Source organism: Microcebus murinus, chromosome 14 (assembly GCF_040939455.1).
Source record: "Microcebus murinus isolate Inina chromosome 14, M.murinus_Inina_mat1.0, whole genome shotgun sequence".
NCBI classification, from domain to species: Eukaryota; Metazoa; Chordata; class Mammalia; order Primates; family Cheirogaleidae; genus Microcebus; species Microcebus murinus.
This window is the reverse complement of record NC_134117.1, coordinates 48,335,054-48,479,232: the sequence shown is the minus strand read 5'-3', so window position 1 is coordinate 48,479,232 and position 144,179 is coordinate 48,335,054. Positions and strand designations below refer to the sequence as shown.

Here is a 144,179-nt window from a genome sequence, read left to right as displayed (position 1 = left end):
TTGCTCAAGGTCAGGAGTTCAAAACCAGCCTGAGCAAGAGCGAGACCCCGTCTCTACTATAAATAGAAAGAAATTAATTGGCCAACTGATATATATATAAAAAATTAGCCGGGCATGGTGGCGCATGCCTGTAGTCCCAGCTACCCGGGAGGCTGAGGCAGAAGGATCACTGGAGCCCAGGAGTTTGAGGTTGCTGTGAGCTAGGCTGACGCCACGGCACTCACTCTAGCCTGGGCAACAAAAGCGAGACTCTGTCTCAAAAAAAAAAAAAAAAAAAAAAAATTTATATCAGATCTTTGGTGCTGATGACAAGGATATATTGGCATAAGGGTAAACATACAGGTCAGTGGAACAGAATAGAGAATTCAGAAACAAACAACATACAAGATTAGAGTTATGTGCAACTTGGTTCCAAGATTATTTAGTGAACAAAGTTTGTCTAGAACAGCAACATAATATTGATGAGAAAAATAATCAACCTTGACCATTATCTCATGAAATAAGAGTCAACATGAAAGAAAGGGTTGACCATGAAATTAGGTAAACAGACCCATAAACATAAATATAAAAACAAAAATATTTAAATTTCTAAAGGATAACATATCATTAATCTTTACAATACTAAAGCAAATATTTCTTAGATGGGACACTAAAATCACAAACCATAACATAAAAATTATTAGAACTCCTCAAAATGTAAAATATGATAAAAATTACAGTTAAGAAAGTCCACAGACTGAAAGATAATACACTATCAGAAAACATATATATATATATTAGAAATACAGGTGTTTCTTACAAACCAAGAAGAGAAAGAACCCATCAAATGGGGGAAATATTTAAGCAGACGGTCTTTCAAAAAGAGATAAATAATGACCAAAAAGCATATGAATAGAACACAAACATAATCAGAGAAATTTCAGAGCACAGTGAGATATCATGATGCATTATTAGAGTGAGTGAAGTTAAAGAATGATAATGCCAAGTGTTTGTGAGGATATGGAGCATCTACAACTCTTATACATTGCTAATAAGAGCATAAAATATTACTGTAAATTTTGCAATCAGTTTATCTGTTTCCTGAAAAGTTAAACATTCACTTACCATATAAACTACTTATTCTACTCTTAGGTATTTACTCAAGAGAACTCAACATGCATATACTTAAAAAGACACACACAAGCTCCTAGCAGCTTTCTTGGTAAAAGCTAAAATGTAGAAATAACCTAAATATCCATCACCAGGTCAACAGATAAACCAGTGTAGTAGATGGGGTAATGTGTATGTGTATATGGGGTATGTGGTATGACCTCATGCAATTTTTAGTATAAAGAACAAAATAAGATGTACAACAACATGGATGAATTATAAAAAACAAGCAGAACACGGTGTCTGGCTCTAAAGAGTACATTTTATGACTCAGTGTACAAGAAATTTTAGAAAAGTGAAATAAAGTCTATAGCTACATAAAGCAGATCAATGGGCCAAAGAAAGGGACTGACTGGAAAAGAAATTAAGGCAATATGTTTTTCTTGACTGTGATAGGGGTACACAGGTGCATCAATTTATGGAAACTCTTGGAGCTTGTGGAATGTCGCCTTTTGCTATTTGTGTAAATTTTAATACATAAAGTCAATTAAAATAGGCAAAGGGCAACATGAGATCTACACATGCTCTGCTAGTTGTCTTTGTTCTAAGACATACAGTCAGCTTGTTTTCATGGAAAATGATCAGTAAAGTAAAAGGCAGAAAATAATATAATTGAAAGAAATATAAATTTTCTGGTTTACAAAGGTTAAGTGTCCTAGCCTCAGCAACATTTCTTAAGAGCTCACTACTTTTATCACCAGCTCTGAAATTTCTGATTTTTGTTCCATTATTCCAAGGGATAATTAGGGAACAAATCAAGAGAGCCAGGCATTCAAATTTATTTTCTTTTGAGTAATCCCACTCTTAAACACTCTCTCTTTACCCAGAAGGATGATAAGTCACTTCAGTCAGGGAAAAAAAAAAAAAAAAAAAACAGGGTTAATTTTTCAGGGACTGTCCTCATTTTTGTTCTGGTTGTTCTGAATATTTTGCAAAATAATTTACTTTCCCTAGAATTTAAACTGTGATCTAAAGTGTAATAATTGATGTTAATATTTACTGAGTCCTTACTCAATCCCAAGTATGGTGCTTTTACATGTTTGAAGTCATTATTCATTTACCAGCCAAAATAATTAGAAATAACATAGTCACAATGTAATTCAGCTAGAGCACTACGTTTTCCAAAAAGACTTACAAAAATACATAGATTTAATATCCAGTTTCTCTTAGTCTCTCTCTAGCAGAATTCCATGAAAAACATAATAGTATTTTTATTGTTGTTGTTATGTATACGTGAATTTATTTCTTACAATGAAATACTATTAATGTCAAAAAGTAAATATGTCCTTTCTTTTAACATATACTTTTAATTTAACTTGAAAATAATGTCAAAAAGAAACAATCTGAGAAAATCCACCAATTTTTTGTATAAAAATTCTTTGATTGCTTCTTAACCAGTTCCTCTAGTTTCAGTAACAATTATTAAATATTATGAAAAGTATTAAGAAGTTGCAGTCATTTTTTAAAGCATAAGTATTCTTATATTAAACAAACAAAAACAATTATTAAAATAATACAGAGGCCCCTCCTCTTGGTGTCGCTGGGGGAGCCCACAGGCTGGGGAGTAGCGCAGTGCTCATGCGCGCTGTGCTCCTCCTCTTCCTCCTCCTTCTCCTTAGGTGGCGCTGGCGGCGACTCCAGGACCCGCAGAAACCCGGATGCTGGAGAAATGGGAGGAATAAGCAGTAGAAGATTCAGAAAGTGGTGTTTACGTGCAATTCATGAGGTCGCACAACTGTTATGACATCTTTTTAACCAGTTCAAAGCTTGCTGTCTTCGATACTACATGTTTAAAAAGGCCTTCTTTGCCTTGGTAGCCAACGGCGTACGAGCAGCAGCAATGCGGGGGAAGAGCAAAAAACAGAGTTTTGTAGGAATGCTAACAATTACAGATTCCATCAATATACTACATAGCTACAATAAAGCACCTAGGAAACAGATTTATGAATCAGGGGCACATAAGAATGAAACATGGAAGGAACTTGATTTGCAAGAAACATTTAAGCCTTCAGTGGCTGTGTCTCCAGATGCAAGCCTCTTCGGTGCTATATACTCGTGGGTCGAAAATAAAATGCACAGATTTGCCAGTGATTGACCCTATCAGTGGGAATGCACTTTATACACTTACCCACAACAAAAGAATCCTCCAGTTCCTCTGGCTTTTCACCTCTGATGTGCCAAAGCCTGCCTTTCATGGAGCAGCGCCTGGATGAGCCTGGGATTGGAACGTGCCACCACATGGCCTTCATCCACCCAGACGGTCCCGGCATCAAAGCCTTGAGAATGTGTTTGTGGAAAGACGAGCGTCAGCTTTGCCTGTTTGTGGATGAGTCAGGAAAAGTTGTAGATATTTATTCCAAATTTTGATGTAATTAATCTTGCTGCTGAGAAAACATACAATAACTTGGATATCACGGTGACCCAGGCCCTTCAGCACCGTTCACAGTATTTTGAAGGTGTGGTGAAGCGCAGTAAGCTGGAAATGCTGGAGGCCACTGTGGGCAAGGTAGGAAGAGCCGAGGTCCCTCAGCCGCTGGTGGTAAATGAAGCAGGTGGCGTTGCGGGCAGTATCTCCATGGCAAACACCCTGCAAGCCCTGCCAGATTACTCACGCCAGCAGGTGCCAAACCCAAGGGGACAGAAACAGAATGACCAACCAACCGTGAATGTAGGCGCCCTCGTAGGAGAGCTAGAGCAAAGTGTCTGGGTCACGTTTTGCCTCATGAACACCGGCTGCCATAGAAGACAGTAAAATGATTAAGAAGGCATATCAGGCTTTAATGATGGGTATTTTTTCCAGTGATGTTAAAACTAAACATAAAAGAGAAAGATTTTTGTGTGCTTGAAGATTCAGGCTTGCGTTAAAAGACTGTTTTCAGACCTTTGTCTGAAGGATTTTAAATGCCATATGCATTAAAGTGCACTGTGTCCTGAGATTTTTTTTTTATTATTTTTCGTTTCAAAGAATTCACTGGTGTGGGGCAGGTGACGTGACACAAGGTGGGTGCATGGCGTGCTCAGATCTCAGTGCCTTATTTCCTGGGACAGCAATACACCGTCACACGCGCGGAGCCGCACCGAGCTTGAACGTGGAAGTCTTTGAACTTTTTACCTAATCGGTTTGTTTTCATTAGATTTGCCAAAAAAGTTGTGATTTGATTGTAAGTAAATTCTTTTAAAGCTTTAACGACACTTTTATGTTTAAGTATTCTGTTCTAAGCTACCGTGTAAACAAGGCTGCTTTACAACAGCTTTATTTATTTTTACTTTCATGCAATTGTTTTACATACCTTTTGGTGGGTAAATTTCACCGGATGCATTAATAGACTCTTTGGCTGTTATTTTAAAGTGGTAGTAGATTTCTCACTGCTTAAGTTTGGATCTGGATAGGCTATGCTTTGTAAAGTAGCCACATTTGGGTTTTAAAAGTAGAGGTGTCTTAAGAGCATGTGGGAAGAGAGCCTGTGGTCAGCAGGAAGCCAAGTGCCCGGAAAAATGTCTATTTTTTTTCTTGTATACTGAAATGTAAAATCATGATGTTTGTATGATTTCTAACGCGATTTTTTTTGTAAATTTTATTGTGGTAAATACAGTGTCGTCATAGGGTTGAAGAGAAACAATGTTTCTTGATATAAGAGCTCTGACATGTTGACACTGTACATATGTATATATGAGGATACTTCGTTTTTTTGTTCTTTAGGTTTTTATTTCAGAGTGAAAAATTAAAATAAATCCTACTGTCAAATAAAAATAAAATGTACGTTTGATTTTTCAGGAAATGACCTTTCTTGCCTCTTAAATTGAAGAACTTTTCATAATAATTAGTTAACCTTCTCCAATGAAAGGGCAAAATGTAATTTCCAAATCAACGTACAATACTCATAACACATGAGTGATTTTGTAGATGAGTACCTAATTATTTCTGAGTCTCATGGTCTCTGGAGATTCTCTTAAAGCGTTCAATCTATTCCTTTCTTCCCTCTTGTATACATAAACTGAAATATTTCACACATATGTAGATTAAAACTATTTTAGAATGAGTAAATAATTGAATCATCATAAGATGAAGGGTATTTAAGAATTTCAGTTTATATGTTCAAATTGTGTGGATTTATCTAGATTCAAATATGATTATTTGCTCTATAAATGGATTTACCACAATTATTTCAAAAGCAGACTTACCTAAGACATTTAAATTTTGGTTTGACTCATATAATTTGGCAAGATTACATCTAAAATCTAATAATCACAAATACAATTTAAATAGCACACTAAAGTATACAAATCATTATTTTTCCACATCTTAAGTCTATCACAATGACAATCTAAAGTTGATATTATTATAATTCTTATTTTTATGTGAGGAAATTGACGCTCAAGAAGATAAAAATATTAGACAAAGTTAGACAATTAATGTATCCAAATATGTCTGAATCCAAATCTTTTGTCATTATCAAACCTCTATGCTAATTAAAATCCTCATTCTCCCACAAACTAAGTCATTCTCTATTGATCCTTGAATTGATAACTTACAGACTTCTTCAACCTTTCTTTTTATTTTTTTTAAGTTTGAGGATTAGTTTAAATCTATGAACTAAAAATGTGCTTCTAATTAAACATATAGGAGAAATTATGGTAAGTTTGTATAGGTATAAATGAGCTCAGGTAGACTTTCTATTGAGTGGTACTTGTATCCATAGGTTGAGCAGGGTGGGGAAAGGTTAGAAAGGTAAGTACATACATTTATAAATAAAAAATAAACTTTCCAGCAAAGATCTTCCTCGTGTTTTATATGATATATATGTAGGATTTTCACATCTATTATTTTACTTGATTCCCACAGCAGTCCTGTAAAATAACTAAAATATTTGTATTATTTTATGGAAATGAAAGCTAATAGGCTATAAAGTAAAATGACTCACTTATGATCAAAGTAAGTACAAAGTTATCTGGTGGGATATAAATGCAAGAAAACCCTCTATTTTGACAAATTGTGGTGTATAAAGTCATAAAATAGTACCTCCTGAACTACAAGTTTAGAAAATTGCTACAGCACTTATCAAGTGGTATATAAATAGACCTATAGGCAGCTGGAACCATATAGAAATTATACATGCTAAATCATACAAGTATATAAATTTTATTTACATTTATAATAATTAAATCATATTTATTTATATTTAAGCACTGTACACTAGAGAGACTTGAATACACATGAATACCAGAAATGTAGATATTATTTATAGGAGCTCTTTAATAGATAACCTGGAAACACTGTAAATATATATGAACAAGATAATGGTAAATCACTTAGAATGATGACTGGCCAATAGCAGCGACTTTTCAATAAACTTTACTATTACTTCTTTTCCCCTACAATCTCATTCTCATGTTTTCTACCAAGTTTCCTTGATAGTGATTCCTTCTCAAGTTGGTGGAAAATGCATAAAAGTAAAACCCTCTTAAACAGAATACCCAAAACCCCACAAACTAACTGCATACATATTGAATTCTACTAAAGTTGAAAGCTACTCTCATGAAAATAGTTAAATGTGTAATAATTATTTGTATCAATTTGTGATTTTTAATTTTGAGTCATAGACAATTTTGAATATTTAAACAGCATGCAGATTCTCTCCCCAAATCAAATGTACATATACATATGTATATAGAATTGTTTGCATAATTTCACTGGGCTTAAGAAACACTTACAGTCCATGATCTCCTTAGAAGAACATGTAGTTTAAATTGTTACTTGTTGAAAAACATCTAAAAACCTTAAAGTTTAAGAGGACAAGAATAATTATCAAGATAATTTTTTACAAGATAAGTTGACATCGACTGCCAAGAATTTCTTATTTTTAAATATTTCAAGTATGATTAATCAGAGGAGAGGGCAACTAAAGCTTGCTAGTATGAATTTATACTGTATATCTTTTCAATTTTCTTCTATAACAGTAATAACCAAGAGAGATAAAAATGCATAAAGGCAACTTTCTGTATTGCTACATATATATTAGATGATCTTGTGTGAAAGGTTGATGAAATCTAATCAGTTATTATGGAAATCAAAAGCATCTTAATAAGGTTACATTTTGATGACCTCTTTATTGTTTATAGTTATTCAAATACTGTATTCTATAAAGGGTTCAGTGTATTTGAAAATGTCATTACTAATCAATATGCAAATGAATGATATTAACTGTAGTCTCTGATTGAGGATTTTATTAGAAATGAGAAAACTCACAAGTGCCAGAAGTAGAAAAAAGAAAATGTGGCATAATTATGTTGCCAAGATTCTTGGAGCAGGTTCCCCTTACTGGGGTCAGTTTAAATGTCAGGAAAATGATTGACTAACTATTAATATATTCTGTAATTTAGTTTTTGTCTTAAAACAATGCACTTTAGTTAATGTTCCAGTAGACTACATTAGAAAACTCATTTTTCATCTCTTAGAGGAAAAATATTCTTTGCTTGTCATTAAAAAATTAATGTAATATAAATATACCAGAACACAGTCATTTATTCATTTAGTCAATGAGTTATTAAGCATACTAGATACTCATATACATGCCTTTCAGGAAACTTGAATTGTAAAAATATGTCTAAAAAACAAGGCAAAAGCGTGTGTGATGACTAGGATTGGAAACATTGTTGGAAATAAAAGTCATATATCAAGCAAACTCATTTGCTCAGTTTTCTATGAACAATTAAGAATAAATGACAAGTAGCATGCAAAAGAGTAATAGGATCGTTTTTATGTTTTAATTTCACTGTATGGGCAAAATCGAAGAAATGTGAAATGGCATCAGGAAATCATTTAGAACACTAGTCCAAAGTCCAAGTTAGAGAATAGAAGAAACTTCTTCATACCTAGAGCTTTGTGTAGAAAAGAAAATGATAGAAAGAGTGGAATTGAAAAACATATTATTTAGTAGGTAGATTCAACTGAATTTTGAGAGAAACAGAGTAAGAAGCTCAGAAAAACCCACACTATTTTAAACAATAAATGTTGGCGTGGATGCGGAGAGATGGGAACACTCCTACACAGCTGGTGGGACTGCAAACTAGTTCAACCTCTGTAGAAAGCAATATGGAGATACCTTAATGCAATACAAGTAGATCTAGCATTTGATTCTGCAATCCCACTATTGCGCATCTACCGGGACACTCAAATGACACTCTACAAAAAAGACACCTGCACTCGACTGTTTATAGCAGCACAATTCACAATTGTAAAGATGTGGAAACAACCCAAGTGCCCATCAATACATGAGTAGATTAATAAAATGTGGTATATGTATACCATGGAGTACTATTCAGCTTTAAGAAACAATGGTGCTATAGCACCTCTTGTATTTTCCTGGATAGAGCTGGAACCCATTCTACTAAGTGAAGTATCCCAAGAATGGAAAAACAAGCACCACATGTACCCACCAGCAAATTGGTATTAACGGATCAACACCTAAGTGGACATATAGGAATAACATTTATTGGGTGTTAGGCAGGTGTGGGGAGAAGAGGGAATGGGTATATACAAACATAATGAGTGAGATGTGCACCGCCTAGGGGATGGTCACGCTTGAAGCTCTGACTCGAGGGGGTGGGGGGCATGGGCAATATAAGTAACCTTAACATTTGTACCCCCATAATATGCTGAAATTAAAGAAAAATAAAAGCCTGGATGTTGATAGTAGCAGGAATAAAAATAATATCTTGATGGCCCAAGTTCAGGAAAGAATGTGAACCTAAGTGGGACCTGTAATTGCTCCATGTTGGAGTTGAGGTAATAAGATGAAAATTTTCAGCAGATTATCAAGGAATTTGGATTCTTGACTAAGGGTATAGAAAATGGAATTTATTACTATAAGAATTTTTATTAAAATATTACCTTTCTCCAAAAGTAATCTTCAATAATTTTCTCAAAATACTTATATTTGAATATATACTATCTATAATTCTTTCATTTTCTGAGTGCATAAACATAACCAAGATATAGTTCTTCCTAGAGAAGTTTAGTAGAGGGGGAGAGATGGAAAAATTACGATTATTTTCAACTACATGTGATATGCTGTAATTATAATTTGGAAACAACATTCAAGTTTAAGTAGAAAGGAAGGAATTTTTCTCTTCATCCTGGTTTAGATAGAAAATAGTAACAGAAATCACAAAAAGGAAGTAGCAAGTCAAATGAGTTGTAAATGCTTTAGTTAGAATTTGTGAGATAAAGTGAATGGGTTTCTCAAGGTAGAGAAAAGAAAACAGATGCAGAATAGAAAAAGTTATGAATGAGCATGGTTGACCAGTGAGGGTGTACAGAGTCTGGTTTATGTTTAAGATGTTTTATTTATTTCAATGAAGTTATAATGATATTAAAGAATTATAATAGTATCAAGTCAGTGTAGTTGCTTATAGGTTGATAACTACATACAGAAATAATAATTACAAACCTAATCTCAAATACTTCTTAATACTTTCCATTCACTTTTATTTTGTGCCAGCTTCTGTGACTTGAATGCTATTTAAAAATAAATTTTTAGACATAATCTAAGTTCCTTCTCATCCTTATGGAAGGTGGAGTTCCATATATCACATAAACTTTGAGTCTTAAGATTCAAAGAGAAAGGTATTGTAAGGGCTCAAATTATTATTATTGTCAAAATTCTGTTCAAGGTACAATTTCTAAACAAATGGTACCTTTCCTACCCATCAGAAGTCAAAATAGGCCCTCCAAAGCATATGTTGAGCCAAAAAAGATAATTTTTAAGTTGTCAATTACATACTATTATAAAGATTTGAGACTGCTCATAAAGACACACTTATACTCTAAATAACAGCAATCAAAAAGAAAAACTTTTACTAAGATTATTAAAAAGAAAGAAATTAAAAAGAAAATTTCTTAAGAACAGCTGTTGGGAAAATTCTTTCTTAATTTTATTCATGATGAGCCTCTTCTCAAATTCTCAGTAGAGTAGAATAATATAATTTCAGAACTGAACTTTAGGCATGATTTATCCCTAAGCCAACTCTTTTGCATTCAAGATAGGGAGGCCAAGTAAATTGGCCAGCTGCCCTGAATGAACTTCATGTCTGATGTAGTTCTAGAGGTAGTTTCCTGGCTTACTGAACAGTTTTGTGTGAATTACTCTATCAGTCAGTATAGGGTAGTGTGTGCTGCATAAACAAGAACTCCAAATTCTCATTGGCATATAACAATAAATGTGACATTGAAAGTTTCTGCTCCAAATGACATATACCATGTCCACTCACATTTAGTGATCAAAGCAGGTCATATGCCCACTCTTGAGATTGACAGAGTGGGGTTTGTAATAATCTTCAAGTGAGAGGTAGCAAATGTTTAAATAATAATAACATCTATCATAAAGAATTAAGTGGAAGACTTCCTCATGAAAAAACAGATACAATTTTAAAACTCTGCCCTGATTCAGGTTCATTCTATGTTACATGTAACTATATTAATACCATCTCTGATTTTAAAATGCAGTTAATATGTGGGGCAGAGCACTGTATTGACTAATGTTTCTTGGGAAATCTTTAGGATCCACATTGAATCTGGATATATAAATCACATTAGAGATATCTTATAAGATTATGTGATTATAAGATTATGTGATTATCTTATAATCACATTATAGATATTATAAATATCTCATGAGAAAATAAAATAAGTCTTATCACCTTCTTTACTAAAATATGTTATTTCTAAATATTTATAGACTATAGTAACAGTAATTATTTCAAAGAGAATGATTATGAATCTTTGACTTATGACTTACACAAACATTTCCATTTGTCATAGTTTTCCTTCAACAGTTACAAATAAACAATTACTTTGAGACATCTTCCCAAGAAGAGCAATTGCCTACTTAGAGAAACTTATTTTTAGTAAATTCTCACTAGGTTTTCTTGATATTGTGTTTATATCTTATTCAACAAAGATCTGCAGTAAAACAGACCCAATGTAACCTATACGATTTATCACAATGAGTCTCAGATTAAGAGTCATTTTTAGTCTAATTCAATTAATTTAAAATGATTCCCTGAGTAACTTTTAATTGCTCATCACTACAGTATATGAGATGCCCAAAAAGCACATTATATCTTCTAATTTTATTAGTCATTACGCTCTTAGATTTGCAGCTATTCAAATTGCCGTGTCTGTTGCCTGAACCAGTAGCCATTATAGAAGCAGATGTGGATACCCACTTCAGGATTCAGGCCAGAAAGAGAGCCTATGTAAAACAGTTCAATGTATGAAATTTAATAACCCTAACAATTGAGGGATTAGCAAGATAGGGAAACAGCACACTCTCATGCAACTGGAGACATGTAGGAAGCACTGTTCTAACTTGAGGCGTGGAGCTGGCATCAAGATCCTAGTTGCCAGATGGGGGCTAGGAACATGGTAGAAGAGTGTGCCCAGGAGCTAGAACCACAGAGAAAACACTGGCACTGTCAACAGATTTTGCCAGAAGAATAAGGAGAGAGTAATCTGGTTTCTTCCCTCTTCTCGTCCTACATACTTGTTCCATACTCTGTACTGAACAAATCTAGTTCACTGTAGTGAATAAGGAAGCTAGAGGACATGGTTCTTATGGAGAAAGATACCTTCAAAATGTAGTTTGAATGAGAATGCCCCAGAGCTATGGGAGGAGCACTACAAGAGTAGACATGGATATTTATGACAAACCTTACTGCCTATATGTGGCTTTGGATTAGCTGAGGCTTTCCTCTCTTGGAGTCCTGTTCATGCTCTCATATTTAGATGGTAGAAGAGGAAAGTGAGAAATGCTCTGATAATCACAGTTCTTACAATATTTTGGAGATACACAGCCATGGCTGTCAGTTGCAACATTGTATTTCAAATCTCAGACTCTATGAGACAATTAACAGATATCTGTATGACTTAAAACTAATTTGAGAAAGACAAATTCCTCAAACTCCTTACTTACCGCCCTGACATAGTACCATAAATTTCACCTTTAAAATGGTTTCCTTTTACCATAAGGCACACGATCTCCAGATACATCAATAACCATAGGACGATGGTACTAAAATTGTAATGGATAATGGTGTAGGTCTACCCCTAATGTTTGATGGACTCAGAGGAAGAGAACAAATCATATGCTAAATGGTTAAAAAATTACAAATCAAACTAAGGAAGTTCTAAGGGACATATCTATATTTCTTCCTTAAAAAGTATACCTTAGGAATAAATAATAAAAACCAAAATGAACTCCAAGTTAGTAAAATATCAAAGATGGCTGAGTTTGCTGTTGCACATAGGTGAGCAGCAAAGTTGAGGTGAGAAACAAAATAAAGACATATATATATATATATATATACATATATATATACATATAACATATGCTATATATTTATTCCATGGAATTTGTTTTTGTCTTTATTTCAGTAAAACCACTAATTATATTGCTTTATTAGTTATTTTTAATGAGTTGTGCTGTATTTATAGTAATGATATAAAAATTGAAAATGAAATATAATTGATTTCAGTGTACAAATTCAAATGTATTTCATAAAAACTTAAATAACAAATGTGAAATTTAAAAAAAAATAAAAGTATATTTTGAAATCAAGTTTTCTTCTGAAATACTTTGTGTTATTACTTAAAGAGAAAGTGCAACTAGAAATTAAGATTAAGGAATACCAAATTTTTAATGAATTTATTCAAATAAAGGCCAGGCGCGGTGGCTCATGCCAGTAATCCTAGCACCCTGTGAGGCTGAGGCAGGAGGATAGCTTGAGCTCAGGACCTCAAGATTAGTCTGAGCAAGAGCGAGACCCTGTCTCTACCAAAATAGAAAAATTAGCTGGCACAGTGACGCACAGCTGTAGTACCAGCTACTTGGGAGACTGAGGCAGGAGGATGACTTGAGCCCAGGAATTTGAAATTCCAGTGAGCTATGATGACAGCATTGCACTCTAGCTGGAGTGACAGAGCGAGACTCTGTCTCAAACAAACAAACCCCAAGTAAAACTAAAACTGTATATAGTTTGTTAAATATTCATATTTTACCCGTATGCTATCTATCTATTCATACATATGTAGTCACATATTTTTACTGTTCAAAGCGCTTCTAGTTGCCAATGTCAACAGCAGAATAATTAATATCTTTCCTCCTACATATTATGTCTAGACCAACATATACACAAATTTTAAAAAAAACTATTATTTACTGCTAATATAAAATATTTCATAGCTACCCTATGCAAAAGTTGTAAATATCATGTTAATTTATAAACAACTGCAGAATCAATTAGTGATTAAATATAAGGTTTTTAAAAAGCAAGAAAATGTTGTTCATTGTGATTGGGAATGGATATTTTGTCATTCAAGAATGTATTGCATTCTTATCTCAGACAAAGAATTGTAATTCACTTATTTTTTTTTCTCATACCTAAACATTTCAGCTCTTCAAATTTTTGCTTGCCCCCTAAAATTGTGTTTTACCTCCAACATCATCAGCTGTGTAACCAACCAACATTCATGTTATTCAGAAGATATAAAGCAAGGGATATAGAAAAAGTGCTCATGGGCCTGACCGTTGTTAGTAACCAGAGTGTATGTTTAGAGTGTGAGTCATGCTATGCTACTGTTGAGTCCTGGATCCCACGTGACAAAAGTGTCGATGTGTTCTTAATAAATGGAATATTCAGGACCCTTTAATCCTAAAGGCACATTTTGCCCATATCTAAGTGTAATCCTGAAGGATGTTCATTAACAACTTGACTTATATGTGCTTAACAGATCTGAAAATCAAAGAGTGTGGGATATCATGCATGCACACGCACACACACACACACACACACACACACTGGCAGAGAGCACAAATTCCATATACTTATAAGACACTTCACAGATAATATACGTAGAGTTTATCATTTTTATTTTATATAATAAACTTTTGTAATTTTTCACCATACTAAACATAAATGTTGTCTATATTTCACAACTTGAGATTTGTTTTAAATATATATGTAGAAAGTTCTAGTGCTTCCCCCTGCTGGGCCACTGTGACCTCCTAGAAAGGAGGCAAACATAGGTTGGAGGCTTGTAACATATGAAAGTTAAGGAGCTATATATTAATAGAGCAGAGACTTATTTCTAAAGAAAACATCTTGATAGATGGTACGGCCATAATATCAACACCGGGATGACGGGTGAGAAGACGGTTTTCAAAGTGGAAGAAAGGTCCTTTGAGAATCTTTGAGTAATTTTGCCTATTACAAGTTTTTGTATTATTCTTCATGTCTTATATCCAAGAAACAAGTTATCTGTACTGAAATTGATAAACTCTCTTCCAGAAATATTGACCCTTTCTACCTTTATTATGTTTGTTATGCCAGTAATAAGTTTCTTTTTTTCCTATAAAAATTCAACCTAGGCTTAATTTTCACCACTTGCATACATTTTCCCTGGGGCCCTGGGTAAGGTTATCTCTCCTTACTTTGAGATTCTATAATTGTATAATTAAGAGGACAATACTTATGAACATTCTTGTGATATCTCCTGCATTATTACCTTACACTTTTGCTTTTTTCTATTTTTCATTTCTTTCTATCTTTCTGCAATAATGTTATTTTTCCACAATGATATCTATTTTCATCCTTACTTTGAGGCTAAGAATTTTGCTTCCTTGGATACTCAGTGATCCCAAATCAGTGGTCTATATACATACAGGGTAGTCAATTTGCTTGTGAACTTCTGCTATTGATTGAAGGTCACTTGTCTCCTGATTTCCCTCAGGCTTCCATAATACTCATAAGTGATGGCATCACACTGTCTGCTTGTCCTAGTACTAGAGAATGAGGATGTCCCAGGTGACTCACAGTAGGGGCATGAACTGTTTGCACATGCATTATTCCACCTCCCAGCCATCATAGGTATAATTTCGTATTGTTCCAATATCTGCAATTTTTATGAAAGACTAGATGAATACTAGTGAGTAATAGCTTTCATCTGCTTATATACTCTATGTCAGACACTTTATATCAGGTAGTGCATAGACCATTGGTTTAAACTTCCTGGGTTCAAACCTAAGCTCTAGGTGAATTGAGGAAAGTTACTTAAATTCTTTAATCTTCAATATCCTCATCCACAAAATGATATAAAGGCAATAACAAAAACATTAGTTCATTCATAGTAAGTACTTTAGTCACTCTGTGGAAGACAGTAAATATATACTAGTTTTTATTTATTTATTTATTTATTTATTTTTTACTCATGTTTCACAAACTGGAAGTTTAGATGTTGAGCTCACATATGACTGACTACATAGTCAAGTTATAACATTATATATCTATACATACAGCAATTGTGTGCCTATTTCATCCAGAGTTAAAATTGACTAAATTTTATTATTTTTGATTTAAAAAGTGACAAGAAATGAGTTAGTGTAGGTATTATGGGATTTACTTAAGTTAGTGACAGCTGACTTTCTTATGAATAACTGAGCATATACCTTGGTGTTAGAAGCATTTGGAGGATCTCATTTAACTTGGGAAGTAATTACTTTATTGTTGTTTATATTTTTGCCTGAACTTTGATAACACAGGTTAAATAGTTGTGATTATTTCAAAAGATGTAATTAATGCTGGCTTAGAAACTTAAAAAAAGCCTTAGGGTATACTGAAATTGTATACCTATAATATGCTTTATAATAAATAGGCAGTCAATATGAAATCCAACTGAGCAGTAGCCATGCACACAGCCTCCAGGAAATTGCATCATTAAGTTTATATTATAAAAACTTACCCTCTTCCTGACATTATAATCACTCTTTCTGCAGTCTCAAGCATTTGATTAAACTGTTCATTTTGAAAATGCTACCAGACAAAAAACCTATGATCTAATGGCACTTCATTTCCATACTCTAATTCTAGTTGTGTCTTTAATGAAATTAATAGAGGCCTAACTTATTATATTGAAGGAAAACATAGTGGTGAGTCCAATGTTACAAGTGAGAAAATTATCGTTCTGAAAAGGAAGCAAATTGCCTATGATCATGGAGATGGGTTTGCTCAATCAGAGACTGTGACATGGGGGTCGCTTGGCTCAAAGGACATGGACTCTGTCTGGTTGCATTTCCAGGGACACATGAAAAGCAAATATGTAAAGTTATGTTTATACTAAAAACAGCTGGCCATTTACTTTCATTCAGCATAGCAAAAAACTGAAAAGTGCTTTGTTAGACAATGATGACCAAGTCCACATGCACAATTACTGAAAAGCGTTGACTGGAACCTCAGTTAAATCACTTACTTTGTGAGATCCTTGAAGAGAGACCCTCTATTTTATTCATCATCTGCCTTCCAAATATTCAATGGTGCCTGGTATGTGGTAAGAATGCAAAAAATGCTGGCTGAATAAAACTGCCTAAATCTGAACTCTGGGAGTGCCTCTTAGTCATCAGATTTAGGATTTCATCATATTTTATGACAGCTATGCAGGTTTTGTGACCATTGTCAAGGTGCTTGACCTGTCTACAGAGCTTATTTCTGAGCTAATGAAAGATGAAAAGGGCTCAAAAGCACTAGAAGCAAAAAATGCCACCAAACTCAAATAAATTGTTATATAAAGCATACTATTATTAATAATTCTAATTTTAGGTTCACCAAATAACTTCAACTTAAAGATTCCCAACATATCAAGGTGTATCACAACTAGAATAGTGGTCCAAACACTACCAAACACTGAGATAAATAATTCACAAACTACTCTTTAAATACTTGTTGTATCTGATTTTCCTAATGGAATATGTACATTTCCTAAGGAAAGTTTCCAAAATGTTGCCAATCATAGGAAGAGTGCACAACAGCCATCGTAAATACCTCAAAGTGCAGTGAGTAAATTCGCCATAGTCCTTAAAAAGTTAATTATATTAAATTATAGAAAACTTCACACTAAAGAAATCTGAGGGTTTTTTTCACAGAAATATCACACTTATTAAAAGTCATTCTCTTTGTGAAATACACTATGAGACATATTTCTGTAGCATACGTTAGTTTGTATGCAATTGATAAATAGGAAGATGATGTCAGGTTGCTTTACATTTGATGTTTCCAAAAGTTCAAATGAATGCTAAGCATGTTAATACAGCTGAGTGCTGAATGGGGAAATATAATCTTGTATACAGTGACAATTCACCTCATGTTTTTTTTCACCTTTGCAATATTTGGTCACGTGCTTAGTCTTGAAAATATTAATACCAATTGCCTTGTTCTTTTTTCCATGCAATATTGTGATTTTTCTCTTGTCTTTAGAACTTAGCAGTCTCAAACTCATCTTCCATTCTATCAAGCTAATTTTAGTATATGTCTTTAAAGAAAAACTCACTGTTTTTATTGTTTGCCATGGTTTATTTTAAATATTAATAATTTACTAGTATTTTAAAATGTTTTAGAAGCAAAACTTCATCACCAGACCCTTAAAAATCCATACAATTTTGTTATCTATTAGCACTTTCATTAAGAACGCTGATGTTGGGAGGCCTCCCCAACCCTTATTCTCCCATTAGCTTTGCGATTTGTAGTGCATGATTTTGCAGAATGTAAGCTTTTATGGAAATCCATTTATTTTGCTATCACCCAATACTGGGCTACAATTTGGGGAAACTAAGATAATTAAGATGAAGCCAGGATCTTAAAAGGAGTTCAAAGTTTCATAAAGCACAGATGCTACAACTATAGAGCTATAAACAAGGTATTATGAGAACACAGGAAAGGAAATAGATAATCCAGACTGCAGTGGATGTCATTGAAAAGTTTCCAGGAGGTGTTGTCACCTGGTTGAGTAATTCACTATGTGTAGGTAGGAAATGCAGTGGCTAACAGGAGAAGGCATTCCAGATATGCTCACAGATACCACAAAGAAAAAAAGAAAAAGAAAAAGAAAGAAACATGTTAGCATAAGCAGAGGTTTTCCATTTCTCATGATATCTAGTCCAATACTAGAAACATAATTAAGGGTTCATCCTATATCTTTTGGTCTGAATTATTTTATAGGTTACACAAAAATTATATTATCAAGAGTAAATAAATGACATTGAAGCGTGGTTTAGTATCAAGAAGAAAGAACAGGACAGTTAATAGCCAATGGAGAAAAAAATTAATACAAGAGAAAATATACCCTATTGTGAAAAACAATAATTTCACAAAAGGTGGATTTTATAATAAAGCATGTAGGCTTTTTGTTGACAACATCTACTTTACAAAAAAGAAGAAAAGAATGCTAGCAACCAAAACTAATCCAAGAGTTCACAGTATAAAGCGTGTAATTCACAAAAGAAATATTAGCATAAAACTTGGAATCAGTGAAGTGCAGAATAGCCAGTTTTTCAAACATCACACAGAGAACTAACAGACTGACATTTGCATTTTTTTCCCTGAGAATAAAAAAGTGGATTAATCTGCAGTGAACATATTCAGAATTTCATTACAATGAAAGGCCAAAACATGAAGCCAGCTTCTAAAATCAGAGGTGCAAATATGCAATGAAAAGACCTGTGACAACAAGGTGCCTGTTTAAAGGCAGGAGTCAGTATAACAGCTTTGGCTGAGCTCACAAATACAATATAAAGGAAAAAAAATTGATTCTTATTGTTATAAAGAAAGGGTGAATTCTGCCTGTGCTTTTAATATTCTTATAATTCTATAATTAGGGATTAGTTAGGAAATTTCAGGTAACCACACTGTGACTTCTGAAGGTACATTATAAACTTGGAGAAGGACAAAAAAAAAAATTAAGGCTTTGTAGGTGCCTGGTGATTTTGATTCTTTGCGGCTATTCAATTAAAATAAACAGTTTGCTTTCAATGTATAGCTTTATGAAATTCAAGAACCGAGGAGGCATAAGTATTTATTTACAAACTATGTGATTGAATAGTTGGCCAAAAAGCAACTCATGGCTTTTCTAAATAACCAAGGGTTTCGTGTAAATCTTATTTTGGGGGAAAAATCAACTTTCAAAAGTGCTTGATACTGTCTTAAAGTACTGAAGTGGAGAAAATACAATAAAAGAAAGAAAAATTGTAATATATTATTTGGATCAGATGATTCCATTGTTTTCTTTCTTTTTCAGAAAATAATCTAGGGTATATTTTAACTTACTGATTGTGGTTTCAGTACTAAAATTTGAAAATAGTTTAATATTTCCGGAAAGATGATATGCATTTTTACAGTGTGCTTCTCAATTCATGTGTTTCTGCAATATTTATTGTCTGTTGTGTACAAAGGCATGAAGAAAAGGATGATCCATATCTTTAAGGAGCTAAGATACTTCTTATCACAGATAAATATATAAAACAAGGTACGGAAAATGGTAAATATATGAGCAATGAACTATATAGGAACACAGAAGAAAAAGTCATTGACGCTCAAGGGGATAGATGAAGCTTTTTAGAAGAAATGTCATTTGAATTGGACCTCAATAGCTTGGGAGGCTTTGGGGGTCCTTAGAGTCCTAGGATGGTAGAGAATTTCTATGTTTTGGGTACCTAGTTGTTTTGACATTTTGAGAAATAAACTGTTTCCCATAGGCAAAATATATTTTTGTAAGAGTAATCCTGTAAACTATAGATAGATGATAGATAGATAGACAGATGGATAGCTATATATCCTTGAGGACTTTAGGTTTGTATCCCACCAATGATTTTATTAATCATAGTTGCAACTATAACCATAGCCTATTTCTTGGCTTATGTCAATTTACCCTTTCCAATTTTTATTATTCTATTTTGGAAGGGCCAATAATTACTTTCATTTCTTGACTTCTAGAAAACATCTTATAATTTTACACCATTTATAACCAAGAAGCTAATAGGTTAAAATATTTAAATTAAGATTTAATAAAATATCAAGCAATCAATTGGACAGCTTTTTTCATATAGTAGATACATTTTGATTAGATTATTAACACAGATAAATTAAGAGAGTTCATTTTATTAAGGGCATTGGAAAGAGCTTTGCTCTCAAATTAGCCTTTTTTTGTGACTGGAAAACATGCTGGTATCCTTTTAGCCTTGAGGGTTACATGTGTATCTTAATAACCATAGGAGATTAATTTTCTATATTATACTCTTAAGCATTATCATTTCAAATTCTATTTTATGTCATGTATTCAAATGAAATGTGATCAAATAGAAGCCTTGAAATTAAGAATTTTAAATATCCAAGTCTCCTTCCTAAATAACAAACTGGCTATAAAAGCGAGTCTCTTTGTTAATTTGCAAATGAACAAGGACTTTGGAGTTATATCCACATTGGTCCCAGGCTGCTATTGTATTAATTATTAGATAGATTAACTACACACTGAGCTGGCACTTTTCATTAAACAGCTGCTAAAACTGAGGGATGAACAATGCCTTGTGCTTTAGCTTCAGATGCATGCACCCTGAGGCTATTTAACATGCCTTAATAAGCTACTGTTTTCCAGGCAGACAAATTTCACTTTGTTGGAGAGTGTTAAGGAAACACCACAGGTTGGAACTTGTCAATGTCTGTCCCCAACTGTCAAATAACAAAGATGTCAAATATTCATATGTACATAACTTTCTAAATTTACACTAAAAGATTTTAATTACACTTAAGCTGTACAAATAAAGAAAATAAATACATCATGATATCAGAAAACAACAAAGGCAACTGACAATTTTTGTGATTAAGTGAAAATATTGTAAAAATAAATATGTATGTATTATAGCAAACCATGAATTTAACTGTTAATATTTAATTTATTTGTTTACATTTTCCCATAAATAATTAACATATAATAGTCTCCCCTTAACTACAGGGGATACATTTAAAGACCTCCAGTGGATACCTGAAACCACAGATAGGTTTTGAACTCGATTTTCTTAGTTCACTTTCTGCTGCTAGAACAAAATACCATAGACTGAGTAATATATGAAAATAGAAGTTTATTTGGCTCATAGTTGTGGAGGCTGAGACATCCAAGAACATCTGGAGGGGGTCATCCCATGGCAGTAGGGCAGAAGGCAGAAGCAAGTTTGAGAGACAGAGTGGAAATCACACCTAACTCACTTTTATAACAAATCCATTCTCACAATAACTAACCCACTCCCATGATATAGTTATCATTGACATAAGCCAACTTAAGCCAACATAAGCCAATTGACATAACCCACTCCCATGATAACTAACTTATTCCCACAATAACAACATTAATCCACTGCCCTTATGACTGAATCACCTCTTAAATCCCCACATCCCAACACTGTTGCATTAGAGATTAAGTTTCCAACACATAAATTTTAGGGACATATTCACCATCCTGAATAATGTGTTTGTAATAATATCTCTGAAGTAAAAAAATCTTTCAGTACTTACTTAACTTAAAAATTTTATATACTATATGTACCAAATGTTCAAATCTTCATAGAGATGAGGTTAAAAACAATATTTTACATCAATACTTATATTAATAAGACCCCTCAAAATTTTAAATCTGTAATCACTTTTGATCTCTACTCTTTTAACATATAAATGTTTTTTCTATTAAAAGCTCTTTCCTCTAATTTTAAGAACCTCTGATATACTTGTGGTCTTATGTTTACATATTTAGCCTTAAGGGATAATCTTCAAAAAAGTTAGAATCATGACTCTCATAAAAATATAAAATGAGCATACATTATAAATTTAATTTAACTAATTTTTATTGAGGGATTCAAATAACATGTTATAACCAGATCAAAGGACAATTCAAAGCATATACATAATTTTAGATCAGGAATGTTGAAATGAATGTACAAATACAGACAAAACTATTTTCTTCCACAATAGAAGAGGGAAAGCAATTGAATCTCTACTGTGGTAGACAGAAACCTGATGTGTATTAAACAGATTAGAAGCCCAGCAAAGATGTCTGTTTCCTAATCCTCAGAACCTGTGAACGTGGTATCTTACTTGGCAAAGGCACTTTGTAGACTGCTTACTTGGTTAAAATGGGAGATTAACCTAGATCATCCAGGAGATGCGAGATTAAGCTAGATTATCTGGGTGAGTCCAATGTAATCACAAGGGTGCTTATGAGAGAGAGAGGCAGGAGCATTGAGTTAAGAGAAGACATGTGATGATCGAAGCAGAAGTTGGAGAAGTGTTCTTTGGAGATGAGGGAAAAATCATGAGTCAAGCAATGTTGTTGACCTCTAGAAGCTATAATAGAAAGGGCAAGGAAACAGATTCTTTCATAGATCCTCTAAAGGAAATGCTACCGAGTCAGCACTTTAATTTTAGGTCTTCTGACCTCTAGAACCATAGGTATTATATTTGTTTTTTTAAATTTTTTTATATCAGATATTATGGGGGTACAAACTTTAGTTACATGAATTGCTTTTGTACAGTTTCAGTCAAAGTTATAAATGTGCCCATCACCCAAATACACCCAGTGTGTCCATTCACTTCTAAAGGGTACAATGCACCCTTCCCCTCCTCCCCCCACCTGCTTGAATTCCATTGAATTTTACTACCATATGTGCACATGAGTGTCAACCAATTAGTTCCAATTTAATAGTGAGTGCATGTGATGTTTGTTTTTCCATTCTTGTGATACTTAGAAGGATGGTCTCCATTTCCATCCAAACTGTACAAAAGGTATTAGTTGACCATTTTTTTTTTATAGCTGAGTAATACTTCTTGGTATACATATACCACATTTTATTAATCCATTCAGGTACTGATGGGCATTTGGGTTGATTACACATCTTAAAATGTGAATTGTGCTGCTATAAACATGTAAGTGCAAGCATCATTTTTATAAAATAACTTTTTTTCCCTTTGAGTAAAAACCCAGTAGTGGGATTCCTGGATCAAATGGTAGGTCTACTTTTAGTTCTTTGAAGTATCTCCACACTGTTTTCCATGGAGATTTTACTGATTTGCAGTCCCCCCAAACAGTGTATAAGTGTTCCTTTCTCTCTGCATTCTAAAGTGATTGTATTAGCAGGTGGGGCCTTTGGGAGATGATTAGGTTATGAGGGCAGAGCCCTCAGAAATGGGATTAGTGTCCTATAAAACGAGCATCAGAGAGCTCTGCCTCTGCCACCATTCTCACTTCTGCCATGTGAGATTAGTACACAAAGATGGCCACCAATGAACCAGGAAGCAGGGCCCTGACCAGACACCAAAGCTGCCAGCACCTTGATCTTGGACTTCCCAGCCTCCAGAACTGTGAGAAATAGATTTCTGTTGTTTATAAGCCAAAGGGAGAGAAAAAAAGAAAGGAAGAAAGGAAGGAAGGAAGGAAGATAAAAAAGAAGAAAAGAAAGAGAGTTGAAGTTGACTACATTAATAAATTTTAAACACATTTCCTCATATAATGCTCCCATAAACTTTTCCAGGAATGTATTATTAATATTATCCATATTTTAGACAGGGAAAAGCTGATGTTTAAAATGTTTAACCGCACTCTTAAGGTAAATGCTTGAGTTGAGATTCAACCCAAAATACATGGTCTGTGTTAGACACATACAATAGCTTCATTTCTCAAATAGTCAGGAAGAGTTAGAGCAAATTATAAACCACAGTGTAAAAATCCATACACAAATACCGATTTCCTTGGCAATCTAATATTTACAAACCAGTCTCCTCACACACACCAAATCAGAGGCTGCTTATGTTTGTGTTTAATTTGGAATTTTCATCTCTATCTTCTTGCTCCCTGTTATATACTTCATAAAATGAATTTCAGTTCTACTATTTCTTACAGTGTAGGGTTTATTATTTCTCTTATCTCTCAATGTCAGGGGTTTTCTAGGTGACATTTGAACCCTGTTTGAGTACCAGGACACTATAATTAAATCTTTAATTATCTTTATTTGCAGCCTCATGGGTTCAGTTCAATAAAATCTATAGTAAGTGACAAATGTCTATCTTTATATGACCTATATAGTCAGGACTAGTAACATGACTTTAAATATATTTCCAGTGATATTCTAAATATTCTAATAATATTCATCTATATTCAAATTTATTTTGGATCAGTAAGTTTATTTAGATCTCTTAAGACATCATTTTGACCAGGAATTATGTACATTTGTACATTATGTACATTATATACATTATATACATACATTATATACATAATGTACAATATACATTATACATTATTTACATTATACACATTTTTTTATCCAAAACTTTATGATACTACTTGAATAGTAGTATCATAAAGTAGTAACATAATTTTCATCTTTTGGGACTTAAGAGAAGAAACTTTTTTTACTCCTTCCTATTTTTCTCCTTCATTCTTAGCTTCCTTTACCACACAACAAATTTAATTAGGTAGGACTAACTTTTTGAGTAGATGATTACTTTTTGTAGTATAATTTGAAGAGAATTAGGAAAAATTAGTATATATCTAAATAGTGTCTTTATCACAATACTTGGGAATTTTATATTTTAAGTTTTTATTTCTTAATTCAGCAAATGTTCATTAGTGGCCATCATATACATCATGTTATGTGCTAATTTGACAACTGTAAGCAAGATGGACAAGATCTGTGCCATCATGGAGCTTGCATTGCAGTGAATGGAGACAAAAGCAAATAAACAAATACTGTAATGAGTATTTGTTTACAAGGTATACTGAATTCTCTTAAGGAGAACAAAGAAATAAACCAAAGCAGAACACTGGCATTGAGAATAGTGGGGAAAACTTTAGGTTGGATAATTGAGATTATGCTATTAGGAAAGTGATATTTAGATTAGGTTTGACAGGTTAAGAGTTGCCATCAATCAAAACTAGGGGATAGTTTTTCACACCGTAGGAGAAGCATATGTAAACACCACAAAAAGGGAAGACCTTGATGCTTACTAGGAATTGATAGAAAGCTTATAGAACAGGAGAGCAACAAAAGTAGGGGTAAAAAAAGATGTAGTTAGAAAGGTGGGCAGGAGATATATAATCAAGCTATGGTGGAGCAACAACCTTGTTTATGATTTAGTCATTGTATACATTTTATTCCAAGTGCAATGTGAAGCCATATCCATGGTTTTCATTATCTTTGCACATGAGCGCACACACACACACAATTCATGTATTCCTAACGTAAGATCTTTATCTGACTCACTATTACCGTTTATGGATTAACTAATTGATTTTTCTATTGAGATCACAAGAATATTGAGAGAAGGAAGGGAGGTGGAGGACAAATATTACTGAGAAGAATGATGGCTGAAAAAGAAAATTTCCCTACTTTTGAAATACTACATCTGGCTGAGAGAGCTTATAATACACTGACTATACAACATGCTGAGCATATCTCTCAGGGATATAAGCAGAGGGGAAAATTTACATTTAAAAGTGAATATAAGCTCTATTCTTGCAATTCTACAGAGCAACAAGTCACTGGGTGATAAAAATGTTAAGACTCTCATGCCAATACTTAGTCAATTTTTCCACTGGATAGATTTCCTTTGAGAATTTTCCTAAGTCAATAATGCTGAATGGCGCTAGTTCCTAACCATTTTTCTTTTCTCTCCCCTAGGGAGGTGGAACGGGGTGGTAGAAAATAATGACATTTGGAATCATAAAGTAAAATTTCTAGTTTGACAGTTACTCTTATGTTTTGTTTGTATATTTGTTTTTAATTTTATCAAATTTCTTAACTTTTTTGAGATTAAAATACATATTTTGCTAAATTGTTTTGAGAATTGAGATTGTTAGTGTTTCATAAGTGCTATTTCATTCACTTTATTATCCTTTCACTTTTATAAGAGCTTCCTAAGAGGTTTTGAGTTAGCATGTTTGTTTACATATATGTATATATGAGCACAGACACGAATATATCAGAATTACATATAGACAGGCAGTTTGATATAGATAGCTTGATGTAGGTATATACATCAGAATATACATAAATGTATATACATGATATATGTGTATATGAGAAAAATATTTTTCTCTCCTTTTCTTCAAAACAAACTTCTATTTTGTTTAGGTGAGGAACAATGAAAGCCCCATTTGAAACTACTATATCCTTCTGGACTTTCTTTAAAATTTATGTGTAGTTTCCAATCATCTAAAAAGCACCCTAGAAATTTCTGAAAGTAACTAAACAATCAGCTAATATGAAAGTGGTTTTTTGGACATACAGTCTCTAAAGTTTAATATTTTAAACAGAATGGCTCTAAAACTATACAAGTTTGAAGAAAAGCCTAACTAGATATTTATTCAATTTCTGACAACCATTAATAAAGTAAAAAAGTTAATAAAAAAATCATAAGACTTTCAGCAACACAAGTGGATTATAAGACCCATGTTGTTACATGGGCCTTAGAATTACTAATCTTAAAGAAAACATTTAGTTTTTAGCATACCATAAATACGAATTTAAAATTCCACTTTAGAAAATCAATCTTGATATATTCTATTACCCAAAAGTGACTGTAAAATTTTGGTTAAGCATATTTTATAGAGATTAAGAGCTGTAAACTTCAAATATAAGAATTGTGGGTTAGAATCGCAACGTTTTCACTTCCTAAATATGGGTTTGGAAAATTTACTCATATCTCTTACTCAGCTTTATTAACCACAAAATTGAATTGTTTTGGCAAGTAAATGGGTGTATGTCATCATATTTGATAATATAAATGTCAACTAAACATTAGTACCAAAAATTAACTTTCAAAAAGTTCAAATTATTAGAAATATATATAATTCTGGATGACATCATAATAGTCCAAATATTTTGAAAATCTGTAACATGATATGTAAATATTCATTATTTTCTTCTCTGAATAAAAAGCACTTCTAAATAAATAATATTTAAAACATATATGGAAAAAAAGGATATTTGGCTACTAAAGATCAATGAAGTTCAGAAGCTCTGCTTACTTAAAATGAGTCAAAGAGCCTGCTAAGTGGATGGCCAGATATAAGACAAACATTAATAAAAGTACTATTTTTCCATTTTAGCACTAAGCAGTGATAGAACATAATTTTTAAAACATTATGCTGGCCGGGTGCACTGGCTCATGCCTGTAACCCTAGCACTGTGGGAGGCCGAGACAGGGGGATTGCTCTGAGGTCAGGAGTTTGAAACCAGCCTGAGCAAGAGCAAGACCCTGTCTCTACTATAAATAGAAAGAAATTAATTGGTCAACTAATATATATATAGAAAAAATTAGCGGGGCATGGTGGTGCATGCCTGTAGTCCCAGCTATTTGGGAGGCTGAGGCAGCAGGATTGCTTGAGCCCAGCAGTTTGAGGTTGCTGTGAGCTAGGCTGATGCCACAGCACTCACTCTAGCCTGGGCAACAAAACGAGACTATCTCAAAAAAAAAATAAACTTTATGCTATTCAAAATGAGAAATATATTAGTGATAAATAAAACCTATAAGAAAATATTATAAAAGTTTACCAAAGGATAAAAAAGTTGCCAATATAAATGGAAAATTGGTAATGTATACTTAATAGGGTTATTTAATATAATGAAGATGACAATTTACTCCTAATTATTTACCAATTTTTTATAATGTAAACATCATAACAACATTTTTGAAAGAACCTGAAAAGAACTTGCTGGACTTTCCATTTCTGGTTGGACAAGTAAGAAGCTTAGAAGTTAGCACTCCCTACTAATACCAAGTAAAAAGTTGGCCAACCTGAAAAACAGTGAATCTTCTTAGATCTGTCAGGGAATTGAAGTCATAGAGCCAATTGGTGCCCCCGAAATTGAAAGGACAAGTGGGTAGAGATTCACAACTTACCAAAGCAGAAACTCTTGAGTTGAAATCTCTGTGGAATCAATGCCAGAGTCATAAAATCTGAAAGAAATGACTGAAGGTTCAGTGTGGAAAACTCTGAGAATTAACGTATCCGATAAAGGGCTGATAACTAGAATATACTTAGAACTCACGAAAATCAGCAAGAAAAAATCAAATAATCCTATTAAAAAGTGGGCAAAGGACTTGAACAGAAACTTTTCTAAAGAAGACAGAAGAATGGCCAACAAACATATGAAAAAATGCTGATTATCTCTAATCATCAGGGAAATGCAAATCAAAACTACAATGAGATATCACTTAACTCCAGTGAGAATGGCCTTTATCAAAAAGTCTCCAAATAACAAATGCTGGCGTGGATGTGGAGAGAGAGGAACACTCCTACACTGCTAGTGGGACTGCAAACTATTTCAACCTCTGTGGAAAGCAATATGGAGATACATTAAAGCGATACAAGTGAATCTACCATTTGATCCAGCAATCCTATTGCTGGGCATCTACCCGAATGATCCAATGACACTCTACAAAAAAGACACCTGCACTCGAATGTTTATAGCAGCACAATTCATAATTGCAAGGCTGTGGAAACAGCCCAAGTGCCCATCAATCCAAGAATGGATTAATAAAATGTGGTATATGTATACCATGGAGTACTATTCAGCTCTAAGAAACAATGGTGATATAGCACATCTTATATTTTCCTGGTTAGAGCTGGAACCCATACTACTAAGTGAAGTATCCCAAGAATGGAAAAACAAGCACCAGATATATTCTCCAGCAAACTGGTATTAACTGAGTAGCACCTAAGTGGACACATAGGTACTACAGTAATAGGGTATTGGGGAGGGGGGGAAGGGGGGGCAAGTATATACATACATAATGAGTGAGATGTGCACCATCTGAGGGATGGTCATGCTGGAGACTCAGACTTGTGGGGGGAGGGGGGAAATGGGCATTTATTGAAACCTTAAAATCTGTACCCCCATAATATGCCGAAATAAAAAAAAAAAAACTTCACGGGGAGCCAGTCAGAGAGAAAACCCCACACTTTTGTGAGGTTTACCTTCTGCAGTGCCACCAAATAAAGTGAATATCAGAGAAATATGTCCCCCCTTCCGGCAGGAGGAGGGGAAATAGAACCCCTTTAAATAATATTCATAACAAAGACTGCCTTCAGGACAAACTATTTTAGCAGAGCCTAACCTGCTGGAGTTTTATCAGACCCAAACCAACCTGGTGGAGAGGAAATAACCAAATCTAGTCCCTTTAGCTTTCCATATGGGGGAAGATAGGAAAATAAAAGTCTTCAGCCCCCTCCAGCTCTTGGGTTCCGCGTAAGTGACCTAAAAACTTGAGAAGCACTGATGAAGTTAGCAGTCCAGAGTCACATGCTCACCAACCGTCTAAGACCTAGTCATAGGGTGGACGGAATGTTTTCCCTCCCCCAACATCTTACCATTTCACTACCAAAGGGCTATTTACCACCATTCCTTTTACCAAGTTCATCATCTCTGCCTTTCAATAAAAAATTACTAGGCATACTAAAGGGACAAAAAAAAAGATACAGAAGAGAATGAACAAACACCAGGAACAGCATAAGATGTGGCAGGCTTGTTGGAATTATCAGAGTTGAAATTGGAAAAAAATAGTATGATTATTATGTGAAGAGTTATTATGAAAAAAGACAACATGCAAGAACAAATGGGTAACATAAGCAGAGTAAAGACAGTTTAAGAAGGAATCAAAAAGATATGCAAGAGATTAAAAACACTATAACACAAGTGACGAATGTCTTTGATAGGCATATTGGAAGACTGCACGTGGCTAAAGAAATCATCTGGAAGTCTGAGGATACCTCAATAGAAACTTTGAAATATAAAAGCAAAGATTTAAAAAAGAATACTGAAACAAAACAACACAGCAAATATCCAAGAACTGTAGGACAACTACAACATATGTAACATAAGTGCAATGGGAATATGAAAAGAGAGGAATGAGAGAAAGAAATAGACACATAATATCTGAAGCAATAATGACTGAGAGTTCTCTCCAAATTAATACTATACATTAAAGCACAGACCAGGAATATCAGAGAGCACCAAGCAGGGTAAATACCGAAAAATGCCAACAATATTAAAAAATATAAAAAAAATAAACTATACCTAAGTATATCTCAAAGAACACAAAACAGAGAAAGTACCAAAAATGAAGAAACAAACAAAACAAAAGCTATCATATTTGAACTTTGAAAACCTTCCCAGAGAAAAAAATCTTGAAACAAGCCATAGAAAAAATACTCATAGACAAGCAAAAGTAAGAATTATATTTGACTTCTCAGAAACCATACAAGCAAGAAGAGAGTGGAATGAAATATTTAAATTTTTGAAAATGTATTTTTCTTTTTAATATAAGAATTTTTAATTTGACTCTTTTAAGATTTTACTTATTTCACATATAAATTATTAAATACTGGCTTTTTGTCTCCTTTATAGTAAGTAGTAAATTGGAACCCACATCTAAATAGTTTATATTAATACATAAATTTAACAATTCAATACAATAAATGCAGAAATAAAAAGCCATATTGAGAAATGTTTAAAAAAGAAAATAAGAAGAAATATATGTTAGTGAAATGAGCAATAATTTAAACTGCCATATTAGGACATGTTAATTAAAAATAAAATGTCATGAAATTATTTTCGAGTAAAGTGACATCCAGTACATAAAATATTTTTAAACTGATAAAGCATGATTTATATAAATAATTTGTATAAATAATTACTTCCTCCACATTTTTACTGAGCTGAATAACGCATTCTTAAAATAGTTTACTAGAACTTTCTGGCTATTTTTTTCAGTGTGATTATAAATGAAAGCAGGTTGCAATAATAATTTTTTAAATAATTTTACAACATTAACCATTTTAATGCCCCTTTAACTTAATTATTAAAATTGTAATATGTCATCTGAACTGCTAATAGCCAAATTATAGCCAAGTAATTTCACTTCTGTGTTAATTTTTCACAAGTATTTTGTGACTCCGTATTAGATTATGCAAGTATAACATGAATTTTTCTTATTTTTAATGGAAATAATTACTATTATCAATTAGTATCACCAATAGTAACCATTAACAAGCTCTCTAATTCCTACTTAAAGCACTCTCTTAAAATAGATTTAATAATCCTCTTATCCAAATATGTCAGGATCAAAGAAAAATATGGAAGAATTTTTGAAAATAATATTAGTAAATATTTACTATTCTTAATCTCAAAAATCTTTAAAAGAGCTAAGGAAATTATACAAAGCAAGCTACTAACAGGATTTTATTTGCCTCCATTAATGTCTGTTCTGAAAGCTCTTTATTTGCCCTTGCATTTCAGCATCTCCAGAGAGCCATTAAAGCATTTGGAATAATCATAAACATTATTGACAGGCAATACTGCTTTTGAAAATATCCATCAAAAATTTACAATAATAATATTATTCGCAATACAATAGAGCTGCTTAAGCTCTCAGCCTATTTAGAGGAGAGAAAAAAGTGTTGGACCCATTGTGCTCCATAAGTGATATTCTACTTGATATTAATTTTACATCAAGGTAGAATATTGTGAGGGATTTATACAGAAAACCTAACACTTTAAAACAAATTCTAATTTTAAAATCCCTCCTCTATATATCTGTCAAGACTTGAGTACAAGCAATAGAAAAAGTACTTAATTTTTTCTTTATTTCTAAAATATCTTCATTTTTGCCTCCTCAAATATTCCATTATTTTACTCTCACTTTTTTATCTTGAATTTCTCTTCAATTGTACTCATGTTATGTGCAATCTACCCTCAGTGAAATGCTTGTTTTTCTTTCTGGTATTAATCATTTACATATAAGAAGCATTTTTGTATTTTCTTTTATTAGAGATTTTGTGTTCTAGAGTGCATGTCTTTAGTGACTGGTATAATAAAAATATATCCTCTAAAATCGATCAATATATGAATGATTAACATACTATATTGCCATTTTAATCCAACTGTAAAAATATAATAAAAAGATTAAAGTATTCAAATTGCTAGTTAAAATAGTGAAATTATAATAATATACAATTATTTCAAGTCACAAAACTAGAGCATAGACCAAAGCATTACAACTGTGGGAGGCAAAGCAACTAATCCTATAGAACAGGCGTCCTCAAACTACGGCCCGCGGGCCACATGCGGATGTTTTAGCTCATTTGTTTTTTTACTTCAAAATAAGATATGTGCAGTGTGCATAGGAATTTATTCATAGTTTTTTTTTAAACTATAGTTCAGCCCTCCAACGGTCTGAGGGACAGTGAACTGGCCTCCTGTTTAAAAAGTTTGAGGACACCTGCTATAGAATCTAAGATCACAAAGAAGGGAAACACAAAATCTACATGAAAGTCACTAGGTATAATGGTGAGAAGGGTTCGTTTTGCTTGAATACGTGGTTTCTCAGATAAGTATATTTCACATGTTGGGTACACAGCCCACAAATCAGGCATTGGTTGAGTTCATATGCCATTTTTTGGAAAATGGTGCAACAGTCTGTCATAACGTGTCCACTAACCTGGCACCATAGCTAAAAAATCAAGGAGCAATTCTATTAATACTTGTATACCATAATTGCTGTTTCACATTTGATGGAGTAAAATACTAAGAACTAAGAGAAACCAAGCAAACAAATGAAAACAGTGAATCCTGTGGTCATGAACTCATTGCTTTAACTCCTTTGCCAAGAGATATGTCTGTCCCTTCAACCAAGGTAATGTTACGTGATACTATTTCAATATATTAGGTATTCTGTAAGCTGCCTTAGGTGATAGTGCAGGTACTAAAAGCAGGGAAGACAATACCGTACGTGGATTTATATGGATACCCTTAAAGATGAATTGCTACTCCTACGGAATCAAAGAGATCCATTATAAGGAGAAGCCCATCTAAGGAGAAGCCTCTGCTTCTTGCAGGTTGGGTATCCATGGTAAAAGTAGCTAGATCAGCCCTGATAAGAGCTGACCATGTTTCAGAGTTCATCATCCCTATCACCTTTTCATGAGTCCATTGCCCCCATGCTGAAGTATTTGAGGAAAGAAGCTGATCAAAGTACACATGAGAAGTTAACCTGTCTATATGGTTGCTGAGTGACTCTTCTTAAGTAGGTATTTTCTGTCATTAATATGAGACATAAAGATTTGCACACTTTTTATTCACTCCCATAAATAATTTTGCACACCTTTTCCTGGGACTTCCTTGTCTCTGAAGTTTCACACTTGTGTTTGCCCACCCCTAAACATTACCACATGCAGAATAGTTCTCCAGGTGGCCTTGGACAGACTCAGTACTCCACCCGCCTCTTTTCTGCATGAAGCTCTCAGAATAACCGTAGAATGTGCTGGGAATGCAATATCCTAAGACAGGGAGGAGCTGCATGAAACAGCCCAGGACTTGCTTTTGTCCCTCTTAAGGAATGTAACATCTTGACTTAGGGAGGAGCTGCCCAAGGACAGCCTGAGTTTTGTTTCTCCCTCCCTGGAATCAGGATGTCCTTCAAAGCTTTTCTCAGGGAGTAATGTTGCTCCAAAAGTATATAACCTCAGTGGGCTGCCCTTTGGGGTCCCTCAATGGATCCAAGACTTCTTTTTTTCTTTGCTACCTATCTGTATGTTAGGGAATCCATTTACTATAACTTAATAGAACTTGTTGTGTGTGTTGTACTTCACTGGACTCAAGCAATTGATAAAACTATAGCTCAAGATGCAATGGGTGGAAGTATTTGGACTTCTATTGTCTGTGGTTGGCATTGTAATGATGTTTGCTATCCTCCATGCAGAGGGAGTCCTCTCTTGAGACTGACAGTTAGCAAACCTGCACTGCACTGTATAGAGGTCAGAGTGAATTAATACTTTAGGATACTTCTCCCTCCATGCAAAGTAGAACAACTATCCTGCTCAAAACAATGTAAAGATTTTCTTTCACCACTATCCTTCAGGCCTATGCATGGGTAGGTCTCTAATCCTACACTAGTCCATTCCTGATTCACATCAACATATTGTGCTGGGCCATCTATGGAAAAGGTTTGAGTCTTTTATTCCTCGGTTGTTAGAAGGAATCATGCAATCCTCTAGGTACATTTTGAGTGAGAAGCATCAGAGCTACCGAAATGGGTGATTTGCTTATATAATTTTCTTGTGACTTTTAGACATGCTCAAACTTAATTTTTAATGTATTGCTTTTAATCTAAAATGGATTAGTGCTGTGCCTGTGCAGCTTTTAGATTCAGAGCATTTTATTAACACTGCTCATAATGAAAAGATCATGCCACATAGATAATTAGTACCCATAGTCAGGATCTCAAGTTTTCTGGAACTGTTTTTCAAAAGGAAAGTAGTTTTAAACCATAGACCTTGCTCCAAAAATATATGGGACTGTGCTGTGAAGCTCCTAATGAGGCAGGGCAGAGACAGCCACAAGTTATTCTTATCTACCTAAGACACTTCCAAAACCATGGTGGATCATCAGGCCTAGGTTGCAGAAAACTTGCTCTGAAAACTGAGCTTGGTACACTGCCCTCTCTTGTTTTAGGCCTTGCAAGTCATCTGATAAATGGGTGAGAGTAGTATTCCTAAGATCATTAAATGAATCTCTGAAATCCAAGAGGACCACCCAATGCTGTGGATCTTCTTAAGATGTAAGGTGCAATACTATTTTTACCTTTGTTTCAATGGAACCATTGAAACACAAACAGTTTGGTTTGGCAGGACCCTATGTTTTTATAAGATTTATTTTTAACTTTCTGGCATGCAATTGTCTTTTTTAGTAAATCTAGGATATTTGAAGGATTTTTCTCAGCAGGTTCAATTTGAATAAAATTATCATCTACAGGACCAGTGTGATAGTCACCTACTTGTCAAGAAGATCAAGATCTCTGCCTATGTCTTTGTTAAGTAATGCTGCTATCATCAGAGAAACTGTTAGAAATTTAAAATCTTAGATTGCACCCTGAGACTCCTGAATCAGAATATTAATTTTAACAAGATCTCCAGAAAATTTATATACACACTAAGAAGTTGAAGCACTGGAACACATTATGACAGAGAGCAGGGGAGTTAACATAGCTTGGGGGCAGGACAATGAAAGTACACTGCTGTCTTTACCAAGTAAGGTGAATTCCTTAAGATCTGACCTACTGACAAATACTGAGAAAAAGGTTCTGTCATATCAATAGCTACTTACCAAGTGCCAAAAGTTGTGTTTCTCTGCTCCAGTTAAATAAAAGACCTGATGTAGCATCTGTGATTGGGGCAAATATCTTGTTAAGTTTTTGGTAGTCACTTGTAATCTTACCAACGTCCATCTGCTTTCTGCAAAGGCCAGCAAGGTGAATTGAGTGAGACATATGATGGAGGCAACAACCTCTATGCATCAAGGTTTCATAATGGCCATGTTAACATGTCTGCCCATTACAAAAATTATGCCTATCTTCTTTCTGACAAAAACTTTGCCACCTGGCCTCTGTCATTCTAGAATCACATAATCACCACTGACAACCATCATATATTCTCCACTGAGCTTCTCAGGCATACCTGTGCCTCCCTCCCATGCATTAGTCATTTTGGAAAAGAAGTTCCCTTATCAGTAGGGATAAAACATATTTAGATACTGGAAGCCACCGCTTACATAGTAAATCTATTCTAATATAGACACCTCTCTGCATTTTCCTGATATCCTCCCTAAATACCAATTTGTTAAAGTTCCAATGCCTCATCTAATTTTCTTTAGGTCACTTTCATGTTTAAGTTTTCGAGCAGACATCCCAACAAGCTAATAGGATCACCTCTAAGTGCTCTGACATAATATTGAATCTTTCGTCGCAAGTGTGCTTTCCTCTAACCAATGAGTTCTCCTTCAAACATCCTAATATTGTATTTCCCTTTGGCCTGTCATCCTACAAACTCACATCCATTCATGCTCTTTCCCTTTTTGTCTGATCCTGCCACTGCAAGACCTATAGGCTATTTCTTCCTGGAGCACAGCCAGTATTTCATCCCAGATTAATTTTCTGTTCTCCAGTGTCAGGGTCGAATCTCTATGAAGGTCGTCACCCAGTTTCTCTTGCCCTGTGTTATCACATTGGTTGGAGCCAATAGGAAGCACCAACAGGAAGCTGGAAGGCATTCAGACACTAGAGTATTTCTTGTTCTGTTCAATCCCTATTTTTACCCCATAGTTTAACAGCATCAATGAGAAATTATTACAATCCTTACTCTTACCAGGAGCTCTAAGAGACCTAGAGATAAGAAGGGTCAAATACCACCATAAATTAAAAACAAAAGAATACAACTGTGCAACCATAAACTTCATAAACTTTCAGTTTATGAAGAATAAAGAAAGAATTATAAAAAATAAATAAAAATTTGTACAAATGAATGAGAAAAAGACAAACTTACAAACAAAAGAATGGACAAAGTGTAAACAGCCAATTCACAGAAGAGGAAACACAAATAGTCTAGAAGCATGGAAAATTATCCTTACAAAATCAAGGAAATGCAAATTAATATATTAATCAATAACAATGACAAAATGTAAAAGTATGACAATGCCTAGGTTTTCAGGGTTAACCAAAGGAACTATTTTTCTCATATAGAGTTGATGGGAGTCTAAATTTATGAACATATTTTGGCAATATTTGGCATTACCTAGCAAAGGTTAACATGTATACCTCTCAAGCCTCAGAAATTCTTGCTGGATATATATGCAATAATGTTAATAACAGCTGTGTTCATTATTGTACAGAAGAAAGAATCCAATAAAAATAGATTAATTTTGTGGTATATTTACATGCCTGAATGTTTTACAGAACTGAAAATGAAATGAACAGCAGCTACGTACAATATGAATGACTTGTAAGAAACATAATATTAACTGTAAGAAGAATTACTAATAAAAACATCTCTAATTATATAAATGCATGTGTATGCATGCAAAATATTTTAAATACAAGCAAGTAATAAAACATGGAAAACTGTGTTTAGGGATATATGCATATGTACTACAGCCAGACACACACACACACACACACACACACACACACACACACACACAGAAATAATTTTTAAAAATTTCATGTTTATCAATACCTATTGGGAATGAAGAAAGGAAAGCTATTTTATGGGCAGAAACATGATGAATTTAGTGTTATATTTCTTAACCTCAGTTGTAGGTATGTGGAAATTATTTTAGTATGTATTTACAAATTATGTGTATTTTACATATATTATTTTGTATGCACCGAATGATTGATAATAAAACACAGGAAAACATTCAAGTTCTGGATGCTAGCTCATGGGAAAAAAATCAACATTTAAGTGAGTTGTATATACATGTATGTGTGTATATAACATACTTATTTCTTTATGTTTATGTATGGGATCCTTACATATAAATACAGTATAATAAATATTATGATCTTCATGTACTTATATGTTATTATGATGCTTCTTTATTCTGTTACATTTATAGATAAAATTGCTAAATATGATAACTCATGCTCACTCTGAGATCCTTAGACAGCTGACAAATATGTCCTGCTCCATTTTATTTCAGCATCTTTCTCTTCACTTAAGGCAGCAATGTGTAATGAAGAAAATTGTATTTCAGATTCAAAAATGAAAGGGCAGAAAAGTACATATAAAATAAAGCATCCCCCTTTCACTTTCTACAGAGAACCCACTCCTCACACTCTGGGAAATGAAATACTGTGTATGTAAAAATGGTCTTTGCAAAACATTCATTACATAGCCATGAATAAACTTTATATTTAATGCCCGTAAATCAGATTTATTTATTAAGCTAAGCTTGGCATGCTTCAGACCCAGAGGTCTGCCATAGAATATGCTTTCACTTAGCTTGGCTGTATTCAGAACTGCAGGCCGTATCTTCCAAGAAATGTTTTATAGAACTAGATTGGCCATCACTAATTTAAAGCCCTACAGCTGAGTAGCTTTCACAGTGCTAGGGTCTGCAGCAGTATTTTATCAGTTCCTAATGCAGGGGTCCTCAAACTTTTTAAACAGGGGGCCAGTTCACTGTCCCTCAGACTGTTGGAGAGTGCTCACTGTGGGCCCCGGGACTAGTTGGCTGCTAAGCAGGACAGGCAGCTGCTGCGAAAACACCTGGCGGGCAGAATAAATGTCCTAGGCGGGCGACATGTGGCCCGTGGGCCGTAGTTTGAGGAAGCCTGCTTAATGTATTAAAACTCTGTAAAAGATGTGATTTTTGTCTTTGATAACTCATACATATTTTTTTCACATTAGTAGCTAAAAACATTAGTTGCTGAAGGGAGTAACAATGGAGAAATACCACTACCTCTGTACAAATAATTGCCAGACTCTTCTCTACATTCTGCCATATTATGTTTTGTTAATATGATATTTTGATTTTTAATTCTGCATAAAATCGTGAACCAAATCGTAAGAAAATATCAAGCCCATTGTTAATTTGGAACCCACATTTTGGAAAAAAATAAGCTAACTTTTAACAAGTTTATACTCTTTCAATTTATTTTATTAAAAGATCAAGTTATTTAATGTTTGAAATATATCAGATATAAATGTTATAGATATAGTGTGCTATATATGTGTGCATATATATTCACTTTTATAAGTTTTAGGAAGCACCTGTTTTCAAATACTTCATTTGAATCAGCATTTTATGAAAATAGTATTTCAATTCTGTAAATACATCTTTTTTCACTTTTTCTATGACTAAATCTAATCCTGAAGTTCGTACTGAAAGCTCCTGATAAAATCTTAAGGAAACTATAAAAAAAATTAAGAGGATGCATTACAAAAGATGAGCAACACATTGTGTGCATCATCAAGAAATGACCTAAGATATATGAACAGCAAAATTCCTAAGCGAAGCCCAGTGTCTACAGAACTTTTGCCAAACTTCTGTCATGGGCAGGTAAAGAACCTACAGATAGAATTAGGTTAAAATTCTGAATTTCAGTCTGAATTTGAGAGTACGAAGAGCTGACTTGAGGTCAGTGTATATGTGGTAAAGGCAAAACTGAGGAGAGAATTAAGGTAGAGTAGGGAACCAATGTGCAAATTGAATTCCAGATTGGTATGTATGATATTATACCTTTTCTAACTGATTATACTATTAGAATGGCCAATAGTACATTGAACATTCTGACATGGTTAGAATATGGGTTCCAGAGCAATTCAAGGGCATTGGCTATTTATTGTTTGTTTTACTCTTATTTTTAATATGCTCCCTCAGCTTTTTCAAATATTAGGGCAGGCCACGGTTGAATACACTTTAAACTGTTCAATGGCCTCACCATTTCATGTGTCTGCTTTCATGGAACTACATAAGAAAGGGTGGAGAAATAAAAGGGTCAATGAAGATTTATTTGCGAAATTTATAAAATGAGAAAACAATGAAGTACACACATGGTGGCTCGCTGAAACAAATCATCTTATTAATCATTTATATCAGCATCTTTTGTCACTTTTTTGGTAGATTGTCATCTATACAACACATTATACTTTCTAGCACTTGAAATTTTATTTATATAATCTGTATCATTAGGTATGAAATTAAATCAATTAATAAATCAAAATAATTTATCACTTGATATTTTATCATCTTAATGTTCAGCGTGTGATATTGAATTGGGTCAGAAAGCAAAACAGGAAAGGAATGTTTTATGAATAAAACATGTGCACATCTTTGGTAATACTTTTAGAGAACTCAGGAAGTAAAAATGCCTAAAAGATTTTAATTCACTTGCATAGATTAGTTTTCAGGTTAGTATTTCATGCCACCATCTCCAGTTTTATATGTTTCTGAACAAATGACAGAAAGTCTAACTACAAATGGCTTATGATAATAATAGATTCACTGTCTTATTTAGCTGAAAGATGCAAGGATAACCAGTCTCAGATATATCTGGATAAATATGTAAACAATATCCCAGAACGTATTATTTTTCCTCTCTTGTTTCTGTTCCTTCACAGATGATTTTCAGAGGCCTACAAAAATTCCAGAGACATACTCCTCTAGGATCAAATCCAGCAGAAAAGAGACACCATGCTTCCTTGAGAGTTCAGAACTCTTAACACTGGTCTTACTGGCTCTGACCAGCCTGAACTGGCTTGTGTATGCACATTATGCTTCAACCAATCACAGGATGGGGGTGGTCCCATAAGATTATAATGGAGCTTAAAAATACCCATGGCCTAGTGACATTGCAGCCATCCCAATGGTATATAGCACAATGCAGTACTCATGTGTGTGGTAATACTGTTGTAAACAAACATACTCTGCTGCCAGTCTTATAAAAGTACTGTGTAACACATACAATTATGTACAGTACACAATACCTGATAGAGATAATAAGTATGTTACTGGTCTACATATTTACTACTCTTTACTGCTATTTTTGAGTGTACTCAAAAGTAGATTTATAACAAGAGATGTGGGATTATGTGATGAGACCTAATGTGAGGGTCATAGGGTTACCAGAAAAATGTCTACTTATTTAAAAAAAAAAAAAAAGCCTCGCACAGGTCCTGCAGTAGATATTCTAGAAGAAGGCATTGTTACCATGGGAGATGACAGCTCCATGCCCATTATTGCCTCTGAAGAACTTCCAGTGGGACAAGATGTGAATATGGAAGACAGTGATATTGATGATATTGACCCTGTGTAGACTTTGGTTAATGTGTGTGCTTATGTCTTAGGTTTTAACCAAAAATTTCAAAAAGTAAAAGAAAATAAAAGTTAAAAATAGAAAAAAGCTTATAGAATAAAGATATAAAGAAAATATTTTTGTACAGCTGTACAATGTGTTTGTGTTTTAAGCTAAATGTTATCACAAAAGTGCCAAAAAGTTGAAGAAATAGAAAAGTTTATAAAGTATAAGTGTAACAGTAAGCTAAGGTTAATTTACTATAGAAGGAAAAAAAATGTTATAAATTTAGCATAGCCTAAGTATACAGTGTTTATAAAGTGTACAGTAGTGTACAGTAATGTCCTAAGCCTTCACATTCACTGACTCAATTACTGACTCACCCAGGGCAACTTCCATTCCTGCAAACTCCATTCATGGTAAGTGCCCTATACAGGTATATCATTTTTCATCTTTTATACTGTATTTTTGCTGGACCTTTTCTATGCTTAGCTATCAAATACTTACCATGTGTTACCATTGCTTACAATATTGAGTACAGTAGCATGCTGTACAGGTTTGTAGCATAGGAACAAAAGAGCACACCATATAGCCTACGTATATAGTAGGTTAAACCATCTAATTTTGTGTTTAAGTATATTCAGTGTTGTTTACACATGGCAAGATGGCCTAATGACATTTCTCAGAACATAATTCTGTTGTTAAGTGACCAATGACTATATTATCTGGGTTCTAACCTATTCTCTCTTGAGCATAGGAACAGATACGGGGCATGGGCATTGTAATGGCCACTCTTGTTTGTCATTTTTCTCAGCCATCAATTATACGCCATCCACAACATCTTGTTTTTGTTTCCCAGAAACTATCCTTCTCTCATTCTCAGTGGTTTGAATAAATCCCCATCCAGTGATTGGTTGGAGCATAATGCGCATACACAAGCCAATTCAGGCTGGTCAGAGCCAGTAAGACCAGTGATAAGAGTTTTGAACTCTCAAGGAAGCATGGTGTCTTTTTTCTGCTGGACTTGATCCTAGAATAGCGTACCTGTGAAATTTTTGTAGGCCTCTGAAAATCATCTGTGAAGATATATCTGAGAAGGAAGCCAGCATATCAGACAACAGACTCAAGGTACATAATTGACTAAAATGTCATTGTGCAATACATGATTGTATTAGGCCTTGAAGTAAGGAGACGCAGAACAGTTTCTAGAATAATTTTGATATGACAGTTTATACACCTCAGGGGCCTGGGTGTGGCTAAGACTGCTAGGGGGAGATATTTGTACTGGAGCAAGAGAAAGGCAGAGGTAAAAGTTGACGAAACGCTATGAAGTTCAGGATATAACCAAATCTTCAGTAAAGTTGCCAGTTCTCAAATTATGAAAAGACATCATTATTTTATTTTGAAAGTTGCCATCAAGCTTTCAACCTGGATCAACTGGAGTTGATACCAAGGAGTGAGACTTTTCATCTGAAACCTGAGCACTTAAGCCAGTTGAATTCAAAATTATGGGGAGAGATTTTTGACTAAAGGAAGTTGTTGATTTGGAAGTTGTTGACCTAGTTCACTAGATTGCTGGGGATAATATTGTTTGAGGGTACTATTCTCTGTGCAGTGGAGTATTAGGGACCACTGAAAACTCATTTTTTTATTTCAATAGATGTTGGGGTACAATTGTTTGTTGTTATATGGATGAATTGTGTAACAGTGAAGTCAGGGCTTTTAGTGTACCAATCACCAGAATGGTGTACATTGTTCCCAATAAGTAATTTCTGAAATTAAACACTCAATTTTTGTCCAAAGCTTACCATAATAGCAAGAAGAACTTGGACTCTGCAAAGAAACTTGAAGCTGAATTCCAGGCTTTCTAATCACTACCTGTGTGGCCTTGCACATATTATTTAGCTTATTTTAACTCAGGTTACCAGTAAGTTAAATATATTTATTTAAATTTTATGCAGTAATTTGGCTCTAATCATGATTGTTTCTCCTAAAGTACTTATCAAATTATTTTCCTAAAAGGTAGCTCTGTACTTGGACAGCATTTTCAGAAACTTAAATAAATTAATATGAGCCATCTGCTTTATTGGCTAGCATTTAATAAACCCTCAGTAAGTACAAAACATGTTTCTTTATAGATAAAAATTACAGAAAGAAATTCTCATACAAATATGATATTATTCAATTACAATAAAGATCACAGAATAAACAGAAAAATAAACAGGATCCCCAGGCCCTATGTGAATTTGTTAAAATGATATCCAGGTAATCAGATTATGCATAAGAAGGTATAAAAGAAAGAATATATCTTTTAGTATTCATAATTTTATAAATACTGCCAATTTTATAGAATTTCCAACATGTAGCATTTGCAATACATTTTAACTTAAGATTTTTGTTGTTGTTGAATGGCAATTTTAAATAAATGTTTAAATCAGTTACTATAATAGTATACACCATCTTTTGGAAGTATATTCTACTTCATTATTATTAAAATATTTATTCATATATTCTCAGGTAGTTTATTTTTTTAGGTTTTATTTTTAATTTATCTTGAGATTATTTAAAAATGTAGAATAGCATATCTTGCATATCTTATTATTTTTAAATTCTGAATTTTATAATGATTTCAGACTTTTTTCTCAATTAATAATAACCCTTTGGCATTCATTTCATAATTTGTGTCATCAAGAACAATTTACATGCAATTTTTAAACAGTTTCTATTGCATAAAATGATGTATAGTAATATTATTTGTCATCGTTTTCCTTTTTCAGGCAAATAGGAAGCCTCATAATCATAAATTTATGTATCAAGTGGAAAATGAAGAGAAGAATCCTCAAAAGCACAGTCTGTACAACAGGTAGAGCAAATTAGGTTTTATATTCTAGGCTTCTTCATAACAATTTAGTATATTAGGAACTCTGTGCTAGAAAAAATATGAGAAAAATAAAATACATTTTTCAATTTTTTTTATTATAGAGTCCTCAAATCCTCTTGAGCATTACAGCTTATTTCAAAGGAAATATTTCTGTAAAAGATACTATACTTCCAAAAACTGATTTCTAACTCTGTCCATTTGAAACTAAAAGCAGGGTAGTCTCAGCTTTAACTAGAAGTTAATTATTTATGAGACAATGTAGCTTTTCTCAAGTTTTAAAATAAGAGCATATTGAAGTATTAGTTTAAAAACACTTTCACAAGCATCATTCATTCATTCATTCATTCGTTCAACTAATAGTATTGGGGCCTAATATGAGTAATGTAAAGTTATAGATCATAAATAAAAATTGATAAGTCATAGTTCATTCTTCAAAATAAGACAACTTTTGGGGGGATGGTATGGAAAAGGAGACATAGACAGCATGACATTTTATAATGAATTAAGTGCATCAGGCAATTAGAGCAAGTATGAGCCATCATTCACAAATTCAACTTTAGATATTAATTTTCTCATACTTTTTATACTTCATTTTTACTCTTTGGGGAGAATATTTAAGCAATCTTTTCAGGGCCCCACAACTCCACAAAATAAAATTATTTCTTTGTTTCAGAATCTTATATTTTCCATGATGTCAATGTGAGGCATGGTGAACCGTCCATATTCCCATTCAGTGGGACTCCAGATTGCATGGTATGCTGGATTTTCTGTGTCACCAATGTTCAGGGCATAGGCGTTTTTGAGAGACCAGAGATTGTCCTGAGACAAAACCCTTTCCTCTTTAGGTTTTGCCAACCTCCTGGCTGTTTCACCAAGATGTTTCACAGCCACGTCAAGTACAGGATTTTTGTTTTTCACTTTGTAAACCGAGGAAAACTTTTATTTATTATTCCCAATAAAAACAGTTTCTTCTCCATCATTCTTTCTTTCATGTTTCTGACTAAGACTTTTATTTTTCCTTTACCTTATATCTTCTTTCTCTTCTGAGGCTTGAGATTTGGGACAAAAAAGGGATACCTCTTCATAGGCTCTTTCAACTTTATGCCCCATGCCATCCATACTTTTATGTTATCTTCCCCTTAATTGGTTATTAGTGCCTTTGCTGAAAGGATGAGATGTGTAGAAATATGAGAGAAAATTATTTCCCAATGAACCCTAAATTTAAGACTTAAAATTACAAATCTGTTAAAGTAAAATGTGGAAAAAGATTTGTGATCTTGAGTTAGGCAAGGAATTTTGAGATATGACACAAAAATATGACCTAGAAAAACACATTGTATTTTATAAGTATTGAGATTGTTCTGTTAAAGACATTGTTAAGAGAATGCAACTGAAAAACTCAGGCAAAAATAAAATACATAAAAATCACATTTATTAGAAAGTACTAATATCTGGGATGTTAAACAAGAACACTCAAAACTTAATGATATAAAAAATAATATATTGAGCAAATGATCTAAACAAAGACATACCAAATAAGATATATGAATAACAAAGAAACATAAGAAGTGATGCTCCACATGATTAATTATTAGAAAAATACAAATTAGAGTCAAGATGCTGTTGCATACCTATTAAGATGGCCAAAAACAAAAAATATAAATGCATTTTGCTAAATGAAGGAAGCCAAACACAAAATACAACATATTGTATGGTACCATTTATTAGGAATTCTGAAGAGCTGCCACAGATTGGAAGACACTAAGGAGACATGACAACTATTAATAAATGCAATGTGAAATTCTAGATTAAATTCTACAACAGAAAAAAGAATATTAATGGAAAAATTGATAAAATCCAAATAAAGTCCATAGATTAGTATATAATAAATATACTATATATTGTGTCTATACCAGAAAGATGGCAGAGAAATTAGATTCATATGCTATCTAGAGAGAAAACATTATAGGGATTTTTAATCTAAATGATATGGAGTGAAAGAGTGAATAAAATTAAAATTGATTTTCAGATTTTAGACCTCATCAAACAGAGAGATGTTCACAATATTATCAATTATAGGATAAAAAAAAGAAAAAATGGGGTCAATAACAGAGATGTCCATTCATGGTGCTTGTGAGGCATCTAAATACTCCAGAAAATGTTGAAAGTTAGGTCTAATGAATAACACATAAAAGTAATAGATGAATAAGATTAAGAGTGATTTTAGGCTGGGCACAGTGGCTCATGCCTGTAATCCTAGCTCTCTGGGAGGCCGAGGCAGGTGGATCACTCAAGGTCAGGAGTTTCAAACCCGAGCAAGAGTGAGATCCTGTATCTACTAAAAATAGAAAGAAATTAATTGGCCAACTAAAAATATATAGAAAAAATTAGACAGGCCTGGTGGTGCATGCCTGTAATCCCAGCTACTCAGGAGGCTGAGGCAGAAGGATTGCTTGAACCCAGGAGTTCGAGGTTGCTGTGAGCTAGGCTAATGCCACAGCACTCCAGGCAACAGAGTGAGACTCTGTCTCAAAAAAAAAAAAAAAAAATTCTGCTAGTTTACTGGTAGTTTATTAAATGATAATTTTGTATTGAAAAAATACTAAAAGAAAATTCAAAATAAATGGAAAATTGTTCCGTTATGAACTAATTACCTAGAATCAATGAAATACCCAGAGGTATTATATTCATAATATAAGCTATTAGATCTGCAAGGAAAAGTACATAATTATCATAGTTACATTTGACTCAAAGAACCAATAGTACATGATTGAAAGTCCAGTGAGATAACAAATGAGAATATAAAGTTTCTGTAAATGCTAAAACAAGGTGTTTTCATCTAAAATAAAGTTTCTTCTAGAGCTTCATGTTTTAATTATTCCAGTTGTTGTAAGTACTGTAATGAGGAGAGTTATTTTCTCAGTTGGTGTAATGTATGTATGTTCACATACACTAGGATGGCTAACAATAGTAAGAATGTGTTGATTTATGTTAATTATTGTGATAACCTTAAGCTGTCTTTTACAGAGGAGAGTAGAACATAGAATCATGGTAGGGTTTTTAACAATCCAGGGGAATACAAGTCAGAGTATGCTCTAGTTGAAAGAATTTACAAAGGAGTTCCTGCTATTGGTTTAGCTCTGCCACAGGTACTTCTTCATTATCTCAAAAAGTGGAATAATATAGACTGTTGATCTTGCCTATGTCGTATCTACTCTTCTTTCCATACATGTGATTTGAGCCAAGTTAATCAGTGTCTTCCAACTTCCTACCCGTGTAGTTGGTGAGGCTTTAGCACAGATATTGGAAAGCAGTAGTTTTATTCCGGCCAATATTTCTAAAGTGCTAGGATGAAAATCGGAGAACTCAGGGCAAATACTTGGATGAGGCATACTGCCTAGGAAAATGTCCATATGCATTCAAGTAAAGTATTGATGTGGAAAAATACAAATACACACACATATGAGAGAGATACAGAGAGAGAGAGGGACAGAGAGGAAGGAAGGAAGGAAGGAAGGAAGGAAGGAAGGAAGGAAGGAAGGAAGGAAGGAAGGAAGGAAGGGAGGGAGGGAGGGAGGGAGGGAGGGAGGGAGGGAGGGAGGGAGGGAGGGAGGGAGGGAGGGAGGGAGGGAATATATTGTAGGCATATAAAAGTGCATTTTGTCCAAACCCTTCTTTAAGGAAATTTTTTATGCACCCCTCCACCTTCCAATCCCAGTCCCAGTCTAACTCTGGTAGCATCTAACATGAGTATAATTGCATTATTATTTTTTCACTCATTTTAATGCCATTCCTACTAGCTAGGTAGCCTCATTAGTTCTATTTTATTCACCATGGAATTATCAAGACATTCAAGTCACTAAGAGTTGGAGTATAGTCAATATATGTGGAAAACATGAATTAGTTTAGATTGAGTCCTCACAGAAGCAGACTGTTAGGGGTGCTCATACCATGGACTAAGAAAACATTCTCAACTCAAAGATTAATGTAGGTTTTGAAGCAAGAAGTTTATTTCCTCCAAAGGAGGAAAGGGCAAGTCTTGAAAGGAAGAAGAAATGCTGGCCTTGAGGATGAGTGGCTTGGGCTTTCTATTGGGGTTTAGAGAGCAGAACATCATTTGTTGCAAAATTATAAGGAAAGGCAGTTGTTTTCCAGAGCATTTGTTGATGTGAAATGATAATGGAAGTTGGTTGTTTTCAAGAGCAGTTGTTTTCTATTGGGATTGTCTTATCTGACTTCTTGGAATGTGTTCTGGCAGACCCTACATGCTCTTTTCTGTCTACTTGGTACTTTTGCAGTCTTAACTTTATTAGGACCCACCTTAAGGATTTTATCTTAACTTGATCATCTATCAGTCATATTACTAATAATTCAGATGAAGGTCCAGGCTTCTGGCCTGCATTTCTCCTTTAAAAGCATACTGTAATAAACTATATGTATAGAATTATGTATATATATATGTATATATCACACATGTGTTGCTAAAATCTAGACAAACCATTCATACATTTTAATCCTGTCTATAAATTCCAATCATGCACTATAGGAAATCAATGTAGTCTGAAATGAAGTCTTCACTGTGATCTCTCCACTAACTCTTCATCAAAGGATTAGGATCATTGACTTCAGAATTAAACAAATGTGTCTCGTTTTTATAATTTCTTCTCATCTTCTTAGAAATATATACCTACTCAGGTAACATTTTTTTTCTACTTTTGATAAAGATATGGATATAATATAAAGTAAAAAAAAACTTTCCTCTGAACTTTCTATTAAAAAATGATGTTTAACATCAATTAATGCCATGCACCACATCAATAGAATAAATGACAAAAATCACATCATCATCTCCACATACACAGGAAAAGTGTGTGACAAAATATAATGCCCTTTTATAATAAAAAAAAAATACTACACAACCTGGGAATACAAGAGAACTTCCTTAATCTGATAAAATGCAGCTACAAAAACTCTACACAGCTAACATCATATTCAACGGTGAATTCTTCTCCTCCCTCAAATCAAGAAAAAGACAAAGACACCCCCTCTCAATACTTCTATTCAATCTTTTTCTGGAGGTTCTAATCAGAGTGAATAGCAAGAAAATAAAATAAAAGGAATGCCAACTGAAAAAAGAAGAAACAACATTCTGTTTGCAGATGGTATTATCCTGTAGACAGATAACCACAAGAAATCCACAAATAATGATTAGAGCTAATATACCATATCAGCAAAGTTGCAAGATGCATGCTCAATATACAAAAATCAATTGTGTTTTTGTACAATAAAAATAAGTAAACTGAAAATTAAATTAAGAAACCAATTCCCTTTACAATATTATCAAAAATTAAATACTAAGGAATAAATGTAACAAAGAGCCCACAAAACTTATACTCTAAAATCTACACTGTGGGAGAAAATTGGAGGAGATTTAAATCAATGGAAATATACCTCATATTCATAGATCAGAGGACCTAATATTATGAAGATGGCAATGCTCCATAAATTGCTGCACAGATTTAATGCAATCCTTATCAACATTCCAAGCAACTTCTTTGAAAACATTGTAACCTGATACTAAAATTTATATGAAAATTCAAGGTACCCAGAATAGCCAAAATAACCTTGAAAAAGAAAAACAAAGAACACTTTCTGTCTTCAAAACATACAAGGCTACAGTAATCAGGACTGTATTGTATTGGTGTAAGTATAAACATATAGATCAATGGAATAAGATTGAATATCCCTAAATAAACACTCATATTTTTGCTCAATTAATTTTCAACAAGGATTCCAAGACAAATAGGAAAGAAATAGTCTCTTCAGCAATGATTCTGAGTCAATTGGATAACCATATTAAAAGAGGAATATAGCGGGACTCTTATCTCCCAGTATATACAAAAATGAACTCTAAAGGTATCAAATACCTAAATGTAAGAAGTAACTATAACATACTTAGAAGAAAATATGAAGGTAGGTCTTCATGACCTTGTATTAGGCAATGGTTTCCTATATCTGATACCAAAAGCACCAGCAAGAACAGTGTAGAAAAAGAGATAAATGGAACTCATCAAAATTAAACACTTTTGTCCTTAAGTAAAATCCTTTAGAAAGTCAAGATAACCCACATATTGGGTGAATACTTTTGCAAATCATATGTCTTATATAAAGTATTTACATCTAGAATACATAAAGAACTATTGCTACTCAATAATAAAGGGACAAATAATCCAACTAAAAATAGAAAAAAAAATTGAATAGACATTTCTTCAAAGAAGATGTGCAAATGACTAATAATCATAGACATTAGGGACATAAAAATCAAAACTATAATGAGATACCATTTCTCACTCAGTAGGTTGCTAGAATAAAAAATAAAACAGATTACAAGTGACATATGGATGTGGAAAAATTGAAACTTGTATACAGGAGATGAGAATACAAACTGATGAGACCACTAGCAAAAACAGTGTGGTAGTTCCTAATGCTTAAACATAGAGTTACCATATGATCCATCAATCCCACAACTAGGTATATGCCTAAGAGAAATGAAAACTTGTGTCCACACAAAAAATTTTACACTAATGTTCATAGCAGTGGTTCTTAAAATCCCCATAGTGGAAACAACCGGATGCCCATCAACTGTGGGATGTATAAGTAAAATGTGGTATATATATGTATTTCTTGATAGTAATACATGCTACAACATGGATGAACCTTGAAAACACTATGTAAAGTGAAAGAAGCCAGTCAAAAAAACACAAGCATATATTAAATGGTTCCATTTTTAGAAAATGAGAAATAGGCAATACAGAGATAGAAAGTAAATTAGTGGTTGCCCAGTGCTGGAGGTTAGGGGGACTTGGGTTGAGAGATAATTGGTATGGGGGTTTTAAGAGAGTAATAAAAATGTTCTAAAATTGATTATGATGAAAGATGTGCACCCCTCTGAATATGCAAAAATGCATCAAATCATATACTTTAAATGGGCGAACTGTTTAATATATGAATTATATCTCAATAAAACTTTTTAAAAATAACATTCAAGTGTTAAGAATGACAACAGGAAGGCATAAGTGCCAGGAAGGAATAGGGAAGGGGAAGACTGCAGAAAATTAGAGAACATAATTTCTACGTGAAGGGGAACTCTGAAATTTTGTTCGAGCCTATTTTTGTCAATTAGGGATAGGGCTAAGGTTGCCAAATTTTTAAGTTCATTTAAAAGAAAAAAAAATAAACAGAAAATACTGATGTTAATGAAACTCTTCCAATTAAAAAATATCAGTGGTTAATTCAACATTGGGCAAACAACGCATTTGAAATAGTTCTGCGATTGCTACAATTCCTGGTATACAAATATTTCTCCCAATGTTTCTAATTGCAGGGGGACTAGCACCCCCATATTAACTTATCCTGGCAATCGGTATTTTTAGGCATTTATTATAATAATAACTGTCAATGACTATTAGACATTTATAATGGTCTATTCAGTGACCTAAGATTATAATGCATACTGAATAATGAATCAGTTAATACTGATTTTTCACAACAATTACATGAATTAAGTCCCATTATTATTCCTATTTAAAAGATGAGAAATGTGTGCTCTAAAAAGTTAAATGATTTGGCTGAAGTCACACAGTTAATAAAGGCTGACCTGGTATCTCAAAACAGGCATTTGATGCCAAAGACTGTGCTACTTATAATTATGCCATACTGTTTACATATAATAAACCTCCTAAGGGCACAGGATTCCTCCCTTGAAGGTCCTATAATCTAATAAAGAGAAAGATACATGCACAACTCCTGTACAATTAGTATGTGATGATGAAATATGTGATGTGATAGAAAAGGAAGCACCTGAACTTTGTGCAAATGTTATAAATTTATCTCATTTTTTTGAAGGTGAAACATGAATTTGCCATGATGAAAAAGAGGCATACTCTACTTGAAATAGAGGATGCTCAGGCTATGCAAAGGTAGAAATGGACAGGATATGGAAGCATATTCAGAAACTGTGAATATGATGATGTTACATAGAAAATGATGGAATGCACTTGGAAACAAGGTTAGTGATCGGTGGGGTCAAGTTACAAAAGAATTAATGAAATATATCATAGTATTAGAGTAGAGAAGCCTTGAAAGATTCATGTTTTGAAAGAAACAGCATTAGGCTGGTTTAAATAGAAAAAGAACGAAGATCATTTAAATACTGACCATAATATTAGTAGTATTTGTAGGAGATGATAAACATTGAAACAGCAGTAAAAAAAAGAAGCTTTGTCTTTCAATGTGTGGTTAACTTGTTAATGATGTCTTTGTGTATGTGTATGTGTGTGTGTGTGTATATATATGTGTGTGTTCCCATCATTTGCTGCTAACATACATTAAAGATTTTATTTTGTTTTATTTTTTTAGAGACAGGGTCCTTGTCGCCCAGGCTGGAGTGTAGTAGTGGGATTGTAAACTCGACTTCTTGTGCTCAAGGTCCTCCTGTCTCAGCCCATGTAGCTGGGACTACAGGTACCTACCACCATACCCAAATAATTTATTCTTTTGCTTTTTATTTGGTAAAGATAGGATCTCACTATGTTGCCCAGGCTGTGATCCTCCCACTTCAGCATCTCAAAGCACTAGGATTACAGACATGAACCACCGTGTCTGGCCCATTTAAGATTTTTTAAAAAGTAATTGTGCACACATATACTCACCAGCAAATTGGTATCAACTGAACAGCACCTAAGTGGTCACATAGGTACTACAGTAATAGGATATTGGGCAGGTGGGAGGGGGAGGGGGGCGGGTATATACATACATAATGAGTGAGATGTGCACCATCTAAGGGATGGTCATGATGGAGACTCAGACTTGTGGGGGGAGGGGGGAAATGGGCATTTATTGAAACCTTAAAATCTGTACCCCCATAATATGCCAAAATAAAAATAAAATAAAATAAAATAAAATAAAATAAAATACTCAACAACAACAACAACAAAATAACTGTGCATATCAAAATGTTAATTGTTTAGATTGCATTCATAACATGTATAGTTTGTAAATTAAATTTGAAAAGGCATAATAAAGACTTTGAAAGAGCAACAGTAAGCAAGTGGACACAAATTTTTTGATTTTAGATGCTGAGACAAACATAATAATGACTAAAGTAGCTATAAATATAAGCAACATCATTGTAACTTAGTTAAATTTCATATCTCCATTGAGAAGTAAAGCACCACCACTACCACCACCACTCTCACTAGAAAGACTACAGGTTGCAAAATAAAGTCTTGCAAACTATGAATCCAGAATGAGCACATAGAAACATAATTTAAAGTAGACTTGTTGAATGCTTCATCCATAACCTTTAGAATGTATTTCTCTTTGCATAACTTATTGCATAACTGCAAATAGAATACTTAGTGTGTAAAATTTTATTTGGATAATACATTTCTAAAATATTTGGTGCATTTTAATTAAATTACCTTCTTGTAAATGCTTTGGATTCTATTACGGAATAACGGGACACAAATGCAGGGATTTTTTTCTTTTTTAACTTTTGCTTTGTTTTTTTGTTTTCCAAAAGGAAAACAGTGCCACCTAATGTTAACTATCACTGGTAATATATGTCAAAGTTTACATAATCACACAAAAATAGATTGAAAAGATTTACTTATAATTATTTTATGATTAAACTATAATTTAAGATTTATATGAAAGAAAAATAGCCTATATTTGAACTTATATTTTAATAATAACTAAAATAAGTTTCTAATATTTTCTCTAAGCCTTCCATTTAATTTTTAACAATTTGGACTGCTAAATGAAGTACTCGTGTATGAATAATTGTATTAGGTACCCTTGTATTTATTGTTGCACTAACACAGAAGTGTATATTAATAATAAACATTTACTAGATTGAACTCTCCTACATAATGTAGCTGTGATAAAAATATTCACATTGTAAATATAGATGAAAGAGTAAAATGAAGGATATCAGGGAATACAATAGTCAACTTTTCATTTTTATATAGTGAAGATAATACGTCATTATTATAAAAGACTGGAAAAATGCCAAAGCATACAAGGAAAGATGAATGATTTCAATTGAAATAACCATTGTTTACTTCTGGACTATATTCTTAGAAGATTTTTTTAGATGTAATTTATAGTTTGTTATATGATTTAGTGATCATAATTTGTTTTTAAATTTTAAAATCTAATTTCCTTTTTATAACTAACCTTCTTAAATATTTACATTATATTTTAAAACTTCTAAATATTATTAGGGGTTCCATATTCTTTTAGCAATATATATTTAATATATCTTTATGCTAAAGTAAAATTCTTGTTCTCATCCATGAAGTTATAGAAGCTCCAAATTTTTTCCATTTGTAACTTTTCACTTCAGATAATATTTTAAAAGAAAAATTTCAATAAGAAGATTTTATTTTAATTCTAAGAAATCCAGAACCTCACAATTTTCATTGCTTATATGAGTGTAAATTAGGATCTATATCTTTATTTTCTAATTTAATACTATCTTATTATATATTCAGATATATTATTTAGAAAAATAATGCATCTGCCTTTGTATATTCTCAAGTGATTGAATATTATCCTTTAATTTTTGATAGGAATTAGTTTCATGGTCTTCTTTTATGTGAAGTTTAATTTCCTGTCATTACTCTAGCATGGTCAAGTCAGATTTAAATTAGCATATGAGACTCATGAATACCTACTAGTGCTAGATTAAGAGGATATAAATAGTCAATTTTCCTAGGATGATCCTTCCCCCATGGAATCTTTACATTAATATTTTATTGACATATAAATATAAACAGCCACATATACTGATCATAAATGTTTAATGAAGAGCTTGATGACTTTTCACAAAGTGAATGGCATATCTAACCAGAAGCCAGTTCAAACAGAACATCATTAGCTCCAGAGGCCCCTCCAATCTCCTGTGTTTAGTCCTTCCTGTGGTCACTACAAGGCCTCAGCCATCCCACCTCCAAAACACACATATACGCAACAAGGGTAACTACTATTCTGACTTATAACACCACAGAGTCCATTTAATAAGAGGAATTCTACAATGTGTGCATTTATGTGCTTGGTTTCTTTCATTTAAAAATATATGAGATTTGATGCATGTAGTGGTACCCTGTTCATTATCATTAATCTCCAATATTCCATTTTTTAAATAGGCCACAATTTATATATGGCACAGATAGGGCAACTGTGACTCATAGGCCAAATCTGATCACCCACCTGTTTTTGTCAATAAAGTTTTATTGAAACACAGCTCTGCCAATTTATTTACATATTTTCTATAGTTGCTTTCACACCACAATGGTAGAATTGAGTAGTTGTGAGAAAGAACTTACGGCCAGCAAAGCTTAAATTATTTACTATCTGGCCTCCTACATGAAAGATTTACTGACTTCTGATCTATGCTGCATATAACAGGCATTTGGTTGATTTCTAGTTTTGTGGCTTTTATGAGTAGTTCTGGTTTGTACATAATTGTGTATGTATTTTTGTGTACATGTGAACACATTTCTATAGGCTTTATATTATGGAGAATCCTATTTCAGAAGTTCTGAACATGTTCAGTTTTAGATGATATTGGTATTCTCTAAAATGAATTTTATTAATCTACATTTCCACTAACAAAGCATGATTGTCACCACTGATCTTCATCTGTTTGCAGATCAAGTGGTATGTCTTTCTCATTTTACCCATTCTGCTGGGTTTGTAGTGTAGTGGCATCACATTGTGATTCTAGTTTTCACTTTTTTAATAATTTTTAAAAAATTGAACATATTTAAATATGTTTGCTGGCCACTGGATTATCTTCCTATTCAAGTGTGTGAAGTACCTATTCAAGTGTGTGCTCTGCTTCCCTATTGGGTTGCTTTTTTTTTTTTTTCCCTCTCTTTTGTAGAAATGTATAACAGACATGAATGCTTTCCTGATGCATTTATTGCAACATATTTTTCCTCTACTGTGGTTTGCCATTTCACTCTCTGAATGACATCTTTTTTTTTCCTTTTTTTTTTTTATTTCGGCATATTATGGGGGTACAGATTTTAGAGTTTCAATAAATGCCCTTCCCCCCCTCCCCCCACAAGTCTGAGTCTCCAGCGTGACCATCCCTCAGATGGTGCGCCTATCACTCGTTATGTATGTATATACCCGCCCCCCCACCCCCCCTCCCCAATACCCTATTACTGTAGTACCTATGTGTCCACTTAGGTGCTACTCAGTTAATACCAGTTTGCTGGAGAGTATATCTGGTGCTTGTTTTTCCATTCTTGGGATACTTCACTTAGTAATATGGGTTCCAGCTCTAACCAGGAAAATATAAGATGTGCTATATCACCATTGTTTCTTAGAGCTGAATAGTACTCCATGGTATACATATACCACATTTTATTAATCCATTCTTGGATTGATGGGCACTTGGGCTGTTTCCACAGCCTTGCAATTATAAATTGTGCTGCTATGAACATTCGAGTGCAGGTGTCTTTTTTGTAGAGTGTCATTGGATCATTTGGGTAGATGCCCAGCAATGGGATTGCTGGATCAAATGGTAGATTCACTTGTATTGCTTTAAGGTATCTCCATATTGCTTTCCACAGAGGTTGAACTAGTTTGCAGTCCCACCAGCAGTGTAGGAGTGTTCCTCTCTCTCCACATCCATGCCAGCATTTGTTATTTGGAGACTTTTTGATAAAGGCCTGAATGACATCTTTTTAAAAGAACAGCAACTGTTCCTTTCTCTCTACATCCATGCCAGCATCTATTGTTTTGGGACTTTTTGATAAAAGCCATTCTCACTGGGGTTAGGAGATATCTCATTCTGGTTGTGATTTTCATTTCTCTGATGATTAATGATATTGAGCATTTTTTCATATGATATTAGCCATTAGTCTATCTTCATTTAAAAAGCTTCTGTTCATGACTTTTGCCCAATTTTTAATGGAGTTATTTGATTTTTTTCTTGCTGATTTGCTTGAGTTCGTTGTAGATTCTTGTTATTAGCCTTTTACAGGATATATAGCAAGTGAATATTTTCTCCCATTCTGTATGTCATCTATTTGCTCTGTTGATTCTTTCCTTATAAGTGACTACTTTATCAAAGAACAGATGATAATATGTGGATGGTTTTATATCTGGGTTCTCTGTTCTGTTCCATTGGTCTATGTCTCTATTTTTGTGCCAGTAGTATGCTGTTTTGGTTACTACAGCCTTACAGTATAGCTTAAACTTGGTATAGTAATGCCTCCAGATTCGTTCCTTTTGCTTAAGTTTGCTTTGGCTATTTGGGCTCTTTTCTGCTTCCAAAGGAAGCATAGAATTATTTTTTCTAGATCTGTGAAATATGACATTGGTATTTTGATGGGGATTGCATTTAATTTGTAAATAACTTTGGGTGGTATGGACATTTTAATGATGTTGATTCTGCTGATTCATAAGTATGATATTTTTTCTGTTTGTTTACATAATCTGCAATTTCATTCATCACTGACTCTTAGTTTCTTTGTAGAGATCTTTCACTTCCTTGGTTAAATATATTCCTGGTTTTTTTTTATTTTCTTTGTAGCTACTGTGAAAGGTATTGAGTCTTTGATTTGACTCTCAGCTTGACTCTTGTTGGTGTATAGGATGCCACTGATTTGTGTACATTGATTTTGGAACCTGAAGCTCTGCTGAATTTATTTATCAAATCCAGGAGTGTCTTGGCAGAATCTTTGGGGTTTTCTAGACATAAGATCATATCATTAGCAAAAAGCGATAATTTAACTTACTATTATACACTGTTCGTGGGATTGCAAATTAGTGCAGTCTCCATGGAAAATAGTGTGGAGATTCCTCAAAGAACTAAAAGTAGTCCTACCATGTGATCCAACAATCCCACTACTGGCTATTTACCCAAAGGAAAAGAAAAAGTCCTTTTTTCAAAAAGACATTTGCACTAGAATGTTTCTAGCAGCACAAATTCACAATTGCAAAGATGTGGAATCAACCCAGTGCCCATCAATTCATGAATGGATTAATAAAATGTGGTATATGTATACCATAGAGTGCTATTCAGCCAGAATAAAAAGAAAAGAATTAATACATTTTGCAACAATCTGGATGGAACTGGAGACCATCCTGCTAAGCAAAGTATTGCAAGAATGGAAGAATAGACACCACATATACTTACTATTAAATTGGAACTAACCTGTCATCACTCATGTGCACATACGGAAGTAAAACTCAATGGAAATCATGCAGGTGGGAGGGTGAAGGATGGGATGGGTGAAATCATACCTAATGGCCAAAATGTATGCTTTCTGGGTGGTGGGCACACTTATAACTCTGACTCAACCAATAATACAAAAAGCAATCCATGTAAACAAACATTTGTACCCCCATAACATTCTGAAATAAAAAAGAAGAAATAAAAAAATCATAAAAACAGAACAGAAATTGTTCACTTCAACATGGTCCAATTTAGCAATTTTTTTCTTAAATATTTGGAAATGTTCTTGTTCCTTTTGAGAAAACTTTGCCTACTGCAATTTCTTGAGGAGATTCTCCTATGTCTGTTTAAAAAAGAGTTATTATTTACCTATACATAGTAGATCCTGAATGTACCTGAAATTGACTTTGTTGTGTGAGGTAGGGACTATAATCTTTTGTTGATTTTTTTGTTTTTTCAGTATGAACGTTCCATTTATCCGACACCATTTATTGAAAAAATTCGATTTGAAGGCCTTTTCTTTCACATGTTAATTTTCCTTATGTCTTGGGGACTATTTTCAGGTTCTCAATTATATTTCGTTGTTGCTGATTTGTGATAGCACTATAGCTAGGTAAGACTCAATATCTAGTAAGGCATGTAATCTTACATAATTTCTTAGAATTATCTTAGATATTTTTACCAAGCTATTAATTGCCACAAAATATTCCAGGTGCTATCTTTCATTTCTCTGCCTCCCTCAAGTAACACAGAGCAATGTGATCAGTCCCCTTAAGTAGATTATTAGCAGAAGTGTCACATCTCTGCTTAAGCATTAAACAGCAGATATAAGTATACCATACACTGTCTTCACCTCTGGTTGAGGAGGCCTATTGCAAAGTTGGAGGAACAACAAGATAAAGAAAACCTAGATTCCTAAGTCACCACAGGACAATTACCCTGGTGAGTTAGCAAATGTATGAGGGATTTTGTATGCACAAGAAAATTTTGGGAGGATGATAAACCAATGAGATTTTGGGGAGGTTTGCTATCTTAGAATAATCCTGTACTATTCTGACTCATTCATCTATTCTTGGTAGAGTTTATTTTTCCCTAAGAGAAAGGGCAGTACTTTTGATTGAAGTCTAATTATATGCTACTTAAAGAAGTATATGCTTTATTTATTACAATAGCCATTTCAGTTAGATTATGCTGTCATCTTGCTTGAGAAGACAATGCTGGTAAATAAGGGTAATGTATGAATCAAGAACAAAAGCACTCTACCTACCACATTTCTTAAAAGGTGGGAGGTGATGGACACCTCAGTTACCTTGATTTGATTAATTCACAATGTATACCTTTTTAAAAACCTCAAATGTACCCATAACAAAGCATTTTAAAATTGCAACAAATTTATTTCACTTAGACGTAGAGCCATTTACTTTTTCTAGAACTTGACTTTTAGCACTACATAATCCAGCTCCATCTTAGAACTCTTTTAATACCTTGAATGATCATAAATTATACAAAATCTTAAGAAATGCAGTTTCTCATGACACCTCCTCCCATAATGTAGGAGTTAGGCAAAGTCCCAGCTAGATCTCAACACAGATTTAGAGTTTTTGACAAAGATTTTCTAACATGGACTTTCTTGATCTTTAGTCCCTGCTCCTTGTTCTTCCACATTTCAGAGGAGGACACTATAAATCTCTCTACTTTCCCTCTGCTACCCCTCTTTATCACCTTCTAGGAGCAATACTAGATATTTCTGGTGTCATCTCACCCATATACTTTTGTCTTTCTTCCTGGTATGAAATAGTTCTTGAACAGACTGCTTTTGCAGCCCAAGTTGTAGATCCCCAATGCAAAACTATGTATATTGTATAGACAGAACACTACATTTTTAACTCACATTGGGTACAGGAACAGAAATTTATCCTAAATGAATAGATCCTTGCCCTTAATATAATTGCAATATAATTTAGTTAAAGTGTTATTAAAATGATTTTAGAAAAGAACCACGTATTCCCAGAATTTCAAATTCACCCTGTATTATGAAAATTCCATGTAGTAGGAAAACAGGGTTGTTTACCTTCTGAGATCTAATTTTAATTAATATCAGGTCTCTGTGTGATTATTAATAATATATGCCAACTTGAACAATTATTTTTTTCAGAGGCAATACACTGGAGCATACAATGATGTTTGCCAGATGAATTTTGCCTTGTCATCCATAAATGAATCACCAGTTCAATACAGGTCTTGTCACATGGCAGAGTTCTCTGTTGATAATGAGGTAATCAGGTGCATACGGCTCCATGTAACAAAGCTTGCTTTACTTTTCTCTAGGAAAAAAAAAACACACACACACAATTTCAAGAAACAGCTTGGGCCAAGTCATAACTTAGCAAGAACAATTCCTCTGTTACTATAGAAACTAACATAGAGAGGCATCACTTTTTTTTGTATTCTCCTCCTTCCTCTTCCAAATCCCCAGAGGCTTTGGGTACAGGCATAAACTAATTCCCAGCCACCGAGGTTACAAAGTCTAATGATGAGCAACAGGGACACTGAATTGGCTTGACCGCTAATTCACACCGTACACTGAGACAGTACAGCAAGTGCAGGAATTGATATGGAGAGGACAGGATTTCTCAGGATGAGCTATAAAAAGAAGCACCTAGGGATGGAACCCAACAGATGTTATAGCAAAACTACTGGCAAGGCAAACTCAGTGAGTTACCTCCTTCCAAACCAACCATGTATCATCTTTAAAGAATAAAAACATTAAAATATTTATAAAAATGAATAGCCTAGGGAAATAAGTTTTTTAGGGAAAATAATTATACTAACATGAATTAGTAATCAGTAATTCCTTACTTCCTGAAGGTAGTTAAGGAAAGAAATGAAGAAAATGCAATATGCTTGCACATTCAAAAAAAAGATGGAGCCAGAAATCTTAGGAAATTAAGTTGTTTCTCACATGGAGGAAAATAAAAAAAAAAAATTAAAGGAAAATATTTGAATAAATTTTTATTTATAGAATATTTCATATATACATGAATATATTTATACCCCCAAACATATATTTATGAATATAACACATTTTATACTTTTAACTGAAAAACTTTCCCCTGAAGTTCATGTATGTTTTTCTGCTGATCTGTTGCTAGAAATAAAACACATGAAATATGTTAAGCCATTAGTCACTTGATGAATATCCCTTTTGGAGTCAGGTGCCTTTTTTAGGACCTCTTTGGCTGGGCTTATCTGAGCTAAGCATCACCTACTTGTGTCCTAATTATAGATATTTTCCCATGTAACCTCCAGATATATGTGAACAATTTGTTCAATTTTTTTTCTCTCTAGGATTCCTATGCTATAATAATGCACTCTAGGGCTCTTCTGATTAGAGTTGGACTTTGAGGTTAGCTTAAGGCAGAAAGTGTTGTAAGGCAGTTGAAGTAACCTTGTTAGAACCTCTGATTTTACACAATTTGCTTCTATACATGGAGACACTACTCATGCCTTGCTGTAGTTAAATACATATTAGGAGAATACGGAAATCTTCCACTTTCCATGTTTGGGTGTCTATGGCCCAGATTCTCAGACTGCCTAATTGGATAGGTGATACTGATCCATTTAATTTACTCAACATTTACTGAGTACTAAAGAACATAAAAAGCCTATAGTCATTACTGTGGGAATATTATTATTAGGTGGAAGGGAATATATCCTATCATGGAAGTGTGAGGAAATATTATTAAAATCAAGTGGATATTAAGTCCTATGGTGGGGTCAAAAATGGCTCCACAGAAGTAGCTTTTTTAAGGTGCTTGAAGTATGAGTTAGTGTTTGATAGAAGAGAAAGGTAAAAGAAAATTTCAGGTAAGGAAACAACATGAACAATGACAGTGCATGAAATACTAAAGGGTGTTACATAAGTCACTGAATCTCAATAAAGACTTTTACAGCTTGAAATTATATTTCTACTTTCAGTGTTTCTGATATCACGTTGTTATGAATTTTAGTAATTTAGATGTACCTCCCATATTTTTCTTCAAAGAAAATTAATTTTGGTTCTGCAGTTACATAACCTATGTTTCACTACCAAGTTACATTATTAATCCATCTGCTTCACAAAATTTACATTTCTACTCAGTAACCTCAGGATATTTTAAAAATATTTGGCTAACTCAAAACTTGATTTTCAATCTGGGCTTACTTCAAAATCTTCAGCAGTTTTCCTGCCTTTTATTTTCCTTTCATTTGAAGTAGCTATCTATTTTGCTCTGTTCTTAAACATAAAACATTGTACATTTGCATTTAAATAAAAACAAAATGCAAAAGCTCAGATATATGCCAAATCTTTTAGAAATGTCAAACATTATAGGTGAAATATCAACTGTTAAACCATGTATTTCAATAATTGTTAAAATTTCTAAACCCAACCTTAATATTTTTCATTAAAGTTATTCAGAAAAAGATATGGAGATTGTTTGTCCTAAATTTGATAGGGAAGAATTTATGTTATCAATATAAAAGCATTAGCATCATAGCCATTAATTATAGATCTTTAATGTATTACATTATTAAGAATGAGAAGTCTGATTGCTGTAAGTACTAAGTTTGACAGTCGATATCTCTGACATTTCACTGTGACACTTCTTGTTTTATGTTTATTGTGAAGGTACATGCTCAGTCTTGCAAACGCATGTTTTGGCTTGTGATTATCTTTCAAAAGAACAACGACTAATGGCCAACAAACATATGAAAAAATGCTGAACATCTCTAATCATCAGGGAAATACAAATCAATACCACAATGAGACATCACTTAACTGCAGTGAGAATGGCTTTTATCAAAAGGTCCCAAAACAACCAATGTTGGTGTGGATGCGGAGAGATAGGAACACTCATACAGTGCTGGTGAGACTGTCAATAAAATTTTAGAGCAAATTTTGTGAAACCATGGATAAGTCAAAAATTCATATTATTTTCCAATATTAGTCCTTCCTGGAACCACTGCAGTGCTGACAGCTCGAAGTATCAATGAAGTGTTTGGGAAGGATGTGGTTAATTAACACACAGTAAGTCAGTGGTTTGAGAAGTTCCATTCTGGTGATTTTAATTTTGAAAATGAGCCACATGGGTGACCTGAGACCCAAGTGGATAAGGATGAGCTGAAAGCTGCAGTTGAAGTGAATCCATCTCAACCTACACGTGAATTAGCAGCAAGGTTTGACATTACTATTCTAGGAATATTGAACTATTTGAAACAAATAGGCAAGGTAAAGAAGCTGGATAGATGGGTTTAGCATGCATTAAATGAGCATCAGAAGAGAAATCATCTCGAAGCTGGCCTTTCTTTTTTTTCTGTCATGACATAAAGGCGAACAATTTCTACACTGTATTGTTATGTGACGAAAAATGGATTCTTTTTGACAACTACAAGCATTCAGCATAATGGTTGGATAAAAATGAAGTGTCAAAACACAGTCCAAAACCAAATACTCATCAAAAAAAGCTAATAGTGTCTGTTTGGTGGTTCAGCACTGGCATTATCCGTTACCACTTCATGAAACTTGGTCAATCAACTACAGAGGATGTCTGCTACAACCAATTGGATGAAATGATGAGAATGCTTGTGATTAAGAAGCCAAGACTGGTCAATAGAGACAGACTAATCCTCTTGAAAGACCACATGTTGCAAAATACAATGCTGCTCAAACTATATCATCGAGACTTGGAAACTCTCTGTCATCTATTGTATTCACCAGACCTTGCACCAACTGACTACCACTTCTCCCAGGCTTTCGACCATGTCTTGCAAGGAAAAATATTTAATTCTCAACAAGCTGTGGAAAACACCTTTCACAATTTCATTGCCACTAGTTCTGTAGACTTCTTTGCTGCTGCCATAAACAAGCTACCATTAAGATGGCAAAATTGTATCCATACTTTAGAAGCATACTTTGACTAATTGTACTGCTTCCTGTTTGGGATATAATAAACTACACTTTGTTTTGAAATTCAACATTTCATATTTAATGACTTAATAGTTTTATTATTATTAACTCTGATTATGCATATTATGTCTATAATTTTCAATTTAGGAATATACATCTTGACTTATTCTTTATTCTGAAGAAAAAATTAACCTGCTTAGTTTGAAATCCCAAGCACTGAATAGTTTAATATCAAAGAACTTTCCAAAATTTACCTCACTTTTTACTTGCATGAGTTCTCTAATTCTTTTGAAGAGGTCTGTGGGAACTTTAATCACCACACTTCTATGTATTGACTAGCAAATTAGTCAATTATTAATCCTTCTTCCCTATCTGACTAGCCTTGCACTGATTATAAAACCTAACAGCAGTGTCATTTTCTTCTTTTACCTTAGATTAACTCATCTTTCATAATCAAATATCCATTGTGATTTATTTTATATATCCCTCTACCATCATGTAGCATGTTCACGTAAAATGCATTCCCATCAGTGATAGCATATTGCTACCAGTTGTAACATAGTTCTGTCTGTAGAATAAGCACAATTCCAGGGTCTTTTAGTTCCACCTTTTTCTCACGCACCTACTTAATATGCCTTGACAATAATGTTGAGAAGCTCTGGTTTTTACTACTTATTGCTATTAATCATATACTGTTTGAAGAAAGTTTTCATACAGTATTACTGTTTTATTTAAACTTATAATATTAATAGAATGCATGTTTATATGTTAGAATAATCATATTAAAATATTATATTATAATGTTTTATAGTAAATATTATATATGTTTATAAAATAGAATGCATCTTATGTTTAACATTATAATGGACTTCTCACTGTCCTAATAAAGAGTCTTTTTCGTTGAATTAAAAGTATAGTTTATTATATCTCAAATAAGAAGCAGTACAATTAATCAAAGCATGTGCCTAAACTATCAACATAGTTTTGCCATTTTAACACTAGCTTGCTTATGCCAGCAGCAAAGAAGCCTGCAGAGCAAGTGACAATGAAATTGCGAAAGGTGTTTTCCACAGCTTGTTGGGAATTGCATATTTTCCCCTGCAAGAAGTGTTCCAAAGCCTGGAAGAAGCAGTAGTTTGTTGGTGCAAGATCTGGTGAATCCAGTGGATGACAGAGAGTTACCAGTTCTAGCCTCTTTAGTTTGAGCAGCATTGTTTGTGTGACATGTGATCGAATGTTGCCTTGCAAGAGGAATGGCCTATGTCTATTGACCAATCTCAGCTGCTTAATAACAAACATGCTGATCATTTTGTCCACTTGGTTGCAGTAGACATTCGCTGTAATTGATTGACCAGGTTTCGTGAAGCCATAGTGGATAATAACAGCGTTGGATCACCAAACAGGCATATTAGATTTTTTTTTGAATATTTGGTTTTGGACTGTGTTTCAGCACATTGTCTTCTAATAAAGAATCTTGATTTTAGAAAAAAGAGATAATGGCCTTTCAGTACATTAAATAATCAAATAAATTAACTTGTAACTCCTCAATGAGTAACTATTGCCAAAAAAGTGCCGTGAAAGTTGTGCTAAGAATATGCACAAATATAAAGACAAAGCTCTTCCCATCAAGAAGCTTATAATCAAATTAATCTTGGTATTTAGACAATAACCAGACATATAAATATTTTTGCAGGTACTCAAACCCCTCTTCCATAAGGGATATTCATGAAGTCTTAGGGGAAAGTAAATGAAGAAAACAATCTATAGGAATTGTATTCCCTCGTTATGTTTATGAACACCAAAAGAAAACATAATGTGTTACCTCCAGTCTTTCTCAAAATTTGAGGAAGTTTTATTTCATAATTAAAAAAAAAAAGCAAAAACACTTTCTTCATTGAAGCAATCTAGAGTCCTATCTTAGTCTCACATTACTTCTATTAATATATTTATTATCCCAAGAAAAAGGAAAAAGAGAATGGAAGTTAAGTATGTCTAGCTTCATTCCTAATTTGAAGAGGTTAAACTTGCAGACCTCTTCAGTTTTCTATGTTTGAGAATTAAATATTTTCAAGTTAGAACATCTGCTCATGAGCATTAGAATCCTAAACAATTATATGAACACCATTTGGGTTCATAGCCAGCATTAATAGAACAGAGGAATGAAAGTGTTGTATAGATTCTGCATATTAACCAATAGCAATGTAAATGCAAAATAAACTGAGATATAAAGTAACTCATGTACTATTTTGCATATTTATGTTGATATATTATAGTTTTACTGCCTCTGTTTTATAAACAACCAAATCCATTGAAACAGGGCTGTTACATCTCCTAATCTCAAAGAATAGAAGCAAGATATAGTTACCAGAGCCAAGTTCACTCCAAATCTTTAATACTGAACCAGAAAATAAATGTAAAAAAAAACCTCTTGAAAATTTGTTTAATTTATTTTCTCTTTATCGAGATTTCTCAAAAGATAATAGTAATACAGTAGAAGAAATATTAGAAGACACAAATGTCACAAGGCTGATTACTTGCCATTAGCAACTTGCTAATGTTACTAACAATTAGTGATAAAGGAATTTGAAATTCAGCATAATCTGTTTATGAGGGATATGCTCATATGCATATCTGTTAATTATCTTTTGTGCATTTTATCCGACATCAGAAACATATTATCAATCAGATAGCATTGCTAATATGAAAATGGAACAAATCACCTACATTACCATTTCAGAATATTACTGCCATTCTTTAAAATCTGTTCAAGCTAAATTTCCAATTCACTTTGAAGATAGTTAGTTTAGGTAAATAAAATAATTATGGCACTTGCATATTCAGAATACCCTAACAGCCATTATAAGAAGTTTTAATAACCTATACAGAAGTTTGGAGTATAATATTTACTAAAAAATGCATAGTTTAAATCTATATGCTTTTATTTATTGCATAATTCCATCTAGGTGATATGCATGAATATAAAAGTGTATATTTGTATGCAAGTATATGTGCACATATACATGCATGTACACATATACTTATGTATACATATATGTATATTTGATATACACACATGTATATGTGATATACATATATATGATTAAACATAACATGATTTGACATATGCATACCAAAATCAAATAAATTGTTGAGTCTGAATGTTTCTGTTAAGCACCATAATGACTAGCAATGATTACCAGAAAATTTAAATATATTTAATTATCAGAGCAGCCCTGCAAAGTTCTGGATGCTCTGCTTATATAGATATGTTTTACTAGCCTCATTACCCCCATAGTAGCTATAATCAAGCAGACATTTTGTAAAGTGTAAACCTGTTTCCTTCCTCACAGTGAATTGGACTTAGGCAGAGCACTGGCTCTAATTTGGGTCAATCAGAGTGCTTTTCAAGGTTATCTATTCTGTGATCTAAGAGAGCTAGGAAAAGAAGAATGAGGCTATATATGCCAAGAAAAATAGAACTGGGAGTTACTGACTGTTTATTATTCTATTTGCAGGTTTCCTCCACTCTCAGTTTTTTTCCTTGTTGAGGTCCTGCTAGTTTCCATATCTGTATTTATGAGATGCCCTATTTGGGTGCTTATAATTAATCTCTGAATACATTCTTGTGAAATTGAAAAGAATTTATTTATAACCAGCAGTTTGAACTGATATAATTACTCTATTTAATATCTGAGGAAATCAACGTTCAGAGAAATTAAGTACCTTTTCACAAAATGATACAGCTGCTGAAGGTAAGAGGCATCTTTCAAAATCAAGTCTGACTCTCAAGTCCAAGGTCAGGATAAGTGAGGGCTCATTGAGGATTTCCAAGAGATTTTAAAATGTTTTTTTTTCTATTTTTCATATTTTATACAATAACCATATACAGTTGTTCCTCAGTATTCATAGGAGATTTGTCACAGGAACACCCATGAATACCAAAATCCACAAATGCTCATGTCCCTTATATAAAACGGTGTATCATTTGTGTATAAACTGTGCACATCCTCCTGTAGACTTTTTAAATCATCACATCCTCTCCAGATCTTTTGTAATACCCAGTAAAATGTAAATGATATGGTCAATGGTTAGACTGTATTGTTTAGGGAATAATGACAAGAAGTCTACATGTTCAATACATATATAGTCATCCATTTTTTTTTCCTGAACATTTTTGATTTGCGGTAGGTGAATAAATAGATATGGAACCCACAGACACAAAGGGCCAACTGTATTTATAAATAAAAGTATAAAAATAATTTAATTGTAAAAATTGCATAAAACCTGTACATTAAGCAGCATTCTGTTACTAAAAGTTGAGAGCTTGGGCACGAAATAGGTATCCGGAGCAAGAGGTTGGCGTTTTGTCTTCTGTGGGAAGGCCAAGGAGTATTGAAATAAAATGAGAGACAAATGTTATATATTATACTTCTGTTTGTTTTCATATTTTATGGTCAATTGTTGGATGTATTTCCTGTTTGCTAAAAACTATATATATTGTGCAGTTGTTCAGTATACTGATAATACACACACACATATACACAGATTCAAAAGATCAATCATAATCAAATAATTTTACCAATATTTTGAGTAAATCATAATCGTAATATTAAATCATTAATACCACTATGTACATATTTTATATATCAATATTAGGCATATGCCAATGTATAATTGGTATGTTTTCCAGGTAGATTAAAACGTTATTATTATAAAAATGTTTCTCTTTATTAATGCTTTTTGCCTTAAAGTCCTATTTGGCTGTAAAAACTAACATAGCTACATCAATTTTCTATATATTGATATTTTCATAGTGTTTTTATTTTTTAATTTTTAAAGATTCTGTATCCTCATATTTTAGACATGCTTCTTGTAAAAAGCAATATTTTTAAAGTAGAATAATTTTTCACTTAATATTGGACTCTCATTCATATTCACTTAGATCAATATATTTGGTATAAATCAGTTTTTTAGGAATTTATTCTTTTTGATACCTCTCTTTGTTCTTTCTTCTCTTACCTCTTGCCTTCTCCTTGGTTATTTTTATCCTTCAGTATTTTATGCTCTGCTAGCTTGATTTTTATTCTATAACTATCATTAGTGTTTCCCCTAGGAATTTCAAAATGATTCTCAACTTCTCAAAGTCTAACACCAATATGTATATTTACCCTTTCTACAAAAAAAAAAAGCAACAACCTTAGAAAAATAAAGTTTCATTTTTACCCTTCAGATGTTTTCTCCTGCATATTCACTATTCCATAGAGAGTAATTTTCTTTTGCCTGAAGATATCCTTCAGTATTTTTTTTTGTGACATCTGAAAAAAGATCATTACTTTTTTTAGTTTTTATTTATCTAAAATGCTTTTATTTTTCTTTTCCCTCTGGAAATTATTTTTTTTCCATTTCTGTGGAAATCTAGATCAATAGTTCGGTGATATTGTTGCTTTAAGTTTTTAGAAGACATCTTTTCATTGTATCTGGCTCTAATTACTTTTCATAAGAAGTCATGCAGTGCCCGTCTAATAGTTTGTACATTAAGGGGGATTTCACTTAATTCTCCAGCTGATTTTAATATTTTTCTTTATTTTTGATAGTCAACAACTTTATTTTGACGTAATTATATTTTAATAACTTCTTATTTAGTTTAATTTTGTATGGCATCTTGAGTTTGTGAATTTATGGTTCTAAATAATTTTTGAAAGTTTTCAACATTGTATTTTCATCTGTTGCTTTTGTGTCTGTGTGTTTCATTTTGCTTTTCTTTTTTTGAAATGATAAATATTTTCATCAGCCTGATTTGTTCTATGTCATTTCATTATAACTTTGATGAAAAAAAATCAACTTCTTTCTGTGTGGAGTTTGCACATCCTCCCAATGTTTGCATGGGTTTTTCATGGGTGTTCTAGTTTCCTTCCACATCCCAATGATGTGCACATTTGGTGAACTGACATGTCTAAATGGTGATAATATGAGTAAATATGGATGCGTGTGAGAGCACACCCTGCAATGGAATGGCGTCATGTCCAGAATTGGTTTTGACCTGGCTCCTCAAGCTGCTGGGATAGGCTCCAGCCACCCACATCCTGAACTGGAATAAGCAGATTGGAAAATAAATAAGCTAATAAGTCCAAACTATTATCAAATAGAAATTCATAAAGTATACAATAATCATAGAAATGCATGATGACAAACAGTGCAATTTGAAAGCATTCGGTAATCCCACCATATTTGTTCTTGTTTGTTTCTGAATTGCATGGTGATAGGTGGTACTCTTTATAGTTTTTGTTTTACATTTATTCCTTTCTTTAATCCACCATCACTACAACTGCCTTCATTCACTGATTTACCAAACATTGGGTACATAGCTACTTTACTTGTTTTTATTATTCCTTTAAAAATATAGAGAGAGTTCACATTTATTTTAATGTTTAATATTGAAAGTGTTTGGGGACTTTATTTAGAAGTTTGGTGATTTTTTTTGACCAGAAATATGCTTTAGGAACTTAACTCTTGTTTATTTCAATTAGCCTATGTTGGTAGATACATATATACACACACGTGTGTGTGTGTGTGCACATGTGGATGCACATGTGTATCCATAACTGCTGTTTTTGGTCATATGTGGTAGGAAGAATTGACAAAAGTATGCCTGCTACATTTTCATAGAAGCGCAATTTCACAGATTACTAATTTACTTTTTGGCTGTATCTAATCTCTCTTAAATCATCCATTGAATTTTTAATTTCAGTTATTATTGTCTTTTTTCAAGTTGTGAAAGTCAGCAGAAAACTGAATAGAAAATCAGAAATTCTCAAGTTGAAAAAAGACAATAAAACCTGAAATTAAAATGCACAGATAACTAATTCACTGTTTGTACATATTTAATCTCCCTTAAATTATCCACATTGTAAAGCATATAGATACAGAGGAATAGGGAATCTGGGCCATTTTTACAATTAATCTACTAGGCTTGGTAATTTGTTACAAATTTATTAGTACCCCTGTTGCTTTTAAGTTGATATTTGGGTATATCTTAGAATTTCTAGTTATCTCCTGGGGAAGAGTTGATCAGATTCACTTTACTATGACTGGACTACTGTAATTTATGTTTCCAGGAAGCTTTATGATATACCTTGGTACAGTTAGCAATAGTGGAACTATTATATTTCTGCTTATGAAAGACAATAATTATGTAAGCAGCATTTTTTTTATTTTTTTCCTCTAAGCAGTAATGTTCATTCCCCATAACATAAAGTATTCTGCCTGGGAGGTCAGGCAGTTGCTTAGTGATACCCCATTTGTTTCCAAGGAGTTCATGTACTAGCATACTTAGCTATGTTTACTTCAAGTGGATACGTCATGTAAATTTAGTCCTTGACATGCAATTCAGGAAATTGAGTCTCTTGTATTCAGTTCGCTGATTGTAAAGTCCATGAACAGTTTATTGGATGGTTTCCACTCAATCAGTCTGCCTGGTGTAATTTTTCCCAAGGGATTGAGACTTCATGTTATTTCAATCCCAAGGAGTTCTACCTGCATTTCAATAGTTGGAAACTCCTGATTACCCTTTGCAGTGACTTTCACAGACTTGTTATTAAATTGTTGTTTCTGTTTCCCTGCCATTCTAACAGAAACTCCAGAGAGGGGAAAAAAAAGCAGTTGTAAATAAAATAAGACTGTGTAGTGTATGCTCCATTAAACAAAGAACTGCTGAGACTATTGCCTGTTATTTTTCTTTTATTCTACATCAGAAAGAAAATTATAATTTTGTACAAAATGTCTAATGTTTTCTTGTTCACAATGTCACCAGTTTTAAACCCTGCACCACTCCAATGACATCATGTTTTATCCAGTTATTATTAAATTCATAAAGTTTACCATAGGGTAAGAGACTGCATAACATCCCAGTTCTCCACTTAACTAAAGAATAATGCTATTTTAAAAGGCAATATGATATTGTTAAGCACATTTATGCTTTCTTCTTTTAAATATTTATTTTTCTAAATCTGATTCATTGATAAACAGTCAGTAAATATTTTTTGATCTTCTATTTTGTGACCAGCACTGGACTCTACATTCTCAGAAATATAGATAAAAAGCATGTGGAATATCCCTCTTTAGATGATCTGAAGTAGAAAAATACTGACATTAAAAGAAATTAATATTAATAGCCCACACTAATTAAAGGCATGAATATCCACATTTTTGCAATATTTGTTCAGAAAATTTATGGCTGAAGATTGTTTTCTAAGAACCATATAAAACACCATCATTTCTGTCACGTCCTCTCTGTTCCTTTAAGTCCACCAGAAATATCTACCTCCTCAGAAATCTAAAAGAAGTAAATTTGTATTTCTCTTATACATTTATCATGAATCTACCTTTCCTTGGTAGTTATTATCACTTTATGATATTGTATTTAAGTGAATGAATATTTTGGTTAGCAGAGTCCATGTCCTTTTTATTTACATATGCTTTATAATGTCTAACATAGTTATATGAACTTATCACATAATTACATGCACATAATAGTTGATCAATAAACAGAAACAGGCCGGGCACGGTGGCTCACGCCTGTAATCCTAGCTCTTGGGAGGCCGAGGCGGGCGGATTGCTCAAGGTCAGGAGTTCAAAACCAGCCTGAGCAAGAGCAAGACCCCGTCTCTACTATAAATAGAAAGAAATTAATTGGCCAACTGATATATATATAAAAAATTAGCCGGGCATGGTGGCGCATGCCTGTAGTCCCAGCTACTCAGGAGGCTGAGGCAGAAGGATCGCTCGAGCCCAGGAGTTTGAGGTTGCTGTGAGCTAGGCTGACGCCACGGCACTCACTCTAGCCTGGACAACAAAGCGAGACTCTGTCTCAAAAAAATAAAAAATTAAAAAATTAAAAAAAAAATAAACAGAAACAAATAATTGAATAGTTATTGAATAAAAAGGTAAAACTCAGTGAACACTGACTAATTTAAAATTTCTTTCAGGATATTGTAGGTTTGAAAAAAAATTGTATTTAAATAAGCAAATTACTGAGGAGAGCATTGTAGAAAGGCAGAGAGTATTTAAAAATGCAATAATCTTGAGACAGTGAATACATTTTCCTAGCTGGAATAAAAAGAGGCCATTGTTGATTATAGTGGATAGAACAGATAATTTGATGTCCATCTATGGAAGTATCTGAATGTCAGACTTAGGCTTCATATGACAAATAATTATGTTAGTCCTGGGTCTCGATTAACGGAATTTTATCATACCCTAAAATCAAACCAACACATCCTTGTCCTTCTCACTAACCATCAGCTGAAACTGTTTTGCTTAACACGTGGTGTAACTCCTATGAAATAAGTAATCTCAGTTTAACTAGTGAGATTTTCTCAAAGCATTCTTTTGCTAGAAAATTTAGCCTTTACTCTTTCTTTTAATAATGCTTAATAGAATCTCCTGTTAGTCCTAAATTTATCTAATAAATCCTTTTCCCACAGCATCAACCCTTCACGACCTGCATTGTGGGCTCCTCTCAAGTTATCACTTGACATTATTAATATAAATATTTTATTTCTGCTAGGAACATATACATGCCTCTTTAAAACATCCACAGTTCTTGCCTTTTGTTTTAACAACAGCAACTAACACAGAACCTGGCATATTGTAGTTCCTAGGTATGATGGTTTTTTTTTTTTTTTTTTTTTTTTTTTTTTTTTTTTTTTTTAACGTGTGTCTACTACGGGTATGGTGCTTTGCTAATGCCATGGGCGTTGTACAGCAAATAGTGATATCTACCCTCCTGATCCCTACAGTGAAGTTAGACAAAGAATCTTAAACTGAACCAAAGTTAAAAAACAATAAAAACTACACAAGCAATATCAAACATAAAAACATTTCTGTCCAATGAATAGTATAGGTGGTTACTTCCTTGATTTAAGAAATGGAAGAAGCTGTGTGATCTGTAGCTTTAGACAGGAATCACAAATGAGATAGAATTAAAGCTTAGAGTTAATCCATGGGATAAACTGGAAAGAGGGAGGGAAGAAAACAATAAAAGTGAGATTTAGTGTAAAAAAATTAAAGAAGACAACAAGGAGTTAGATTCCCTGAGTGCTAAGCAGAGGAGTTTACAATGCAGAATTTTACATAGGCAGTAGAATATGGTGATACTGGATAATAAAATCAAGGATGGGGATAGGCTATGGACACTATTGATGGCTCTGGAATGCAGGATTCAGATAGAAACTTTTTGAAAGCAGAAAATGGGAAGCCCAGAGAATCAGAAACTTAGTATTCCAAAAGTATCACTTGCATAGACTGCCAGTCATGTTGTTAATAATCTAGATTACTCATATTTTCTTTTTAATTTACAATGTTTATTTTCTGATTTGCTCCCTTAACCTTTGATTCTGCTGACTCCAAAATTTAAAAGTAATGGATTTTCATTTTTTCTATCTAAAACTTGGCATTTCTCATTGCAGTAATTGGTATTTAGCCTTGTTCCTACCCATACTCCATTTCTGCCTAAAAAATCAAGTACTATTTCCTGTCCATGCTTTCATAATATTCTGTACTTACAATCTTAGGTAATTTGTTTGTTTTTAATTTGTTTTGTTTTGTTTACTTTTTATCTCATAATTGCTTGTCCAACTCTTTATACATTGATACATGGCCTAGAAAAGTCAGCAAACAAAACTATCCAGGAACTCATATACAATTAGTGATACAGAATTTTGACAATAGTTAGTTAACAATTTTGATAAAAACAAAATTCTCAATGATGATTAATTTGCAACTGTGCATGAGACAGTCTAGAAAGGAAGTTGAGGGGCTAGGTTGTGAGGTTACTTTGGTAGTTTAGAGAAGAAATAGGGTACATCTGATATTGGGCTAGTGCTATGGTCTGAATGTATCCCCCAAATTCATATGTCCCCATGAAAGCTCATGTTGAAATTTGATTCCCAATGTGGCATTGTTGGGAGGTGGGGCCTAGTGAGAGATTTTTATGGCAGGGAGGCGAATCCCTCATGAATTGCTTGGTGTCTTTCTGTGGTACAAGTGACTGCTCACTCTCATGAGACTACATTAATGTTCATATATATGTGTATATATGTATGTATTGTACATATAACAGATTGGTGACAAAGATGTAATAGTAATACAGTAGAGAAATAATAGTCTTTAAACAAATGGTACTAGAACCATTCAATATCCATGTGCAAAAAGTGTGAACTTCTAACCTTACCTTATACCTATAGAAAAGTTAACTCAAAATGCATAATAGGCCTAAATGTAAAATATAAAACTATAAAGCTTCAATAGAGAGGCTATAAGAGAAAACCTTTCTGAAAGATTCCTTAGGTACAACATGAATATAATAAATTACATTTATTATATAATTAATAATAAAATAAAAATGAATTAAACTTCAGCAATTTATTGAAAATTCTTCTCTTCATAAGATACTATTTTTTTCCTTTTTTATTTTATTACTTTTTAATTTTTAATTTTTTTATTTCAACATATTACAGGGATACATATATTTAGGTTACATATATTGCCTTTGCCCCACCCAAGTCAGAGCTTCAAGCATGTCCATCCACCAGACAGTGCGCGCCACACTCATTAGATGTGTATACACCCATCCCCTCAGCCCTCTTCCCATCTACCCAACACTTGATGAATGTTACTACTATATGTGCACTTTACTGTTAATCAGTTAGTACCAATTTGATGGTGAATACATGTGGTGCTTGTTTTTCCATTCTTGTGATACTTCACTTAGTAGAGTGGGCTCCAGCTCTCTCCAGGATAACACAAGAGGTACGAGATCACCATTGGTTTTTGTGGCTGAGTAGGACTCCATATACCACATTTTATTAATCCACTCATGTATTGATGGCCACTTGGATTGTATCCACTTCTTTGCAATGGTGAATTTTGCTGCTATAAACATTCTAGTGCAGACATAAGATACTATTATTTTATTATTATAAAAAAAATATATAAGCCACAGGCTGGTTGAAAGTAATTGCAAAACATATATCTGATAAAGATCTGTGGTCAGAATATATATATATATATATATATGTATATATATATGTTAATATATATATATTAAAAAACTCTAAAATTTAATAATAAAACAACCTAATAAAAATGGGCCAAACATTTAAACAGGCATTTAAAGATATATATATATGGATGACAAATAAGCAAATGAAAATATGCCAAACATTTTTAGTAAAAGAGAAAAAAAAAATAACATCACAGTGGGATGCTACTAAACAGGAGGAGAATGACCAAAATGCAGAGCCCAACCATACCAAGGATGTGGAGGAACTGGAACTTTCATGCTTCCAGAGAAGCATATAAAATGGTACAAATAATTCAAAAAACAGTTGGATGGTTTCTTAAATATTTAAGCACACAAGTACTGTTTGGTTTAGTTATACTACATCTATGTATTTTCCCTAGGACAAAAGAAAGCATGTGTCTATAGATGGACTTGTGCATGAACATTCACAGGAGCTTTTGTCACAGCCCCAAACTGGAAACAATCTGAATATCCTATAACAGGCCAATGGATAAACCGTTCCATTTCCACAAAACTCCAGAAAAGGTAAACTAATACATAGTGACAGAACACAGATCAGTGGAGGAGGAAGCAACTAGAAAAGGGAAGGAAAATTTACAAAGAGGATCCACATTTGTAAATTATCTACCTCAAAAAGGATTAATAATTATTAATAGAATGTATAAGGAGATTAACAATGTAAAAAAAAAACAAATAATAAGATTAAAAATGTACCGAAGACAGAATAGACATTTCTCAAAAGAAGACATATAAATTGCCAACAAGTATATGAAAAAATGCTCAATATAACTAGTCATCAAAGAAATGCAAATCAAAACTACAATGAGATATCATCTCACCTCAGTTAAAATGACTTTTATCATTTTAAAATGACAAAATGACAGGCAATAACAAATGATGGCAAGGATGTGGAGAAAGGGGAACCCTCAAACACTGTTGGTGGGAATGTGAATTAGTGCAACTACTATGGAGAACAGTATGGAAGTTCCTAAAAAATCTATACCATATGACCCAGAAATCCCGCTGCTGAGTATATATTCAAAAGAAATGAGATAAATATATCAAAGAATTATCTGCACTCTCATGTTTATTGTAGCATTATTCACAATAGCCAACATATGGAATTAACCTGTGTGTACATCAATGAATGAATGGTTAAAGACAGGTTGCTACATACACACAAGGAAATGTTACTTAGTCATAAAGAGAATATAATCCTGTCACTTGCAACAACATGGATGAAACTGGAGGACATTATTTTAAGTGAAATATGCCAGGCACAAAAACACCAATATAGCATGTTCTCACTCATATGTGGAAGCTAAAAACAAAATTGAATTCATACAGATAGACAGTAAAATGATGCTTACCAGAGGGTGGAAAGTGTTTAGGAGAGGAATGAAAACAGGTCGTTAATGTGTAAAAAATACAGTTGGATGGAAGGCAAAAAATTTACTATTCATTAGACAATAGGGGAACTATATATAACAAAAATCCATTGTACATTTCAAAATATCTAAATGAGTGGAATTGGAATGTTCCTAATGCAAAGAAATGATAAATAATTGAGATGATAGGTATCTCAATTACCCAGTTTGATCATTACATATTGAATATCAAAATTTCACATGTACCTCATGAATATGTAAAACTATTATGTATCTATATTAATTAAAAATAAAAAAAAAATTAAAATTAAAAAGGGGGCCCAAACCACTTAGGCACAATAGATATCTTCACCATTTTGACAGCAGTAATAATTTCATGGTAATATACACATGTCAAAAGTTATCAAATTGTAGACTTTGAAGATCTCCAACTGAAAAGATTTTCCTTGACTGCTAAAACCAGAATTTTCTCTCCAGAAAATCACGAATGCAGCTAAAACTGAAAATATAATTTGGCTGAAATCTGTGTGATTAAATCTGTTTGTCACTGTGAATAGTACATTCCATGTATCAGCCAAACATGTTCATCTTCAGAAGGTCCTTAATTTTCTTTGATTTTCTGTAAATCAATTCTATATTTGGAACAAATGTTCAGTTTATTGTATATCAATTATAACTCAATAAATATAGTTAAATGAAAAATAATAAATACTGAATAATGAAGTGTGATTAGGGCTAGAAATTGTGGGAGATTTTGGGTTAAGTAAATAAACTTAAAGGAATAAAAAAATTAGTTTAAATAAAAGTGGTATTTGAAACTTGATAACCAACTTAGAGCTCAGAAGAAAAGTGGACTATTAACATTTTTTCTTTTCATTTCATTCCTCTCTTCCTTCTTTTCTCTCCTGCCTCTCTGCTTTCCTTCTTTTCTTTTTTTTCTTTTCTTTAATTATTTCTTTTAGTAAGATAGCACTCTTGGTTGCCTGACTAGTCTGACTTTACTCCTTCTAGTTTTACACCTTTCAGTTTGTCTACTACATGCAAGCTCAATCAAGTATTTCCAATAGCCTTTAGGCTCTTGATAAAGTTTTGTCATTATTGTATGCAGTAAATAAATAAAGGAAGAATAATTACACTATATTAAAAACCAAATATAAAAGTTTGATACAGGTTTTATTCAGTTAATTTTGAAGTATTTTGTGTAATATTAATTTGTTTCATAATGCAGGGCAAAACTGCTTACAAGAGTATTTTTTTCAATAGCATTCTATTTTTGAATTTTATCACCCTATAAATGTAAGGGACATTAAAGATATGTGAGTCTTGACTGAATGGCATATTACCTAGATATGGAGATATTATGGACATACCCATCACTCTGGTTTTAATCCATTGGTTTTATTAATTTTACCACTCAAACATTTTTCTCTCTCTATTTTTTTACTTAGCTAATCTAAGACAAGTATGGATGCACTTAGGTGAATCTTACATAAAATTGCTGTGGCTAATCTAAAATTAAGCCTGTCTTTATTAACTGGGGTCAAAAGATCTCCATTTGAAAATATTTCCCTTGACTGCTAAAACCAGAATTTTCTCTCCAGAAAATCTCCAATGCAGCTAAAGCTGAAAATATAATTTGGCTGCAGTCTGTGTGATTAAATCTGTTTGTCACTGTAAATAGTACATTCTATGTATCAACCAAACATGTTCACCTTCAGAAGGTCCTTAATTTTCTTTGATTTTCTGTAAATCAATTCTATATTTGGAACAAATATAAGTCAAATAATTTTATCTGCTATTATTCAGAGAAAACTTAGGTAAATTGATGCTAAATTTACCATCTTCCATAGAAAAAAATAAATGATCAAATTTATGGAGTTAGCTGATATAGGTATTTTCCTCTATCCTGAGCTGACAGCATGGTTGATCAACATATGAAATTTTCATATAAGCATAAAATGTGTAATGATCAAATCAGAGTAATTGAGATATTCATCACCTCAAGCATTTATCATTTCTTTGTGTTAGGAACATTCCAATTATACTCTTTTAGCTATTTTGAAACATACAATGAATTATTGTTAACTATAGTCACCCTATTTTGCAACTGATTAGTAGATTATATTCCATCTATCTGTATATTTTTATCCACTAACTATCCCATCCTTTTTATCTTCCCCCTAGTACCTTTCCCAGCTTCTGCTAAGCATTATTTTACTCTCTGTCTCCATGAGTTACATTTCTTTTTCTTTTTTCTTTCTCTTATTTTTTAGCTCCCAGATATGAGTGAGAGTATGCGATATTTGTGTTTCTTTGTCTGGCTTATTTTGCTTAACATTCTAATTTTAAATGATTGGGAAGACTTTTCTTAGTTTATTTAGAACATTTTTTTTCTGATTATGAGATTTTATTTTTTCTGATACAGAGTAAAAAATTTTTGAAAATATTGTAATCATTCTCCTCCAAAGATAACTGTTAGCAAGCGTTTGGTGCATTCACTCCTATTGCTGTAGTGATAATTGTAGATAGATACGAATTGATAAATCACTTTATCTAACTATTATCTATTTATCCACCCACTCTGCAAAGTACATGTAAGTCAATCAAAACATATAGCAAGGTTACATGACTGACTGACAACATTGGGATCAATTTGTGCACAAAACGTCATTTTTCCTCTTTGAATATATTACTTATCTTTTAAATTTTTTATTTATGTTTATGTTGTTTATAACTGAGATAATAACTGTATATGTTATGGGATACAAGGTGATGTTTCAGTACATATATACATTGTATAGTGATCAAATCAGGGTAGTTAGCATGTCCATCACCTCAAACCTTTATCATTTCTTTGTGGGATAACTCTCAAGATCCTCTTTTCTAGCTATCTTGAACTACATAAACATTGTTATTAGCTGTAGTCACCCTACCATGTAACGCCAGAACTTATTCTTTCTATCTAACTCTAACTTTGCATCAATTGAGCAACCTCCTCTCATCCTCCCTTCCTCCTCCTCCCCCCAGCCTTTGGTAAGCACTATTGCACACACAAAACCAACGTTTCTAGATTCAACATATGAGTGAAATCATGTTGTATTTTTCATTCTGTGCCTGGTTTATTTCACTTAACATTATGTCTTCCAAATTCATTCATGTTGACACAAATAACAGGATTTTATTCTCTCTCTCTGATATATATATATCCATTCATTCATGATGTTAACTCTTCAGTGATCATTTTCATGTTTTAAATATCACTGTTTGATCATTATTTTTTGTGGGTTTTTTGTTATATAATTGTTTATTTTCTTTATTTTGTCAATGATTTTGCAGTTATATATTTTTCCAAAAAACTTTCACAAAGTGTGAGTTAACTTCAAAGAATAATTTTTAATCATTTGCATTATGTTGTATCCACATTTATCAAAAGCATTTACAATTACCTATATGTTGAACTTTATGTATAATACATCTTCCTCACTCATAGGGTCTTAATTTTGATTCATAACTCAATAAATAGAATAGTCTTGTAACTTGTTCAAAAATAGAAAATGAATACTTACCAATTGGAAATCTGGTCTTATTTAAGCTAATATTAGTTGAAAATAATGTCAATATTAACAAATAGAGGTTTATACCATAAGTCAATGTACTGGTTCAATGGACTATAAATTCTATGTGTAAGGCTGACTTTATAGTTGATTTATCCATGTCCTCAATGACATTGTACAGGTTATTAAGCATGGAATGACTGATTTCTGTAAGTCCTAAGTTTGACAGTTAATATCTCTGACATTTCACTTTGACACTTCTTGTTTTATTTTTTATTATGAAGGTATATCCTCATTCCTTTGAATGCATGTTTTGGCTTGTGATTATCTTTTACATTTTTTGAGAGCAATTTTTGTGAAACCACAGATAAGTCAACAATTCATGTTCTTTTTCAACATGAGTTCCATCATGAAACTAATGTGGCTCAGACAGCTCAAAATATCAATGAAGTGTTTGGGAAGGATGTGGCTAATGAACACACAGTACATTCATGATTTGAGAAGTTCCATTCTCGTGATTTTAATTTTGAAAATGAGCCACATGGGTGACCTGAGACCAAGGTGGATAAGGATGAGCTGAACGCTGTAGTGGAAGCAAATCCATTTCAACCTGTGCATGAATTACCAGCAAGGTTTGACATTACTATTCCAACAATATTGGACCATTTGAAACAAGTGCACAAGGTAAAGAAGCTGGATAGATGGATACTGCATGAATTAAACAAACATCAGAAGAGAAATCATCTCGAAGCTTGCCTTTCTTTACTGTCATGACATAAAGGAGAACCATTTCTACACTGTATTGTTAGGTGTGATGAAGAAATGGATTCTTTTTGACAATTCGGCACAAGGGTTGGATAAATATGAAGTGCCAAAAATAGCCCCAAACTGAATATTCAGCAGAAAAGCTAATGGTGTCTGTTTGGTGGTCCAGTTCTGGTATTAAACTCAACAGTTTTATGAAACCTGGTCAGATGATTCCAGCGGATGTCTACCACAACCAATTGGATGAAATGACGAGGATTCTTGTGATTAAGAAGCCAAAACTGGCCAATAAAGACAGGCGAATCATCATACAAGACCACATGTTGCAAAAAACAATGCCGCTCAAACTATAGCAGCTGTACTTGGAAGCTCTCTGTCATCTAATGATTCACCATAACTTGTACCAACTGACTACCACTTTTTCCAGGATTTGGACCACTTCTTGCAAAAAAAAAAAAAAAAATTAAATTCTCAACAAGCTATGGAAAACACCTTTCCAAATTTGATCACCACCACCACCACTCTCCAGACTTCTTCACTGCTGGCATAAGCAAGCTACTACTAAAATTGCAAAACTATGTTGATAGTTTAGGTGCATATTTGATTAATTGTACTGCTTCTTGTTTGAAATATAATAAACTAAACATTTGATTTGAAATCGGACATTTCATATTTAATGACCTAATATCTTCCAATCCTTCCACTATGCCTTTCATAGTACAGACAGAATTTGATATTTTTGACTCTTTTCTGTTTGTAAATGGCTACCAATTGCTCTGGTCAAGGCACTTACTTAGCTAGAGGAGACATGGGTGGGGGAGAGAGAGAAGAGAAAGAGAAAGAGGTTTCCCCCTCTCTCTTCTAAGAATCAAACAAAATATTCTGCTCTTTATTCTGACTGAAGTAATCTGAACCACTGATCTGTGATTGTGGCCAGGGGCAAAGCTATGTAACAATTGCCTTGGATCTGACTTTAATTTATTGTACTCCAAGTGACTATGGAAAAGGGCATAGAGTCATGCTGATGAAAGTGTGTATTTTTGAGCTAATAAACTATTTTTTTTCTTTCTGGATGTTAATAGGATTTATATTTAAAATGTATGTGTGTGTGTCTACAGATACAATATGTATCCTCAGTTTATTTATTGTGTGTATTTTAATACACACAATGTCAAATGTATTTCTGCTTTTGAGTTTTAGTTGCCTTGCAATTCTTCATTATTTCATCTACTCTCTTTTCATTTTGTGCTATTGTCTTTTTATTATATCTTGGCCAATTCCCTTCTAAGGATTTTCTACTTCCATTTCATAATAAAATATGTGCTTTGCATTACATTAATGATTGAATATATTCCCTAGAATATTTTTCTATTTAGGAATTTTTCCTATTTTGAAGTTTTAGGATCATTTCAAAGTCCCTTATGTTAGTTTTGTTTTCTTTTACAGATGGCTCCATTTGTTTACTCATTGTACAATAAAGAGATATATATCCAGAGCTGATATTTGACAATAGATAAAATGTTTGAAATGCCACCGTATACTTACATATATTTATTACTCATGTTAGGATACATTTTAGCAATACTTACGTTTGTTGTCAACAACTGAATACTCTTGCTGTAGCAATTCTGCATAAGAAACAAATCCAAATGTCATAGCTTTAGAACAAAGTTTTTGCTTTCTTTTTTTCCTTTTTTTTTTTTTTTCTTTTTTGTCATTTCACTCATACTACATGTCAGCTCTGGGTTGCTAGATTCTGAATGCTTGTTACTATGTTACTCTTTTCAAGGCTGCAGATTGACTTTGGTTCTGTTCCATGTGTCTTCCTATTTTAACACCCAAGTCTGCTCTCTTATGACTAAGGGGAAAAGCAGAAGCACCAAGCCAAACTATGTAGTTACTAAAGTTTCTGCCAGAATAGAGCAAAATGTATTGTGCTTGCTTCCTATTGGCCAAATTATGTCATATTAGCAACCTTAAATCAATGAAGCAAGAATGCATACAATTTCCATTAGATGCACAGGCAAGTCACATAGCAATGGCTGAAGAAACTTAATTCTATTACAGTGAGAGAGCAGATAGTTGAGAATAATTATCTGATACACCCATCAATTTTTAGGATAATTTTTAAATGCTAGTTAAATTAAATTTTAAAAGACTGGTTCTGCCATTGAGAACATGAGAATATTTTATCATATTTTGGCAATCTTAGAGAATATCACTGATGCCACCACATTCACTCTAGGAACTGGAACAATTAGTTTCATGGGAATAATTTAAAATGAACATATTAAACATCCCTCATATGTAAAAGGGCAAAATCCTTTCTCTCATTGCAAAATATCAAAATTTCTTCTAATTTCAATTCTATCCCAGCACTGTAAAATGGCATTACACATTTTATGATAAACATAAGAAGACCTTTTAAGGAAAAAATAGAAAATTCTGACACTGATATTCACCCTTGAGTCATAAATGCCAGTATTGCATGTTACTTCTTATTCTATCTTATCTATTTGACAAATCTTATCGTATCTATGGAAATATTATTGAATAACTCCTTTATGTACAGCTTTTCAGGTTCTATATAACTATGTACCAACATCTATAAATATTATGGTGATTAGTCTAGAACATTTGAAATCCCTGGGAGATCAAAAGAAAACAAAACATTTCCCGGCCCTACTCAGCATCAATTAAATCAGAATCTCTCAGGATGAAGTCCTAGCCAATGATTCAAACGTATTTTCAAGGCTAAGAAACACTTTTCTGAAAGTCACAGTTATAGCACCAGGTGACTCTGTCTATTAAGTTTTCAAAAGTGGATATTATAAAAGAAGGGTTAGATTGTTGCTTAATCCTGAAGCAATGCTTATCTCTGAGTCCTTGGATGAATATCTCTGTTTCAAATTAAAGCTACACTCATGACTCCCTACTCCCCTGGGATAGTAGGTGAATATCTTTCTCAAGATCTACAGCTGATTTATGATTACATCTGCTAGAATCCCTTATAATAATATCTATATGAGTTTGGGGGAAAACCCAAATGGCCCATAGCATTACAGTGTGTGCTCCCTTGATCATTTCTTTGAAAAATTACATGTGCTGGCCTTATGAGGTCTATAATAAGCCATGTTTTGACAGATGTAAACACTGCCCCTAAGAAGAAATATCCAACCAACAAGTTCAGATTCACTCACATCTACATATGCATTATTTCTGGGTAGGCACAGAAAGGAAACTTAATGGGCAAAACCCATGCATCTTAGTAGACTGTTGGTCTTTGTGTTTATCTTACACTCCACACCACATCCTGGCATTTCAAAAGGGCAGGTAATAGAAAAGCAGAAAGTTTTTTTGATGTTTCATAAGTTTTGGAAAATTTGTTAAAATATTTCCAATAACATAAGCCCAATTAGTGGGAGCACAACTCTGAACTTAGAATGAAGGAAATAATTTTTTAGCTGCACACTGTCTAGGTTCTTTTCTTCTTGTGGTGCAGTGGCTACAATTAGGACATACTGACAACACTGGGTTAAGGTCTATGTGAGAAAAAATGTTCAACAACAATAAAATAAACTATTGATTCTATAACCTCTAAAGTAAGGTATAATCTGATGGGGATCAGTTGTCAAGACTTCGTTAAATCAGTGTTCTAGCCTATATCTAGAGCAGTGGTTTGCAATGCTGGATGCATACAAGAAATACCTATAGAATTTTTTTAAAAAATTGCAGATGCCTATGTCCGAACTCCAGATAGTCAGCTACAGTAAGTTTAATGTTTGCATAAGGCACATCTGTTTTGTATAAGTTTCATAGTAAATTTGTTCTTGCAATCACTTGAGTTGAGAATCACTACACTTCACCATATTGAAATTTCCTTTTATTTCTGATGCATTAAAAACAATACTAAATTTAAGCAGCAGTGGAGTAAATAAAGCCTGGGAGAAAACAAGTTTTTAGATGTATAGCTGAATATGAATGTTCTTCCTAGACTTGTGGTTCTTAGTTACTGTTCCCAGTGTCTTTGTCAACTTTTATCCCCCATTTCATGGAATAAGATTTCATGTAGTTTGTTCTCCTATATCAAAGGGTGCTCCTCCTGGTATTGGAGCTGAATAAAACCAATCCTAGTGCTCCATTGTGCTTGCTTCTAAGTGAGTCATAGATAAAGCAACTTTCTCACACAACACCTAATACTTAGGTGGTCCTGGGGGCTGCTCCAACGAGCTTATGGGTTTGGAGGAGTTTCCAGTGTTAGGCCCTTTTGAAAGCTCCCCCAAGTTCCTTTCCTAGAGGATTCTTGTGTACTTAAATTCTTTCTGTAGAAAAATGTCTTAGAGTGCTTTAAACAAGTTTTCAGGGTAAAGATTTAAGTGTTTTTGTGCACATGAAAGCCAAGTTTATATCTGACAAGAAATGGGATGACTTCAAAAGCATTAGGTGCTAAAAATAAAATGAGAAAAGTATATCAGGATATCCGTAAAAGATTATGGGTGGGCAGAAGGATGTCTTCATATGAAAAACACTTTTCTCGTTTCTACCCCTAATGGGCTTGCTAGCCTGTCCCCTGTATCAATCCTCAGATGGAACATAAGTGGTGGTTCTAGATACTATCTTTTCCCTCTGAGATGTGTACATACTAGCTATAGTTATCACTCACAGCATGGCTGTAGCCTACATAATCTTATAGATCATAGACTAAGATGATCATGTGAAATTGAAATTGCTTTCATTTGAGTAAATAAGATGATGTTCTGGTTACAATATATAAAACAAGTTTCAGTTACAGTATAAATAATTTTTAATCTTATTTTGTAAATCATAACTCTGAGACAATATCCAGAAAGTTTGCTTAGAGGTAGAGTGGACTGTTCCATGGAAGTATTTGAGCAGACATGCCTCCTAACATTGGAAATTCCAATTGCCTTATTTGCACTTCTGTTTAAAATCTGTTTTATAGGAATGCTCAGTCATCCCCTTGCTCTTTCAAACTTGCATGTCAACTCTTTTATTTTTATTAAAATAAAAGCTATTCATTCTATTTGAAACTGGTTGTGAATTGTCTGACATTTGTTTATGGCATTTTGAAAAAAAACTATTTCCAGCTGCAATTACCAAGTAATTTGTCTTCTGTCAATTATCCTCCTTTTCTTTTAAGCTTACACAAATATAAAGTCACACAGATATTTTGCATCTCTTCTTATTCACAACTCCTTCCTGTCCTGGCATATTTGTCCATGTCCAACCTAAGAAAGAACAATCTTAAATATTTTGGCTTGATCAGCTAGCTCTTCATGTAATTGAATACATGGTTAAAAACAAAGCAAAACAGTGAATTCAAGGTAAATTATAATTTCCAATTGAGTATAATTTTCAATCCTATTAAAATAATGTTTTCTGAAAAAAAATTGGTATCATTGTCCCATTGAACACAAGAAAGAATTTTCACTTAAAATCAAACTGTGGATTACTGAAGATTGATGGAATAAAAACATAGAAGTTAACATGGTGTACCAACAATGTACCTCAATCTACATTTAACCCTTTCTTAAGCACAGTTATTAAATGCCAAGCTTAATTGACTAAAAAAATCTGAATTCAGTGTATTTTCATATCGCTACCTGATTATTAAATCAAAGAAGTCATCTTACTTTCCACCTGGCAAGTTTATTGTCCCAAAATTTTTAGAAGTATTTACATCAAACAGCATGGATGTGAAAACATAACTTTTTTTTTTTAATTATAAGGAGCATAGAATACTTCATAATAGCATTACCTAATCTTTATGTGCTCTTACCACAGATGAGGCATGTTAAGGTACTCTGTGTATATACTCTGCATGTATATTTACCCCAGTTCATCCCTGCTCATCATTTGCATCTCAATTCCAATCGCACATCCTTAGAGAAAACTTCAAAAGCCCTCCACTGTCATTCTAGGCCAGTTTCCTTTCTTTAAATTATTTCATTATTAAAATGTAAGATATTACAAAAACCTTAACCATAAATTGTAATATTTGTAGAATTATTCTTCACTTTTATTGAGTGCCTACATTTTCCAAATGAAAGATATTGATGACATTGGATCTGATTTGAGGTGTATACCACTTAATTAAGTTTACTCTGAAAACTGCAAGGCAAGTCATTTTTTGCTGACTTTAATGTTACTAAACAAATATTTCCAATAGTCATTTTCTCCAAAAATATTTATTGACAACTTTATTAAATGAACATTCTTCAATTTAGTACTGATCTTCCTCATGAGGTTAATCTATCTGCTAAGTACATTTATTATCTACTATTGTGCGTTTCTATACTTAAGAGAGCAATTTATCTTGACATTTTACCCATAAAATAAATTAAATACCTGGATGCCTTCCCAAAGTGACCCTTAAGTTAAAGAGTGATTTTAATTGATACTTCAAATGTTAATAGGATCTGCTGTCAAAATTTACTTTTGATTTATAAGAAGATGTACTACCTACCTATTGTCATACAAATTCTTCTTTATTTGTTTATTTTTAATTTTTATGGATACATAATAGCTGCATGTTTATGGGGTACATATATTTTGATACAAAGATACAATGTGTAATGATGAAATCTGGGTAGTTGAGATATCTACCACCTCAAACATGTATCATATCTTTGTGTTAGAAACATTCCAAATTTTCTCTTCTAGCTATTTTTAAATGTATAATAAATTATTATTAACTATAGTCACCTGACTGTGCTACTGAAGAGTAGGTCTCATTTCTTCTAACTAACTGTATTTTTGTATCCATTAACTTCTCTGACTGCATATCCAAAAGGAAAGAAATCGGTATATACTATTCAAGCCCTATCTCAAAATACTATTGTATTTTGTCTTACTCTACTTTGCAGTTAACAATTTCATTAACCTATTTTGAATATTCTAAAGATGTATCTCAGTATATATGTTTTAACTCATTATTTTCAACTCAAATCTTATTTGTATACTTCCTCTTTGTCTTTTTATAGCACAAATACTGTATAAATCATAAATAAATGTGTTGAGTAAACTAGTGAATGAAGCAATAAATGAATTATTTCTCAGTATAAGATGATTTAAGGGGCTACTTGTAATGGTGTATAGGATTAGTACATAGGGATATCTATTACATTGGATTATTTAGGTTTGATATCATGATAAACACCCTTTAGATCTCAGAGCCTTAAAAAGACAGAAAAAGGGGGGGGGCAAGATGGCGGATGGCAAGCAGCCTGCACTCACTGCTCTCAAGGAGAGGATCAAGGGCTGTGGGTAGAGGTTTACCCGTGGATAGATCGTCTCATTAAGAGCATTGTGAATAATCAGAGAAGCTACCAGAGACACCCAAAGTTGGGGAGAGAGAGGCAGTGTGATATACTCCGCATGATCAGAAGGTACCTGGGGGAAGAATCCATGTGTAAGGGTTAGAGGAGAGATCCCTGGAGCTCTGTGCTCCCCAAGTGGATAATGAAATCCAAGCTCTGAGGGGGCCCCACCATCACCACAGGCCTCCGACTGATCAGGGAGCTTCTTGGAAACTGCATGGCAGCCTTGCACTAGACAGTGGGCACAGTGGAGTCCCACCAGCTAGCTTCTGGTCTCAGGTTGCTGTGATGATGCCATTCTACACTCTCAACCCCAGAGTGCCCAGTCTGCAGAGATGTCGGCTTCAATGCCGCCACCTGCCTATTCATTACTGCTGCCAGGCCAGGAGGGAAGTGGGGAGGGTGAGTGCTCTCACATGCACTGTGTGTGATGGGGTGCCATGCACACCACTGATTACCACCCAAGGCCAACTCCGGGGATCTGAACAAAGCAGGTGCCCACTGGCCCTCAGCATCTGCCACTGCCATCTTGCCACCACAATAGTGCCCCCACTGCCATCTGAGTAGCACAGCAGTGGCTGCCACAGTCAGACCTGGGAAGAGGGAGAAGCCCAGCCACTGTGATGCCTGGTGGGGGGTGACACATCTCCCCAGCCACGCCAGCTACAGGTGGCCCAGCCACTGTGGGCTGAAGAGCCACCCTGCTGATGGCTGTTGGCTGTTGTCTTGCAATCCACATAGGCAATGGCCAAGACCCTCAACCTTTCCAGGAACCTGCATGGTCTTGCAACCTATCCAGGCACTGGCCTATGTCCTCCATCCTGGCCGGGCACCTGCCAAGGTCACGCATTCTGCCCAGGCACTGGTGAAGGTCCTACAAGCTGCCCCACCAACACAAAGAAACCAAAAAAATGTTTCAGGACATGAATGAAAAATAAGAAAAATTCACTAAAGAAATAGAGAATATAGTATAGGATATAACAGAACTTAAATGAAAGAGCGATTTAGGGAATAGAAGAAAGCTTCAACAATAGACTACACCAAGAAGAAAGAATCTCAGAGCTTGAAGACAAGGCTTTCAAACTAACAGAGTCAGTTAAAGATGCAGAAAAAAAGAATGAAGAAGAATGAACAACCACTTGGAGAAATATGGGACTGTGTGAAAGGAGCCAGTATACAAATTATAGATAGCCCAGATGAAGAAGAAGAAAAAGCAAAAAGTATGGAAAACCTATTCAAGGGAATTATTGAGAACTCTCCTGGTATCTCCAGGATTCAAATATCTAGACACAAGATGGTGATCAAACACTGGGAAGATTCATAGCAAAAGACCTCTCAAAGATCCATAGTCATCCTCCTGGCCATAGTCAAAATGATGGAGAAAATTGTACAAGCTGCAAGATGAAATCAACAATGAACCTACAAAGGAAAACCCATCAGGTTAGCAGCAGACTTCTCATCAGAGTCCTTACAAGCCAGAAGGGAATAGGAATCTATTTTTATTCTTTTTAAACAGAACAACTGACAGCCCAAAATTTTAAAACTAAGTTAAAATAATTAAAAACTAAGTTTCATAAATGATGAAGAAATAAAAACTTTTTCAGAGAAGCAAACAATATGGAAATTTGTCACGATGAGAACTACCCTATAGGAAATGTAGAGAAACAGAATGATACATACCAACCAGCATAAAAACAACCAAAAGTTAAAGCTCACAGCTTCATTTCATCTGGGAAGATTATTATTTTCTCTCTTTTTCATTTCTCTGAGACTTGGTATTATATTGGTATCTTAAGGCTTGGAAAAATTCACCAGTGAAGCTATCTGACCCTGGGATTTTTTTCTATGAGTATGTTTTAATCTAACATATATCACACAATCACCAGGGTAGTGAAAACAAATGTCTGAAAATATCAATTTGTGATCACTAGAGAGCCACAGAAAATCTCATACTTGGGAAAAAATTGGTAAAAGTACTTTGGAAAAACAAGTTGGTATTATTGAGAAAAGTTAAAAATTCTTAAAATGGCCATCAGGAAGTACTCAAGTATATCCTTGGTTTATGTGCAACAGAAGTGTACAAGAATATTCATAACAACATTGTCTCCAAAAGCAACACTGGAAATGACAGAAATGTTTACTAATAATATTTGGACAAAATTGTGATATTTTTACATAACAGAAGAGGATGTAGCAATAAATATTAAAGAATCATAGTTATATAAATTAAGAGTTAACATTCATAAACATTATACTGAGCAAAAGAAACCAGAAATGAAGAATTTGGACAGGTCCAAGTAAGATTATATTTCTATAATGTGCAAAACCTTAACTTTAAGAACTAATACATGCAATAAAAGTGAAAACAAATGAATGAATATTACTAAAGTCAGTAAGTCTAAATGACTAAAGTCATTTACTCCTCATATAAGGAGGCAAAAATGTTTGAATAGGGAAGAAGAAACAGGAGATATGTGGTGTACTAGCAATGCAATTTTTTTTGATTGTTTGGTGACACAAATGAGTTAACTCTATATTTTTTAAAAATGAACTCTTTCATGTATATGAACTATTTCATTATAAAAAAAATAGAAGACTAAAAGCAAAAAATGTGCAAATAGTTCACATTATAAGATTTGTTTGTAATATGGAAGCTCCCCTCAGTATTCCACAGGGCGAATAAGCAACTGAGAGTTATGCACCTAATGATGATCAAGAATGATTCCAGGGGCTGGGCGTGGTGGCTCACGCCTGTAATCCTAGCACTCTGGGAGGCCGAGGTGGGCGGATTGCTTGAGGTCAGGAGTTCGAGACCAGCCTGAGCAATAGTGAGACCCCATCTCCACTATAAATAGAAAGAAATTAATTGGCCAACTAATATATATATATAAAAATTAGCCGGGCATGGTGGTGCATACCTGTAGTCCAAGCTACTCGGGAGGCTGAGGCAGCAGGATCACTTGAGCCCAGGAGTTTGAGGTTGCTGTGAGATAGGCTGACGCCATGGCACTCACTCTAGCCTGGGCAACAAAGCCAGACTCTTGTCTCAAAAAAAAAAAAAAAAAAAAAAAAAAAAAAAGAATGATTCTATCCATCTATTGGGGGCCATATGTGTGTGTGTGTGTACATATATTCATATATGTGTATTATATGTTATATATACATGGTGATATTTATATATATGGAAATTAAATTGAAAATTTTCAATTTTCATTCTCAACTGTTTAAACAACTTAAGAAAGAGTAGTGGCCAGATATGTCAGAGGAACATGAAGTTGGTTTAAGAATGAAATTTTTAAAAATTGAATAAAGATTTTAGGCAAATGTGTAATTTTTATAAAGGTAACTCAGAAACTTTGTGAAATAAAGTTAACATTGAAACTTAAGTTAATTGTAGACATACAAAATAAAATTCAGAACCTTGCAGCTAAGAATAAATGCAATTTAGTGAAGACATATGTGTGAGAACGAGTCTTCTTTTAGTATTTTTAAAATCAGTTACTTTACTCAGGTATTGAGGCATAGGATTTACCAAAATTTCTTGCAAGCTATAATGCCCCAGAGATAACATTTCTTCCTTTTCTTCTAATAATAGTAGAATGCCTTACATAATAACATTTAAAACATTTGATATCTATGCATATGAATCTATATAAAGTATCAAACTTCATAATGTTCTAATCAATAACACACAATTAAAGGGCCCTATAACTTAATAGTAAATAAAAGTTTCAAATAGACGATAACGTATATATTTCCAATGTGTTATATTCTTGTTGACAGTATTATATATTAAGATAAGTATTTAAAGTGTTAATTATTTATGTTAATGAATATTTAGAGCAATTAAATTATCCTTTCTTATACTTCAACCTAATCATATATATCTACAATGTAAATATTTTTGCCCTTGAAAATGAAGAATGATCATCATACTTTATCTGAACTGTAATTCAATAAACTTCTAAGATTCCTTCAACTAATCTTGAGAATACAAATCTGATTTCAGCTCAATTTATAATTTTTATTATCAGTAGAGGTATTTGATTTAATAAGATCTCTGTGTTGTAATCCCTTTGAAAAATGTCACTGGGCACTTTTTACTTCATCATGCAAAAGTTTAAGTGTATGTGAACTGTTTATTAATATATTTAAATAAATATGCTTTTTTAGCTATAAGAATTAAAACATTCACAAGGATGATTTATTGTAAGCACTTATTTCACAGAGCATCTCCAGCTGTTAGTGAGGTCTTTCTCAACACTCAGGACCTGCTTTCTTACCTGTAAAATTAGTGGTTTAGGAAGCATTACATTTATTTTGACCACACGATATGGACTTGATTTTGTGCAAGTTATGACTAAATCATTTATTTCCTTTACAATATGTAGTTCTAAGTTCTTACCAGAAATGTGGCAGTCTTTTACTTAATATTATCTTGTCAATTTGTAAGCAATATTGAAATATTATTGAAATATTTTATTATTTTTATTCTATGTGTCTTTGAAATCTAGTGTGCATTTGACACTGTCCATTTCAATTTGAAATAGTCACATTTCAAGTGCACAGTAGCTACTCAGTAATTAACAGCACAACCTTAAAGACTCATTCATGCACATATCTAGCAATTGATGCTGTCTATAACCTAATATCTTAGCTAGGAGTGTCAACTGCAACACCTACATGTTGCCCTTCCATGTGGCTTGGACTTCTTTATAACAGGGGCATTGGGTGTCAAGCAAAAGCAGGGAGAGAGGGAGAGGGGGAGGTAGGAATGGGAGAGGAGAAATGGGAATGAGGGGGAAGAGAGAGGTAGAAGAAGGGGGAAAGAAATGAGAGGTTGAGCAGAAGGTAAAAGAGGTCTTGCCTTTTATGACTTAATTTAGAAGTCATATAACATCATTCTCACTACACATGATCAGTCACAACACTCACAGACTTGCCTAGGTTCAAGAGGAAATATGTAATGCAACCAATAAATACACTTTCTAATTTCACATAATTTCGAAGCTTGCAAGTAAAAAATGGACCATTCATTGGGCAAGGGGTAAGGTAACTGATGGAACTGATAAAACAGTAGCCTTGATTGCTAAGATTCTCTTACCTACATAGTATATAAAGGGAAAGGTACATTCAGACAAAGAACAATGGTTTTATGAAATAGGAAATGTTAGACCACTTATATACATTAGATGTATATGCAACCATTAACTTATTTTGCTTTTTTTCAAACACTGATAATTTATCTCAAATCTGTCTTGCCTAGCCCTGACTTCAGGTTGAGAATCCTCAGTTCAGTTCTCCAATCAGCCACTAGCAAATAGTATTAGAAAATTGTTAAAATATTTTTTATCCCTAGATTAGAAATCATAATACATTTGAGAATAGGAGATGCCATGAAGGGAATGTAGGACAAAGGAATGTTCTTACCTAGTGTAGGATCTTATGTTAAAGATTTCAGAGATGAAATAATTCATGCTGACAAGAGCAATACTGTAACAACCAATATGGGTTGCTAAAGCAGATTGGGCCCACCAATAAACAGTATAGGGATAGGAGTTACATATTCAGATAGCAGAAGACTCCAGAGTCTGTATGATAATAGCCAAGTTGCAAATCAACAAGGAACATGGGTGTTAACACATTACGGATATAAGAATGAGAATAATATAATATTCAAAGATAACATACGTTTTATAGGAGAAAAAATATAAAAATAATAAAATGTAATATTGAAGGTATATGGGGAAATCAAATAAAATATGACTTGAAATTCTAGTTGCAAATAGTTGTTACAAAATAAGAGAATATTCTCTTGAGAGTATGATATTTAAAGCAGTATTTTTAGGATAAAACTATTTTTTTCAGTTAAAAATATAAAATTAAAAGGAATGATAATAGCAAATATTAATGATTGCACTTGATCCTTACAGCATGCTTTTGGATAAGTATTCTTTCTTATTATAATCATCTAAGATTTGAAAACTGAGGTCTAAAGAAAATAGCCCTAAATAAAAAATAGTATCACATACCTACAAACCAATTCAGTTGGGATTCCAAAGCCTGTAATCATAATAATCACTATCTTGTATAGTGTATTTCAATACTTAGAAACAGTATTTCAATACTTAGAAACAGTATTAGCTTGATAATTTTTTCAATACTATTTATGAGAAAGGAATCTCAAATGTACTCAATGCGTATGGTGTAGTGGCAACATTGCAGCTGTAAACTCTGTTTTTATATTGACATACTGAGCTTCTCCCTTGCCCATATCTCTCTTTTTCTCTAATGGACTGTCTAATCAGGAGGTAAACATCCTATATTACTCAACATCATTTTAATTAAAAAGTCATGGTTGTTGATTTAAAAAAAAGTCATTTTCATTTTTAACCCCCTGGAGTTCAACCTATTGAATATTTCATACACATGCATATAGTACATATAATACAATAGTAAGAGAATGCTTAATAATGATAATTCAGGCCGGGCGCTGTGGCTCATGCCTGTAATCCTAGCTCTTGGGAGGCCGAGGCGGGTGGATTGCTCAAGGTCAGGAGTTCAAAACCAGCCTGAGCAAGAGCGAGACTCCGTCTCTACTATAAATAGAAAGAAATTAATTGGCCAACTGATATATATATAAAAAAATTAGCCGGGCATGGTGGCACATGCCTGTAGTCCCAGCTACTCGGGAGGCTGAGGCAGAAGGATCACTCAAGCCCAGGAGTTTGAGGTTGCTGTGAGCTAGGCTGACGCCACGGCACTCACTCTAGCCTGGACAACAAAGTGAGACTCTGTCGCGCAAAAAAAAAATAAATAAAAATAATAATAATAATAATAATAATGATAATTCAATCACAATTAAAATATTTATTATAATGTTAGCATTTTCCAAAGATAATCCATGTCATTGTAATAACACATAACACATTAATTCTAAAATAAACTTAAAACTCTGAAAAATAAACCAAATTAGATATATTTTAACATATATGTTTTGGTTCCTATGTTAAATAAACATGACAGAGATTTTTTTATAATGCCTTAAGAAAATTATATATGTCCTTATGCCAATGCTTATCAATTACATCTTAGAGTCAGAAAGTACTCTATGAGCTGTTGATTTCCTTCATACTTTTTACTTCTTATATAGTTGATTATTACAGTTATGGTGATAACTTTTCTAAATCAAATATTTTTCATAAAATTTGGTTTTTCCATTTCTCCAAAATCATGCATTCATCGTACCTATAATGATGCCACCATTGATAGCATATTATAATGTTCATATTGCAAACAAATCTGTCTTAATGATTACAAACACGAAAACTCATAAATGGTAACTATTTTATATGAAAAGCTTCACATCATTCTATTAAATGCACTTGTCTACTCATGAATTCACTATTGAGTAAAATGGCATTAAATCACTTTCATCTTGTCATTGCATAAACCATTTGGTTGCTTGCTGAAATTACAGTTAAGTGTAAGACTTGTGAATAGATTAAAGCCTACTTATGAAAATGTACCTGGTAAAATCTTATAAAACCCACAATAGCACTTTAATGATAATAGCTGAAATTGGACGTGTGGGGATTTTTAGGATTTCTAATGCTATATCAAGGAATCTAAGCTCCTGTTACTATGATTTACAAAGTACACCACACAATTGTCATGTCTCTCTCAACAAATTGAATACTAAAAGCACTATGTGCTTTTATTTTTGCTCAACAGTGACGCCATCTGGGTATATGCAAATGAAATATTTTACTAATATAAATATTGTGGGTAGAACAAATAATGAAATAAAAATAAAAGGAAATTTGTGAAAAGAAGGAAAAAAGAAAAGAAATGATCATTAGTCGTATTCATTCAAAAATTGCAGCATAGAAGAGCGAGAAATAAACTTAAACTAGAACTCTAGATAGGATCAATAATAACCAACTCTGAGCTTGTTCAGATTATTTATATTTTATTAAAGTCAATTTCTTAAGCTTTAAAATGGAGTGTCTTCCATCTTTTTATGCTACTCTTCAGAGTGATCTGTGAGCTTAAGTGATAGAATATATGGTACTATTTTGAGAAATTACAACATATTTTATAATACATTATTATTATTATTGTATATGTTGATTTCAATTATTGATTTTTCTAAACTATTCGTTCTGATAATAGTAAAAAAAAAAAAAAAACCCTCAAAACTGAGTGATTGAAACCTGGCCTAATGTCACATGTGCTCTCTTCCCCTGCCAAAAAAAAAAAAAAAAAAAAAAAAAAAAGGCCATCTCCATTAATAGAAGTATAGCAGCCGGAACAAGAGAAATATAGAAGCTCTTTGTATAGAGCTATGGTTTCAATCTAGTTTATTAGGTTCAGTTCCCAATGTCCATGAAGGCAATGACTTGCAGATCTTGTTCCTTATTCTATCTCTAGCATCTAGCACAGGCATATAATAGATTCTCAATAAAAATATCTTCAATTAATTAATTAATTAAAGGAATTTGAAAGTTACACAATGACAAAGGTAGAATAGAATACATGTGAGGGAAAGTTGTAGTGATATAAAACCCACTAGGAATGGGTTAAAGAAATTGGTTATCTCTGACAAAAATGAACGGTAACAAGAAAACTATCTTCAAATGTTTGCAGGATTGCCATACAGAAAAGACATTATATTCATTTTTTTCTTCTCAGTAGAATAGGCAATGAAAATTATTGAGTACTACTTAGAGAAAAATTGATTTCCTATTCCATAAAATAAAAATAATTGTAGCTGGTCAAAAGTGAGATGTGTTTTTTTATGAGAAAGTGTTCATTCCTAATATTGGAGTGGTTACATAAAAGGTAGAAAAAAATTTGTTAGGAATCTCTACAAAATATTGGTGAAGTAACATAAAAAAGTGGTTTAAAGGGCACAGCTCAGAATGTTTCAGATCCAACCCCAGCCACAGAATGTACTATTATTTGTGACATTGGCAAATGCCTTTCAAAATTCAACGTGCTGGCTGGGCCGCGGTGGCTCACGCCTGTAACTCTAACACTCTGGGAGGCCGAGGCGGGAGGATCACTCAAAGTCAGTTTGAAACCAGCCTGAGCAAGAGCAAGCCCCCATCTCTGCTAAAAATAGAAAGAAATTAATTGGCCAACTAAAAATATATAGAAAAAATTAGCTGGGGATGGTGGTGCATGCTTGTAGTCCCAGCTACTCTGGACGCTGAGGCAAGAGGATATCACTTGAGCCCAGGAGTTTGAGGTTTCTGTACGCTGATTCTTGGCACTCTAGCCTGGGCAACAAAGTGAGACTCTGCGTCAAAAAAAAAAACAAGTCAATGTCCTTTTGATGTGCATTTCGCTGATGATTAGAGATGCTCATCGTTTTTTCATATGTTTAGTGGCCATTAGTCTATCTTTTTTATTTCGGCATATTATGGGGGTACAATTTTTAAGGTTTCAAAAAATGCCCTTTCCCTCCCCTTCCCCCACAAGTCTGAGTTTCCAGCGTAACCATCCCCCAGATGGTGCACATCTCACTCATTATGTATGTAAACACCTGCCCCCCTCCCCTCTCCCACCTGCCCAATACCCTATTACTGTAGTTCCTATGTGTCCACTTAGGTCCTGCTCAGTTGATACTAGTTTGCTGGTGAGTATATGTGGTGCTTGTTTTTCCATTCTTGGGATACTTCACTTAGTAGTATGGGTTCCAGCTCTAACCAGGAAGGTACAAAATGTGCTATATCACCATTGTTTCTCAGAGCTGAATAGTACTCCATGGTATACATATACCACATTTTATTAATCCACTCTTGGATTGATGGCCACTTGTGCTATCTCCCAAATCTAGGAAGATAGTCTATCTTCTTTTGAAAAGCTTCTGTTCATGTCATTTGCCCACTTTTTTATGGAGTTGTTCAATCTTTTCTTGTTGATTTGTTTGAGTTCTTTTATGGATTCTGGTAATCAATCCTTTATCATATGTATAGCATGCAAATATTTTCTTCCATTCTGTAGGTTGTCTGTTACCTCTATTGATTGTTTTCTTGCCTGTATAGAAGATTTTTAATTTAATTAAGTTAATTTTTGTTATTGCTATGATTGCCTTTGGGTCTTCCTCATAAATGCTTTGCTTAGGCCTATATCTATAAGAGTTTTAGCCACATTTTCTTCTGGAATTCTTATAATTTCATGTCTTAAGTCTATTATCCATCATGAATTGATTTTTGTGAGTGGTGACAGGTGTGGGACCTGTAATTTTTCTATATGTGGCTGTTCATTTTTCCCAGCACCATTTATGAATAGGGATTCTTTTTCTGAATGTATGTTTTTGTGTACTTTGTCAAATGTGGATGGTTTTATATCTGGGTTCTCTGTTCTCATCCATAAATCTATGTCTCTGTTTTTGTGCCAATATCATACTGTTTGGTTAAGTAAAGCTTGAAATCTGTTAAAGTGATGCCTCCTGATTGTTCTTATTGCTTATGGTCACTTTGGCTCTTCGGGGTCTTTTCTGGTTTCATAAGAAACATTGAACGATTTTTCCTAAATCTGTGAAAAACAGCATTGGAATTTTTAGGGAGATTGCATCAAATCTGTAAGGCACTTTGATAGTATATATATTTTAACAATATTGATTCTGCTAATCCCATGAGCATGATATATTTTTTCATCTGTTTATGTTCTCTGAAATTTCCTTCCTTGCTATTATGTAGTTCTCTGTTTAGAGGTCTTTTACTTCGTTAGTTAAATATATTCCTAGGCATTTTATTTTCTTTGTTGCTATTATGAAAGGTAGTGGGTCTTTGATTTGATTCTCAGATTGACTGTTGTTGACATATATGAATACTATTGATTTGTGTACTTTGATTTTGTAACCTGATACTTTACTGTATTTATCAATTGCAGGAGTCTCTTGGCAGAACTTTGGGGTATTCTGGATATAAGATCATATCATCAGCAAAGACCAATAATTTGACCTCTTCTTTCTCCATTTAGAAAACTGCAACAAGATATCACCTAACTCCAGTGAGAATGGTGTTTATCAAAAAGTCCCAAAACAACAGATGCTGGCTGGCATGTATGCAGAGAGAAAGAAACACTTACACATTGCTGGTGGAGCCGCAAACTAGTACAACCTCTATGGAAAATCATATGGAGACACCTCAAAGAACTAAAAGTAGACCTACAGTTTGATCCAGCAATCCCACTACTGGATATTTACCCAATGGGAAAAAAGTCATTTCAGCAAAAAAACACATGTGCTCAAATGTTTATTGCAGCACAATTCATAAATTACAAAGCTGTGGAATCAACCCAAGTGTCCATCAATACATGAACAGATTAATAAAATGTGGTATATGTATAATATGGAATACTACTCAGCCATAAAAAGGTGAATTAATACCTTTTGTAACAACCTAGATGAAACTGGAGGCCATTCTTTTAAGTAAAATTTTACAATATTGGAGAAACAAACACCACATGTACTCACTATTAAATTGGAACTGATTGATCAACACCCATGTACACATATCACAGTAAAATTCAATGAAAACCAAGCAGGTGGGAGAGGAGAGGAGGGAACAGGTAAATTCAAATCTAGCAGGCACAATGCAGGCTATCTGGGAGGTGGACACATTTATAACTTTAACTAAAACTGCACAAAAGCAAATCATGTAACCAAAATGATTGTACTCCCATAATATTCTGAAATTAAAAAAAAATAAACCACTTATATAAATTCAATGTGCTAATGAATCTCATTGCTACATTTTGCTAAAATGGAAATTTGGTTTTGGTATGTCAGAGGTGGGGCCTAGAGTTCTGCATTTCTAAAAAGCTTACCTGTGGGCTTTGAAGCTGACTTTGAGTAGGAAGGCAAATTAATTTCTCTCTACCTCAGTGTTTTAAACTCCATAAATCATTGGGTGTTTGCTAGTATTCAATGCAAAAATCCCTCCCCCCCAAAAAAACCTTATAAGGCCAAACACAGAGTATTTTTACTTATATTATTATTTATTTATTATCATAGTATTTCTTTAGGATTGTATAAATCTATGATAATATAGTTATCTCCTTAAAAATTTCTGGATAATTGAAATACACATTGTATGAAAGCTTTCAAAACTAAAAATTCAAGGAAAAACTGATTACCTAATTAGCTATATATTTTAATCTTTAAAAAATGTCTTCTTGTTGGGGTAGAGGAAGGGGATTACAAGAGCACAGGGGATTTAGGGGTCAGTGAAACAATTCTGAATGATACATGTCATTATACATTTGTCCAAACCCATAGAAGGTACAACACCAGAATTAAACCCTAAGGCACACTATGGCCTTGGGGTGATCATGATGTATCAATGTAGGTTCAATAATTGGTAGAATACACCACTCTGGTGGGAGATGTTGATAACAGAGGAGGCTATGTACATGTAGGGGCAAAGCTTATATGGGAAATCTTTGTACCTTCTGTTCAGATTTGTTATGAATCTGAAACTACTCTAAAAAATAAATTCTATTTTTTAAAAAAGCCATGTTCATTCACCACCAACATCTTATATACAGGGATAATGCATATTATTCTCAGGCAAAACAAATAAATGTTGTTTCTTGAAATAAGACCTGCTGCTACGTCAATTCTGGCAAGTGTTGGTATAAAATAAGTATCAGAAGAATGGCAATCTTTTTTATAAAGAGAAGAAAAATAGACAAATATCTGTCAATCTGTCATTTGATAAAAAGAATCTTCAATACGTTATTATACATGCCATGTTAATGGATATAAATACTTTATATTGAAAAAAGTGTCAATTCTTCCCAATTCTTCCATACCTTCAGCACAACAATAATCAAAAGCCTAAAATGATTTTATGATATTTAAAGGCTGATTCTAAAATGTACAGATAATAATAAATAGCTGAGATAATTTTCAATAAAAGAAAAGCGTATAGCACCAATAATCATCAAAACATGTAATAAAAGTGTGATTTAAGTAATGATACATTGGAGTATAAAAATCACAAAATTGAGACTTCCATGTGCAAAATCAATGTAGTGTAGTCTTTCATTTTGATTTGCTGCTTATCCTCTGATATTCCCTTCTAAAGCTGAAGAAATTCATGAGTTTTGATATCTAGTGTAGTTGAGCTTTATCTCTATTTTAAGTCATTTTAAAACACAGATTGGATCATAAGTTTCTTGTTTAACTTAAAAACAATTTATACATTGACAAAACTGGAAAACATTTATTCCAAAATATTAAGTAAAACTTCTGGGCACTGACATTATTTAGAATTTGTCTACTTATTTTTATTTTTATATGTTTTTCCCATATTTTATCTAATGTAAAACAACATACATAAACAGAACAAAGGGATACCATTTCAGCTTTAGAACTTTCGTACAGCTTAAGTAGAAGATTTGAGAAATCTAAAAAATATAAACTCTAGATGACAAAACATAGCAGCAAGAAGACTCTGTAGGTTCATCAAATAGCAGAGCATATGGAGAACCCACACAGATCATTATAATTACAAAACAACAGACAAATGTATTTTTTTAACAGTAATATAATAGCTAGGAAACTTGACCAGTTGCTAAACTGAACATTTCCCAGACAGTAGCACATCTCTCTGTTGTTATATTTTATGTGAAGAATAGATTAATTTTTGCAGAACATGTTCAAGAATAAGTTAAATTAGGAAGGTTTGTAGTTGCATAGAGATATAAAATTTGGTAAATCAAAAGCTAAATAATGAAAGAAGCATTTTCAATCTATTAATGATTATGCAATTTTTTACTTCTTCTGTCATTTATCTATGGTGCTAAAAGAAAAAGAAATCCAAGGGAATGCATTTCTTGTGAAAATATATTCTACCAAATGTATTCACTGTAAAAATAAAATTTTACATTTAATAAATGAATATTTTAGGCCGGGCGCGGTGGCTCACGCCTGTAATCCTAGCTCTCTGGGAGGCCGAGGCAGGCGGATTGCTCAAGGTCAGGAGTTCGAAACCAGCCTGAGCAAGAGCGAGACCCCGTCTCTACTATAAATAGAAAGAAATTAATTGGCCAACTAATATATACAAAAAATTAGCCAGGCATGGTGGTGCATGCCTGTAGTCCCAGCTACTTGGGAGGCTGAGGCAGGAGGATTGCTTGAGCCCAGGAGTTTGAGGTTGCTGTGAGCTAGGCTGACGCCACGGCACTCACTCTAGCCTGGACAACAAAGTGAGACTCTGTCTCAAAAAAATAAAAATAAAAATAAAAAATAAATGAATATTTTAGTGGTAAGACTTTAAACTTTAATAAATTCTAAAAAAACTTATGGTATATAAAATATACTTCTGCCATGTTATCCTTTTGCCATTTCTATTTCAAATCTTATATTTCATTTTATTTTATTTAACTTCTCCTGTTTCATCAACACATTCATGCCCTAATTGGCAACATCTCCTGAAAATATTTATTTTGTGCACATTCTTAATTGTATTTATCTAAACTTGAATAAAATCTTGCAAAGTGATATAACTGTGTTTTAAGAAATAACTCTACAAAAAATGCACATGTTTTTCTGTCATCAAGATGTGATATACACAGAGACATGTACATATGTGTATATGCAAATTACATACAGAACACACTAAAGAATAATGCAAACTATATTAGAAATATCTTAGCATATTGCTACTTTTGCCTCAAATAATTTTTTTATGTAAGGAATAAGTTATTACAGATACATTTAAAGTTTTCTGTGTATTCAAACACATCCCTAATCCCACTCTTAAGAAAACCAAGTTCTACAAATATGTGATATTTTTTATTTGGCAAAATATTACAACTCTCTAAAAGTAAACACTGTCCTACTTTTAAATACCTAGGATTCCAAAGAATAACAAAATTAGAATCTTATCTCTCAGTAGCAGCATTAAAAACTGAAAGATTGTAAAGCAATGGCTTTGAAATTCTGATGGAAAATTACTTTAAATCTAGAATTTAATTCCAGTCAAATTTCTTATCAAATGAGATGGGGAAATATATATTTAAAGTATTACTTGAAATTAAGCATACATGTATTTAATAATGCATCAAAGATTGAGGGAAACAATAAATCCAAGAATGCAATACAAAGACATTTCTAGATGGTACTAGTTTGCCAGAGGAGAAAGCAAATCAATTTCTGTTATGGACAAAAATCTCATATAAAAAATCTTATATCTTCTATACAAAAATCTAAACAAATTATAAGCAAAATTTATGCATCCATTCAAAAGCAGCATATTACATCATGACCATGCTAAATTTGATCCACAAATGCTACATTCTTTTAGGACTTGAAAATCAATTTATATAATACATATTAGAAGATAAAGGAGAGAAATAATGTAATAATCTTAACTGATGTCAAATTTAGTTGATAATATTAAATATCTATTTACAATGAAGAAAGTTTCATAGAGTATCAGGAATAGAATATAATATCACATATCTATAAAACCCACAGAAAGCATTGCATTTTGCGGTGATGTACTGAAATCTGTGCTTTGGAATGGAAAAGGACAAGAATGGCCATTACCCTATTTTTAGTCTACATTGTATGGGATGCTTCAACAATGCAGTAAGGAAAGAAAAAAAAAAAGAAATGTATATGGAATGCTAAAACCAAAATTGTCATTTTGCTGACATCATTTTATATATGCAAAAATTTAAAAATCATAAGAATGTTAGAATCAATAAAAATTTAGTATGTATGTTTATAATTGTGTGTGTGTAAGAGAGAGAGAGGTTGTGGTGTGCGTGTGAAAATTTTGTATACAGTAGGTGGAATTTAAAAGTATGACCCTAAAATTCTCTTAAAAGTATAGTAAGTACAAGATTATGGAATGATCACAATAGCTATGGTAGCAGGTTTTACATCTTCCCAAATCTCCCATGTAAAAAGAGTGAGCAACAAGCTAGTTGTGCCAAAGAGCAAATTTGAATCTGATCAGACTTCTGTATTCACCATCCAATCTCCACTAAATAAAGAGGACACAGGAACATGTTGAGTTTTACTACCGTGTTTCCCCAAAAATAAGACAGGATCTTATGTTTATTTTTCCTCAAAAAGACACCCTAGGGCTTATTTTCAGGGGATGTGTTATTTTTTTTAGGTCCGGTACAACAATCTACATTTCTTCAAATATAGTTAAGTCGTCTTCTTCTGGAACATCATCATAACTCTCCAAACCCCAAATTGCATCCTGAATTTCTTGTGACTTTATTTCCTTTAGAACCATTGGCCCCAATCTCTCACGTAGAGCAATAGAGCTCTCATGGGGCAGATGAGAAGGGCTGCTCATCTTCTTTACCATTCCGAGAGGAAATGCATGGGTTGTGCAGATAGGCTGGCTACACCATGCCCATCACTAGGTCTTATTTTCGGGGTAGGGCTTATGCTGTGTAAATGCTTAGAAATCCTGCTAGGGCTTATTTTATGGGTAGGTCTTATTTTCAGAGAAACACGGTAGGAGTATGCTATAAGCAAATCCAGACAACTGGAAATCTTCAGGTTAAAGAGTACTGTTCTTCTACAGATACATTTTAAGATAAAGAAAGAAAAGGGTGGGGATGTAAATTAAGAGAAATTTGAAAGGTATATAAAGTTTAAAAATGCAGGAGACTAAATTATTTGAAAGCAGTGTACATTTGTATGACAAAACCATCAAACGACACTAAGAATGTTTTTCCCATATTAGGACAGTGGTTATTATGGGATGGAGAAAAAAAGGGGCCATCATTGCTTTGGGGAACATAAGAGGAATATCTGGAGTGGCTGCCAAAATAACATTTCTTGATGAAGATGGTGGTTACAAGATGGTTCACCTTATAATAATTATAATAATTTTAACTCCATAATAATTTAATGATTTTAAATTATTAACACGTTATATTTCTCCATTGATTAGATCTATTGCAATAAAGCTTTAAATTTTTTATAAAGGTTTTACACAACTTTGTTAGATTTATTCAAAGTATGTTGTTTTAAAAATATATTGTAAAATAAAATAGACACAAAAAGTCACATAACGTCTCCCATCCAAGTAACAATATTTGTACCTCCATAATATGATGAAATAAATAAAAAAATAATAAAAAATAAAAATAAAAAGAAATGAGCAAACAATTCGATATCAAAGATGACCAACAACTCAAGCAATCCTATTTATAAACATATATCCTTTTCATTACATAATTTTTTCTAATTAGTTTAGAAATATTATCTTATTAAAAATCTATGAATAAGGAAAAAAAAGTCACATAAAACAAGTAAATCGCTTAGCAAATTATTATATAAATTGATACATTCTCACATTAAATGGAGGAGTCCTTAGTGTTCTCTGTATGTAAGATCATGGCATCTCTGTCTCTGGTTTAGGAATGTTAAAAAATCATGTCATCAACAGAGGCCATTTCACTTCTTTTCCTATTTGTATCCCTTTTATTTCTTTCTCTTGCCTAATTGTTCTGGCTAGGACATTCACTATTAGGTTGAATGAAACTAGTGAGAATGGGCATCCTTGTTTTGTTCCTAATCCTAGAGGAAAAACCTTCAACTTTTCACCATCGAGTATGATGTTAAGTATGGTTGTTTATATGTCCTTTATTGTGTTGAAGAACATTCCTTCTATTCCTTATTTGTTGAGAGTTTGTACAGCAAAATGATGTTGAATTTTGTCACATTACTTTTCTGCTTCTATTGAAAATGATCATATGTTTTTTGTTCCTTTGTCCTATTAATGTGGTATATTATCTTAATTAGCTTTATGCTGAATTTGATGTATATTTCCATGACCATGTATCACTTTTATAAAGGTAAATATAATTATTAAACATGTAATGTTTACTAAACTTACTATCTTCTCAGTAATCTAACTGCTAGGGATATGAAATCACACAAATAGTCTAACAAGTTCTATATTAAATAGTACACAAAATTTATATTCAATTAATGGATACAATTGTTGGTAACTAAAACTTTTCTTTTTAAAATTAATTTTGTCTTTCCTTTCACAAAAATAAAAAATATATATTTATTAGAGCTATATCAACTTGTCTGGCACTCTTATGATTTGACTTACTAAAATGGAAAATTCACATTTCAAACCACTATATATATTACAGAAAATTTATTTTAAAAGATGAAAAGTAAATATTATTCTAGAACCTAGTTAGTTCATACACACATACACACACACATTCACACACAAAAGCATATATATAGTCGATCCTTATTATTTGAAGATTTCATATTTGTGAATTTGCCTACTCTCTAAAATTTATTTGTAACCTTAACATCTGTACTCGTGACGCCTTTTCAGTTATTTGCAGACATGCACAGAGTGGCAAAATTTGGGGGTTGCCTCACACACATTCCTAGCTGAGGTCAAACAAGGTGACATTCAGCCTTCTTGTTTTATTTTTTCACTCTGTAAACAACTACTCTTTTATGATTTATATTTATGCCATTTATTTTCTATCTTTGTCCTTTTTGTTGGTTATTTTACTATTTGAAATAGCACCCAAGCATAGTGCTGAAGTGTTAACGTATTGTCTAGTGTCCTAAGTACAAAAAGGCTATGAGGTCCCTTACAGAGAAAATACGTGTGTTAAGTAATAAATATGTCAGGCATGAGTTGTAACGGTGTTGTCTGTGAGTTCAATGCTTATGAATCATGAATCAACAATATATATTAAATAAGGTGTCATTAAACAGAAACACATATAAAGCAAGGATAAATACCAATCAGTTGACAAAATGTTGTGACCTGAGTCTTGAGGGACCTAAGCCTGTATTTCCCCAGGAGCACTGGTTCAGTATTTGCTTAGACAGCATTCCCAGTGACTTTATGGAATATAACTGCCATAAGTAATGAGAATTGACTAGATGGATCAATTGACAAATAGATAGATGATAGATAAGAATTGACTGTGTAAATCTATCCCTGTCTACTGAGAGGCTATATATATAAAATTAAGTACTTTTATGATATATACATTATCATATAATAAAACAAGTATGTGCTAAGCAATATTTTCTTCACGACATTTTACTGAATAGCCTTGAACATATAATCTTCTAAAACTATTTTCAATTACTTATCATATTACTTCAAAATGCCCTTGAATTTATAACTAGATGCCCTCTAAAGACAGAGGTAAAATTATGATCACTTTCCTATCCAAATAAAATCATCTTTTCAATTTCTTCCCAAATTTTTATACATATTTCCATGAAAACCAAAGAAATTATATAAATATTCAAGATTCAAAAGTCAAATACAATAGGTTTTTCAAATGGAGAAAAACCTGAATGTTGTCATTAAAGTAGCTCCATAAGTACTAAGAAAAAATAATGCAAGAGACAAACATCTAAACACAGGCTGGTGGTAATCTTGAGGGGAAGACCATTTTCTATCAGCAACTTTAGATATCTGAGTAAAGTCACATTCATACATTTTTTTTTGTTGTTGTTAACTGAGTCTTTTCTCTCAATTTTAAACATTATGTATGGTTTAACATATGGATGAATGAATTCAGAATACTTTAAATTTATGAGTAAAAGCAATTTACAAGTATATAATCAGTCTTAATGAGAGAAATTGTAATGCATTCAAAAATTGATGTTTTAATAGAGGGAAATATTATGTGTCAAAAATTAGTTATTCAATACTTTGGAAATTTTATACATTATTGTGTGGTGGTCCATTTACAACCAAAACAAATACAAACCAAGTCATTCATGACTCATGCTACTTTAGAATTTACTATATATTCATTATCTCATGAGAAATATTACCAAATATGAAACTATTTTAATAGAAAATTATTTCATTAGAGCATTTTATTAATTCTGTTATAAAAAATTAGGGCTTCAAACTCAAGTGTATATATTATTTAAACATAAGTGACTAAGATATAACACATTTAAAATTTTCATTACTTATGTTCTAATTCTGTAAAGAAAACTTGACCATAATTAATAGCTTTAGGATAAAAACAAAGAAGATTCAAACTAATGGGACATTTCTTGGGCAAAAATGTAGAAGCTTTTTCAATTAACTATTTAAAAATAAATGACTGTCTCATTGCTATCAAAAATGAATTTTAAAAAATGAAAGAATTCAAAGGAAAATTGAGAGGCCTCTCTGAAATGACTTTTAAAAGTGTAATTCACAGCTTGCCGTATAATTCTTAAATCAATATTTTCCTGATTGTGTCATCTCTATGGATTTGAAATTATATACATTTGATCTTACATCAAAACTTTAAGCTGGGAATTTAATGCCATGTATAAAGTTATTTCATTGTACCAAGAGATCATTTACATTAGAAGTTCATCAAATTACATAGTGGAATATCACTAAATATATAAATGAGATATACATATATATATATATGTATATTTAGTTTTCCAAAATCAGACCTGGTCTAAGTTTGAGTTCTTCCAAAAGATCCCGAGGCAGAAATCTGAACAGTCCTAGTTAATATAGAAAGTTCAATTAGGGAACAAGGAAGTGTGTACCTGGAAGTGAAGGCAGCCAGCAAGGATGTGATATTAAGACTTCTTCCACCATAGACCATGGAATTATCATATCCTAGGCAAGTGCCAATCCTCAGGAGTCTTCTGCTGAGCGCTGCTACCAGGAGGTGTTAATTCACCACAATAACAGCCTGACACAGGCAGGAGCATATTAGTTGTTCAGTGGCTTAGTTCAGAGAAGAGGCCCTCTACTGTAGTGGTCAAAGTCCTCATGACCAAATCTAAATGGTTAGGGTACAGGTTGGGCACAGAAATCTGCTATAAATGTCACCCCATATTATTTCAGTAAAAGACGTGAACTTGACTTATACACAATTTTTAAAGGCCATTCAAATTTGTAAGAAGAAAAAAAATCACAGTGATGAAAATAGTAGTATCACATGTATTTAATTTTTATGTTAAGTTCTTAAAATCATAAAAATTATACATGCATGTAGCCAAGAAAAACAGAAAAATTTAAAGAACTTTAAAAGAGAATAGAAAAAATATCCCTCACCTTTATCGTGATTCATTCTCTTTAGATATAACAGCTTTTATCATTTAACCTTTAAATATTGTGTATACCTCTATAACTTGAAATATAAATGTTACAAAATATTTACCAAAATATTTTTTGTGTTTTTCTTCTTATCGTTTGATTCTGGAATTTTACAAAGTTGAATCTCTGGGTAGGTCTTTTTTTTTATCATATGGGTTGATAGTTTCAATTAGAGGATTACTACCTTCAGCTCTGTGAATTCTCTCCCCTTTTTTTCTTACTTTTTGTCTCTCTAAACTTCATTTGATTTGTTCTAATTTTCTGAAAATGTTGGTACCCAAATATGATGTTTTCCATATAGATTTATGTTTTATTTATTTTATTTTTTCAGTAAATATTCAACTTTTTATATACTATTAGATCTATGTTCAATCTTCACCCATGTCTCATTTGATATTCATCATTTAACATTTTGTTGTTCATTATATCCAGTGAATTTTTTATGTTATTATTCATAGTGTAATTTTCCAAGAACTTTTTCTTCTATTCAACTCATCTTTATAGTAGCCTCTTTGTATTTTATGTATAAAATATTTTCTCAATCTTTCTGGGAATGTCTAATATAAAATTTAAAAGTTGTTCCCTAGCACTTTAATAATGTCAATTTCCTGAAAGTCGCCTCTCTTTTCATCTGTGTCTTTTTTGTTCATGTTCTTTTTTTTCTTTAAATTTTGTTGCATATTGTGTTTCCATTCAGATTTATAAAATAGAATTCCCTTATTTGGCACAAATGCCTACTGCAACTTATCTCTGAAGTTGTGGTAAACATATTTCCATAACTGGCTTCTCGTCAGAATGGGAGTGTTGATAAACCCACTACCCTGGAGAAAGTGTGGATTTAACATAAGCAGGCAGGTAAAATACCCCTAACTGCTCTCTTATTAAAGAGGATCCTCGAGGAGCACTTTAGTTTATTTCACTTTGTGGGAAAGATTTATCCTCTCCATCCTCCTTCTCCACACTTCCCTCAGATCCTGAGTCACTTAGTTGTTTCTCTCCTTTTTTACATAGGAACCAATAGTCACCCTTAGACTTACCAGATAGAGTGAAATTATTGTTAGCAAAGTTAGATCTCTGACCCTCATCATATATTAATAGAAAACTTTTACCAAAGTTTACAAATACAACACACACGTGTGTATACACAGGTAGATAGATATAAATCGTTGTTGCTTTATAGTTTTCATTTGTCCAAAAATGTAATGTTCATCATAATATACATATATATGTATAATAATATGCCACTTGCTCTATGTATGTGTGTGTGTATGTGTGTGTGTGTGTGTGTATGTGTGTGTGTGTCCTTCCAGGATCACAAAAACCAAAATAACCAATTAGGCTCATGTGAAGCACAAGTTTAGCAAAAAACCTGATATATTTTAGCAAAGGATGTGTGAGAAGAATATACGCTCCATCAATGTTAGCAATGCCCTGATCTGTCAGATGCATGCCCTGGGACCTTATTTGCATACATTTGCATACCAGGGCAAGTCTCCTATTCAGAGTGATAAGCACTATTTGTGGGTGAGGAGATGATTTAGTACCTCACTTAGTATTGCCAGCTTTCTGACATTTCTCAGTTTTGCTATTGCTGTATCATAAGTGTTCTTTTTATCCATCTGCATATTAATAACTTTTGCCAATTTAATAATTCTTTTTATTACATTTTTGTGTTCAATTATTGATATAGTTTCAGCCTCCTACCTGAACCCTGAGTGAAAAAGCTCCAATACCTCTCTAAAGTCTTGAATACATCGAACCTTCATGAACTGCATGGCCTCATCTTTCATTGAAGTGCCTCTCTCTTCCAGGCACCTATTTTGTCCTCAAAACTGGCTAGTCATTTTCTAAAAAATTTAACAAATATATTTTAATTTGCTTTTCAAAGAATGGGAGATTTTGTTTTGCTTTTAATTCACCATGATTATTAAAAACTACATCTTATAAGGCTCTTTATGGCTATTTTCCAAATTATGGCTCATTTTTTCTGTTTTCTCTTAACTTTATAAAACATAAATATAGGGAGGAATTTTTTATTGAGTTAAGCTAAAACAAAACTATATATGAGTGTACTGACTGATTAACACTATGGTGCTCAAATGGTGGTAAGGTTCACCAGGGATTTGAGGGCTGGGGAGGTAGACACACATCTTAGGGATGTGGTGAGCATTGTGGAGGGGAAGGACATACCTCTAACCCTTCCTAGGAAGAGGCAAAGATATAAAATGTAACCGAAAAAAAAAATTTCAAAAAAAAACAGAACATTTATCGGGTGTCAGGCAGGTGGTAGGGGGAGGAGGAGATGGGTATATACATATATAATGAGTGCGATGTGCACCACCTGGGGGGTGGACACGCTTGAAGCTCTGACTCGAGGCGGGAGAGGAGGCAAGGGCAATATATGTAACCTTAACAACATTTGTATCCCTATAATATGTTGAAATAAAAATATTTATGAGTTTAAAAAAATTAAAATATTTAACATTAAATATTAAAATATTTGCAATTAATAATTTTGTTAATGCCTGTGATAATCTTGTACTGATGTTGATTAGTATGAAATATTTGAATTCTTTTTACTATTATTATTATGGGGGTATAAATGTTAATGTTACGTATATTGTCCATGCCCCCACTACCCCCTGGATGACTTCTTTATTATCTAAAGATAACAGATGTTTTAGATAATTGTGCTTATAACCCCTAAATTTTGATTTATACATTATTCTATTGAAATGTCAGCTAGAATTTAATTATTAATTATACAGATAATATGTTATAGTGTATTGTAATTTATATTAATAACATCTAATATAAGAGCTTTTAATATGCCTGTTTCTTATCACTTGCTTTCATAGCCTTAAAGGACTCAACTGCTGTAAAAAACATTTTGCTAAATGGTTATGACATATAAATTAGTAAGCATCAGTCTAATTTTATTTCCAAATGCCAGGATTTATGTTTAATATTCTTCATTTAAAACATCAGCGTTGTTATAGGAATGCATCCATTGCCATTAGGAAAAATTGTCTTCTATTTGCATAGAAAAAGAATAAAATAAACCAAATAGGTTTAGGATAGAGCCCAATGACTATTATATACACACTTATTTCCAAAAGGTATGATACTGAACATTTGACTTTCTATTACTAGAGCCAAGGAACAATTTGTACATATGTTACTCAACAAATATAAATTTATTTTGGACACTAAAACATGGTTTAATGAGATATAATAGTCAAGAGTAATAGGACCTCAAGAATTTCTTATTTGGTAATGTCTAGATGAGGTCTATCTGGATATTTGATTTCAAGCAGCTTTGACATAGCTAGTTTCTTGAAATTATGGAGAGATTATGCCTTTTCCCAAATCAACCCTTGGCCTATCTACTCGTCAAAAGAATAGACAGAAACAAGGAGAGATTCAATAAGTGAAATGCTTTTCTTCTTGTCGTTTGAAGGTACTATAAAGAAATTTTTAAGCTAAACTCAGCATGAAACCAAAAGTTACTTACATTGAATGGATTTCATATTCTTTCAGTCAATATGTAATCTGAAATTAAAATTGTTCAGCAGCTTGTTATATCAATACATCAAAGAAGCAATGATGTGTCATAATGGATCTCAGGATTATCCTTTTCATTGCAATATATATAGTACAGATAATTTGAAATATTAAACAAAGCAAAACTTTAAGCCACTTCTAAATTCTGTAGTTGGGTAAGTAATAGCATTTTTGATAATTTAGTCCTGTAAAATAAACTTGATTTTGCATAATGTGCATTGGTTTTATGGCTAAAAATCAAGAATTAGGTTTGTAAATTAATTTAACTGCATATATCATATGGCTAACTAAGCACTTAATTTTTTAGAAATTTAAGAAAACATAAGGATATTGGCATATTTGGACTATGATAGATGAAATTAGTTGAAATACTTTCAGTTGCAATTAGTTAAAGTATAACAATTGGTTTACAGTTTTTATTTAAAATTCTTATAAAAACAAAAATAAAAGATTATAAATAATAAGACATTTTGTTTGAGGTATGAGAGTTTGCAACAATTGTAATTAACTCCATATTAAATGACAATACTATGGCTACAAATTTGATCTTTTTTACTGTCTTCACTCATGTCTCTTTTTCTAATTTTTTTTCTATTTCCTGTAATCATTTGTATAAATCATCTCATTAGCTTGCCCTACTTATTTTCAATATCCCCAGTTCATTTCTTCATATACTATAATTTAAACTTTAAAAAGTCAATTAAAACAAGCTCCTGGGGCTGAAAATTATTATTGTATTAAATGCACAATAGGTTCCCCAATTGTGAGTCAAAGTATAAATCCAATATCTCAAAAAATGTGTAGGTATAGTAAATTAATTGTAGGTTATCATAAGCATATTCCAAGCACAAAAGAAAAAATTTTTTAAAATATGACTTTTATATTTCAGGAAGTCAACTTTGGGTGAGCACTGGGTTATACTATCCTTCTTCCTGGAATCTATCCTCTTATCTTTTTCTACATTTTTCCCTCTTTTAAAATCCTGGCTCCATCTTGCTGGTACTTTCAATGATCAAGACTAGGGTGAACTAACTAATGTCAAGGCAGTGGGTCCTTGTGGGCACCGTCCTTCTAAGCTAGTACAATGGATTTGTTTAGATTTTTCAAAGTAAAACATTTATAACGTAAGTAAGTCCTGCTCCTAAAAATACTGTCCAGTTCAATCTGGACAGTATTGCTTCTGTCAGAGCATTGAACTGATAAGTTCTCATAGTGGAAAACTCTTCTCTAATAGAGAGAAGGGATGGAGAAGGCAAGAATAAAAAGGAAACTGTCCTGCTTGACAACAGCAATAATTTCCCTCCATACTCCAGACTCAGTGATAAGAGGAATATTTTATCTGGCTCTGAAAGAAAAAAAAAATCCTAATTATAGTATATATAAAATCAACACATGGCATATATCTGGTAACCAGATTTCCAATGCACAAAACTGAGTCTGAGAAAGCCTCTGAAAAAGGCTTTCAGGGTTGAGTCACTGATTTACTATCACTAATACTGGGTTGTAAAAAAGAAATGTATGATCTCTACTGCAGGGTCTCACTGAAATTTGGAATCTAAAAAAGTGAAACCCATGGAAGTAGAATAGAATGGTGGTTGCCAGGTCTAGGTTGAGGGGGGAATGGGGAAATATTTGTCAAAGGGTACAAAGTTTCAGTTAGAAAAGATTAGTAAATTCTGAGGATCTATTTTATAACATGGTAACTATAGTTGATTATAATGCATTTTATAAACTTTATGCATTTTATAAAATTTATGCATTTTGAAAACTGCTAAGAGAGTTAGTCTTAAATGTCATCACTACAAAAATATGTGAAATGATGGATATGCGACTTAATTTAATCATTTCACAATGTATGCATACATCGAAACATAACATTATACGCCTTAAATATGTACCATTTTCATTTATCAATACTTTAATAAAACTGAAGATTTTTTTCCTTGAAAAGAAAATATAACTCTTCCCTACAGCTGATTTTATCTTCTTCATAAACAATGCTACCTACTTGGGAGCAAACAGAATGTCTAAATTTAATGAAATCAAGGCTAAAATTTAGATTGTTCTTTCCTCCTATATGATTCTTGCCTAGTTTTAGACTGGATGAACTAAACACTCGATGAACTACTTTTTGATAAGACAAGAAGACCAATAAGGTCAGAATAAAAACATTCAGGCTATAAACACCTAGAGATAGCATATAAAATATAATACATAATAGATAGTTTATATTAGGGAGATATTTATCTGTGAAAGAAATTGAATTAAATCCATGGATGCTAGGAGTGAAGAGAAAGTTAAAAGCCATTAATCAATTAAAAATTTTATTAATTCAACAAATACTATGGAATACAACAAGATACCAGGCACTGTTCAAGATTTCTATGGCCATGAATAAAACAAAAATCATTCTGGTGGCAAATCTATGGTAATAAATACATAATTTTTCAAGAAGATCACAGGGATTATTGGACAAGGAATTATTATTCACACCCACATTCTTTTCTTGAAGAAAAGAACTGCCAGACAGACTAAAGATGAGGAACTGAAACTAAGACCCAATGTAAAGAGATCAAATAAATTTTCCCTATAATCAAAGTGAAAGCACCATCACTCTAACATGGATCTCAATGAATCAAAAATTATTTATTACAAGAAAGTAAATTTCCAGTTCCATCTCAGGCATAGTTTAGTTTGACTTTTATAACCAACCTGGTGTGTTGGTCAAAGAAATCCTGCTTAATATCAACTCTTCCAAAAGACCAGTATATAAATCTGTCGACAATGCAAAATTAAGTTTATTAAAAGTACTACAGTAAGAGAGAATGCTACTTTGAAAGAGTCTTAAAAGGGGCAAATCATGAATGAATGTTTACATCATTTTGGAGTTCAAGCTTTAGTTGTCTTTTAAAGGGATTACTTATTGAGATTGGGTAAAGTTTGTGACGTAATAAATAGTTTGGGATGGTTGGGCACAGTGAGACAAAAGCCTTGAAATAATTCATAGTAAGTAAATTCTTAGATTAAGATTAACTGTTTAGATGAGCAATTTAGTTAGATAAATTGCCTTTATCACTTTCTTAAAATAAACATGGCAGTGAAGTTTTATAGTCTTATTCTTGCCCTCTTGGGCAAAAATTTCCTAGACCCAGCCTAGGCCCAGTCAGACTATTTCTCATTCAGAACTAGAGGACGTACCATCATCATCTATGGAGATGATGAATCCCAGACTATTTCTCATTCAGAACTAGAGGACGTACCATCATCATCTATGGAGATGATGAATCCATATCTGAACAGCTGACTGAAGACTAGTGATTATATATTATGCTTCTAATGATGATAATTTCAACTTCTAGGAATACCGGGTTTCCCCATTCCTTTTCTGGATTATCAATTGTTGCTTATTTCTTTTTTATTTTTTTAGAGGACAACAAATATGCAACAGCATTTCAGCCTTTGCAGAGTTCATGTCTAAACACTTCAACATTCGGAGTTCATAGCCAATTTTATCTCAGAATCAAAATGTGCTCAAATTAAACCAGGAATTAGATTCTATTTTCAATCCAAAGAGCACAAAAATCTACACATGATGTTCTTAACCACATTGCCCATTATCTGAAACAAAGAAGTTCTTTGTTTATTTCCTAAACTTTTATCAAACTAATATCAAAGCAACATAAATGCTAATACAGAATTATTCCATTATGAAAGCACTTGTTTCATCTGCTCAGTATAACTGCCTGCCCCATCTTATTAAATTCTTATATGGGGTTTTCTACAATTTCAGTAATAGTTTCTTGATCCTCTATCAATCTCTGAACCATAGGAAAGATGTTTTCCCCCATTTCCCAGGCTTTTTATAAAGAGTAAGATGAAAAGTGCTTGAGGGGAAAAAAACAAAACAAAAAACCAAGCAATTCAGAATTTCCTGTGAATGGTTAAATTATTAAATGTCAAATAAACATGAGGTTTTATTATATTGGTGACTGGTGAAAAAGGGAGATGGTACTGATCAAGAAAAATGTGACCAATTTGACATTTGGTTTAAATGTATGGCCAATTTGCATTCCTTTGCTGTTTTTCCCTTGTCATTTATTGCAATAATTAAAAAAAAATAAGATTACATTGATATATCTTGATTTTTCTATTTTAAACATTAGTTGCATTTAGCCATTCATTTCTTGCTGTAGAGCAAGTCAGATCCTATGTCTCCCCACCTTTTGTTGGTGGATAATTATATTTAGAAAGAAATTGTTTTAGACCATGAATATCTAAAAATTTCTCTATGTCCTCAAACTACTTTTATTATTTGAAGAGATATTTAATTCTAGTTCCTCAATGCTTTTCTTTCACAATTTAAAGGTAGGATTCCATTTTATTTAGATATCAATATTATTCTTGAGAAATTACCTCTGTTTTTGTTGCTGTTTTGGTGGTGGTGGTGATTTTCGTTGCTACGTTCTCTTTTGGCCTTGAAACTTAACATTGTCTCTTTATTCTTGGCATCTGCACTTGGTGTTTATCTTGCTCTTTTATCATTGATTTTGTTCATACCATGTGAGTTCTTTCAGGTTGGAAACTCACATCATTTATTTTGGACAAGCATTGTGTTATTCCTCGCTAATTCTTAGCTATTTATTTTTTTTCTCTTACCTATTTCTGGAACCATTATGAGCCAGACCTTGGATCTACAAGATTCATCCTATAATTTTGCCATATTTTCTCTTGTACATTAAAACTTTACATTTTTATCCAAGATTATGAAAATATTTTTTTCAAATACATGATTCATGATATCACAGTTTTAATTTCTAATCGTTACTTCTTATGACTGTTTAACTTTATCTTGTTTCATAAATGACATGTCTATGCTCAACTCTACAGAGATTCTTACAGATGTAATTGACATTTTCTCCTGTTTCTTATATTTTCATAATATTCTCTGAATTCTTGGTTTTCTTTGTACAGGACTCTGTTTATAATAGGATATACTCAAACTGCATTTGAGTCTTGCATCTATGCTCATATACATAAATAGAGCTTCGCCATGTGGTGGGAAGTTCTGTGAATAAAGACAGAGTTTATATAATAGCAGGCATCACTTTTGGGTAAGAGGCAGTTAATTGGGAGTAGACCTAAATGCCAGTATTGATAGATATTTTCTCTTGGTTAATTTCTTAAAGGAAAGTTTGCTAATTTCTTACCCAGGGGCTAGAGGAAGGGTGGACCTTGACAATAAATTCCAAGTCTCAATGACAGCATTCAGGAAGTTGAATTATTATTTTATTACCCTTTGTTGTGGTCTCAGTGTCTCAAATATGGAGCCTGTTTGACTCCTGCTAGTTTCTCCAGAAGGTAAACCACTTTCTTACTGCTGGATGGAGGAGTATTCACCAAGCTATACAAAATGAAAATCGTTAGAAGGGATTTGGGAGACCTAATGATTCCTTAGATCAAATTTCAACAAATCCTTCTGCTTTCAGCTCCAATTCTCACTATTATCTTTGGTAATATTTGGTATTGCTCACTGCAGAGTATGTTGGAGCTTTATGTTTTTTATGTTGATACAAGTGGCTTTTTGTTGAGCTTTCCCTCTTCTAGTACATTCTAATGGTCCCTGCATTTTCTCATTCTCCATCCTCCAAAATTTAGTTTACATCCATCATCTTGTATCAGTGCCTTACACACACATACACACACACACACACACACACATACACAAATACATACGTTTATGGTTATCTTACAGGAATGGGTAAAAATTCATGCATGTTTTCAATAAGTCATTTTAAACCAGAGATCCTTGATAAACATATTTTTAGAGAAAGTACAATTTCTATTATATTTGAAAACATTTTTGTCTCTACGTTGGCTCCATTGGCAATAAAGGACATTAAGATATTTGAGGAAATTATATTACAGTTTATATATCTCTTAAAAGATACAACAAAATTAACAAAACAGAAACACTAGACACTATCAATAAAAACCTAAAATGAACCTGAAAAAAGACTTAAGACTAAAATTACAGTAGTGAGTTACAGCATAACCGAAATTTACTTAGAGTCAATATTAAGGCATTATTGATCACAAAGCTCTACCTCAATTTTGTTCCTAATGGTGAGAATAAATTAAGAGAGACAGTCAGCTATAAAGCCAAAACACTAAACAGAAACAGAGTAATGTGATATTTAATCTTAAACTTATCAGTAATAGTCTTCGTGATCCTGAAAAATACACTTAATGTCCATGCATCTCAGTTAGGTTATCTATAAAATGAGAGATTTATATTGGAAGATCTCTAAATTTCTAAGTGTTCATTGTTATAAATCTAAAATAGATGTTTCCCATATGAAAACATATTTGAAATGTTTGTTGAATGATAGATCAATTATTTTTAAAAACACCCACTAGATACTTAAAGGATTATAGTATTTCATAATTTTATTACTTTTATCATGTTGTATATATAGTTCCAAAATAAGTAAATATTATTTTTGTAATACCATTTTGTTAATATTTATTGAATACATTATATTTATCAAATACAGGATGTATATTAGGATGTTATTATTATTAACCTCATTCTATAATGATGGAAGTTAATTTGGGTAGTTTGATAAAGACTCTATAACCAACAAATGACAGATAAAAACTTAGTTGTAATTATTAATTACAGATAAATGTACATATTGTAATAGTTTTACTATACAAGCTTATGGGATTTATGCTCTATTATATCTACTTTCTGTCTAAATTTATTATCTGTCAGGCAAAAAAATGCTCCTTTTATAATGTAAGAAGCAGTTTCATTTTCATTAACAGTTATTTCTTACAACTGTAAAGTAATTTTTAAAAAATGTCTTTAGGCTTTTTGAATTCATTTTGAAAATTATGTAAATTAATATAGTCATTATTCCTTATAGCTAACAGCAATACATTTTAGTAGGTGTTTTTCATATTATTAAAGTAAAATAAGTAAATAGATATGTTTTATACATTAAAAATACATGGTTATAACTGAGAACCATCTTCTTGTTATTATTTTAAGATGCTTTTCAATAAAAGAATTAATGCTAATAACAAATTATTCTGAGAAAGTTCTCCTTTTTCTCTATTTGTTGTTGTCATGTTTATGCAATAATCAATTATGTAGAAAGTATCAATTTCCTATTTACAAAAGAGAACATTGAAGCACATAAGGATTATGTTAAATAACCAGCCCAATTTCCAAACCTAGTGTGTGAAACCGCTATAATTTAAGCCCCAGGCTCTCTAACTCTAAATCTTACATTATTGAACATGCTACTGTGCTTGTTAATTAACAAGAGGTGGTACAAAGACCTGTAAAAGTGGAAAAACCAAATCTACTCAAATAAGCCTTCAACATCAGATGAATGAAGACCAAGTCCACAAGCTCTGTTGAATTTCAAAAACCAAAGGACAAAAGAATACTAAAATTAAATATGATTAGTCTCACCATATAATCTACTTAGATAAGTGAGTGATATGATTCATATATTTGAAAAAATACATTGAGAAAAAAATCTACTTTATACAAATGTGTAACTCTTGCCAAGTGTGGCTTAGAAATTAGCAAATACCTGGATGGGAAAAGCAGCAGAAAATATCTGTCTCACCCTAATATGGATGTTCTTTCTTTTCTCTCTGTGATATTAAAACCACATGTCTTTCTTGCCTTGGTTGGCCCCAAATGTCTTCAACCAGTTGTTTTGTTAAATTATTATCTTACCCAGATTTTATAGTTGTTCTTAGTGGAAATGTTCTGCAGCAATAGAAGTTTCTGCTTAATGTTTTATGAATTGAAAATACGGTTGATCCAAATTTAAAATATGAGATCAAATTAATTCATGATATGGTAGAATTATGCCAATTAATTATGTAGAAGCAAACAAAAATGATAGAAATATGATCAGTAGCTTGGTTTGCCATAGGGGAAAATGTTAATGTCCAGTGTCTGATTCCAAGTAGTTTAACCATATATTCAAATGTAAGAAATTCAGTACAGTAAATTAAAGAGATTCTATGATGACTGAGAAGTGCCTTGTATATGCAAAACTGTACAGAGAAATTTACATAATTTCAGAAGAAAACAGAAGATAAAGGACATTCCATTGTACATAAGGGAACAATCCAGCAAGTGAATAGTTACATTGGTTTTATGAAACTCCTCTAGTGCATGAAATCTAAAATGTTTTACTCATAGAACTTCTGGAAAATAATGTGTTGATATCATATAACAGAAATTATGAAGATCTATATCAGAAGTTACATAAATCTATTCATGTGAGAAAATAAAAATGGTATAATTTCATAACTCTTCATGGAAACTGGAAAATATTAATCTCTGTCTATATATATATACATATATATATATATAATGTGTGTGTGTTTGTGTGTGTAGTGAAAATCTGGAAGATGATGACTGTAATATACTTGCAAATAATCTACAAATGCCTGAAGATAAAAATAATTTATAATTATTATCAATATAAGTGTAAATATGAACTTTCTTCTGAGAGAAAGAGAATTCCAAATTCTGTGATATTTCTTTACAATTTTAAAATGTCCCAACAAATCAATCAGAAGAGAAAACCATGCTAACATTCATAACATGCTAAAATCTTCCAAACAAGAAATGATGCACTGAATAATTTAAATAAAATACATACCTTATTGATTGACACTGAGCCCATAATAAAGTTTATAAAAAGAAAAACAATTCAGTGCTCTTATTTCACCACTAATGACAACCAAAGCAGACTTTTAATCAACCACAAATGTTGCTTTTCAATAAATAAAGAGTATAATATGGACAGAATTTCATAGAGTGAAATTATTGCAAACCACACAATATGAAAGTATCTCTTAACTAAATATATGAAGTAAACCATGTACAACAAAAATATGGTCCAAGAAGATTATATATAACTTCCAATCAACACAAGAGATGGCCCATATGCCTGACTAAATTACCTCATGGCAAAAATTGTGATTTAACGAACATTGGAGAGTACTGTTAGAATTTGATATTCTAAAATTTATGTGACTCTAAAATATCAACTCTAAAAGAAATAAAATAAAACATCAACGCTATAATTTAGTAGTAATCACAAACCTGAAAGCTCATATTTGTAAATGGCATAAAATTTATCATCTTCCCCTCAAAAATGATAAGAAATTCATTAAATATTGAAGTGAGCTGTGATTGTGAGAAAAAGATTTTTATTATTTATTTATTTATTTTTTTTTTTTTTGAGACAGAGTCTCGCTTTGTTGTCCAGGCTAGAGTGAGTGCCGTGGCGTCAGCCTAGCTCACAGCAACCTCAAACTCCTGGGCTTGAGTGATCCTTCTGCCTCAGCCTCCCGAGTAGCTGGGACTACAGGCATGTGCCACCATGCCCGGCTAATTTTATATATATATATATCAGTTGGCCAATTAATTTCTTTCTATTTATAGTAGAGACGGGGTCTCGCTCTTGCTCAGGCTGGTTTTGAACTCCTGACCTTGAGCAATCCACCCGCCTTGGCCTCCCAAGAGCTAGGATTACAGGCGTGAGCCACAGCGCCCGGCCTATTATTTATTTTTCTTAAGAATGACTTTATAACAAACTAGTTGTTAATGAACATTCAACTAAATGTAGTATAAATTAGTTTTAGACTAGATATTCCATAAATCATTTCTCAAAATTATTATAGTAGAAAATCTTATAATCAAGCAACCATATACATTTTCCCCCTAATTTTAAAATTATTACATTTTATACCCACATAAATATTTGTTGTAAAACTATAGAAAAACTATACTTTTAATATAAAACAACTTTCCTTTTCAAGAAAAATAAACATGCATATTAGGAAAAATCATGCAAACAATGAAATCAATGTTTGATTAACAATTCTTAGGAATTTTAGAGCTAAAACATAATTTATGATTTGTAAAGGAGATATATACATGTATATGTATATGTAAGCTTCAGGTTTCTGAACTTCATAAATAAAAAAAAAAACTACACAAGTTACTTCTAAATATTACCATCTTTACATGGCAAACAAATGCAGTCAACTTGGAATTTTGAGGGGAATTGTATTTACAAGAAAACTTAATCATATACAACTAAGATACCAATAAGTATCTTTGATACTCTATGCTATGTATTAATATAAATATTACCAGAATACCTCAATGAGTTCTAATCAAGAAAGTTACTTTGATGGTGACACTCCAAAGTTCTTATTTTTGTTTTCATTTTTGACCATTAAATCTTTAATTAACTGCAATGTAATCCACTCTTCTCGTCTTTCAAGGGACCCACATATGTTCATAAACGTATTTGCCAGTGTAGTCACCAAGTAGCTTCTTCTACATTTTGCTTTTCCCTAAGCCAAATGAATTTTCTCATGATTCATTGATGAAAATGCTCTTTGTAATGACCCACAAGTGGTGTGCACTAGATTGTTCCTTCAGGATCTGCAAGACATTGAGATTCTTCACTGGTGCAAGTTACAGACAAAACTGAGGAGGGAGTTATTCTGCCCACTTTGGGCTGCACTTTGTAGATAGAACCCAAAGCCTCATCATTTGTCACAAAAATCTCACTAGTGTTTCATGATAAATCTCCTTTATTTTCTATAAAACAAATTAAGCAAAGACTCAACTCAGCTGTATACATTAATAAACACAGACTTTGGCGGGAAAAAACAATTGTTGGAGAGTTCTTTTTTTTTTTTTTTGGCTGGGTTTATAGTTTTATACATTTTGTGTCAAATCCTGACACCTTCAAATATGGAAATGACCAATAAACCTAGGCAAAAGTATATGCTGACAATCTCAGAGATACTTTAATTTTTATTTTATCAGTAATTTTTTAAAAAAACTATCCTATTTAACAAAGATTACTAAATTCACCTGAACTTGAAAAGCATTTGGGCTTATTTACTTAATTTTTGAGAGCTCTTTTTATTTATAAGCCAATTTTGGTACCATGTCTACATAACATATAATACATGTACATACACAAAACACTTAAACATGTATACACACAAAATTTCAATAGCTTTTATCTCAGAACTCTAGCCATGAGATTCTCTGAAATTCCATATAAATCTGTATACATCATATTTCTATTCCTCTCTTTCCCTTTCCAACAGCAGGCATTCCCACATCTTGGCCAGGCTGCCTCCACGAATGGAGGTGTCTTTCAATCTCCTACATGTCAGTCTTGTAATCTCGAAGACCTTAGGACAGCGGTGTTTTTTAACCTCTCATACCTTGGAATCTTTTTCCTTATCCTTCCTGATAAAGACAATGCTTATCCATCTTTGTTGTTTCCCATCTGGATTCAAATGTCAAAATCCAAAGGTCCTTTCTTTGGAGGCAATCAGGAGGCAATTATAAATGTGCTGGAGACCGGTGACAACAGAGCTGGCAGGAGAGGTCAAAGCTGCCCTCTGGAAGATATATCAGAGACAACTAGCTGCCTTACCAATCTGAACATCATTCCCCTCAGAGCCTCAGTGTCCTCAAAAATTTTCTTTCTTGAGCAGGACATCATTAAATGACCCATTTTGTCATTTTCCTTTACTGTACAACATTCGGTAGATATTAATCTACTTGCTTTTTCTAAATAATACTTTTCTATATTCTACCTTTTTCATCACTCAAATTGATTCTAAAGTTCAATGAAAACTCTTGCTCAAGGTATCCTCCTTATAGCAGAAGGCTATTCTCCGTTTTACTTTTTATGTCAAGTGTATCTAATTTTCCCTGAAAGACTTTCATTCTGCTGTTTTCTAAACAATTGTTTTGTGAACAACTTCCCTTTACTCTCTATCCATGTAATTTAGGTGGGGCTGACCCCATCTCAGCTTCAATGAGGCACATACCTTAGACTTAACTAATGGGCACATTCCATTTCCTTGTTAAAGGCATTCAAGAATGACTCCAGAGAAAGAATAAGATGTAATTCCAGCATTTGTTGGAAGTATGTGAAATGAAAACCTCTTTCGGTTGAAATCACTGGCTATAAAGTTTAAGGGATGTCAGGAGCTACCCATGTTTGGGGAATTGCTGTCTGACCGTGAAACAAACCTAAATGACTGAGCAGACAAGAGATTAAAAAAAAAATGGGTCAAATCTTTATAAAGTTGTGAGACCATGAATATCTGGCTATGCCTCAAATCAAATATATCCCTAGGTTTTTAACTTATATGAGCCAATATATTCCCTAATTTGTGTAAGCTGATTTGAGTTGAATTTCTTTTATGAAGCAATAGAATGAACTCTGATTATTAAATCCAGGTGTATCAATCACTTTCATTTCACAGTACAATAATCACTGTTTTTTAAAGGTGGAAAAACTAAATGTTCTGTTAGTCATTAGTCATTTAATGAAAATATCATTAAAGTGCTGTAAATTTGTTCTTTGGTCAAACTATATTATGATGAATAATCCTGCAGATTTCTGACCAATCTGGTTACCAAATCAGATGGAGCTCAATCAACATCAAGAACAGCAGATAAACATATATATGCGTATATGCATATATATGCAATTCTTTTGAGAATATTTAAAGAGAAATAATTATTATTACAAAATCCAAATGTTATCCTTTCAATTGCAGGGCAAGTCAATAAATTCACATCTGCCAACCTGAGGGGAAAAAAACTAAAGCCACTGAAACTTGGCTGGGCACAGTGGTCAATCAGGCAATTTAAGAACACGATTAAGTCAGCCAAAAAAATTACTTTTATTATCAAGGAATGTCTTACCTCCCATCTTTCCATTTACCATTTACAATCATTTCAGTATAATTTTCATGAAATACAGTTCCTCCATTTTACAAATGACTATAAAGATTCCCAGCTACTGAAGAATAAAGTCAAAACACTTTACCATGAAATTAAAATCCTAGATATTAAAAATCTTTTATGGTATGGCATCAAGTTGGTATCAGTTTTATTTAATGTTGCCCAAGAATTAAAACAAAAGTGTCGTCTTGCCTGGCAGCATGTTTATTTTCCTAGTCAAGAAAAAAAATTTGGCTTAAATATGCTTACACAGTAGGATATGTGCAGTTTATTTTTTTTTTACTTTATAAAAGACCTTTCTTTACTTCAATTATTGAAAACTCCTATAACCACCATTCATGTTACACTTCTTTTTAGAAGAAAGCATCCCCATAGCTAAACCACGGGTGACAATTAAAAACAAAGATTTTCTTCTCAGAATTGAGGAACATTCTTTTCCTGGAGTTTCTCTCAAAAATGAAACCAACTTTTGATACAGGAATTGGTCTTCTGCCAAGTAAATCTAAAATGTAACGGTAGATGTTCTAGTGTTATGGATTAAACATTGTACTGATTCAATTTAGACCATATCAGAAATAGCCAATAGTTTCCTTTCTGAAATGTGAGAGTCTGCTCCTGATTTGCTGTTCATTATTTGGGGAATGTATGATTCACAATTGATTGACACTATGACAGTAATAAAATAGCTGACTGAATTTTGATGTATTTCTGTCAATTTTTGAACATTCTTGAAATAAAAAAAAATAAGAAAACCATCAACACTTGCATTTGGCTGAGACTCAAAGGTAGACAGGGAAGTGGAAAAAATAAGGTTTTCAGATATACTCTAGTTGGAGATTGTTGGCATGAGGGGGCTGAAGGTGGGCTAAGCAGAAGTGGAGCCTCTAAGGTGAATGGTTTGAGGAGCACATGTGGCTTCCTTGGTTGTGTCTTTATATGGAAATAGTATCAGAAATAGGAAAGCTGGCAGTCATTGACCAAGTCCTGACCATTTCAGGCCATTTGCTGCAAAGGTTTGTGTTTTGCCTTCGTGGGCTGATTGCTGTAGAAGTTCTGTTTTGTCTTCCCAGGCTAATTGCCGCAGAGGCTCTGGTCAGAGTTGTAATGTTATATATGGTCTGGCCGTTGTTCGATTTTATATTCAGTTGCTTAACCTTTGCTGAATCATAGAGAACTTATATCAATTAAAGTAAAATTTCTTTTTGGAAACATAATAAACTGGTGTGGACGTTCTTGGTTTTCCTAAAACACACACAAACACACACTCACGACATATTTTCCTGAGCACTTTGTGTAGAAATTGCTTTAATTCTTACAACAGTGCTATGGTATGCAGTTATGCTAATTTCACAGACTTATGGCTAAATCACAAGGGGAGCCACAGGTCTGAGCCCTCTGGAAACTCATCACAGTAGGATGAGACACTAAGTCTCGTTAACTTTTGCAATGACCACTCTTGAAAAGTTTATGTCCCCAAATCAATATTATCTCTTTTGATATTCACTAAAGCTGGGATTTAAAAAATTTCAACAATTTTATATATAGGCAACAACACACAAAGTCCAGACTTTTATGATAGCCCAGAGAGAGAGAGAGTTCACAATAATCATGGTATTGGCCATCTAAGTGCTCCTAGATTAATATCAGTTGGAATGATACGGATCTACTCCATATTAACTACTCTTGGCATTTACTGAAAAATACCAGAATAAAACACTTGGAAGTAGGAACAATTATTTTTATTGTTCTCATTTTTCCAAAGTTATCACAGTGGATGTATGCTATATGTATAATCAGAATAAAAAGGATATGCAATGTAGAAATAAAGTACATTTTATTTGTTTTACATATTCATTTTCATCTCTATTATGGCTCAAAATCAATGTGATTTGTAATATGCATGGAAAAAGACTCTTGTCACTGAAATAGAAAACATCTGGCAATGGCAGGCAAAAACAAGCCCTTGAAGCATCTAAATATGATTTGTTTGCACAGAGGACAGAACTGGAAAATATCCACTAAAAATATTCTGCTATTGTCAATGAGAGTATTACAATAATCTTTCGCTATTCCCAAACAACTTTTGTTTTATTGGATAACTTTGAGGATGCTAATTTGCAGGATGCAGTTGAGGGGGAAAGAGGAGGGGTTGCAGGTAATCGAGACACAGCTCACAAAATTATTATTCAAAGACTTCAACATTTAAGATACTTGGTTATGTAAACAAACACTTTTGCTACACAACACTGAGAATGAGACAAAGACACTATTAAAACTATATGGTTATAATCTGCCTGCCTGCCTTCTTTTCTTTTCTTCCTTCTACCCTTTCTTCTTCTTTCTTTTTCCATCCTCACCTATTATGCACCAACCATTCTTTTAGACACTAGGGAAACACTTGGGAGCAAAGCACAGAAAATACCCTGTTTTTATAGAGGTTATACCAGGTTATTAATATCTTGGTTTCAGACCTGATTCAGTATCCTAATTTTATGATTTCATACTTTTAAGATTTTGACAGAATTTTCTTAAATTTTTAAACCTCAGTTTCCGCACCTATAAAAAGTGCATTATAAGGTACCCCATTATAGATGTAATATAAGTATACGTCTTTAAAATATTAGCATTAAAAGATTCATGCTTTGTTTTCCAACAGGCCAAGGGCCTGGGGAGCCTTAATCATTGCTTATATTCTCTTTCTCACTTGCAATTACAATACCAAACAAATAAACAAAATCCTTATGGAAGGTTAAAAACATCTTGTTCAAATCGACTTGGACCAAAATATTCATTTTTATAGCAATTTTACCTTGTTACAATAGGCAAGCACATCCAAATGTGTGGTCTTTTTTACACTAATTTATTTGCAGCATGTTTTATGAGTGTCAGGCTACATTTGATTGGATAAAAGAAAGAGCAAAATGTCCTTCATCATAGAGAGTTTGATAGGCATTTACATAGTGAGTCAGTCCACAGTTCTCAAACGCCTTTCAGTATGTTTGATCACCTCCTTAGGAGCAAACTGATCAATGACACCAAAATACTGAGAACGTGATGAAAGAATGCTAAGTATTGTTATCTCAAATATATGTTGAACAAACAGTATGGGAGCAAGCTTGTGGATATTACTGGTGAACCACAAAAACTTAAGCTCTAATTGGATCATGCATGCCCTAATTTTAGAGGCCTGGTTCACAACCAGGGCCATTTTACATCCCGGGGCATATGTGGCAATGTTTGGAGACATTTGTGGTTGTCACAACTGGAGGAGTAATACATCTGTGGATAGACAGAGTCCAATAATGCTTTAAAACATCCTACAATGCACAGGATTATCTTCCCCCCAAAGTTATCCAGCCCAAATCATCAGTAGTGCTGGGATTGAGAAACCCTATAATAGAGCAGTGTGGCAATGGGAAAAGAGAAACCGCAGGAAAACAGCCTGTTACATGGCAAGAGTGATGCCATCTTGCATCTTGAAGCAAAACCACCATGATGTGATGACTGACATTTGACTCCTCATACCAAGATATTCTGCAGCAAGGTCTTAAAACAATTCCTACAGCATAATTAACCCCTCACAACGATGCTTATTTCACCTCCCCTGTGATCATGAGTTTTGGCAAGAAAGTCTGAAATGTGACCAATTGCACATGTTTTACCATAAAAGCTTGCTATACAAAGAATGTTTTCTGGAGAGCGGGTGTGATAATCCATCCTCTCGTGGTTGTCTGAGACAATGGTTCTGTTCATAAGTCCCTATTAAATATTTTCTGAGAAACTGGGTTTTCAGCTTTTCCTCCAGCCTCTCAGCCTTTGGGGGTAGGTTGACATATACTGGCTCACCATGGAACAGAAATGGTAATGACCCTGATGAGCAACCAGAGCTGAATAAAGCATCCATTTTATATCTGATGTGCAAATTTTCCTGTCTTTCATTTTCACTCATTTAGCCATGTTTTTATTTAACAAATATTCATGACTAATACAGGTACTGCCCATAATTGTAATGACATAGCAGTAAGAAAGACAAATTCATATAATTTTCTACTACTTTCTATGACTGACCAAAAAATGGATAATGAATATGCTAATAAATCATTATTTTGAAATGTATTTGTCTGTGAGATTAGATAGCTATACTAATAGAAAGCTCTTTTTAACCACTGAGTCACAGAAAACGAAATAAGTATCTGCAGTCATTCTAAGAATGGCCAACAAACATATGAAGAAATGCTCAACATCTCTAATCATCAGGGAAATGCAAATCAAAACCACAATGAGATATCACTTAACCCCAGTGAGAATGGCCTTTATCAAAAAATCTTCAAACAATAAATGCTGGCATGGTTGTGGAGAGAGAGGAACACTCCTGCACTGCTGGTGGGACTGCAAACTAGTTCAACCTCTGTGGAAAGCAATATGGAGATACCTTAAAGCGATACAAGTGAATCTACCATTTGATCCAGCAATCCCATTGCTGGGCATCTACCCAAATGATCCAGTGACACTCTACAAAAAAGACACCTGCACTCGAATGTTTATAGCAGCACAATTCATAACTGCAAGGCTGTGGAAACAGCCCAAGTGCCCATCAATCCAAGAATGGATTAATAAAATGTGGTATATGTATACCATGGAGTACTATTCAGCTCTAAGAAACAATGGTGATATAGCACATCTTATATTTTCCTGGTTAGAGCTGGAACCCATACTACTAAGTGAAGTATCCCAAGAATGGAAAAACAAGCACCAGATATATTCTCCAGCAAACTGGTATTAACTGAGTAGCACCTAAGTGGACACATAGGTGCTACAGTAATAGGGTATTGGGGAGGTGGGGGGGGGGTGGGGGGCGTGTATATACATACATAATGAGTGAGATGTGCACCATCTGGGGGATGGTCATGATGGAGACTCAGACTTTTGGGGGGAGGGGGGGAAATGGGCATTTATTGAAACCTTAAAATCTGTACCCCCATAATATGCCAAAATAAAAAAAAAATTAAAAAAAAATAAATAAATAAAAAAAATAAAAAATAAAAAAAATAAAACTATGATAACTGAAAATGTCCCACAATTCAAATGACATTTCCCCTAGATATGCATTTTTCTCTACTTAATGTTTGGTTGTAGAAAGAGAATGTGATTATAGGTAAGTAAAACAGAATGGGTTAAGTTAGATGAATCATCATCAGTTTCAGAGGAAACAAAAAAAAATTGAAAAAGATGCAGAAAAGAGGAATTATTTAGTGTTTGCTTATTTTCTCTACTTTCCACAGTGCTTCTGAGTCATTTCCATATGTAAATAAATTAGGAGGCTTCCAGAACATAAACATCAATGACACATTGGTAAAATACTCATAATCAAAATTTTCAATAATGTACAAAAGAGACTGGAATGTAGTGCCACTGTTGACAATATATTCTAGTAATTAACTCTGATGAATTTAGCAAATGTCAAATACATTTTTACATGATTATATTTTGAATCACTCAAAAATAAGCCATTTAATTTATCTGAAGCATTTCTTTTCTTCCAGAGATCCTCAAATTCTCATAAAGGTTTACAATTTATTTTGTTTCCTTTTCCTTTATTTCAAGAAAATATGAGAGTACAAATATTTTGGTTGCATTTTATATCTTTCCCTCTCCCTAGCAAGGGTTAGAGGTATGCCTCTCCCCTCCACAATGCACACCGCATCTCTCAGAAGTGGGTCTACTCCCCCAACCCTCCAATGCCTGGTGGACACCACCACCATTTGAGCACCATAGGGTTTATCGTTCAGTCCCAATTTCAGGGTGAGTACATGTGGAGCCCATTCTTCTGATCTTGTGTCACCTCACTTCAGATAATGGGCTCAAGCTCAATCCAGGATAATATGAGCAGTGCTAGCTCACTATCATTTCTTAGAATCGAGTAATATTCCATTGCAAACATACACCAGTTTTTAATAATCCACTCATGAATTGACGGGCACTTGGGTTGTTTCTACATCCTTGCAATAGTGAATTGTGCTGTCATAAAACATTCGGGTGCAGATGTCTTTATTATAGAATGTCTTATGCTCTTTTGGGTAGATGCCTAATAATGCTATTGCTGGATCGAATAGTATTTCTAATTTTAGCTCTTTGAGGTATCTCCAAATTCTTTTCTATAAAGGTTTCACTAATTTGCAGTTCCAACAGCAGTGTAAGAGTGCTCCTGTATCTCCACATCCTTGCCAGCATTTGCTGTTTTGGGATTTTTTGATAGAGGTCAATCTCACTGGGGTTAGGTGATATCTCATTGTGGTTTTGAACCCTCCTGTTTATTTTTACTTTATCTTGTTTTTCTTTGCATTATATGCTATTCATTCAAAATAGTCTTTAGTTCAAATTTTATCCATAATTAAAACAAATAAATAAGCAAACAATATAAATAATTAGTTTTAACTTTACAGACCAAGGGTCCTTAAAATGACAAATGGGAGTATTCAGTATGCTCCAGAACATCTAAATTCTCCTTATAGAAAATGAATTATTACTTTGGGTAGATGCCCAGTAATGGGATTGCATGGTCAAATGATAGTTCTACTTTCACCTTTTTGAGGTATCTCCATATTACTTACCACAGCACTTGTACTAGCTTGTAGTCCCATCAGCACTGGATGAGTTCGATGAGTGTTCCTATCTCTCCCCATCCATGCCAACATTTATTGTTTTTGGACTTTTTGATAAAGGCCATTCTCACTGGAGATAAGCAATGTCTCATTATGGTTTTGATTTTCATTTCCCTGATGATTAGAGATGTTGAGCAGTTTTCCATATGTTTGCTAACCATTAGTCTATCTTCTTTTGAAAAGTTTCTGTTCATGTCCATGTCCTTTGCCCACTTTTTGACAGGGTTGTTTGATTTTTTTGTTGCTAATTTTCTTGAGTTCTATATAGATGGTAGTTATCAGCACTTTATCAGATTTGTAACATGCAAATATTTTCTCCCATTCTGTAGGTTGTTTGCTCTCGTGATAGTTTCCTTGGCTGTGCAAAAGCTTTTTAATTTGATGAGTATCCATTTCTTTATTTGTGTGTTGTTACTGTGATGGCCTTTGGGTTCTTCTTCATAAATTCATTGCCTAGGCCAATGGCTGTAAGAGTTTTCCCAACACCTTCTTCTAGAATCGTTATAGTTTCATGTTTTAGATTTAAGTTGTTATCCCCTGGGAGTTGATTTTTATGAGAGGTAAAAGTGTAGATCCTATTTAAGTCTTCTACATGTGGCTATCCCACTTTCCCAGCATTATTTATTGAATAAGGATTCTTTTCTCCAGTGTATGTTTTTGTCTGCTTTGTCAGAGATTAGACATAGATCAATAGTTGACAGCCCAGTGACTCAGCCTGTCAAACTATCTTAGGTCATCCAGTAAGATCATAACTCTGGGGCCTGATCTCTGCATCTGGGTGGCTTCCAACAGTGAGATTCGCAGTCAAGGAAGAAAATTACTGGACAGAGGCCACAGCAGGTGCACCAAGTAAGCGTTCCCATTAGGAGCAGCCTCCCAAGTGTGGTTGAAGAACTCTGAATAACATATTAGCACCTCCCTCTGATGGCAGATCAAGCAACCATAGAAGCACACACATCCAGGCTGGTAGGTAGCAGCTGCGATCTGCCTTGCTCCTTCCTACCACCACTTTACAGGAGAATAGGATACAAGTAACCCTCAGGAGTGGCAAGATGGTTCCTAAAGATTGGGGCATTAGTATTCCATTCTACCTAAAGTGATCTACAGAATTAATGCAATCCTTATCAAAATTCCACCATAATTCTTTACAAATTAAAAAAAAAATTCTATGCTTCATCTGGAACCAGAGAAGACCTCATATTGCCAAAGCAACCTTAAGAAAAAGAAAAAATTGGGAAGCATCAGTCTGCCAGACTTCAATCTTTACTACAAGGCTATAGTAACTGAAATAGCATGGTAATGACACAAGAACAGAGATATAAACCTTTGGAATAGGACAGAGATACTATATATAAAACCTTCGTCATATTGTCATCTAAACTTTGACCAAGCAGACAAAAGTAAACATTGGGGGAAAAAATCTCTATTCAATAAGTGGTGCCGGGAAAACTGGATATCCACGTGCAAAAGATTGAAACTGGATCCCCACTGCTCACCTCTCACAAAAATCAACTCACGTTTAATAACAGACTTAAACCTAAGGCGTGAAACCTTAAGAATTTTGTAAGAAATGGGGAAGACTCTTTTAGACATTGGCCTAGCTAAAGAATTTATGAAGAAGATGCCTAAAGCAATCACAGCAGCAACAAAAATGAACAAATGGGACCTGATCAAATTAAAACACTTCTGCACAGCCAAGGAAATTGTCCTTAGAGGGGAAAGACAACTACAGAATGAGAGAAAATATGTTTGTTTTCTATACATCTGATAAAGGGCTGACAACAAGAATCTGTATAGAACTTAAAAAAATCAGCAAGAAAAAAATCAAACAACTCCATTAATAAATGGGCAAAGGTCATGAACAAAAATTTTTCAAAAGAAGACAGAATAACAGCCAGCAAATATACAAAAGAGAGATCAACATCTCTAACCATTAGTGAAATATAAATCAAAACTACAATTAGATATCACCTAACTCCAGTGAGAATGGCCTCTATCAAAAAGTCCCCAAATAACAAATGCCAGCATGGATGTGGAGAGATTGGAACACTCTTACACTGCTGGTGGGCCTGCAAATTAGAACAACCTCTGTGGAAAATAATATGGAGATACCTCAAAGAGCTAAAAATAGAAATACCATTTGATCCAGCAATTCTACTACTAGGGATCTATCCAAAGGAAAAAAGACATTGTATAATAAAGACATCGGCACTCGAATGTTTATGGCAGCACAATTTACAATTTCAAAGATGTGGAAACATCCCAAATGTCCATCAATACACGAGTGGATTAATAAAATGTGGTATATGTATACCATGGAATACTACTCAACTACAAAAAACAATGGTGACCTATCACCTCTTATATTATCCTGGATAGAGATTGAGCCCATCCTTTGAAGTGAGGTATCACAAGGATGGAAAAGCACGCACCACATGTACTCACCATCAAACTGGTACTAATTGATCAACACTAAGGTGCTCACATGATAGTAATACTCACCGGGTGCTGGTCAGGTAGGAGGGTGGGTAGGTGGGGGGTAGAGTGAGTGGGGTAGGTAAACTCACAGCTAATAGAAATGGGGTGTACTGCAAGGGGGAAGGACGTACTTGTGGCCCTGGCTTGAGTGAGGCAAATGCATTTCATGTAACCAAAATGTTTGTACTCCCATAATATCCTAAATTTAAAAAAATATTAAATAAATGAATTTCATCACTAAAAAAATTTTAAGTCCCCATTAAATAACCCACAAGAACTTCCAGATGGTATTGAAAAATCAAAACTCTGCTTTTTAAATATATTTTCCATTTTCTAAAACATACATAAGAATTAGTAAGAGTAGACTTATTAATTACAAATAAATTTCCCCAAAGAATTCAGGATGGCCCTATTTAAAAATTGAACATGTGGTTTCTTTTAAGTCTTGACAAAAGGTATGACTACATACAGTACAGGTTGGAAGGGGAAAATAAAACATATGGCATTTAAACATAAAAGTAAAACTTTTAAAAACAAAATAATTGCCCTGTACTTAATTCCAATACCTTCTATATTGAATGCTTCAATGGCTAGTTATTTATTCCATATTGCCCTAAGACCAACTTGAAGCACTTTCATTTTAGAAATAAATACACCTGGTTATATTTCCATAGGTATTTTGACATTGTCATAAAAATCAACATTAAATATTGACAAGAAGCTTTCAGAATATACATGGCTGTGGTTTTCTCATCACACTACCTAAAAATATAAAAGCCAAGCTAGAATTGCAGGCAATCTCATTATCTGATTCCATTAATTTGGTTTACATTTTTCAAATATCACTAAATCTTATTCTACTTTTCAAAGAGAAAGGCTAAAAAGGGCATTGGTAATTAGTGAGACCTTCAAGATTTAATTTAAGGAGAACAACAAAAAAAAAAGTACAGAATCTTTTCTCTTAAGGTCTAGTCTCTTGAGTAAGAGTGCCATCTGCAGCTGTGAATCTAGATGCTGTGAAAGTAAATTCCTCACATCCAGAACATCACACTGAAGTTATGCCTTTCTGGATAAGTGAGCTGCTTCTATTTGCCAAAATTAGGCACACCAAACTCTCCAAACTCAGGTAATAGACGATGTTAACTCACATATATCTTTTACTATCATTTTAAGGAAATTCCTTTAAATATTATTAATAATTTATTTTAAATGTGTAAAATGCATTCATCACATATGACAAGATATCACATTTTAGTAACAACCACAAGTAAGATAATGTGGTTATAAATATATTAATAGCATCAGCATTTTGAGGACTGAGACACATCTATCATATAATTGGAATAAGACATATTATGAGAGGAAAGCTTCGTAGTAAGCACTCCTCCATCATGAAAATCACCCCAATTGCTAGCAATACCTTCAATATTTTCATTAGTTATAGGTATAATCATAAAAGAATATGGATTGTAGAAATAAATTTCAAGTGGATTGGTATCATTAGCTAGAGCAAAGTAGATGTAGAAAATCAAGCTCTAGTAAATGTTTGCATCGAGATGAACTGAATTTGAATGTGACTTCCTCCACTGAAGGAGTCAATTCAATTCTCATTTATCTCATAAAAATCATTCTAATAATCAGCTCCTATTTCACATATTTTAAAAAATAATTCTGGAGTGAAATGGAAATGGAAAAGGCCATTGTAAACCCCAAAGTATGCAGAGTCATTGTGTTCGTGATTGATCAAGAAACTGTGTTTTTTTTTTTTTTTAAATGTATGCCCTTGTTTCCTAATTTTACCTTTTCGTAGAAGTCATCTGGGATAATTGTTTCAAATGCATATTCTCAAACCTTTCTTTAGAGATTCTGATTAAATGTTCCTATAGTAGATCCCAGGAATCCCTCTTCTCTTTCTCTCTTTCTTTTTCTTTCTGTCCTTTTTTGTCTTTCTTTTTCTTTCTTCTCTTTCTTGCTCTTCTTTCTTTCTTTCTTTCTTTCTTTCTTTCTTTCTTTCTTTCTTTCTTTCTTTCTTTCTTTCTTTCTTTCTTTCTTTCTTTCTTTCTTTCTTTCTTTCTTTCTTTCTTTCTTTCTTGTCAAGGTGTACATATCATTCTAATGATCAGACCAGTTTGGAAAATATTGACATATATTTCATTTCAGTAAAAGTTGATGCATGCTGTGATTCAAATGTTAAGGCATTTGAACTGAAATAAATTTTCAAGTAAGAAAACGAAGCAAAATTGCTTCCTCTGTTCCTTGCTCGCCCACAGCGAATTTATCGGTTTTTTTTTTTTTGAACTACCAATGTTACACTAGATGTGAAATATACTTATCTAATCTCTTCTTTTTGTTGATAGAACATAGTCAGGACTTAAGAAATGTTATCATCTTCCTCATGATGTTTCTTAACTAGAGAAATACATAAAAATCAATTTTGACATTTTTCTTAATATATTTGCCTAGGAAATCTATTGTCAACACATGTTAATATTATAAAAGGAGAACCAATAACCAGTCATTCCTTCAGTCCTATTCCTACTGATGAAAGAATATGACACCTCCTACATTTTCCTATATTGAGACAAGAAGGACATATTATCTGACCTCAAATGATGAAAGCCCAGCAAAATCCAGATAGTGGAAACTCTATAGGATAATCATGCTGGTTGTTAGCAACAAGTAAAATGATAAGAAAAAATGGAAAAAACTTACAGATGACAAGAAACTTAAATGACTTCAGAGTTTGACTATAATTAACACAAACAAGAAAAAGGAGAATAATTTCAAATTTTTACATTTCTGAGATATTAGAAATTAATCTGATTTTAAAAATTAATTGTATTTGTTTTAGGTATTAAATGTGTATTGTGGTGATATTAATGAGTCTATTTCTTTGAGAAACACACAATAATATCTGTAGAGGAAACAATATGCTATCAGGTATTGATTCAAAATATTCCATTAAGGGGAAAGTAAATAAAGTTGTGGACAAGGCAAGGTTAACAGGGGGCTGGTAGTGGTTGGGGATGGATGATGAGCATATGAAGGTTAACTTTTAAGTATATTCAAAACTCTCCCTAATAGAAGGTTAAAAATAATAAATGTACCTAGGCCCATCTTTAATAATGCTAACTCTGTAGTTCAGTAGTAAACCCTAGACATCTACATTTTAAGTAAAATGCATAGATGGCATTTGATGTACAACCATGGTTAAAATATTAAAATATATTATAAAAGTTAATATTTATATTAAAGTATATGTTCATATTTGTACTATTTTACTTATTTATATTTGATGCATCCTTAAAGCCTGTCTTTAGTGAATCATCTAAGTAATTACGTAACCTAGATATGTTTTCTTTTCACAGACTTGAAAGATCAGTTTTAATCAATTGATTGCAGATATGCCTGTGATCCTATAAAAGCAGATAATAAAAAGCAGATATTAAACTTGCTATTTTCACGCAATGCAGAATTCCTGACAGTAAGATGTTATAATAAAGGCTCAAATATTTAAACCTAAAATATTATAATAAAGGCTTGGGGAAAACCATTTGGCATCCTTAGAAGAATTCAGTTGGGAGAGGAAAGGAAAAAAATGCCCACATAAATGTGAGTAAAGATGCAGACCTAGAACTTTTACAAAAGAAAATAATATTCAAACATTTTCATTGAACACTTAGAGAAAATGCAATTAGCACACATTGAACCCAGGATAAAAAAAAAAACAAAAACACATTCTACTTGAGCCAGTGGTTCTCAAGTCTGGCTATATTCAAATTTCTAATTTCTTGGAAAGATTTATTAAAACTACAAATGACCACACCCTGAATCCAAATATTTAGATGTCATTGGTTTGAAGTGGGGTCTGAACATTGATATTGTCTTTAAAGTTCTATAAAAGATTCTAATATGTTGTGTGGTTACTATAGACAAAACAGCTCTCTACTTGGTTACGAACTTTGGGGAATTTGCTCATGGTATTTGTTTCAAAAATGATATAGACTGGTTAAAAATAATAAGGGGATTTCACAATCCATTTAATTCCTAAGGAGTGTAAATTAATCAATTAATTTCAATCTAGACTCTGACATTGATTTTTTTTTTACTAATGATCTGTGTTTTACTAACTGTGTGCTCTCCCTAGATAACTCTTTCGAATGTCATATTTCAGAATGAAACAAATCAAATACATCCTTTGCCATGATGGAGATTTTAATCAAAGCTAAAGTTAGACATGTAAGCTTGCAACCAGCCAACATATATGTATTGATTGACTACTATGCATGGGACTTTCTAATAGGAGGTAAGAGATATCACAATGAATAAGAGCTTAAATTCTGGTGAATTTATCCCCCACAGAAAAATGAGCAAGCAAATAAGTGTAAACACAGTGATTTAGAATTCTTATAAGCATTATACATGATATGATGAAGAACGTTGAGATAGAAGGTTGTTTTACACTGAATGCTGAGGAAAAGCTTCTCTTCAAGATACTATCTGAATGGAAACATGAATGAAGGGTGTTTGCAGATATGGGGAATTGTTTTCTTAGTAGAGGAAATAACCTTATCAAAAAGAGCCTGGCAATGTTCAGGAACAGTGAGGAAGACAGTATGGATGGAGTCTACTGAATGAGAGAGAGAGAAAGAGAGAGAGAGAGAGAGAGAGAGAGAGAGAGAGAGAGAGAGAGAGAGAGAAGCTAGGTAACCAGAAATCAAATCAAGTAGTGTGCTAGTATCTTTAGGCTACAGTAAGGATGTTTTATTTGTTTTGCTGTGTTTTGTTTTTCTTCAAGGGCAGTGGGAAGCTTTTTAAGAGTTCTGGGCAGGGAAGTGACATGATCTGATTTATACTTTCAAAAGGTCATTCTGGTGGCTGTGCAGAAAAAGGATTATAAGGCAAGAGTAGAAGCAGGGATCCTAGGCAGGAGGAAATTGCTATGTTCTAGGGATAAACGATAAATCTATTACATAACATGATAAAATAAGAACAAATATGCAAGTTAAAATCTACATCGGTGTGAATACAAAATGAATATTTTTATGAAATTTACAGACTATACAAATCTAGACAACAGAACTATAAGTTGGTTCACTATTTAACCTAATTTTTTTGTTAAATTCCATCTAGTTGATAAACTGTGAACCATTGTTTTGAAATGTTTAATATGCATTTGAAAGCATAATAAAACAACTCTTTCACTGAATATTATGACAATCTTTCACATCTTTATACCAGTTTATAGTATGGTATGGTATGGATTTAGATTTTATAAAAACATAGAGTTACCTAGGTACTTCTAAGTAGGAAGTTAATATAATTTTATTGCTGCTTTATAAAGGTCACTCTTGCTGTTGTTTAAGAGAGTCAAGAACAAAGACAAAAATCTAGTTGGAAAATCATTGCCTTTTATAATTATAAATCAGAACATGTCACTTTCCTGCTTAGTATTCTTAAATACAGAGAAGAGATGACATTATCTAAGGCAGCTGTGGAGATAGTGAGAAGTAACAGAATACATTTTGAAGGAAGATCCAAATGGATTAGAAGCAGGAAATGAAGAAAAGAGAGAGAAATCAAAGATAACTCCTTGGCTTTAGTACTAAATAACTGGATGACTGCCAATGCAATAATTTGAAGTGGAGAAGTTTGGGAAGAAAAACTTTTCAGGGAGAAATAAAAAAATTCTATTTTTGGCACATTGAATTTATAATATCTTTTTTCAAATTTATTTATGTATTTAAATTGACATGTAAAATTTATATATTTATTGTGTACATGTTTTGGAAAATATATATGTTATGGAGTAGTTACATCTAGCTAATTAACAAATATTGTCTTCATATAGTTGCCATTTTTGTGGTGAAAACACTTGATATCCACCCTCTTAGCATTTTTTGAGAATGCAGTATATCGACCAAGTGGAGATGTTAAGAGTTAGGTGTAAAGGATAAAGTTCAGGAAGATATTAGGGATCTAAGATGTAGATTAAAGCCATGGGCCTAAAAGAAATCATCTAAGGCAGAAGTAATAACCACAAGGAAGGCAGAGGACTCACCTTTAGGGCGTTCTTAATTTAAGGAAGGCTATAGATATCAGCAAAGAAGTCTGAAAAGAAGCCTATGATATAGGTGGATAGGCCAAGACATCTGTTAGCCTGGGATTCAGAGGATAAAGTACTTCAAGAAGCCAGTGGTAGTAAAACATATCAAACGCTGGCAAGATATAAATAAATCTTGTGAATTCCCCATCCGAAGACTGAGACTAAATAAGAATTAATTGGGGATTTTCAAAGGAATTGATGCTTGGTATATAAAGTGAACACAAATTGCATTAGTTAATATAGTTGGCAATAGTGAGCCTAAATTCTCAGTAGTTTGACATTCAGTGGAACAGACTCTCTAGTTTTAGTGGCTCCACCAGTCCCTGAGATCTGAGAGGACTCTATGAATTATCTGTATCCAAACAGCAAGCAAAACAGAAACTAAGTAGGGGGCTTTTAAAACCGCCTTCGCCTGGAAATGATACAGCATTTTGTTCAAATTTCCGTTGGAAAGAAATAACCAATATGGCAGGTAGGGTAAAACTTTTCATTTATTGTCCTGCAACAGAAAGTAATTTCATTAGTTTCTAGTGAATCTTCACTATATAAATATTTTTAAAAATTATTTCAATATCTCTAGGCATTTTATTTCATTAAAATATGAGTTACATCCCTTTTGAACCCTTTGTAGTACCACCATAAATTGTACTATCACTTAAGCTTGGTGGTCATTAAATATTGGGTAAAACAGATTTATTCCAGAACACAATAGCTTTAAATTTTTTAAAAATAATGTGTTTTAGATGAATATTTTAAATTTGTATTCATTTGACTTTTATTGAATGACTTCCTACCTTTACAATTTCATTTTCTCCTGATCCTTGCTCTACTCTCTACTCCTCCATATCTCTACCAAACTCCTCTAATCTCTGAGCATACTGAGCTGCTTTTCATCTACTAAACACATCAAATGCTTTCCCACCTTCATGCTTTTGCATGTTGCTGTCTTTGCCTGGAAAATCCTCTTCTCACTGCTCCCTGGGGCCTTCATCTTCCCCAACTCCCACCAGACATACTTCCTATACCTCAACTAATTCTAGGAAGTTCTTTCTTAAGAGCCAGCACATCAGCACTTTGATGCTTCCCTAACACTTCAAGAAGGATGGATCTCTCTCTCCTCGGTATAGATCTGTTTAGCATCGATTATACTCTTCTGTGAATCTTTGATGGCTTCTCTCTCTCATAGCTCTGAACACCTCTAAGAAAGAAACTAGACTTTATCCACCTCAGTTCCACAGAGCCTAGCACAGTGTTTTTATCCTTTAATAAAACAATAATAAATTGTTATACAATTCTATGTATTTGGGGAAATTTCATTGGCAACAAGCATTTCTTTTCCTTTTCTTATAAAACCATCATTTAGTTTTACTGAGCTTTCTAAGGAAGAGGAGCTTATTCACTTTAAGAAATTAACCTACTCTACAGAATTTTACAATCCTGAATGCCATTCAAGATATCATAAAAGAAGTTCAAATATGCCTATGCTAGTTTCCTTTTAAAACAGAGAAACTTTTAGAAATTTAATTTAGGATTCACAATTTTAGCCATAGCCCTCTAAAAAGAACAGAGAAAATCTGTATAAGGGATTCCCAATCCTAAAAGGTTATTATTGCTACTATCTTTTTAAATGTTTAGAAATGCTTTGGATATTAATGATATTTCAATTTAAACGTTAAGATGAAATGACTGTTAAATAAAATTCATAAACATTTGTAAATCCGCAATTTCAGGTGTCGATAAACTTTGCTTAAGGGAAAATGCCAAAAAAAATATATTAGGACATTATGTATGTGGTTTCTTTGCTTGTCATACACCAATTATGGACCTTTCTAATGATGTTACTATGGAATTTAATGATTTGATTTAATTAATTTATCAGGTGCTCTGGAATTCCTTTAATTCAAAGAAAAAATGTAGTCTATACCTTTTCATAAAATATCATTTTTATTCAGACTGTCTTTTATATCTTGAAAATATAGTATACTGAAAAGATGATCAGAGTATTATATATTAATTTTATAATATTATTGCTTTTCCATTACCATATTATATTGATATTTATCACATTAGAGTACTAATTTCAAGACTACTTACTCATTTCACCAAACATATTAAATCATTACATATTAATATGTAAATATAGATATTTTAATGGTAATACTATACTGCATACTGTCAGTTTAGAAGTGAATCAAATTATAGGAAATTTGAAGAATGGTAAATAAGAACAGATATGTAGGAAAGATTTTATTGGTTAATGTTAAATTAAATTATAATTTTTAATAAAACAGCTTGTCTATTCAGTATTCAATAAGTTGCTTCCCTGATAATTGCACTAATAACAAATTAGATAAATTAAAAATAATGTATCTATGGACCACTAGATGCACATCACTAGATATATAAATGGAGATCATTTTAGCATGCAGCACATTATTACTTGGAATTATGGTATTTGAAAAAAGATTCTTTTATAGTGTAGCTGTTACACTTGTCTGAGCTGTTCTAGAAAGAACTAGTTAGGTGGCCAGTGATACTATTGACCTACTGAGAGTGC

At 33.1% G+C, this 144,179-nt stretch overlaps 1 pseudogene; it reads left to right on the top strand.

Annotated features, from left to right (window-relative positions):
- The first annotated feature begins 2,742 nt into the window (after nucleotides 1-2,742).
- LOC105870349 (5'-AMP-activated protein kinase subunit gamma-2 pseudogene) lies at nucleotides 2,743-3,801 on the top strand (annotated as a pseudogene).
- The last annotated feature ends 140,378 nt before the right edge of the window (nucleotides 3,802-144,179 follow it).